Source organism: Grus americana, chromosome 6 (genome assembly GCF_028858705.1).
Source record: "Grus americana isolate bGruAme1 chromosome 6, bGruAme1.mat, whole genome shotgun sequence".
Classification (NCBI taxonomy): Eukaryota; Metazoa; Chordata; class Aves; order Gruiformes; family Gruidae; genus Grus; species Grus americana.
In genome coordinates this window covers 13,319,057-13,431,859 of record NC_072857.1, presented here as the reverse complement: position 1 = coordinate 13,431,859, position 112,803 = coordinate 13,319,057, and the positions used below count along the sequence as shown (strand labels likewise).

The window sequence follows — 112,803 nt, the reverse complement described above, 5'->3', positions numbered from 1 at the left end:
GTTTGCCTTAGGAGAATGCATACTGCCTCCGAAATTAGCCCTTTGCCCTTGCATAGCTCCTGCCAGCCCAGTCACAAAGCTCTGGCAGCTCTAGCTGCTCCAAACCTGGATGGTTTGGTTTTCAGGATACAGTTCAACAGAATGCACTTTAAGCATTGTTCAGCTAATAAACCACAAACATCATGTATTTGTGTAGCATAGCTGGCAGAAAAGCCTTATAGATTTGTCTTACATTTCCTCTGCCCATTGCTTCTGGGCAGATGAACCTCGTCCTAACGGTCAGACCTGCGAACGCAGCCCAGCTCCTGAAAGTCACGCTGGGTCCCTTCCCTCAGCAGAAATAAAAATGCTGCAGGCAACAAAGCAGCCGTGCTGCTGCTGCACGACTGTCACAGACCCCTGCTCGCTCCCCATGGCGTGACTGCCTTCTGCAGGGCATGCTGGCGAGAAACAGTAACTCTGAGTACACCCAGGAAGCAAGACAGCGAGGCAAGGTACTGCCTTCACTGTCAAAATGGTGCAACGCTTTCAGCCTTGCAAAGCCATCCTGACAGAAGTAACTGCTTCCCTGCTCGCTTTAAAGAAACCAAAGCACAAGCAAGCTGGGGGTGTGTGCAAGCACTTGTGGGAAACTGGCAGCGATGCCACATTGTGGAGCAAGCAGCCCAATTTCCAGGTCTGTACCTGCTCACCAAGCCCTCCTCTCAGTCAGCACTGGAAAAACGCACAGAAAAAACCCACTTTCCAGAATCACTATCCTAAAAAACAGCTTTATGTGCTTTTCTCCTCCTTGTTCTTTAAAACAAGTTTCAAATCCAGGCCAGGCCCAACTCCAGACTTGATGGGTCAAGTGCAGGGTCAAATGTGCAGCCACAGAAAGGAGGTGACCCCAGTGCCCGCAGCTCACTGCGGACACCCATCTTGCTCTCTCAAAGTCCCGCAGCATTCGTCCTCACAATCCTGCCTGTTCTCTTCAACACATTTCAAGAAAATTATAAACCAGCATTTTTTTCCCCTGAATGGAGCAAAGACACGTGTAGTAGCTTCTCTGTAGCTGATCCTTTCCCAGCACAGGAGATCCACATAGTTACTGGCCCCAGACACTCAGGTGTGTAACTAGTCCAAGTCTCCCAGGACAGCCAACATCTCTGTCCCTGCCATATGCTTAATTAATGCCAGGTGAAAGAAGTGATGAGAGGCCTTGCTGCACCCTGCATGGGAGAAAATGTTTCACTTTAGCAATTCTCACTCATGCAGTTAACAATTTCCTCGGCTTGCTCTGACAGCTGCTGGCCTTGTGCAGGGAGGGATGTGCCTGGGTTAGCGGCGCCAGGCAGCAGCCCCATGCACAGAGCAGCCCTCCCCACCACCTCCGTTCCAGCAGCACCCTGGGGTGGTTCCCCACATATCTCTGGCCAAGAAGGTGCAGATTATTGCTGCCTGGAGTTGGATGTTTCTAGACTTTGTGGGTTAGATTGTAAACTCTGGAAAACAGGATGTGTTTAAACAGCATCTTGGACAGTGAAGGAGTCTGGTCTAAGAGGAGGACTCATGGGTGTTCTTGTGATCACATTCACTGCACTCCCGTTACCCGCTTGCCCAGCTTTTACCTGCAGCACCCTGCCCCAACACCTCACACAACACAGCCCTGCCCTGGCCGGCTGCATCACATAGGCGAAGTGAGAACCAAACACCCCAGCACTCTGAAGGGAAAGTTGGGAGAGGAGGAATTTACCAGAGCTACCCTCTACCTCGCTGGTGCTTTCCTTGGAGAGGAGAGGACGTCACTCCTCAGAGCCACGCACAAATCCTCCCTCGCACCATGAGTTATTTGCAGACAGGTTTTAGTTCCTCAGGGCTGCAGCCATTTTAAAAAGCCAGGTATGCAAGCAAATAGGCTTGTTACTGGCAAGAGCAAGTGTCACTTGCCCAGCCTGCTCTCCTCCTCCACTCAGGGCTCACAAGCAAGCACTAGCACTTGGACCACGGTTTGCAGCACACTCCCGACACACTGTGCAGCCTGGGCATCCCACAGCACATCTAACAAGCAAAACAAATAAGAAAAACATCAAACTGCACCTTTAATTTTGAGCGGTCTAACACTGCCAAATTCACCAACGCCTTTTTCTCTAGAGGTGAGCGTTGGCTTCATCATTCGTTTCTCCCCTCTATTTTGCAGCCAATTCTGCTTTTCTACACACATACACACCCACCCTTCCTCTTTTACTTCCAGTGCTTTATGTGCTGGGAAATGCTGTGCACTCCTAAGCCCAGCTCCCCTTCCTGAGAAACAGAGAAATCAGAATAAATGAGTGTAAATTAGTAGACTTTGCTAGCACCTAAGTGTTTATGAGGCTTGAAAACAGTGCTGCATACGTAGGTGTTCAGTAAACCAGCTCCACAAAGTTATTCATTACAAAAAGGCAGAGAGCTTGCAAGTTATGCCTTGAAACCAAAGCCCCAACACTCCCAGCAAGCATCCCAGTAAAACAACCCACAGCCCGCTCTAAAAATCAGTGGCCAGGAGATTTGCGTTTCTCTGAGATGAACAAACGACTGGAGAGCAAGCTGAGAAATAAAAATCCGTGCAAGGACTGAGGCATAGCTCATGACACAGCACGCCTGTCCACTTGCTACGGAAACTATGTTTGGCAAGTATCAGGTGTCTGAATTTCTGCTTATGTACATCTCCTGGGACAGCGGTATATTAATAACACAGGCAACCTAAAAACAGAAACTATCACCAAGAAAAGCTACCCTTCTGCTCAGAGTTCCTTGCTGTAGCCTGGGTATTGTTGTGCTTTACTCAAACAGCACAGAACTTTGTTTCCTTGCTTTTCAGATTTGCCATCTAAGCTGATCTCAATTGAAGGAAGGCCAATAAACAAAAGGAAGGGAAATGAAAATTACAGCAGGAAACAAACCTTATTGTAAGCCCAGCTTTCTTGCCCGTCTTCCCATCAAGGCTCGCACTGCCATGTGAATATGGAGAGCGAGCAGCAACCAGGGAGCTAGCTTAAAGGCACAAAGCTTTTCAAGAGATCTGCAGATGCGCAAGTCCCTGGAAGCTCATGCAGCTAGAGCGTAGCCCAGGCACAGCAAGCAGCACGAAAAGAAGCCATAGAGTCAAACATGGAAGAAAGCAGCAAGCTGACATGGGCTTCCAGGCAGGGGCAGAACACCAGGCACAGAGAGGAATACGGTAACAGAAGCCGAGTAGGAAGAAAGCAGCACCAGGTTCAAAATGCGGGCCCAGGGGCTGGAATGGGAAGCACAGGAAGGGAGCTGCTCAGGCTTCAGTGAGTGTGGAACTGCACTGGATAGGTTACTCTGGATAAGCTAAGTTTTCTTAAGAGCAGCTTTAACTCCACAGCCTTGGAAGGAGTATTTGTGGCAGCACCAAAGAAATGGGCATATTTGATTAATATCCATACCAAGTTTCTCCTGTACTCTTAAATCATGTTCGAGATGCGTTAGTCACACCAATGCAGCCAGTCCCAACCGCCTGGACTAGACAGGTTTCGTTATGAACCTGGGAGGTCATTTCCCAGGAAACCTTGTGCTGTGTTTGTCAGAGAGCAGCCTCTGTCCACACAACTGAAGCGTGCTGCCCCCCGGTGTCAGACTGCACCCAAGAGACAGAAAATCCAGCTGCATTTCTAGTTCATCATGATCCAACAGCCATCTTTATTTGCACAACAGAGTTATGAATATGGATTTTAAAAGAAAACTGTCCATTCTGGGCACATACACTTTGCTTCTCTTCTGCTGGTCTCTGTTGCATGAAGTCGAGGTAGAAAAGTTTTTTCAGAGCTGCATGGCAGTTACTAACAGATAAGCAATTTCTGCCAACCACTCTGATCACGTTTACCTCAAACCTTAGCTAAGGGTGTATTTTCCACAGGTCTGAGGTGTAAACACTGCCTATTTCACATCAAACAATGCACAGAGAAGAAAGCCTGCAGATGTACGCAGCAACACTGCTACTAAAAGACAAGGATTGTCAGTGACCATCAGGCTGGTCAACAGATTTCCCTAACATGCCTAAGATGACCAGCGTTTGATACAAAGATGCGCTCATCCAAGTGGCTTCCCTGACAGTTCAGAGCTGCAAGGGAGAACGATCTAATTTGAGTCACCAAGAGAATGTCATTACGATCACATGATTATTCAAGTCATCAGGCCAGATAGGACAGAATTAGACAGGGCAATGGTTCAGATTTCTTCTCCTCTGCCAGGAGTTTGAGTCTTAAAATAGCTAAGGAATTAGCGCCAGCCACCTACCTGAGCAGCCAGTTATTATCACCTGGGCTTTCCTCTGAAATCTTCTGCCAAGTCTGACCTACAGCCAACAGTGCAGTAGTAGAGAGTGTTTCATCTCAGACGATTAAAGATCAAGGCTAAGTATGTGCCACAAAACCCAAACTGGAATTTCTGCAGGTCTCAGATTTGCAATAAAAATCCACATTCAAATTGCACAAACTGCATTTCAAACAGGACTGGATAACTGCAGTCCAGCTACGACAGGTTACATTGGAACAAGAATAAATCTTGATGCACGACAAAAAGCTACACTCAATTCTCTGAACTCATACTACTGGTGACAAAACCCAGCCTTCCCATTCCTCATTCACCCACCCAGGTGCTTATTACAATATTGTGATGTGCTTATCACCCCCTGAAGCAGAAGATACCCTTGTTTCACACAGGCAGTGAAACAAAAATAGAGGGACAAGATGCTGCAGAGCCCAAAGAACAACAGAACTAATACAATCCAGACTGCTCCGATTACTGATGAATCTTCTCAGAGCCTTGCTCAGTCTGAGAACAGCTGTACACAAGCTAGCTGTCACCATTTGCTCCTCTCCACAGTTCAGCAAGAAGTCACTCGAAAGCCAACCACACTTTGCAGGTCCTTGAATGTCTTCCGAACCAGGCAACAGCACATTTATGGCACACAAAACCCCAGAGAATTAATTAGCAAGTTACCTTTGCCTGGTCAGCCCAGAGGTAAAGCAGTACCTCAGTACATGCACACCTGGGACCTCTGCAGCATGAAACACCTTTTACACAAGTCTGTGAGGAATGAAAGCACAGCTGTGACTCCGGTCAAGCCGACAGAACAGTCACCCTACCTCCTCCACAGCAGGATACACTCTCAAACACAAATCTTTTGCCTGCATGGGGAAAGGAATGGGAATCTTGAATGCAAGTGACTTCAGCCGTCTCCCTGTGTCTCTCCTCACCACCTTGGCTTTCCAACCTCACCAGGGCTTTCCAACTCCTCTGCAACCACTCCACATCCTGGCAAAGCCAAGTTCCCCAGGCACTGCTGAAAGTAGTGTTGAAATGCACTGCCTTGCTCAGGCAGCGTGGTATTCTGCCTCTGCCCTGGCCAGCGCAGTAGATGTTGATTGATCACAAACAGCAGATGTAATTCAAGGCATGTCTTCCTTGGGGAAAAGATCCCTCACCCTCTACTTGTGTAAATATGTGAGAACTCACGCACACAGACATTCAGTTAAACGGAAGAACCACTACCAAGAGCCAAGACAATTGAAAAATGATTAAATTTTTTTTTTATAACCCACCATTAATTATAAAATGTAAGATACAGCCCGCATCAGTAAGTTCTGAATGGACAGCCTCACGTTTTCTTTTGAAACAGTGAGCACTAGAGACAAGTTACAGAATTAACTGAAGGTTTTGGCACGGCTGTAGGCATGTCACAGCACGGGCACTTGTGAGCACAAAGTCAAGAAAATCTTCAAAGGCAGAGAAGACTGTAGGCCCCCTGACAGCTGAACAGGAGGGGGAGGATTTGTGAATAAATTCCTTGTGTAGGAAAGACTGAAACAGTCTAGTCAAGACGAACCGAGCCAGGGCAGCAGATCTACTAGAAGCTCCACCTCAACAGTTTTTGAGTTGAGGGAAAAGCATGGCTACAGCCATCAAAACGTTAAGTCTATTCCTGTTTCTTCAGGTTTGGTCTTTTTCTTTGCTGCTTCTTTGGTCTCTGCACAGCATTCTTAACACTGGCAGGGGGCAGTCTGAGAGTTATTTCATTGTCCTCTGTGTCACCATCCGCCTGAGCAGCTTTCCGGCGCTCGAGTACTGTTGGAGTGCAGACTGGAGTAGGGTCCTGAAGAGATCAGAAAAACACGATTCATTGCAAAGCATCTGCCAGAGAAAGTTGTCATTGCCTCTGTGGTACCACAAGGCACCTCAGTCCAGCTCTCCTTCAGAACTTCCACATGTTAGGGAAAATTGTTTTCTTTTTACAACTAGCTATTTTTGTGGACAGTATTTCTTCAGAAGAAAGTGTCACCTTCAAAAAAGTCTATGCGAAAGGCAAATGTAAATTAATTCACATTTTCTAACATGTCACTATGCACCCCTGCTTTCTAAACCTTGTATTTCCTGACTCAAAGCACTAAGAAAGCCAAGAGGAAAAGAATCGGGGCGGGGGGGGGGGGAGTATATTTGAGACTGGCATACAGAAATGCCACATTCAAGCCCACAGCAGAGCTGAAACATCCTGGCTTCGTTATCTAAGTAAGTTCTCAGAACTCAGTTCACTGAATGTATGAGTTATCCTGTCTTCCTTGTAGCCAGCCCTGTCCCAACTATCACAAATAAATCCAGTAACATTGAAAAAAAAAACCCAAAACCTCACAACAGCGATGAAATAAAACAAAACAGAAATGTTTTTAATACCCGACAGACTTTTCAGACTGTCAGTGCCCCAAATTTCAGCCCTGATGACCTGAACTTTCCTTTCATCCTACTGCTAGTTTTAGCTGGCATTAGTTTTCCAAACACTGCAATACCCTGCCTGGACAGCACAAGGAGGAGGGACAGTATTGTGTGTAAATGGGGACAGACAACACTAGACTGTATTAACAGTTCAACTTCCTTTTTGTTAAAACAGACTGGTGTTACAATGTAGCGCAGACTAACAGAAGGATGCCAGCAAGGAGATCATTTTGTACCGGTTTAAAGCAGAGATATAGGTGGTATACAGGTGACTGGCCCCCAGCACTCTGCGTTTTTCCTGCCTCAATTTAGTGCTGAACAGCAGAGGCTGACAGCAGACACACAGCTGCCTGGACGCACCTCGGGACAAGCACTGCTCCTTACAACATGCTGAGCAGAAACCTTTGCTGCCAAATACTCCCACAAGAGAAAGAACTGAGAGGATCCAACCACCCTCCCCCATTCAAGAGTGTTAATCCACCTCAAAGGAGCTACTTTTGGCACAAAAAAATCTCTCAACCAAATACTATCCAGGTTTCCAGGTGTTGAAATTAAATACAAAGAAACTGGTTGCAGACCTGAAACACCTGCCCCCGTGTGAATGGTGGGGCGTGGTGCTGGGCACCACTAGGACAGTTCAATCTTACCTGGCTGCTCAAAGAAATGTTCAGTTTTGACTTCTTGGATGTTTTAACTTTTTTTCTCTTTATGGAAAGCTCCTGTGCAGCCTAGGAAGCAAGACAGATCAGGTGGATCACTACGAACCTCCTTGTGTGAAGATGCAGTCACTTAACAGTCTATAGGTTTCTTTGCTTCATAACTACAAAATCTTTGCTACAGGAATTAGGTTTGAATTAATAAAATTACTTACAACACCACAGAGGCGATCTGGTTTGAGCAAAACCACCCAAAGCAATGTAAGAAAAGCTGCTACTGTGCATTTAAAAAAAATACCATGTTAAAATACGGTGCTTAAAATTCAAGTACTTCACCCATGCACTCTGCAAATGAGCAATACACTTGGTTAGCTTAGGTAAGGTCTAGGGATGGAAGCTCTAGTCTAGGGACCTGCCTTCAAACACCTACCCTGCCAAAGCCTCCCACAGGGCTTGGGAAAAGCCCCGTCACTCTTCTGTGATCTACAGACAAATGTGAAAACCACAAGATATCCAACTGTTTATACTAACAGAAGAAAATAAACGTCTTCACTTTGCTGTTACTTATTTACCTCTCTAAAGGTAAACCTGCATGTACATATAGTACAACCCAGCAACAGCACAACACTGATTTCCAGGAGCTTCTATACAGTTCCTAATGCAAGTAAGTCTCCCTGGTACTTTTTCACCAGTTCCACACGAAACATGATTTTCTTGTATTTAGCACAACCTTAGAAACATGTTTTGCATAAAACACTCATCAAAATGACGCCAAACTTACAAATCCTGGGAAGTCATAATCGAGTCCCTTTTCAGCCAGCCTCTTCCGCAGAAGCTTCTCCTTTCGCAGCAGTCGCTTTGTCATCTTTGCCTTCTGAACAAGTGAACGTATCTTATTGTACCGCCTGACCGCCGGCTGTGAAGGCTTCAGAAATATTTTGTTACTGTTTTTGAAGAGGTTTTCATGGACCCTTTCAGGAGATATGAACTGACCTGTATCATAAACACGTCACATCAAGTTATAGCAGAGCTACCCTTCTCACCAAATGTACTCACATAACGCTATTCAGTTCTTGTTACAACATTATCAGCTGCTACGGCAGAGCGCCAGTACAGCATTTTACGAACACAGAAGATGGAATGTAACTGAATATTCGTAAGCAAGAGAACTGATAATGCATGTATGGAAGAAAAGAACACTTTTTCAGTTTCGCCCAGAAAACAGAGAAACTTGCTTTTCAAAAGTTAATGCATATATAGCTCATAATCCTTTACAAAGCAAGCGTTACTATCACCACATCCGAGAAACTTGCTAATTTAATTAACCTTTTAATCAAAAAAGCCCCTTGTGCCTAACTAGACAGACAGCAGCTGCAGCAGTTACAAATGACAAAGAATTTCCACATTAAAGGAACTGTCTCCACAGCAAACCCCACTGCTCTCCGAGATTTCATGTCACATGATTACACAAAAAGCATTATCAGCCTAAAGGAAAAAAGCAGTAGTGAACAAAAGGGTGCTGGGGATGATCTTTACACGTGAAAAAAGAAAAAGTAAGAAAAGCCCAGCCCCACAGAAAATCCTTTTTGGACAAAACGTCATTTAAAAAAACCCAGATTCTCCAAACAGTCCAAAAAAATAACACAAATAACTATGAATTTCCTTCGCACATTAGAGGACTTAGACTTCAGCTGATACTTACACTTTAGCAGTCTTTCAGAAAAGAGGTAGTTGTTCATTGTGTCTGCAACAATCTTAGCCACATCATCGGACTCAAACTCTATAAATCCATAGCCTTTGCTAGCTCCCGTCTGCAAGCAACAACAGAAAGAAATCTGAAATGATGCTGTCATACCTGAAGAACTAAATTCAAATTATTTTATGCTTCTGCAGTCACAGTCCATTCTCAGCTAAATGTTAAGTAATTTCATAAAATTCAGTGAAAACATGAAAAGCACTAGATTTAGTTCTAAAATGGTATGATATTATTTGTAAATATCTATTTGCATATAAACCAAACTGTTCACCAACACTTGCTTGTTAAAAAAAAAGCTGCTCTGCATTGCTGTTGCTGTGTTGCTACCAAGAGTATACAGCAATATTATAGTGCAATGATAAATCCAGAAATGAGAAGTTAAACTTACTGAGCGCAAAGCAACAAGAAAGCTAAAATGGAATCTTTTCCATAACAGTTCACATTCTACCTTGTGTTAGTGTATTCTGGCAATGCTTCTCACATAAACGCGTTTACTCATGGAAAAAAGGGGCTACATTAACTGTCACTGAAACTGCTCATTTGCAGTTATAGAACCATAGAATAGTTTGGGTTGGAGGGGACCAACCCCAGAGACAACGCCTGGTGAGCTATCAGCCTGATACTCGTTTTGGAAGCACTATTTTTAGGACAAGCCGTTATGCACGGTGCCCCCCTCTGCCCACTCATGAAACTGCAGCAAAGTTTTCCACGTGGTGCGCACCGAAGGCAGAGCACCAGGCAGACAGGACCGGCACACGGAGCTGCTGAAAACACCTCGGAAAGGAGTTAATTCTGTCCGCAACCGGCAGCCGGGGGGACCGAGGGGCGGAGACCAAGCGGCCGGGGCCGGGCCGGCGCGGAGCTTTACCTTCTTACTCCTCGAGAGCCGGAGCCGCGTCACCGTCCCGAACTGCTCGAAATACTGGTAGATCTGCGGCTCGCAGAGCCCCCGCGGGAGGTGCCCCACGTACACCACGCCCGGCGTCAGCTTCTCCTGCGGGGCACAGAGCAGCCGTGTCAGGGCTGGAAAGCAGAGGCCAGGCCAGGCCAGGCCAGGCCGCACCCGCCCCCACCCCACGACAGCGCCCCGCTCACCTTGGCCGCCCGGTTGTTGCGGACCCGCTGCACCTTCTGCTGGACCTCGCGCTGCAGCCGCGGCTCCAAGGCCAGGAACGACGACGACGCCGCGGGCACGGGCGCAGCCACCTCCGCCGACACGGCCTCAGCCGCCGCTGCCGCCATGCTGCCCTCCCCGCCGCCGGCGGAAACGCGTCACTCCCCTTGCACGCGGTGTCGCGCGGCGGCAAGGGTGCACAGGCGCAGAGCAGCCGGGCGCTGTCTCCTAGCAACGGGGCACGGCGCTGCCGACAGACCCGCCCCACGTCGCGTAGCAACGCGGCGCCGTCACCAGGCAGCGGGGCCTTCGCGCGGCCCGACGTCGTCGTCCCCGGGGCCCGGCCCTGCCACACCGGGAGGGGGGCCCTGAAACACGGACGCCCACCCCGGGGCGAGCGGCTCCCCACGGGCACCTGCCCGCGCCGCCACCACCTGACTCCTCTGGCCGCTCAGGCAGTGCGCGGGGCAGCCCGGCGCGGCGCGGTCAGGCAGTGCGCTGGGCAGGCGCCGCGCCGGCGGCTCAGAAGGCCCCTTTGTGGGTGCGGGAGGCCCCCGAGGCAGGAGGAGGCGGTGGGCACCATGTCGGTGAGCGATATGTTCATCGCGCTGCAGGGCGTCCTCACCGCCGACCAGGACATCCGTGAGGTGGGCGTGGGGCCGGGCGGGCGGCAGGCAGGCAGCAGGCAGGCGGCAGGCGCGGGGTCTCGCGGTCTTGCCTGGTCTGACGGCGCCCTGTGTCCGCAGGAGATCCGGAAGGTGGTGCAGGCGCTGGAGCAGACGGCCCGGGAGATCCTGACGCTGCTGCAGGGCGTGCACCAAGGAGCCGGCTTCCAGGACAGTGAGTCCCGCGCTACGCCTTCCTCGGGAGAGCGGGGAAAAGCCGTTGGGGGGGGGGGGGAAGTACCCACAGGGTACGCAGGTCCCTCTGCCACGGGCGCCCCTTTTTCCAGCTTCCAGTCGCGCGTGGGGCTCTCAGAGGCGGTGGGGGTGCGCAGCTGGGAGGTTTCAAGCCGGGAAACACCGTTCTTCCCCTTTCTGCCCTTCCTGGCTCAGCGTTTCACTGTCTTAGCGCAGAAGAGCGTGTTCTTTTCACAGGTGCTCACTTTCTGGACTGTTGAATTGGCTCATAGGTTTCCCACTGAGTGACATGCACGTAGATTTTTATATTCTGCTAATTCTAATGGGACCTGTTGGGTCTTTGTATCTCCTTCCTCACCTCTTCATGCCACCCCCAAAGAGCTGTGATGCTGGGGGGTGTTCAGGATGGTGTGGAAAAGAAGGAGGGATTCCAGTCTGGTTTGTACGAGACCAACTGTGTGTGTGTGTGTATATAAAATCTGCTTAATGTTGCAAAATATAAAGGGCATTTGCAAAGGCTGATAAAGCAGGAGCTGTCCTTGATGCATGTGTGAGTGGCAACTGGAATTGTCCTGCTGGTTTTGAGGTCTGGGTTGCAGGTAGCCTGGTTCTTTGCTTTCAATCCAAATTTGAGATGTTTGATATAATGTTTCTGGGCCAACCTGTTTCCTCTGAGGCATGAGAATAGCACTGCAGACTTAGATACCAAATGGGCTCTTTCTGCTCTCCCACCCCCATATTTAGACTTACTGGTGAAACTATTGAAATAAACAGGTTTTTCCCCTTAAATATGTCACTTAAAAGCTATTTTTTCAAGTCAATGAATATCTCCTGAGAAGAAGCATCCATTCTGACTTTCCTGGGAACTCTTGAGAGGAATCTGGGGAGACACCTGGCAGGTGCCCTTTGAAGGTGAATAGAAGAATGAACCTCACCAGCTGCTGTTTTATTTACCTGCAGAGCTGGCTGGTTGTTATCAGCCTGATGATGTTCACCAGCACACTGGTGACTTCTCTGGCCTCTTAGAGGGTACGTGTTTAGCAATGTGCAACACCTGAGGTTTGAACACTGCTGGCAAGCACAACTTCCACCTACTAAGGAAATCTGGCAGTGCTAAAAATTAAAACTGCTAATTGGCTAATTTATGCAAGCATACACTCATTTTTCTAAGCTAAGTAAACCTGTGGATGTTCTGACAGTTGTTTTGTGTTGGTATCAACTTCAGGGGTTGCTTTCCAGCATTTACTAGTAGTGACCTGTGTTTGGCTCAGTATATTTTCACTTGATTTTTAATTCCGGGTGAGAGCTGGTCCTGGAACTTGCAGAGTCTGAGAAGAGATTTGAAATAGTTACAGGTTAAAAAAAAAAAAAAGCTCAGCTTATAATTCTTGTAATATCAAAGATAATGCATGCTTAATAGGTTAGGAGTTAACTCATGATAATAGACCTGTCAGTTTGTCATCAATTTCAAGCATAATAAAGTCAATAAAGGCTTAGATTATTAAAGGTTTACAGCAGAATAATATAATGCCAGTTAACAGAAGGATTGTTAGGGGGATAAATAGCACTTGTCAGGTGTCACATATTTAGACTACAGTTTTATTTGATAATGGTTGTAGTTCTGCAGTGCAGTGCTCTTAAATGGCTGTTTGGCTTACTACAGCATCTTGTTTGAGTCAGTACCACATTTTTACTAAGAAACTGGAATGATTCTTCCTTAGTACATTGAAAAGGGATAAACAATGACTCTTGTATCTGTCAGAGAGAGGATTATTCATTGCAACAGAATTCTGACTAGACTTCGTAGCATCAAGATTTTTTAGCCTTATATTTATTTATTCCAAGATGCAAGAAAAACTAGTAATAAAATGTACTGAACTGTAAAAAAAACCCCAAACCTGTATAAACTAATAACTAATTAATAAAAAAGCAAAAATACTATTAATTACTACAAGTTCACAGGTGATAGAGTAAATAATGATGCTTGGTGGCTGCAGCTGGATTGCTGTGGATGGTTTAAGCTGGTGGTGCTGCCAACAGAAGCTGTTGACTGCTTGTGCCTCCTCCCTTGTGCCAGCATGAGTGGGAGATGACTGACTTTCTCCTGTAGCCTACTGGTTGATCCTTTGTAATTATTCTTGCATCATCAATCAAGGCAGAGTGATGAAAGCTCAAGGAGACAACAGATAGCCAGTGAAAACAAGGAAAGGATTTGCAGCCGGCTGAGCAATGTGTCCTACCAAAGAGAAGGATAAGGGGTGGCGTGAGCTCTGTTTATAGAACTACAGGATAGTTAGAAGTTCAGTGGAGGGCAGTTTCCTCTACTAGTCGGTGGTATTTAAAACGTTATCTTGCACAATGCCTTTCCTTTGTTCCAGGGGAACTTAAAATACCTCTTGGCTAAACCTGTTCTCACTGTTTTTCATCTAACTTGTTTTACTGTGGGGCAGCCGCCTACCCACAGACAACAGCTGTTTCACAGTGCCGGCTTCTCTGTGGTCTCTCTCTGCACCGAGCGTGGGACTGCATTTAGCTGTGGGATGAGCACTTTGAGTCGTAGCCTATGTTCAGCTGTGGGGAAGGGAAGGAAAGCCAGCAGAGCCTCAGGCCAGCAGCCTCCAGAACAGGGTTAGAGGATCTCTCTTTCAGCTGCTTCTGCTCCCTGTCTGAAATGGAGTTTGAGAACTGCTCAGAAAGCTGTTCAGGGCAGCGTGTGCTGCAGCCTGCTGCTAGCTGATGTGAGTCTGAGTGACAGGTAGGGTCTTCAGAGGCTGAAAGTTGGTTTGGTATGTCTTTGCTCATGAAACACGTATCAAGTTTAGCAAAACATCAGTGGTGATACCCAAGGATGCACGAGGACAGTTTGAAATTGGGAATTTGTATGTGTTGTTGAGCACTGTTGTCTGAAACCTTACTGTAAAGATTGTTTATTTTTGTCACAGGTTCCTTTGGCAGAAGCGAAAATGCAAATTTATTCCTTACTCTGTCCCCTACTGCCAAGTGACAGCTTACACGACTGAGGCAGACACCAGAGTTTGAGGATGGTGTTCAAAGGGCAGCTGTCAGTGAGCTTCATGCATTTCTTTCATTCTGGCTACCACACAGAGCACTTTCACCTTCCGCTTCCTGAAGCTTTTAAGTGCCCTATTTTATTTTTTTTAAAACATAAATGATTTTTTATTAATTGAAAGAAGTTTTTTAAACATACTTAAGTGACTCCTAGTAGGGCTTTTTTGATAAAAGTCATTCATCAAAGCTTTCAGATTTAGCTCCTATGGATCTTGTTTAAATAATCCTAGATTCTATACATCAAGAAGCAGGAGACACTGTCAGGTTGATCTTCTGCCTTCCTTGGGTTGTGACCAGGATTTCTGAGAAGGCTGCAGTTCAGAAGTACTGGTTTGATTAGTTCTGTCAGGCCCTGGTACTGCGGGTGCAGCAAGGCTGTAACTCGCATCAATAAACAGGAGGTGGCAGCAGGTGGTACGTAAACAAGACACCATTTCTCTGCAGATACATTGCACAGGCTAAAACCCAGTTCCTTCAAATGCATTGTTTAAAGCAAGAAATGCAGTTTCCTGATGTTGCCCCTCATCTAACCTAATTCTGATCAATAAGAAAAAAGTATCGTAAGATTCTAAAATGGAGAAAGAAAAGTTGCTGTTCCTTTGACTGTACAAGTCATTTGGCGGTGCTGCTTGGTGTGTGTGCTTTCTTTGGGGCCAACTGTGTGCAGTGCTGTTCTGTTCCTTGTGACCTGGTTTGTTGCTGCTTTTTCTAAACCACTGCTTTAGGGCGCTCTCCAGAGCGTCTTTTTTCTCTTTACAACACCTGTACAACCCAACTAGCTGCCCCTTTCTCTTACTTCATCCATGCAGCTAAAACTAAAAGTATCCCATTACGAGCTCACACCCTGATCTCTGCTGTGCCCTCCCGTAGCCCTGCCACTCCAGAGTGCTGCTGCGTGGGTGGGCTCATAGCATGGGGCTTTCACCATGTCACTGCTCTTGCTGGCTCCCTCCCTTGCCCCCCAGTATCCATTGCCGTAGTCTCAGCTCTCCTACATTTAGACCCTAGAGTGAAATTGCCCCTCTGCTCCCTCAGACGAGGTCTTACACTCAGTGCCTTTTTTGGCCTTTCTCCATCTCCACGTCACCTCTCCTTCAGCATTGCTTGTTTGTCGCCCTGCTCAGTGCGTTGCCAGGCTCCTTTGGTTCATCCCACAGACAAATACCACATCGGCTCTGTGTTTCTCTGTTCCTGCCTCTGTCCGTCTTTATCCCCTGTTGCCTCTTGGTCTGTAGGTTGCGTGACCTTTGCAGTGTTTTCTTCTGCCAGTGCCCATTACAGAATGGGTTCTTCATCCATGACTCAGGTTTTATAGCAGCAGTAATTATTTGTGATTAGCAGTGATTCTTAAATAACACTGCGGCATCTCAGCTCAAGTTCAAAACTAAGGACTAGAGCAGATTAGACAGACCAAAACTCGGGAGTATTTCTCCTCTGCCTGTGTGACTCGTGGTACGACAATGAATATTTCTTAGATTGATTTGAACGTCAGTAGACTGTCTTGGACAACAAAGGAGCATAAACAGAGCTGTCTGCACTAGAAAACTCTCTGTTCACAAAACCCTGTTCTCTGTCAAGTACTGAATGTTGTGCTGTTTCTTTTTCAGTACCAAAGAAATGTCAGAAAGCTCGTGAACACTTTGGTACAGTGAGAACACAGCTGGAGTCTCTGAAGACCAAGTTTCCTGCTGATCAATATTACAGGTGTGCAGGATCACACACAGCCAGACATGGATATGGGAGTTGCCAGGGCATATGTGGCATCATTACGTTGGAAAAATGATTTCAAGGTTTATGGGTCGAATGCTTCTTTGTTTGAGAAGTAAATCATTGTAGAGAAGTGTGAGGTTTTTTATCAGCATAGATAAAAATGCTTTTGCTCAAACACTCTATAATTTTTCACTAAAAATATACAGTATTTAATTCTTTTTCTAGAAACTCTTTTTTAAAAGAAAAAGGAAAGTTTAAGAAATGGATGTTCTATTGGAGCTGCCCTTGTTTCTGGGAGCAGAGCATTTGCTGCTCCATTAATTTCAGTGAAGTTAGGTTTGGGGCATTTCTGAAAACAGAGCTCTAAATCTGTCATGAAATGGCTGTTTGATACTGCAGATACTAAATGAAGTTGTCACCTTTGTGTTTTGTTTGCTACCAGAAGGGGACGGTGTCTAGCAAGAACATTTCCAAGAACAACAATCTTGTCAGCTCAAATCTGCTGAGGGAAGATGGGAGGGAAAGCCCTGGTTATCTTGTGGGCATGACAACCTGAAAACCTCTGTGAACTGAGTAGGTGTGTGAGAGGTGTGAGCAACGCTAGTGTCCAGTGTAGTGTCCTGGGGGCGAAGTTCTGGAGTACCAAGGAGATGACTTTAAGCTGGTGTCGTTTTGATAAGCCAAAATATTGCAAAGTGCTATGAGTAAAGGTGGAAACCATCATGTATACATAATGTATGCTTGTTGCCTAACGTTCCAGTAATAGATGTTACTTGCTTATACCTTGACTTGGTGTTTTCTTCAACAGATTTCATGAGCACTGGAGGTTTGTGCTTCAGCGGTTGGTGTTTCTGGCAGCATTTGTAGTCTTCTTGGAGTCAGAAACGTTAGTGACCCGAGAAGCTGTTGCAGAAATACTTGGGAGTAAGTTAATGTTGTAACAGAAGAGAAAAAGCTTGTGACATTTTTAGATGTTGTAGCTTTCAGAGGTACAGGGAAACAGCAGAACTTAATGTCTTCTCAAGAAATAGATTCCAAAATTTACTGGTGTTGGATTTCATTATGTAAACAACAAATTCTTTTAGAAGGTGAAAATCAGCAAACATAATGTAAACAAAAGTATTTATTCATTAATAAGTTCTTCATCAACGAAGATCGCTCATTCAAATTGCATAAATCTACCAGAAGAATAATACAAAGATGAGAGCTTATTTTTCTTACTTTTTGCTTTTGGTGTTTAAAAAGTGTGGAAAAAAGATTAAATTCTTATGCTGTAAGAGAATTGTGTCCTCCCAGAGCAAAGGATTTGAAAAAAAATCAGGAAAATACTTTTCTAAAAAAACAACTACAGATCCCTCTCTTATATATTAATGTAAATGCAGTTGTTCTGTTGGATCAGTTATAACCTGTTGCACGTCCAGTTGAGGATGTACGAGATACTGCCTCTTCTCAGCATTTTGATACAGCAATTAGATCACACACAGGAGAAGGTTGACTTTTATTTTGTAATAATGTTTCATAAATTTGAGATTTCAAACAAATATTTGATATTTCAAACAAATGCAATTTCAACTCGCTGGTTTTGCTCATGTTCAGTGCTACCTGATTGCCACTCTGTTTTTCATCTTAGTCGAAGCTGACCGAGAGCAGGGCTTTCACCTGGACATTGAAGACTATCTTTCTGGTGTACTAACTCTCGCTAGTGAGCTGGTAAGGAAGATACTCAGGCATTTATTTGGATTGAAACTGACTTAAAAAAAAAAACAAGTAATGTGTTTTGTAAATTTCCCAAGTTGTTCCTGGAAGTTATGGTACGCAACACCTCGATCTGAACTTCTAGCAAACTGCCTCTCTGTATGCCAGAGTTGTTCCTCACTGATATTTTAACATTTAAACTAGACGCTTGATTGAAAATCCAGGATTGTTGTCAACAAAAGGCAGATCCAAGTATAAATAATCTGCCTGGAACAAAACTGCTTCGGTTGCTCAAGTAACTGATGGGAATAGTGATGTGATTTGGGTGGGTTCGGTTCCTCTGCTGATGTCTTCCTGTGCGTCTTCCTCTTGTAGGCCAGACTGGCAGTGAACAGCGTCACGGCTGGTGACTATTCTCGTCCTCTCCGTATCTCAACTTTTATCAATGAGCTGGATTCTGGCTTCCGCCTCCTCAACCTGAAGAATGACTCCCTGAGGAAACGTTACGATGGCCTGAAATATGATGTCAAGAAAATTGAGGAAGTAGTTTATGACTTGTCGATCAGAGGACTCAATAAGGAGGCAACAGGTGGTGTGGGTGGAGAGAAATGAAGGATGCTCATTTTAACAGCATCATTGATTACCTCAGATGGTTGCCAATTTAGGAAGCATGCTAGCGAAGTCTTCCTACAGTAGTTTAGAAGAACTGCAGCTGAAAGCTGCTCTCTATTTTCTTACAGAAGGTGTCGTACGGGTGTTAGATCTCAAAATGTTTTGTAAAATCATGTCTAGATTAGGGCAGGAGGCTCTCTGTTTCCAGTGGAATTCCTCCGTCAAAACACATGGTGCCGTTCTGTGCACAGCAGCAATAGTAGTCCATAATTCCCATGAGCTGAAACTCTCATTAGTTCTGTAGTGTTGCTTCGCTGCTCTGGCAGTGATGTGCTTCAGCTGTCTCTGCTCACACACCTCTAAAGATGTGTGCACAGCACACAGCTTAGTGCAGTTACATGTGATGTTTTAGAAAACACAGTGTGTAAATATCTCTACGGTTTTTTAAGACACTGATTTTTTTTCCTTTGCCTTTTTGTTTCTTAAATTTTCACCTACGTCAGTAAGTTGAACAGATGTGCATAACTTTATTAAGCAGATCTTCTTAAATGGCATCTGTTAATGTATCCCCCTTAACCAAGAAATTAGTGAAAATATTCCTGAGAATTTCTCCATTGGAACTGGTATATTGCACCCAGGCACATCTCTGTTTCTCTCTCTTTCTCCTTTTTTCCTTTCCTCCAAGATTTCTGTTGCCAACGAGAGCAAGGTTTTTTCAAACGTCTGCTTTCACTGGCTCGTGTTTGTTTTACTGACATGAGTAAATGCTGAGTTTTAATATGATCATTTGCCTTGAGAACTCGGTATAACCAATTTTTATTTTTTTTTAACTACGAAGGTTTCCAAATAGAGATGTGTTAACTGATAAACTACAGGTAGCACCTGAGTTTTAACAACCTATATAGGCCACAACTGCACCTGTGTCCTGGGATTAAAAAAAAAACCTCACACTGACACTGCAGTTCATGCAGTAAAATGTTTGTATCTTCAGAAAAGGGGAAGTAACTAGTTTCAGATACTTTGCATGTAAGATGTTTGCAAACACCAACAGCCTCTTTTGTTTCTGTAAATGGACAGGCTCGTACCTCCCAGGGTATTGCTTGTCCTAAATGACTTTGAGTTTTCTCATTCTTCTACTTCAGCTGGTGCAGGAGGGCTAAGGAGAAAAACTAACTGCTTTAGGAGGAGGGATATTTGCAGAGTCAAGTTTGTGGGGTTTGTTAGTGTTTCATTTTGTTAGCAAAGATTTACCACTGTTTCAGTTAAGGTTTGGTTTTGTTTATTGGAAGAAAATCGTTTCTTGGTTATTTTGGCCAATAAAAGCTGTTCTTTGATTTTTGGCCATTTGGTAACTTTGCCTGTTGTCTGATTATCTGTCATGTGCTTTCCCTTCCTGGGAGCCTACCCTGAAATATCAAAATTTAAGTTCAGCCTCCCACTGCACTTGGACAATAACAGGATTCCTCGCTTGGCTGTGTGCTGTTCAGTGGCGCACTCATACCTGCTGGCGAGTGGAGCATAAGTCAAGATTTCATAGGCACTTTTTAAATTTTGACCTGTTTCACGAAGTAAAACAGGAGCAGTATGGAGGAGTTTATCTTACCAAATCCAAGATGTGACAAAGTTCATCTTCAGAGCATCTCCTAATCTTTCATGTTTGTACTCATCCTTTGTATCTTATGTCACATAATGTATGGAGATGGTAATATCCCTCTTTGACAGCTGAAGAAGATGAGGGGGTAACTTCCTGAGCCCTGTGGCAATGAGACCAGCTCTCAAAGTAGTTCTTTGCTCTTGCCTTGTGTCACTGCTTGCATCTTTCTCGCTTTAACCCTGTGGAGGTGGGAGGAAGGAAGGAGCTTAAGCCAGTTCTACTGCCAAAACCAGAGACTTGTGAAACAACACCCTGCAGCTCCGAGACACAGCCGTGCAGACCAAGGTCACACAGGAAATGCGTGGGAGCAGGGGAATTGGAGAAAGGTTTCTTGAGCATCAGTCTGATGTCTTTTGGGTTGGAGGACTCCTGGCACGTGGGACTGGGATGTGAGGCCACATGCAGGGCAAGTTTCTGGTTGCAGGGCAGGTGTTCAAGGCTTTGCGCTGGCTTCCGTCCCAGGCACTGCGGTTGCATTTGGTCATGCAACAGGTCTGCTTCCTGTCGTGGGATCCCATGTGCCTAACACAGCTTTCCAGTAGATTCTCAATCTGCCAGCTCTTGGATCTTACTTGGTTTCCAAGAGCTGGTGGAGATAGAACAGCACTGCACCACAGGTGCCAGGGTGCATATACTGTGGGAGGGACAACTGGAAGAGCAAATCTCTTACTTAGGGCTCACAAAGTCTGCAAGGTGTGGGATCCTTCTGTCTAAGGCTCTGTGAAGATCAAGTGCCTGAGAAAGAGATGTTCCAGTGTTGTGTTCCTGGAGGGTGGTTAGCAAATGCCTCATTCTTTCCTGTTCCTGGTTTTGGGAGAGCCTAGCATCTTCCTCTGGAAAAGCATCATTTGCAAGAGCCAGGCTGCATAGTGCGTTCCCAAGCCAGATCTGGGGAAGGGAAAAGAAAACTCAAACTTTCTCCGTAGGCTGCAGCAAGGAAGATGGGGATGTGCTTTTTGTAGCTTCGTATGCGCAGAGGTGGCCTGTAGGACCTTGTGGCCTTGATTGTGAATCTGCACATTACTCTGGTCTTAAATGTGTTTCTGTCCCAGGGCTGGGAGCAGAGGGAAGAAGGGAAGACCCAGAAGGACTTTAGTAGGGGCATCTCGCCTCCCTGACCCTTCCCTTTCCTAGGGGTAATGGGAGCGGGTGAGCCAGTGGGGAGTGGCAGTGAGAGATGGAGCTCTGCGGACTGCAGAAGCTTGATGGCTCATGATGAATCATCAGCGCTTGAACTGTGAACAAATAACCCCTGTTGGTACTCAATGGACTGCGCTGCGTGCACTGGCAGCTGGGAGGGGAGTGAGTCAGCGCAGGAGCACCGGAGAGTCTGACTCAACAGCCAGCACAGCTATTCTGAGCCACTTCAGCCTGAAGTGTGTTCCAGGGAGTGCTCTCTTGGATCATCTTTGTATTCTCTCACTGGGTTGTTGGGTTTGGTTTTTTTTCTCTCTATCTTGACGTCATTTCTGTGGGTTTTCTTTCCTTCAGTAAAAAGGGCACTTAAATAGTTGATTAACTGTTCTTTATTTATAGCACTGCCTGTTCAGCCCCTGCAGATCAATGGAAGTGCTGACCTGAAACTGCGAAACGGGTGAGCAGAGCTCCATGGCACAGGATGCAGCATAGACCTTGGGGCTGGTTGTTGAACTGGGGTCCGTCTGCTGGAATTGATTAACTACAGCCCAAGACCAGCAACCTCGTTAAACTGGCACTTGTTAAAGGACACGTTATCACTTCCAGACTGCCCTTTTCTAGTGCCAGTACACGTCTTTGTGCAGTAAACTGCATGAAGGAACTGATCTAGCTGGAACAGTCTTTATTTTTCAGCAGTGTTTGCTCCCAATCTGGTTCACCGCACAGTCCCGCGCACGCTATGCCAGTGTGCGGAGGAAGGCTTCTTCCTCCCTCTGTGGTGCCAGCTTTGAGTGGTCATTGAGCTGTAACACTATGTGGTAAACCGTCTGATTTTTCTTGCAGAATTTAACTGCTTCCAGTTCTGTTAGCATTGACAAGGATTTTCTCTTTGGGTAAATAATTTGCCTTCATTTTACTGCCAATTGATGACTTTGTGCTATAGAGCCTCACTTGCATTTTTCAGCTGGTAAGGCCATTATACACCCAGGCAATTAAGGAGAGCAGAAAGTGAACATGGATGACTCCTGGGGTCTGTGCGTGGCTACTGATCTGTTACTCAGTAGTCCATCTTCCCTCATTAAAGTACCGTCTGTTGCTGGATACTGCAGTGCAGCTGTACTAAAGTGTGTGTAGGGGCTGTTCAGAGAGCCTCCTGCCTGCTGAATTCATGGAGGGTCACTAAGGAAGGGTTTGATTTTGAAAGGAATAGTCCTTTACGGTATACACACCATATGCATGTTGTGGGTCAGGCATGAATTACTCGAAGATGGGTATCTCCTCGCAGGGTTGTCTGCCTCTGTGTATTGCCACTTCAAACTGCGGCACTTCTGGCTTGCGCTGGTTAGCCGTCACTGGAGGATTGCCCTGCCCAAGGGGAAAATGGCTGTCCTAAAACCAGTCCTTTCAAGAAAGGGGGAATACACTCCTTGTCTGAATGCCTGTTCACCTGCACGTTCACACTCTGGGTGTACAAAGGGCTAACCTGCTTCTGTTGGGGAAAATCTAAGAGCCTGAGCCCTGCAAAGGCGTTGTCTGCTCCCTGGGAAGCCTGCTGGCTCCCATCCAGTAGGGAGAGCTGTCTGGCTGCCTCTGGGTCTGTGCTGGGGCCCTGTGCAGCAGATTTTTGTGAAGTCTGGCAACCACCACAGCCTGTTGGAGACTTCAACAGGGACTGCAGAGAGCCTAAAGGGAAGAAAAAGCCTGAGGCTTCAGCCCCTGTGAAACAGTCTGGGGCCTTGTGCTCTTTGTATGTTTTGGTTACTGGGATCTGCTCTGTGACTTTCTTGTGACCTCCAGGCTGCCCACTCTCCTCTGCCAGCCCTCCCCAAAGCACCCAGAGACATTTCACTTGAGTCTTCCCACGGATGTGACTCTGACACTGCAAGGGAGGTTCCTGCACTGGAGGGAAGGGTTCAAAACCACCTGCCAGTGAAACAAAAGGGTTCCTTTGCCTGCTCCTACGCAGAGCACCTTCCCTGGGAGGGCTCTTTGCAGTCTGGGTCTTCTCAGCTGTGGCTGAGAGAGTTTCTCAGGGATGCAAAGCCTCTGCTGGTGGAGATCACACTGGGGCAGGATTTGAGCTGGGGAGTTGCAAATTATCATTACATTCATCCCTGCTAGAGGACCTAGAGCCTAATGCCAGCTTCTCAGCTTTTTCCAGCTATGCAACTGCTCCCAGTCAAGCCTGGGCAGAAACCAGTGCTGGAGGATGCTCTGCCTGTCTTCTGATTCCTTATTAGGGTTCCTCACCCTCTGTTGAAGAGGACCCTCTATGTTCTATTGCCTAACTTTTCCATCCATGTTGTAGAAAGGTTTCCCTTAGGGGACCACCTTCAGCTTCCTCAGGGAGATGTCTTTTTTTCTAATGAGTGCCCTTGGAGCTTGCCTGGAGTTCTTGGACTGTGCAGTGTTACTGTCAAAACGTTGTGGGGTTTTTTAATTGCTTGTACCTGTCTCTAATCATATTGATATTCAGCAGCCTCTGTGAGAAATAAGGTAGTTTGTTTGTCTGCCTGATTGGTAAGACTGTATTCCAGTGTAGTGACAGAAAGTCACTCAACAGTGACAGTGAGATCTTTGAACTTTTATCTGATCCCTGTCAGGAGGACAGTTTCCTCCACTGCTTTTGATTCCAGGTTTTTCCAATTTCAAGTCAGAGAATGTCAGCCTAATTCCAGCTTAATCTCACCTGGTTCCCCAGCATACATTTAAGAGGAGACATGGCTGACATTATGACATCATGAAAAGAGAGTTACTACAGCTGCCTCATCCATGGCAGGGATAGCTTTGACAGGGTGCTAGAAGACTTGAATTATCTTCCCTTTGAGGATGTCAGGGACGAGCAAGAGAGTGCAAGATTCACCAGAATCTCCTGCTGGATATCTGTCTTCCTGGGACTTTATCTCTGTAATAGATTCATGTGCATCAAATGATTGAAGTTCCCCAAGGTAGGAGATCTGAGATGATCTCTGAGCTTTTTTCCAGGATTTGGGATGCACGAAGTCAGTCTCAGTCTCCAATGACAGCTACAGTAGGTTCTTGCTGTCAGACCAAAGCTGGCGCTCCCTTTCAGAGGCGTTCTTGATCACATAGCGGAGACCCACGCTGAACACATCCTCACTTCTGTTAAGGACAACCAGGAATGTATGAGAACACCATGGAGGGAAGATCTCCATTTACTAAAGCAGAAGTCTCTGCCCTCTAAAGTATTCACTCTTCATCTCCCTGTGGTTTTTTTCAGGCTTTCCCACTTAGCCTGCTCACTCTTAGAGTAGCTACTCCTCCTTTCCTTGGCACCTGCTCTCAGAGGGGACTCTTAATCCAGTGTTGTGTCATCTTGTGAGCTTGAAACTATACGGACTCTTTGATAGTTTTTCTGGTAAATGGCCAGTAAGACTCATCCTAAATTCTTTTTAAAGGTCATTTATGAGTTTTGATAAATCAATGGAGTAATCTGACTTTCTCTTTTTTTGCCCCTAACGTGGTCTGTTTGTACTAGCCGGGTCAGTTCAGTGGGCAGGAGTCTTTAAAAGTAATCTTAGTATTGTCAGTCATGGCTTCTGAGAGGCATAAAAACATTATGGAGCCTTGGGACGGCCAGTTTGGAACAAATAATTGCTTTCTTGGCTTATAGACAACCCTGTTCCCAAGTACTCTGGGTTATAATAGCATTTTATAAGGTTTGTTAATTAGAAATGGAAAAATACAGCACAACTAATCTCCAGAGCTGCCAAGTAAGATGTGCACATGTGATACTGAAAGACCTCGAACTTCCCAGAAGAGGGATCATCCAGTTCCGAAAGGTGCCTGAGGATTATAGAAACCTGCTGCCTTGGCAGTGTGCCGCCACTCCTTGCCCTTCCTATGCAGACTCACCCCACAGCACGAGCCCTTGTGGGGCCAGAGAGATGGTTCTGTGCTCGTGCTCCCTTTCAACACCTGTAATTTAAACGCAGGCAAGCAGCTAAGTACACACCAGACATGTAAAAGATAAATAACACTGGAAGCACAACCTCTGTCTAGTTTGACAGGTTCAACCATCAGGCTGTCCCAGATCAAAGAGCCTGTACTGTTCCCTGGCTCACAGGTTTTTTTAGGACAGGGTTACAGCAGCAAGTACATGTCCTGCTTGCAGCTCAACACCCGGCAATTATTTACGGACCTTATTTTGGGGAGAGTTTGCCTGGTTCAGAGGAAACAGGCCATGATTACCAGGAGTCTGGCAGGCAGGTGTTTCCTGTGATACCTAGAAAAACCCTGAATCTGACAAATTGAACAATCACCCAAACACAAGATTGATGCTAAATATCAGACCTTTTACATATACTTATTGTTCTCTAACCTTTTTGAACAGCCAGGGTGACTGAAGGTATCTTGATTTAAAGATACGACGGTACAAACAGTCCCCAGCTGGTTTTGAGTGTGAATTAGTGTGGAGAAAATCATTGTGCTAGAAAGCAATCAAAAATGTTCCAGAAAGCAGCAGCTTTCTGTGGCTGTGAAAGCCACTTGCTATTTGGATAAATTAAGCTATTAGGCTTACTGTACTTATGCCTTCCCTTATCAAAACTCTCCACTGGAGGTAACGAAGAGAAGGTAGCTGTGCCGTTTTGATCATGGGAGAGAAAACAAAGGTGCTACAAGCTGTTGCTTTTTGCATGTTTGGAGAATGGGGCTTGAAGGCCGTTAGGTGCAGATCTGTCATGACAGCATTGGGGAAATCTTCCTCCAGCAGCTGCTCTGCTTAGACATCCATCTATTTGAAAAATAAGCAACAAATTTATAAAAGTAATGCCTCGTGCTCATTACTGGCTGTTCAGTGTGTATTTTGGGGGAACAAACAAACTATTGTCTAACGACTAGAAATAGCTGGAGGGAATTCCAACTCGCTGCTGCTGCCCTAACAAGCATGTTGGCAGCTATTGCTCAGCTGTGTGCTGCCACCCTCATGTCTTGGGTATGTGTTTGTAAAGCCTCCAGATGATTCAACAATTCCCATTTCCTCAAGGACAAAATGAAGCATTAGAGTGCTGGATGGTGCAGATGGAGATAGAATACAGCCAGTGTGCACACATCCCACTGCTGGTGTCCGCCTCAGCGCCCGGGGCAGCATAACAAGCACCAGCAGCCGTGGCAGGAGGACGAAGCACTGGGCACGGTTTCAACACCTGCTCAGGCCTTGGGTCAGTGGTGACTTACAAGACTAGGGCTACCTACGTGAAGGTAGCTTCTGTCCACTTTTGTTTGTGTGCTCACTGATACTGGGTGATCTCTGGAGAAATACACAAATATGCTTCCTTGTATGAAACCTCCTGTAAAATAAATGCCTGTAACAGAAATATGTTGTGGGGAGTGAATAATACTGATTGGCCTTGTCTTTACCCTGGGATCTGAGAGAACATTTACAGGTTGTCCTCTCTGAGATCCACTGACCAAAATTCAGGCTCCTTTAATTCAGCCTCTAGGGCTGTAATCTGGCCTTTGCTGTGTAAGTCACAGCGTGACATTTTGCCGATCTTGTAATCGCAAGGCCACAGGCAGCAGTAACGTCAGGCTGAAAAGGTTAAACCCTGTTTGCCTTTTCACCATTGTTCAGCTTCGAGTCATTGCCCTGCTGCGGAGCCGAGAGAGGCTGGACCTTATGGGAGAGTGCTTTTGTGGCCTTGGCTTCGGCTCTTGCATCTGGTGCGCTGGGGCCAGACCTGCCCAGGCAGGACTGCGGCCAGAGCGTAAGGTTTTATGCCAATCTATTGTTGTCTAGGGAGACATAAGGTAGCAGGCTTGGACCATTCTCCCAGTCTCATTAGGAGTAGCCCTTGAATTCTGTTCAGGGGATCCAAAGAACAGACATAGGCACATTGTTCACCTGAATGTCACCCACACTAAATGAAATATCTACTCCAGAAAACAAGTATTTAAAAGAATACCCACCTAAAGTCATTGAAATATAATTATTAAAACCTTTTATGTTACTCTACAGTACAATGTAAATTGTTCCTTTCAATTAAATTTTGGAATGCACTAGATTACATCATTTAAATAATCTCAAACTTTTAAGTTCACTATTAGTGGTAGCGGAGCTATATTTACATACACTTCTGAGATATTTCAGATGTAGAGTTACGTTCCAGTCCCCAAGTCAGTTAAATAACAGACTTTCAGTGGGAATATACTGCTCTTCCACAGGTTCTATGCATATTTGGGGTGCATGTGTCAGAGAGCAAGAACTCTTTTTATTCTTGTCTGCTTTTTTTTTTCTTTGCTGTATGCATGCAGCTGAATCTGAGCAAATTGATCTCTACTTGACTTGGATTAAAGATGAAAGACCTTTCTTTTTAAACAAGTATTTTGACTGAATATACAGAGGTGAATAATGAAATACAGTCCTTAGGAGTAGTTGTGGAAAACATCATTTTCTCTAATTTTCCTCCCCTGTTGCATAATACTGCACCTAATTTTGACCCTGACTTTACCTAATGCTGATGAAATACAGTCAATGGTGGAAACTTCTCTCATGTTGTCAAGACTGGCTTTCAACACAATCCATGCAATGGCAAGCATCATACATCATTCTCCCACAGTGCAATATTGACAAGTTAAACTCAGTATTTTCCTCCAGAGATCTGCTCCTCAAGGGAAGCCCATCTCTGTATGTACATCAGCCACAAACAAGTTGAGTCCTGAGGCCGGAGACCAGAACTAGGCTGTAATACTTGGTTCCAGTGCTGCCAAGAGTCTTCATGGGCCAGGCTCCTCCCTGCGTGGTCCATGGAGCAGAGCAAGTTCAAGCCACTGGGGCTCTTGATGGTTCCCGCACACGGCACTGGCCAAGCCAAGTCTCCCTGCGTGCTGCCCGTGCGGGACTCAGGGCCTGGTGTGAGGGGTGCTGATCATGATGTTGGGCAGTGCGTTCCGCCGCTTCTTCCAGGAGCCCAGCTCCCTCGAGTATCGCCTGATCTGCCTGAACCAGTGGTGAGTCCGTGCCCGGTCACTGTCCCGGAACACAAATGCCTCCCGCCTGATCTCAATGAGTTCAAAAGTGTCATCGCAGTCAGGATCAGTGGAGACGATGCAATTACTCAGCCTCAAGGGCTCCCTGAGCAAATGGAACTTGCCGTTATTTTTGTCCCTGATGAGTACCAGCACGGCGTCCTTCACAGGCCCTGGCTCAGCTGACTCCAGGCTGGACTCAGACACGCGCTTCATGTTCACCAGGAGGAGGACCTGCATGTTCTGGAACTTCAGGGTCTTGCTGCCTTTCTTCACCCACTGGCCATCAGGGGGCTGGGCCAGCTGCAGAGACCCCTCCATCACAAATCGTGTTTCTTCCCGCAGCCAACCTACAGTTTTGAGGGCAGTTTCTCTCATCTCAATGTTGATGACCTCCCTCTTTTTCTTGCTGTCCTGGCGAAAGGAGCGGAGGGTCCATGTGTTCCCTTCCTGCTTGGTTTTCATGTTGATGTGCTCCAGGTGGGACTCGATGCGGCTCTTAGCCTCCCGCAGGCTGCCATGATCTGGGTGGTACTCAGTGGTGGCCTTGATGATTCTGCTGAGCAGCAGTGGGTACTTAGTGACTCTTTGCAAAGGAGCCATCAGGAAAGACCTCAAGTTCATCCGCCGCAGCGCTGTGTTGTCATTCTGGGAGACATTGAGGAATATTCTGCAGGGATTTAAGAAGAAGGAATGAAATGGTGGCTGTTCTGCCAGCAGCTGCTGCAATCCTAAATGCAAATGAACAGTGTGGTGCTGAGAGCTGCTGGGCACTGCAGCCCCCGCTTTGGTTTTAACAGCCTTGTGAATTCTGTCTTCTCAAGAACTAACAACGATTTCTGCAGCTGTGCTCAGGTGCAGAACAGTGACGAGGTGCCTGCAACACTAGCACAGAACATCCTGGCAGTCTTCTATTAAATCATTATAAAACAATGAGGGTGTGATCTTTCTCTGGTACACACTGACGTAGGCCTGAGGCAGATACATCAGTTGATATCAGATTACATTAATTTGTAGCTCCTTTCATCATTAGATTACAAAGCACTCTAAACAAGAATTCAGTACTGTCATCATTTAAGCTGTTGCAGTGGAAAGAGAGGTGACCTGCCTGACATTGCCCAACAGGCCAGGGCTAGGAAAGGGAAACAAATCCAAGTCATGCATGCTTCACACAGTGGCCTTCCCCAGTGGAAATCCAAACCGTGCTATGGTGCAGGGACTGAGAGCTGTTCTCACCTGGGTGTTGTTTGGTGATAGTTCAGCCCAGCAGTCAGTGGACAAACACTGGTGCCACAAAATACAGTATACAGCTGGGGACCAGCTGGCTGCCTCAGCGGAGACGGCAAGGGGTTAATGTATTTTGGAGAGTGAATTGCTCTGGTCACCCCAAGAGCGAGCAGCTCATCAGTGAAGAACGCTAGCATCAAAACTTTCAAATAGTTGAGCTGACAAAGGCTTGGCCCTCAGTCTGGTGCCTTCCTGTCCCCACAGCCTGGAAGAATACGCTCAGAGCTTTTCTCACCTGAGCAACTCTTTCTCCTTCTCCAGCGCGTTGAGCATATTCACAGAGGAGGACTGCTGAAGACAGTAGGTCTGAAAGGCTGGCAGCATGTTGACGAACTCTAGAAATATTTCGCCGATGCACACGGTCATCAGGTCATCATCACCCTGCAAGCATGCAATACAGCCCCTGCTGGGTTAGCTCGGGAGAGGCACAAGCATGGAGCCTGCATTCAGTCCTATCAGCATGAACCTACGGCAGGATCTGGAGAACACCACAGGTGGAACGGGGCTCATCCTTCCTGGTGGAAAGGCAGTCCCTGTAGGTCCTGGGGAAGAGTGTGTGGGGAGGGGAAGGAAAGCTGGTCTAACTGCTTCCTCTTCTACACATAAAGAGATGTCTTCTCTGCTTCTGTGGGCTCAGTCAGCTCACTAGAGCAGGGGCTCAAAGGCCAGAGTGAACCTGCCAGTTGGAGAGCATACTGGGGCCCTTCTTGCCGGCAGGTCTGCCAGAAGGCTAATACAGCAGTGCATAAATTAACAGCGCATTTAGGAGCAACTAGGCAGAGGAGGCCTGTAACTCAGGTAACGAGACATGGCACTTTTAACCACTTCTGCAGTTGTTCTTAGCAACTGGTCTGGCTGGGAAGCAATCTCCTTCAGTTCTGCTCTTACTGGCTACTTTGATCCCTAAGTGAAAAATAAATTTCATGGTAAATTGTCTCATTTCTGGATGTGTAATAAAATAAGGGAATAGTAAGAATCTGATGCCACATAATGCTCTTAGCTGTGTCGAGGCGTATGCTGACATGCTCTGCAATCACTACTCATTTGAGCAGTGAGGGAGGGAGCAGCTCCTTGGCTGCTGGTGGCTTTTTGGTGCAGTACTGAGCTCTGACTGCGAAGGGCAACATGGAGATGGATGTAGGGAAACCCACGGCTGTTTGGAGAAGCCATTGTCTCAATAAATTATTCACAGGGGACATCACACTCGCAGTGCACATCAGTCTTCACTGTGCCAGGTGCATGAGAGTGGTTGTCAAAGTTGCCAGTTTTTGAGACATGTGTCACTCAGTCAGTCTGACATGCAGGGTTTCAAAGAGGGATAGGAGGGATGTGTTTCCTAGAGAACAAAACATCCTGGTGAAACTGATACGGCAACAAGTGGGTTTTGGTTTCTTGAAGCTGTTTATTTGTCCTTTGCAGTGACTGTCTGCTCCTCTAGAGTCTTATTTCTATTTCTCTGCCCTCTGACCACCACGCTGGTGTGGTAGGAAAGTCCCTTGTGCAAGGCAGGGTGCATCAGCAGAAGCAACTGGCATACAGAGCCCTAAGTGCCAGCTGTCCCCAGAGCAGGGAGCAGCCTGTGCTGCCTGGCCCCGCAGCCAGCCTAGAGGCCAGCTGCAATAAACAGCAACCCAAGGCAAATACACCCAAGCCAGCCTGAAGCAAGCCAGCTCAGGGTCGCAAGCACGGGGCCTGTGAGCCAGACCAAGCTGCGCTCTGTGCCCCCCTGGTCACACTCTTATCAGTGCCCAAGTGAACTGGCTTAAAGCTAACTTTGGTAACGGGACAGTTAGGTCCTGTTAATGACATAAATGAGCTAGACTGCTGATGGCATGCTAATGTCAGTGACACTACCACAGCAGAGTGAGGCCAGCAGCTTGGCACAGGTCTACTGAAATCACTGGTTTACAATAGCTGAGGGAACAAGGGACTAGGTAGATGACCAGAACCCAGGAGTCCTACCTCCTGATCCTCTGCTCCACCTATGCTGCTTCACTAATACAAAACCTATTCCTGTTTGCCCGGTCTGGCCCCTTTAGAGCACTCAGCATCATACCTGATCAAAGGCCTGATCGATCTCTTCCTGGAGTATCTCCAGGAAGTTCTCGTTGAGGTCGATGAGTTCCTGGATGTTGCTGAAGATGCCCAGGAGCTGTTCCTGGCTCAGCAGCCCAGCCGCCTGCATGGGGAGGTAGAACTCCTCTTTGATGATGCGCAGGTCCTCTCCATAGCTGGCCTCCGTGTTGACAAACTCCAGCACAGACTCCTTGCGCTCCGTCCTGCGTTTGCGGCACTTCTCGCAGAGGTCAGCCCGCCTCTGATTGCAGTTCTGCACATCTGTCTCTGCCGGGAGGTCCCTTTCTCCACAGTCAGTGCAGGGACGGTGGGCTTCCCAGGCCTGCAGGGAGCTCAGCGTTTCAGAAGCCCTGTTCCTCCACTTTCTGGCTGGCATCTGGCCAATGCCACTATCTGCCCTCTCCACATCTGCTGACTTGGTCCGGGTGGCCTCGCTGGGATCCAGGTCATCCCGGACATCATTCACGCCAACAATCCCACTGTCCGTGCTCAGGCTGCTGACATTGCTCCAATGATGTCTGGAGCGGAGGGAGCCACGTGGAGCACGGCGGGTCTCATCAAAGCTGCCACCATGGCCAAGGTTGGCTTTTGCTACCACTGGACCTGAGAACAGACACAGATCATTACAGGCACTGCCAGCAGCACAGAGCTCACCTGAGGAGCCCAAGCTGGCACAGCCATGAGTGGCAGGAACCCTGGTGGGGGAGATCTGGTGAAAGCCAAGCTGCTAGCTGTCCCCCCTCCTGTTTTGCTGCTGGGAAGGGCAGGGGTCAAAAGTAAATGGCTCCCAGGTGAAACCTGTCATCCCTGCTCTGCCCATACCAGTGAAGTCATTTGGTCCTCCCTCTCCCCCTGCTGCCATCCACCAGCCAGGGACAGAGACACAGCAGAGTAGATCCTGATTTCTTGCACAAGAATGGGTTAAACCCAGAATGCTTCCCTCCCCCAGGTGAGCAGAGTCACTCCATATTTACACCAGGGTTCAGCACATGGCCCATCAACCCCCTCTGAATGTGCACAATGTGGATACCGTAGTCTCGCTCCTGCCGGCGCTTCTGTGCATGCTGCCGTGCTGCAGCTGCAATCTTCAGCTCTAGCTGCTTCCTCTTCACCGAGTCTGTCGGCATAGGGTCACTGAAGTGCGGCCGCAGCCGGCACTCCCGCTGGGCCTTGGCACCATCCGTGGTCTCATGGACAATGTCGGAGCTGGATCGGCGGCAGCTGGGACTGGGGGTCTGCAAGAAAAGCAAGTGGGTTTTGGAGCAAGGCTGTGGTCAAAGCAGTGCCTGGTTTGGAGCCACTGGACTTTAGTTGCCAAAGGAGAGAAAAGTCAACTCATCTGTGTTAGGATTGTAAATGCAGCTCTGCTACGTGATTGTTAGAAAATCTGTCCCCCCAGGTCCCTCTGTCTTGTTTAGTCCTAACAGCAAGGACCCCTCACCCTCTGCTGTGGTGTAGCTCTGAGTACAGTGGCTCCATGGTGGCTGGATCATGGCATAACTATGAAGAAGTCAAGAGCATAGTCCTGACTAAGGACCTAAAGGGGGGGCTGAGCCTGTCCTCCAGGGTCTGAGCTAGCTCGCTTCTGTTCTGTGAATGATTCAGCGCTGCTGGGTCAGGAACTCCAGCCTCTACGCCTTATCTACATTAGCAATTTGACCAAGTGGGGACTAGGAGGGAGTCTGTCTGGTCTCCCAGGCAGTGCAGCAGTGTGGGGCTGGTGGCACACTGAAAGCCATGAAGAGGTTATTGCTGAACTCCCTGCAAGAGATGCAGCGGCAGATAGGCAAGGACACAAAACTGACTCCTTCATTAACTGTAATAAAAAAGGCACTAGAAATCCTTAGAGTTTAATCGCTCATGGGAGTTGGTTTGATTTCAGATCCCAGGCTCCCAGTCTGCCTGGTTCCTACAACAAAGGGATCGTTCAGAGCTTCAAACAAGAAAAATAATCCTGAACACATGCCCAAGATGAGAGGGGAATTCCTCTCCCTTACATTCCCTGCAGGCGGAGTGTCACTGGATGTCTCATTGCTTGGCTTGTCTTCCCAGGTCGCTGTTGCCATGGACATCGCTGTGGGCTGCTGGCTGTCCTCCGGAGGTGGGAGATCAGCTTTCCTCAGATCACACCGTCCCTTGGAGGGGGATTTGCCAGCAGTCTCGGCATTGCAGCTGCAGGGGAAGAAGCAGAGTCTGATAAACATCATGTATGCAGTTCACCTGCCGTTCCTGACACAGATGAGACTGAGCAGAAAGCCCCGTTTTGAACAACCAGCCACAACAGTTCAGGGAAAGTGCAGGCAGGAATCTAGACTGGTCGGCATGGATGGCTGTGCGTGTGTTTCAGGGGCTATAGACACAGCTCAATTATAGCAGTGCAAATTGGGTAATTGCACTCATGCCAGCATCAGTCTGGGATATCAAGTCTCGGGTGTTCACAGAGCATTTTTGTGTCCATAAAACATGAGGTTCTCCCACAGGGACCAGAAAAACCTCTTTCTAAGTAGGCCATATCCATATTTGCTGCTATTTTAAGAGATGTTGTCAACACAGAAACCATATTGCTCATCTGGAAGAAAATCACCTGCTAAAAACCATAATACTTTGAAAAGATTAGAGGATTAAAGGAGCTTTCCCTCTGTTTTTCATCTCATATGATCCCAAGCCTGCTGAAATCACTGGAAAGATTCCCTCTGCTTTCAGTGAACTCAGGATCAGGCCTTTTGGTACACTTAAGAGTCTCGAAAAGATTGGCAGGGTTCTCACTTGGCAATGCTGGGATGCTCTTATTCACAGCTGTCTGATGCTAACGGAGGCCAGGCCTGGCTGATAGAGGCAGCCTGTTCCAACCCCACGTTCCCCTCTCTGTAGACAACATCACCTCTCCAGACAGACACAGTATGGCACAAAACCACTAGGAGTAGCTGATGTAGTATCACAGTAGTAGTTTGTGATACTGTGATACACTTTTTTTTTTTTTAACAGACTCTCTAAGACACCTTATTTCCATGCATAATGAAGCCTGCTTGGAAAAATATTAATTTTTCTTTTTGGGTTTACTTCATTTTTATGGGCTTGGATTCCTTTAAAAAGAAAGTTTTTGAGGACTGGATATGGATGCTTGTACATACAGGAAGCCAGTGTCTGGAACATATTTCAGGTTATGCATGTATTTCATGCTTAACAAAAGTCTCCTATGACAAAAATCTGCTTTTTCTTAAAGGTTTCGCTTGTGAACTTATGCTGGTAGGTCATAGTGCTAAGGTGCAATTCCAGCGCTGTCAGCTACAAGCAAACACATGAGACAGATGGGCATTTTCCTTACAATGAATGACAGTTGGCTCCGATAACAAACCATCAGCCAATACTGAAATCACTGAAGAGGGAACAAATCTCCCAGAATACACACTAGCTCTGTTGTCAGGCCAGAAAAGTTGGTTTGCAACTTTTCAGCTGATGCTTTTTCATCTTCCTCCATTTATGCTTCCAGGTCCCAGCTGACACTACCAGAGGATTTACCAACTTAAAAAGAGTTTACTCCTAGCTGCGCAGCAACGGCACAGTGCTAACAGCAGGCTCCTGGCTGTTACTTTTCTCTGTGCTAACTCCCTGCCATGTGGATTTGGAAGTGTCGCTTCATTCCTCCAGGCCTGTTCTACCCAGCCTGTAAAAGGGGATCCCAACATCAGTGCTGTCACAGAGCAGTCTGCAGTATGGACTGCATTATCCCCCTCGCAGAGTTGCAGTAAGAGCGGCGCAGGCACACAGCAAGGCTGTGGTCCTACCATGGTACTGTCCTGGCTCAGTCCAGCTTAAGGGTTCCTGTCTCCTTCCTCCCTCCTGTCCCCAGCCACATTTGGGGTACAACTCCTTCAGCCGGTCCAGTGTAACTGTCTGTGTGGCCATGATCTAAAATCAGTCTTGAAATGATCTGGGTTTAAAAAAGTATCCTCCCTCATGTATTCCCAGCCAGATCATTTCATCGACGTTTCACTGAGTTGGGTAAAGTATGAACAGTTCAGCTGGGCACACTTGTGGGAGGGAAGGCAGAGGTTAAGGAGCAAGAAAGCTCTTGAACACGATCTGCCGCTGCCGGAAAGCCACTGTTTCCAAAAGCTGCTCCTGCTCAAACAGCTTCTGGTTGAAACATGCAGAGAGAAGGGACCATGCTGAGGCACAGAGGGGCAATGGGATGTGCCCAAGCTCAGAGGCGGAGCTCAGAACTGGAATATTTATTATCTTCTCCTCTTGATCACACTGCCTTCCACCATACAGACTTCACTTCCCTAGTCCTGCTGGCCACACTATTTCTGATACAAGCCAGGATGCTATTGGCCACCTGGGTACACCGCTGGCTCATGTTCACCATCCTGGTGTCATCCCAAATGTGCCCCATCACTCCTTTCAGGAAACCTGCTTTCTTAGCTATGTCCTTTGCTTCCTTGTGCAGGTGTTTGTTGTCACCTTGTCCCACATTTCACAGACAGGTCCTTGCATGTCCTTATCCTGAACAATTCGCTGCTTAAACAAGTTCAGAAAGTAGACTATATATTGAAATGCGTACAGGATTTCCACCTAGATCTCAACATCCCTTCACTGCCAGAACTACAACCTAAGTTAAAGGTATCCAGTGACCTATGAGGCTAAGCTGGAAATCAAATCTTCACTGATGAAATATTAAGCCATTTGAATGACTCTTAAGTAATTAACTATGAATTACTAGGGAGGCAATTAACTTTCCAGACAAAACTGCTTTGTAAAACTGTAAACGCTAACACAGAAACACTAGAAAGAGAAGTCAATTTCAGCTATCTTATTCTGTGATGCTCCATGACAACATCTGTATCAAAGGATTGCTGAGCTCAGTATCTGTGGAAATGGGACCACATCCCCAGCTTTCAGCTTATTTCATTTGAGACCCAGAAAAAATGTTGTCTGGATGTCCGCAATCATAATTTAGGACCCAAAACATCCAAACCTCTGCAATGAGAATCAGCTTGAACTATAAATTAATATTCAGGCACTTTACAGTCTCAGGTGAAAATGATGGAAAATTGAGAAATTTCCAGATAAAGGAAACTAGAGTTTCCCACTAACCAGTACTTTGGCACACATTTGTCTTCCTCCTGCTATCCTGAAGAAATGACAACCTTTACCATTAGTTGTTATTACTATGGAAAATAAACAAGCCAGGGTGGGTCCTTAACATGAGCTTCTGGGGTAACGTACTTAAGAAGGGGAAAAAAACCACCCACACAACACCAATTGCAGTGGGCAAGAGTTGTGAGAGGAACAACTCTGCGGACACCCAGGTCAGAGAAGGAGGACAGGGAGGAGGTGCTCCAGGCACCAGAGCACAGATTCCCCTGCAGCCCCTGAGAAGACCACGATGAGGCAGGCTGTGCCCCTGCAGCCCATGGAGGTTGATGGTGGAGCAGAGATTCCACCTGCCGCCTGTGGAGGACCCCATGCTGGGGCAGGCAGATGCCCGAAGGAGACTGTGACCCTGTGGGAAGCCCAAGCTGGAGCAGGCTCCTGGCAGGACCTGTGGCTCCATGGAGAGAGGAGCCCATGCTGGAGCGGGTTTGCTGGCAGGACTTGTGACCCCATGGGGGACCCACGCTGGAGCACTCTGTTCCTGAAGGACTGCACCTCGTGGAAGGGTCCCACACTGGAGCAGTTCATGAAGAACTGCAGCCTGTGGGAAGGACTCATGTTGGAGAAGTTTGTGGAGGACTGTCTCCCAGGGGAGGGACTCCACGCTGGAGCAGGGGAAGAGTGTGAGGAGTCCTCCCCTGAGGAGGAAGGAGCAGCAGAGACAATGTGTGATGAACTGACCACAACCCCCATTCCCCATCCCCCTGCACCGCTCAGGGGGAGGAGGGAGAGAAATCAGGAGTGAAGTTAATCCCAGGAAGAAGGGAGAGGTAGGGGGAGGTGGTTTTACGATTTGGTTTTACGATTTCTCGTTATCTTACTCTGATTTGATTGGTAATAAATTAAACTAATTTCCCCAAGTCAAGTCTGTTTTGCCCATGACAGTAATTGCTGAGTGATCTCCCTGTCCTTATCTCGACCCATGAGCCTTTCATCATATTTTCTCTCCCCTGCCCGGCTGAGGAGGGCAGTGATAGAGTGGCTCTGGGGGGCACCTGCCCTCCAGCCAGGGTCAACCCACCACAGTGTTAATAAAATCAGCTCCTATATTTTAACATATCCAACTAGGGAGACTGAACACATTCACAGAAACAAAAACCACTGTGGATATTAAAAGCACAGAAACCACACTGCAACCATAAATGCCCTGGGCAGAAAGTGTTTGGAGGCTGGGAGAGTAGTAGGAAGAAAGATCCTATGCACTACCCAGTTCCCATATATTTTGCTATGCATGCACCTCGGGCTCCAGACACTAGTCAAACCTTTGCTCTGTTCAGACACAGCTGTTCTTATGCTCTTACTCACGGCTTGTGCCATTCTGTGTATTTCATTTCACATTAGTGGTAAAAATAGCCTACCATAACTTTCTCATCTGTTTCTTCATTGGGTTTTCATACTCTAGAATGAAAGCACAAAGGCTGGGCTGGACAGCTGAAGGAAGCATTTAGGCCTCTGACACCACCTACTTCCCTGTGGATTATAAAGTTGCAGAAGTATTTCTGCTTGTCGCTCCGGCTCTGTTTACATGAGGATCTTCAGCTCCATAGTTGTTATTTCAGATGACTCTCATTCCTGTGCAGAAGTCGCTACCATCTCCTCTAAAACCTGAGTCCCCAGTCTCAGAGCTCCAGCATTCCAGAAATGCCAAGTCAGTGTACAAGGCTGATGCCCTGGCATTTCACACACTTTATCTGTGGATGTCAGAAGCAGCCAGAAACTGAGTCAAATGCAATTCTTGGCGAAGCCAGTCCTGAATGCCAAGCATATGGAAACACACCGCTTCACCAACACTTACTCCTCCTTCCCCCATCAGCTTTATGTAGTGATAAGACAGTGGTAACTACCCCAAATTCCTAGCTTCCAGAACTTTTCTGATTCCTGTTGGGCAACCTGCCTGCAGAGAAAGGGATCCCCATTTCTTTGGCAGGAGGGAGGTACCAGGACTGCAGTGTCCAAAACCAGGACAGACAACGCAGTCCTTGTGAACGCCTTACCCAGAGAAGGGAAAAACCCTGGCTGGAGAAGAGGGAGGAAGGCTTTACACAAGTATTTTCTGTCACTGCTTACGCTGTCTGAGTTGGCAGAAGGACAGTATTTGCAGGTACTTTCATTCGCTGCCTGTGCTGCTCTCCAGAGGGTGGCTGAAGACTCGTAGCAGCCATCTTGCTCTCATTTGTTTGACATTTCACTACATACAGGCAGCAAATGAAAGCACTTGTTGCTGCATGTCACACTACCTAAATTCATGTCCTGCAGTGGTGGGACAGACTCTGCATCTTTTTTCAAAGGAATCATATTAGTACTTTGCATCCCGCTGCTGTCCTCTACTTTTAACAGATTTTTTTTTTTTTTAAAAAAGACCTTTCAACAATTTAGTACAGAAATAAAATGGGTGGGAAATTGGGTGTTAGGAGTACTAATGGCTGCTGTCTGGACAGGATTAAGGTGTACAAAAAGGCAAAGTCTAGATGAAAATGCTTTTCGATGTTTAATCCCATGCGAAGATGGAGTTTAAGCTCAAGAGCTTAAAGACACGTTCATGTGGCTATCGGAGACCCTAAGATGAAAGGCTCTACCAACAGCGTATTTATGCTACAGGAGTTAAATGTACATATCAGGAGAGAGACCAGATTGTTAACAAGGGAACTGCTTTCAGGTGACGCCACAGAGCATGTTACCTTTTCTTAATAAGTTCCAGGGCTGAACCTATGAATTCATCCTTCATCTTTTGTAGCTTAGCTCCATAGCTGGATAAGTCTGTGGCTTCTAACAGTAGCGATGAACAGCAAGAGGACTGTGCTTCAGAAGCCAGCGACTGCCCTGCAAGGTGGAGGACATCATTTAATTGTCTTGTCTCTCCTTTCTGCTGCTCATCACTGAAGATCTCCTGCCCAGCTCTGTGTATTGCTACTGCCTGCAAAGGTGATCGTGGAATAGGGCTAGAGCAAATGGGGACCAGGGATCTATTGAGGCTGGAGATCTGGTTGGTTCTGTCCTTCACCTCAGGGCTGCTCATTCTGAAACCATCCCATGTGTCTGGATGTTGGGAAAAGCCAGTTGAGGTGTGGTTTTCATGGAACACATCATCGTCATCCTCCGCTGTGACAGCACCTTCATTCACAGCTTTGGTCCCCAGAGCTTCTGGACAGACTTTCTTATTGTTCTCCTCCTCCAGGGTCTGGTTCACAGGCAGACCCTTATTCAAGCACTCTGCTGGCCCACTGCTGCTAGCAGAAGAATTTGCCTCCTTACTTCTCATTTGCTTGAATTCCTCAAAGGTGGGTATGTAGAGCCTCCCTTTGCAGCGGCCTTTCTTGCTCTGTCCCAAAGTCGCTTTGACATCTGTTTCCCCACTATATTGTTCCAGGGCTTCTGCTGTTCTGGATTTGGCCATCTCACGGCTTTCCCCAGCATGCTGAAGGGGTAAATTGGGGGAGCTATTCTGCCTTCGGAGCTGAAGCCTCCTCTGAGCCTCCTGCTTGATGTCTTCTGGGCTGATGATGCTGTGTGCCAAACACAGTCTCTGCCTCCCTGTGAGGCTGCGCCTGAGAGCAGTGTGTTCCACCAACACTGTGCAGCAGTTGACAGCACAACCGTTCTTGTACTGCCGGCACATCTGGCATTCAAAAAACTCCTGGGCCATCAGGTCAGGGAGGGGTGCCTGTGGACGCACTGGCTTGCAGGGCTCTGCCACCTTACTGCTGTGCAGCCTCAGTTTCTCCTTCAGCTCTTTCTTGGCATCCTTGTGTAGGGCTTTCTCCTCTGCAGAAGGGAAAAGCCACTGAGGCACTCTGGCAAAGGGAGGGAGAAGCACATTCTGTGCTGATCGAGATGTCTGTTTAGTATGGAGAGAAAGGTTTCTCAGGGAGTCTGATGTGCTCTGTAGTGGGGGCACATCCACACAGCCTTCTGTCCACTGACTGGTGCCTCCATAGCGAAAGATGATCTCATTATCCAGGCTCCGGCAGTGAGAATACAGCCCCGAGTCAGCAACTGTTGCCCAGTGAAGGTTCTCCACGCTCCGATACATCCGGTTTTCCACAGGACTGGCCAAAGGTGCCTTGCCCGTGTGGCAGGAGTCTAGAGTGTGGAAGTCCCCAGAAAAAATCTGAGTATCTATGTTCTTTAGTGGATGCATGCTGCTAACCAAAAAATCCTTTAAGCCATGTTGTGCATAGAGCTGATTATTTTGGCAGCTCAAGATCACCCGGCAGTGTTCCTGTCTCTCATCAACACTGATGTATGTCATAGCAAATGCACATGGAGGCTCTAAGACAGTGGCGTCTAGGGGGAGAGGAGGGAGCTGGGATGTCGCTTAGATGCCAGTCAATGTCCACAGACCACAGACAGCAAAGTGTGCTGCTGGGTACTCACATAAGAGAGCTCTCACATGGGTTGAGTCGCCATGCGTAGAAGACCTGTGAATGGAAGGAAAGATGAGTTACTGAAGCAGCCTGGTGACGACTCGCAGGATGCAACAGCAGGTCTGCTTCCAGGGAACGCAGAAGCCAAACACCAACAGCTTGGGTAGAAACAGAGCAGCATAACTAGGAGATGAGCTGTGGGGCTTGGGGCAAGGAATCTTTTCCATCTCCAGCCAAGCCAAGAGTGGCCTTATACTACCCATCTGAATGTGGAGAAGTTTATCCTACTTACCCTCAGCAATTCCCTCACAATAACACTGCTCAGCTCTAGTGACGAATGCTCAGAAGTGCTTGCTGCAGGCTCAGCTTACTCACACAGCAGGACTAAGGAGATGGAGGTTTACAAGAGATAGTCACGTTCTTTCCCTCAAATGGGGTACAGACGAGAGTGTGTGGGCTAAGGAGGAAGCTGGGGGTGGGAAAGGATGACATGACAGTGTGGTCTCCTGGAAGGCTCAAGTACCAAGGAGGAAGAAGGCGGCTGACTGCTGGTGGTTTTGTCCCTAAGAGTCACACTGCAGCCCTTAATGCTCTGATTTACCCTTCACAGGGAAGATGCATATAGTCACTGGGAGCCAAGCATTTCCAAGGCCTTTCCAGTGCAGAGACAAAGGTACCTCACAGACACACCCTCCTGACCCCTTAGCAACAGGACCAAATGATCACCCCCCATGACAGCTCAGTGGAGGCCCAGAAAGAGATGGTGTGGTTTCCAAGGCTGTTCCTATGATCTGTGTTCAGCATTGTAAGGCTCGGGGAATCTAAGTCACTAAATCACGTTCAGAGCGATGCAGAGAATTAAACCCCAACACTTCAGTTCGGGCCAGCAGGACATAGAAGTGGAAGGAGCCTCTTTACACTGAATGGAGAGACTCCAAATTTCTCTTAAGGATTTAGGCCTCATGGACTTGCCAGCAGTCACACAAGACATCAGTGTCTGCTACAGCTCTGTCCACTCCCTCCCTTGGCAACCAGAGGCAAAGGGAACAAGTGAGTGCCATACGTAAAGGAGAATAAGATTGGGCAGGGGATATGGGGTTAGCTTGAGATTCCTAAGGGAAGCATAGAGCTGGGATGGTGGGACAATGGTCTCTAATAACAAGCCAGGCAAGAACCAACCAGGTTGAACACCCAGGAAGAGGTCATGGTACAGCAAGACAGGACTATGTAAGTTACAGCCCAGACTGTTTGCTCTGTAGTGCAGTTGTGTTCTCCACGCGTGGCCAACCATTCAGGCAGCACAGCCACCTTGACCAGGAGGAGAATGAAGAGGCTTGTTACTCTCTGAAGGCTAAGACACCTCAGGCATCTAACCATGTGAGGTACCAACAGACATCTTCCATCTGAGGAGAAGTCTGCGGCAGCATATTGCCTGGAAGCCAATCTCAGTAACTCGCTGGTAGCTTGATTCAGCCCTTGCTTAGAGTGGTCCAAATTAGCATACTTTACCCACATTAATGAAACTATCTCTAATCTAATCCCAGAGAGGTATGGCAGAGCTGCTCCTCTGGATCACTGCTGAATGGTGAACATTATTTACGTCCTTCATAACTGCTAAAAATAAAAATTAAAACTAGCTCTCAAAGTGTGGCTGCTCCCCAAGATGTCACAGGCACTTCTCACCCAGTCTTCTCATGGTGGGGCTGGAGTTTCCCCTTCTTCACGGCTCTGGAGGAGCCCACAGGTGACAGCAGAGAAACGTGAGGATCAGGACTTTCTGTGATCATAGGTTATAACATGATCTGTCAAGAAAGAGAGAATGAGATGATGTGAGAGCCAGTCACTGAGTAGGGAACAGGGCTCCTGGTAGTGCCGAAGGGCTCCTGTGAGGAAGTGCTGTTAATGAGAGATGCCATGGCCTGTCAGGTTGGTCTGTGATCAGGTCACAGCCAGGGGACTAAAAGCCACGTGGACATTCTGCACTCTGCTTTCAGACCAAGTAGAAAGAGAAAACAACCCTTGTTGTAGTAAGAGCTGAGAATAAAGTGGTCCTTGCCCAAGGCAAGGAGCTACACACAGTAATGCCTTGAAGAGAAACCAAGACCTAGGCTACATGCTTGCTTGGCAAGCTCTGCGTGTGTGCGTGTGAGAGCAAGGGAGTCGGACAAGAAAGTGCACAGGCAAGGGGAGAAGGAGTCACAAGAAGAGCAAGGAAGCAGAGGCACAGAAATGATGGGGTGGGACCTGTCTGTGGCTGCTCCCTTCACCAAGAGACAGGACACCACTGAAAATACAATTGACTTGTGTCCTCACAGTCTCTCTTCTGGTGGAAGTTCACTGCTGGGGCTCATAGTGCTGACCCCTCCTTGGGCTGCAGGCTGCTACAGTGACACCAGGCATGGGTGACCACGGGTCCCTGCCTGCTTAGGTGTGTGGCAGGGAGGGGTTTGCGTCTCTCCGTTACGGGGGGGAATACCTCAAACCCACTGGCCCGAGAGGGAACCCGTTTGCCCTGCAGGAGAGCAGAGGCCCGTTTCCCCAGTGGGTGTGGAAGGTGCCAGCGCTCATGAGCACCACCAGGCAGCAGGGACCTGCTGCTGCCTTGCCAGGGCAGGATTTTCCGGTGGAGGTGTGTGTAGGGCGGCAAAAGTTGCTTTCAGGGAATGAGCAGCTGGAAGAAACCTCCTGTGGGCAGAGTGGGGCAGGCAGAGAGCGAGGGAGAAAGAGGGGCAGCAGAGGCAGGTTTGTAGAGTGGAGGACCCAGAGAAGACAGAGAACAGCCACAGCTAGCTGTGAGAGTTGGCAGGAGACAGAGACTTTCCAGAGGAGGCTGTGCAGTTTGCTGACACATAGGCAGGCACCAAAAATTACTGGATTACATGGAGGAAGGGAGGAATTTTGTTTCCAAATAATTTATTTTAATCTTTGTCACCCATCAGAGCTGAGTTTTCTTTCTCTGAAAAGTGACTTTTTGCTCTAAGAAAACACTTCAGACACGGGAAGTCCCTTTGGTACTTTCAGGAGAGCTCAGAGCAAAGGTGCATGTGGATGTAGCTCACAGGTGGATCTGCAAGGGAGTTCAGTGCCCTAGCTGCAGCGAGGGGGAGCCTCAGAAACTGGTGAGCTCTGTTTCACCTCATGCCTGCAAAGCAGCTGTAGAGATCTCATAACAGCCAGCTTGGAGAGGAGCACCTTTCTTCCCTGTCACTCCGTCCTTGAAAAGACCACCTCTTTCCTACTGAACTCTTCTAATCTTGCCCATGCCACTACCCTGAGGGCTGTGCACAGCATGTCAGGTAGGTAAGCTTAATTTCACTATCACCCAGGCCAACTGCTGTCTGACCTGTGAAGGGGGACCACCTGTGCTGAGGCACAGCCCGCTTCCCCCGCTGCCCAGGGATGTTTGGAGCAGGAAGAAAGCAGAGGTCTCTCTAAAGCACCGGATAATTCTGACCTGGCCTGTAACCTGGAAACACCGAGCCCTTCTCCCTCCTTCCTCTTCTAGTGCTCCATTCCTCGTGGCACACAGCAACAGCATCACAGTTTCAGCTCAGATGCCTGCATTTGTCAGGTCAGTGACACTGCTGTAATATAAAGCATGTGCCTACACACTCAGCTCTAAAGTAACATGACCACAAGCATGGTTTAGGCACTCTGCTGGAGGAGAGCATGAGACGGAAAAAAAACATTTGAGTTAATATGCTTATGGCTGATATGCTAAAGATGATTTTCCAGCACATCCTTGCAGGCTCACTGTACATACAGAATATTTAGCTGTAGTCTTCCATGGTCACCACTGAAGAAACACTGGGAACTACATCAACATGAGTTTGTCCTCCCACCACCTCAGAGCTATAACTACAGCAGGTGATGTCAGTATGGAAACTAGCAAATGCCACAGAAGTGTGAGGCAATGGAGAGAAGTAAATGCTGATCTCTCACATGGTGACCCAACTCGGGGTCCTAACTCTCTCTCTCTCCTAAGGGTACACAGCAGTCCTCATGCACTCTGTATTCTCTTCCAGTTAAACCAAGCAGTGACTTGCCAGTTCTTTGTTGCTCCCTGGCATACGTGAGCACTGTGGGTTGATGCTGCACTCCTTCTTTTACCCAGCTGGGTACTTCCAGGCAGTCCTGTCCACACTTCCCCAAAGCTAGGGCTTTATTCTACTCCAGCAATCTTCCAGGCCAATGCTGACTTATTCCAGGCCAAATAGCAAAAAGGAGCTTAGCGTTGGCTGCCGCTGAAGGAATGGCACATCATTGCTCTTCGATCACGTCGTCTGTACAATGTTTGCCTGCTTACTGGCTCAGGGACTGAAAAGGTCCTGGTAGTTATGAGCCTCATACCTAACATGAGCATAAGACTAAAGGCACCGTGTGCTCAGCTTATTTTCTACCATGTGATTCTGTTTAATCGACTTCTCCTCTATTACTCTGATAAGTGCCTGCTTGGAGACTTGCCACTAACCTTCATTTTCCTGCAAAATCCCCCCAAAGAACTTATTTCTCAAGGATTAAAGCTTGAAGGATAAATTATTCCTTCCCATATGCTTAAGAACTGTTCTGCCTGGCTGACCTTCCCAGCAAAGCACCAAAGTGTCAGGAGGATGAAGCAGGCAGGCATAGGATAAGTCATTCAGTGCTGGTGAAAAGCACTGTGGAAAGGACCAGTCATGCCCAAGGACCCCAGGGAATTCAGGACAAAGGACCACAGAGCCTCACAAGGCCTCAGGAAAAGAGGCAGGGCTGAACAGATTTGCAGTGCTGCTTTGCAGAGTTCACTGCAGCAAGATTTGCTCGATAGACTGGTCAAACAGGGAAGTTTGTTCCACGAGATGGTGGAGAGCAGCTTGCCATTGGTCTCTCCTGCCTTGATCAGAGAGATGAAGTCTGGTACATTTTCCACTCTCCACATTTACAACATCTCAGTCACAAGCAAATTAACTTCTGAGTTGTGGCCGTCACACCAAACCCCAGTTTCCAGGGCAGGGGAGTAACCGGAGTCACCTTACTCCATCTTGAAATAAGAGATTCAACCAACCTTCAGGTCTTATTCTAATTTCTCTGCACTGGGTTTTGCAAATTGCACCACCGAACAGAGGTTGGTTTATTCTGGAGTACAGTCTCCTTTTTATTTCAGAGATCTAACCTGCTAGAGGGATGTGAAAGGCACATTTCAGAGAACTATACAAAGGATTTTAGCAAGCTATGATACTGCTGTGAGTTTTTTGCTATCTGATACAGAAAACCTCATGGACACAGCATGATCTGTCTACTGCCGTGTCGTGCACATCACTCCATCTGCTTAGCAGAACACCAGCAATCTCAAGGGAAAGAATGCTAGATACGTCTATTTTTTCAAGTTAAATGCTGACAAGGAAAATAAAGGTGCCTTGGCTGTATTTGCTTTCTTAGCTGTTCACTTAACCAGAGCTGGTGCTGCAGGAACTAGTTGACACTGTAGGATGATTAAGTGACTGCAGATATATTTTTTGGGTTTTTTGTCTGTTCTAGCAGCTGAAACAGGGCTTATATAGCATCTGTTAATTGCAGCAGGAGAGGTACAGCCACAGTAGTTATCTAAATAAGTACAATTTTCTGAGTTTCTTTTCCTCTCTAGGATAAACAGCTAGGCATAACTTTCCTTGAGTTTACAGTATTAACACTGCTTTCATTGTCTGCTCCATGGCACAAATCAGGATCGCTAACAAGAGGAACAACTGCTATCTTGGCTTCAAAACTAGGTAATATAGAGAAAACCATAACCTCTACAGTCTGCTCACTGTATTTATAGTCCTTGTGTTCTCAGCTTAATCATAAGCATGGACCACGTCATCTCAGAGACAGCTTGGCATGGGGAACAAAGTCTCTCCTGAGCCTCTGAAGATCCAGTGCAGCCAAGGGTCTAGGATGTTGCTCAGAGTACAGGCAAGGGCATTAAATTTCTGCTGTGCAATGAGCTGCTTGCCTTGTCACATGATATTGTCTAACCGTTTTCTTCCTTTTACATCTCTTCTCATTCTTTTCAGTTTTTTTTTTTTTCCTCACTTCCCCAACTCTTCCTCCATCCCACTGCATTCAGCCTAAGTTTACACAGCCCATCTATGGCTGCTGCTTATCAGGTACCACTTCTGAAGCATCACAACCAATACCATTGCCTCCAGAAAAAGAACTGGTCTTGGCCACGGTCAGGGCTCGCTGATCAGAGCAGCCCAAAGGTATACGTGTGCCAGCCAGATGTGCCAGAGGAGAATCTGTCCACATTATCTGTTGATCATCATAGGAACATCCTGCTATGGTACACGCAGTTCCACCAGGGAGAGTGTAGGAATCACCGTAACTTCACGTGAATTTCTATCTTGGTCAGATTGGCTCTAAATAGTCTCAAGGCAGTGGAAAAGCTAATCTCAAAATTTTATGGAATCACTTGAAGGTCTTAAACATTCTTGGATCCCCTTCTGTCGGGTTTTTAAGCTGTTTGGGAACTTTGCTTTATTGACATGAAAGGTTTCATCTGAGAAGCCCTACTGCTCCACACATCTGTGCACTTGGCAGCAATGGCTTTGATGAATTTTTCTGGCTGCTCTCTAAGTCTGAGCAGCTTCTCTTTGTGTCACAGCATAGTTTTTTCCTTGTGTTCCTCCTTCAGAAAGGCTGTGATGACATGATACTTCCAGCCTACCTGTAAGGGCAGGCATTTCAGTGCAGCGTACTTTCATGGTGACCTGCGTCCCTTCTTGATTCCTTGCTTTGGGAAAGGGTACCCCCTTCTGTTTCACCAATGCACCACTCCATCTCTCGGACAATATTTCTCCAACAGTCCTGCTGACAATGCAGCAGAGGGAATGAAGAGAGAACTAGCACTGACCTTGCAGCAAAGGCTGAGCACATTAGTTACTGTTACAAATGCTCCTGGAGACATCAGTGTGACACCCCCATCATGTGCCCCAGCTGCAGCTGCTTGGCAGCATCAGCTGTGAAGTGCCCCAGAAGATGGCATGACCCATCACCTGCCAAGCTTTCAGTGAGTCAACACCCTAGCTGGCCACAAAGCTCCTTTGGATGACTCCTTCTCAGGAGGAAGAAAGTCCTATTTGCAATAAAGTCCTCTCCTGGGACAGATCACACACAGAACCAATGAACCTGCAGGGTGCATCTGATTGATAGGTCCTGCACTTCTCTGTAACACCACGAAACACTCTGCTCCCCTCTTACAGCAAGAGAAAGAGCCCAAGGAGTTATAACCAAGCAGAGCCAATGCTTAGCTTGAGTTAGCTGATGTTCGGGATGAGGTGGTTTCCCCTGCCTCACCATGAACCAAGCACTTCCATGCCTTTGGGTCACGCAGAGCAGATCTTGCCCGCCACCTGCCTTGGTACTCACATACACACACAGCAAGCGTTATTAGCCTTGTGAGGAACAGGCGTGAGCTGAGCTCAGCCTCCAGCCCAGCTCCATACCCGGGCTCCAAGCTCCCTGACTCAGACACACACAGTTCTCGGAGGCAAACCTGAGCCAGGAAAACCTATCCAGCTCCCCCACGAGATCTGGGAAGTACAAAGCCATATGTGAGCCCACTTTACAGCCCGGCACCTTCACTCCTTCTACTCTGCATAGATAGAACAGAACATCAGCACTAACTGCAGAAAATGGTCACAATATGGCTAAAAGTGAATTTACTATTCCTTGGGGCAGGGGGCAGAAAAGATCAAGGCTGACACTTGAAGCTCTCCCCCAGGAAAGGCTCCAACATCAATTATAACTTCCCAGTGCCAGCTCCATACCGTTCTCCTCTGGCTTCCAGCTGACAGACGTGCACCCCCAGCACAACCCCGCCAACACTCAGTCGATTGCTAGACGTGTCTTTGTGAACCAGCCTACAGGCCTGTCTCCAGCAGTGATCAGCAGCAGATCATTTTGGAATGAGCAGGCATAGGTAGAGCATGGCTGCAGCAGGTAGCTGATAAGGTCAGGAACTACATCTCAGATCATCTAAACCCATCTTGATCCTCTGCGTGTGTTTTATGAAGGCAGAAGGGACAGTACAAAAAATGCAGGGGGCATGTTGGGTTAGGTGAACATGAGAACTGACAGAGAGAAGCCAATTAAATCAAGCCAGCAGCAGGACAGAGCTGGCCGCTCCCTTCCCCTTGCAGCATGTGATGAGGATCAACAGAGCCTTCACCTAAGCACTCAGCTGAATGTTTTCTTCTTGTGTGCACTGACGTCTGGCTTTTCAACTCAATTTTCACTCACTCTCTGGCAAGCCAAGTCACACCACACAGGAAAAAAAATCAGGCTTTTTTTAACATCATCACTTAAACCATGATTTAATCTCATGATGTGCAGGGCCTGAGTCATGACATTGGATTTTTTCAAGGTGGAAATACTCCTGGCTGGACTAGCAATACATGACCAACAGGGAACACAGAAATACAGCTTTTCCCATGTCCTGTTACATTGCCTCCACCAGTCCCAGGAAGACAACAGAAAACCAGTCCTATACAGTTGGATCCATCAGGGTTGCTGAAGGGATTCCTAATTCCTTGTTCACTGACTGCCCCAAGTCTCAGCCCAATCCTTAAAATGCATAGGGCAGAGGAAAGAAATCACACATTAATTCTAAGAATAAGGTGTACGTCAAAAGTTTCTGCTCCCTTACGTGCACCAAGGAGACATATTTCGCAGCATGGCCGTAAATCTCAAACTTTAAGTACACCAGTGGCTTACTGCATTGTCTTTCCAACAAGGCAATACGAACCCTCTCATCTTGTACGCTTGCAGCCCACAAAGCCAACCATATCCTGGGCTGCATCAAAAGAAGCGTGACCAGCAGATTGTGACCAACAGGTCAAGGGTGGTGATTCTGCCCCTCTACCTCGCTCTCATGAGACCCCACCTGGAGTACTGTGCCCAGCTCTGGGATCCCCAGTACAAGAAGGACATGGAGCCATTGGAGTGAGTCCAGAGGAGAGCCACGAAGATGATCAGACTGGAGCAGCTCTCCTGTGAAGACAGGATGAGAGAGTTGGGGTTGATCATCCTGGAGAAGAGAACACTCCAGGGAGACCTTATAGCAGCCTTCCAGTACCTAAAGGGGGCCTATAGGAAAGCTGGAGAGGGACTGTTTACAAGGGCCAGTAGTGATAGGTCTTAAACTGAAGGAGAGTAGATTTAGATTAGATATTAGGAAGAAATTCTTCATTATGAGGGTGGTGAGGCACTGGAACAGGTTGCCCAGAGAAGTTGTGGATACCCCATCCCTGGAAGTGTTCAAGGCCAGGTTGGATGGGGCTTTGGGCAACGTGGTCTAGTGGAGGGTGTCCCTGCCCATGGCAGGGGGGTTGGAACTAGATGATCTTTAAGGTCCCTTCCACCCCAAACCGTTCTATAATTCTATGATCTCACTAGTGGGGAAGAAAAATCTCCCAACCTAACTCTACTGATCTCAGTTCATTAACTTTGCACGGGAACCTAGTTCAGCACCCTCCAAAGCCAATAGAAGGTGGATGAGCAGAGTCCTTCCAAGTCAGCAACAGGCACCTTATTGGTGAGCTCAGAGAGAGGCCTGGGGGAGGAAGGTGTTCAGAAGGGTGAAGGAAATGGATGATCTCATTCTACACCTTGTTTGGTCACATCCCAAAGCTGTCAGGCATTTTGGCATACAGCTGGCAGAGGCAGGTTCGACATGAGGAAACATGGATGGCAATAGTGCCAGCAGTCCTGGCTAGGGCATGGATGGCCACGGGCAGTCACACTTCCCATTCTTCTGAGCGTGGACATACTTAGCAATGCTTCTACAGAAAACCTGGGAGGACTGTACCCATGAGCTGTCTCAGTTGAGGGACTGGTCCTCAGAAGGTCCAGCGCTACGTGTTGCCTGCTACCGCACAGTGAGAGCCCTGACAGGGAACTGGTACAGCTAGCCAGGCTCTGCATCAGCCCTGCAGAACATCACAAGTTTTTCCCTACCTACTAGAAGAATTTATTTTCTTCTTTTTTGCAGATTTTCAACTCCTCAATCCCCAACTCCTCCCACTGGCCTCTCTAAACAACCCTCTCCCTTTCAGATGCTGATGCTTTTCAGCTGATTAGACTATGGGCCAGCCCATGAGCTGGGTGTAACTCAGTATAGCTTGTCAATGCTAATTTACACCTGCTGAGAATTTCCCTCCCTTCACCATTTAGCAGAATTATATGACATGTCTTTTATCTCTCCTCACAGTTTAGCCTGCCGTTCCCCCTTCCTGGCCCCCAAGCCTCCTGCTTTGCTCTGAACTCCCTGTAGGTTTGCAGGATAAGTTGCTTATTTGCAATGTAAAGTGTCTCTCAGTGCCACAGCCCCGTGCAAACAAACCCGAGAGACACATTTATCCTTACTTGTGCAGCAAATCCAGCCCCATCTTTTCCTGGCAGCAGTTCCCTACAACACACACTGCATATGACTTGCTAAGAGAACAAATATGTCCTTTATTTCCACTACGCGATGCAGGACCTCTCTGGGGAGGTTTAGGGAGGGAGAACGAGAGGACTGATCCCACAGACACCCTGAGCTCTCGCCTTTCTCCTTGAAGCTGATGGCGATGGCTCGCCACCCAGCTCAGCTCTCTGTAGACTCTGTCAATAGGCAGGATACTATTAATGACTTCTTGTTGCTATGGTGATATTGATGGATAGTCCCTGGGGTTGGTGGGAATTCAGGGAAAGCTAGCAAAAAAAAAAAAAAGAAAAAAAGTGGGTCAAAAAAATCCCCCAGGAAAATGTGAGTTTGCCTAGAAATGGGCAGTTGTGTGACAGCCTAGACGAATTCAGTGGCCCTTCACACTTCCTAACTCATCCTCCCTCTCACAAGAACGACATGGTGTTCTTCAGAGCCAGTGCAAACACTCCTGCACGCAGCAGGGCTCTGGCGCATAGGCGCACCGCTGCAAGCAGATTTCATTACCAGGCGTTATTTTTGCAGCTTCACCCTGGCACTTCATTTCACATACAGAGTAAAAATCTTGGCTCCTGTGAAATCACTTGGAGCTGTGCCACTGGGCACAGAGACAGGATTTTCCCCAGCTCTCAGAATGCCTTATCACAAGTGACAATTTCATTCAGCTGCCACGATAGCCACTGGGAACCCCCTGCCTCTCCGGAGCTGCTTCAAGCATGGAAAAGCTGCTGTTGCAGAGGGCTTTTTGCTCTATTTTCCTGAGGCTCAGCGCTATGCACTCTCCGAAGGTGGTGTCATGGGCTCTCTCACAGCTTCCTACTCTGCAATATGCAGTTTAGTGTAATCTTTTACCCTTCATCCTGGCAAGGACAGGCTGCACTCCAGTCACAACTGGCCCTCTCACCTTGCACAACTGTTCTAGGGATTTGGGGCACAGGAACCACCTTTATAAAATACCAGTTCTCACTTTGGCCTTTTTTTCTCTGGGAGAAGCATTCCTAATTCAGGCTGGTGACATATTAATGAAGAAATGATAAAGTCCCAGTAGAACTCCCTCTTCCTCTGCACAGGCTATTTATCTAAGCCCACCAAGAGGTGTACAAACTGCAAGATTCCTTGTTTTGGGGGGGATTTTAGTACGATAAGTTAATTTCAGAGTATGCTTTATGTCCTAGCAAAAAATCTTTTCTGCTGTGTTTTATGTCTAGGAGTTGCCCTACACACATACAAACTTGCTAGAGAACTTTTTACTCCAAACAGTGGTACCACTCCAGGCATGTACCACTCCATCACCTGATGGGCACTCTTACTCCAGAAAGTTGTTATTGGTTTGGATCTGTTGTTACGGAATAAGCATATCCACAGGGGAGCAGTATTTATAGCAGTATTATTATGCAGACAGTTTTGCCAGTAAATGCCCTGGTGTAGATCAGGTCCAATTGACGTGTCAGCTTTTCCACCTACTTGTGTGCAGATCCTTTGCCCCTATGTGAACTCAGGAACTGGAGACAAAATTACCCTGTCCCTCTCTTTTGCATTTTTTGATAAATGTAGTTTTAATGGACTGTGGAATCTAAAAGCACTTTACATCAGGAACAGATCCCAAGAGCAAAATTCAGTTAGTTTCTCCTACATTACATGTAGCTGTTCATCAAATTTATTGGGCAAGGTTCCTAAGCACATGGAAGCCGGACCAGCACTGACAGAGGCTCTCTCTTGCATAGCAATCCTTTGATCAGACTGTCAGCATCATTTATTTGCTTGTGTTTCATATTCTTGAATGCTTCAGTAAGTTATTTCTCCCAGTTGACTATTGGTGGCAAAGGCTGCTCTTTGAAGTCGGATTTGCACCTCTTCCCTTCCCCTCCATTTCAATTAGCTATGGAAATTATTTGGGTTTTTCTTTTTTCTCCTAGCTCCTTTTGCGTGCCTGTTTGTATTAGAAGCTTTAGGAAAACCGATGGCTGGAGAAGACTCCAGTTGGTGTCTTCCCTATAGGAAATGCTGTGGCTTGCAATTAGCACACCAAATTGCTCTGCTTGACCTGCTGCTGGCCAGGGTGGAGAGCACAGAACCGGCTGCAGCGTCCTGCCTTTCCCCCAGCTAGCAGCTAGGGGATGTGGGGGGCTGTGAGTGCTACGGGTGGAAGAAAGGAGGTATCACCACAAACAGGTGGGGCCAGACAGGGGCGGAAACTGGTTTATTGCACTGGGAGACAGAGAAGGCTCTAGAAACATAATAGCTTCTTGAAACAGGATCTCTGCCCGTGGGGAACTGTTGTGCTACTGCATATGCAGCTATTATTTTTCTGCTAACGACTCCATGACTGCAGAGACATTGCAGATGGTGAACTGCCCAGAGCAGTTCGGGGCTGAGCAGAAGTGGCCAGTTTGGACTGGGCTGGAACTCTGGGTTCCTCCACTTGGAGATACCAGGGTAAATGCCTTTTGGCACAAATCCCAACACACTGAGAAGAGCACATACTCCAGAGGGCAACTTTCCAAGTGTGGTCTGCCCTAAACAGCTGGTCACCAAAGGTTTCTCAGAGTAGATCCCTTGTATCAAGATATTTGACTTAAAACAATATCAGATGTATTCAAGGTAGGAGAATCTCTTTGGGCTGTCTTTGACCCCAGCTGGGCATTAACTCTCAGGTGGCCCCAGAGGAATGGGATTTGGAGACATCGGACTGGATGCAATACAGATCCATGGGATTTCTCACCACAAGCAAACCTGGCCTCACCTGCCCCTACATCATGTCATGCATAGTTTGCTGGCTGTGTTTTTAAAGTTGCCATTAATAAACAAATTCTAAGACTCATTAATACCAATGCATATGCTCTTGGAATGCTCCTAACCACATTTATGTATTTTAACTCATCAATATTGCCAAGAGACTCTTTCTTTTTGATGTTCCACCAGTTCCTAGTCTATAGTGAAAGGTGATGGAGGAGGAGGCAGGATATGCCCCTTTGTTTAGAGCCAGCTGTAAGAAAATGGTTTTGCTTAATCAAATGCACTGGATACTTTGTGCAAGTAAGCTGCATCTACTTGCAGTGCAGGTTAGCCATTGCACACGTAAGATTGTGAAGAAAAGTAAAAACAAATGCAGCGGTTCTGCAGCTCTTTTTAAGTGAGTGAGGGAGAAGAGGACAGTAAACCAGATCCCTTCTCCCTGTGCTGTGGATCTCAGATATATTTCCCTTGCAATCAGAGTTAAGTATCATTACTTTCATGTCATTTTGCAAAACATTCCAAGTGTCTCATGAAGGTTGCTATGTTCTTGTTAACCCTTTTTTTTTTTTTTTTGGTAACTGGGAGAAAATAAGACACAGATCATAGTAGCTGATGAGAGGCCTTGCATGCACGTTTATGTTACCAAGACAGTGCTAAGAACTGAACTAACAGCATCACGGATGAGCTGCAGGCAAACAACCAGGTTGGTTCTAATAACATGGCTCATGCACAGCACTGAGTCTGCAGCCTTTGTGGTTGTCTCAAAGTACCCACACCTACCCAAAGCTGAACACTCTACAGCAAGGAGAGACAAAACCACTCTATAGATACAATTTGGTAATATCAGGCAAAAGAGGAAATATTGTCTATGCAAACACCCAATCACTCATGGGAAACAGATATGAATCTTTCAAAAACACCTTTTTTAAGGAGTACTCTAAGAAGATACGGTGGGGATGCTGCAGCCAATGTGATGGCAAGAGTCTCATGCAACACAGCATCTCAGAAAAGGATTTAACCTCAACTTCATAAATACTGTCCATCAACAATTCCTGCATGTAGCTAGAACAGAAAGTTTAATTACCACTTAAGAAATGGAAGACAAAATGAGCTACATGACCTTTCCCACCCCAGATCCTGTAGGTCAGCATTATTTAAGACAACTGGGAGCCTGAAAAGCTAAACATTAGTGTTGGCAGATGAACAGACGGATGGATCGCTGCCAGCATAATCCATCTTCCCACTTGCCTCCGCAGGACCGGGTGACATTCAAAACTAACTACTTCCCTATGCAAAGAGAAATGCACGCAATGCAATGAGCAGGCTTTAAAATGGACTCATCAGCTGGCAGGACCAGTGGCAAAATGCTTTATGGCTGCTATTTAATGTTGCAGGCGAGGCTGTAAACATCAGGCTGTGATAGAAGTTGGGAATGTAGTGACCACAGTGGATTTGCTGTAAGCCAACCCCCGAGCAAGTTGTAAAAATCTCTCAGGATGCTGTCATTTTTCCTTTATGTATAAATGCTCTAAATCTAATTAACCTTTTAATCAGAGCAGATAAAATTATGGTATTATCATCAAAGGGGATGCTCTATCTACAGTTTCATGAAAAATTTCCATCTCTGCTCAACTTGGATTTATTTTTTTTTCCTGTTTGGGGCTCTATGAGTAAATTCCCCAAACACTGAAAAACAGAAAAGAGTAAAGTCCATTTTGTAGGAGATTTCTTAACACAGCCACAGATGTCTACACAGTTACTGTGTAGACATCAGCTCTCCTGATGCCAGACGGGACTCCATCCAGAGCTTTCAGATCCAGCTCAATTACCTGTTGCCTGAGCACAGAGAACACTCCTGCTCCCTTACCAGGGCAGGCACAACAGGAGCTGTGACGCACTGCACCAGAATGAATCACGTTACCCTCCCCGACAGAGAGGGCACAGAAGCCCACAAACTCCCATGTATCCCAAGACTTTCTGATGCTCAGCAGGGATTCAAAAGTAAAATCATTTCCTTCATCTAGTAGCTATAGCAGACTGTTCTGTCAGCTAGTAGACTACAATATGACTTTTCTAAATTGACACAAATAACTCTAACATGTACCTTTGTGCCTGTAGTACCCCAAAGATATCTCTGTCTCTGGTTTATAATATCACCTAGACCAGACTGTATGTTGTACCGTTTTTTTTACAACGGCTGCAGTCTTCAAGATTTTCTACACCTGCTGGCAAACATCAGTACTGTTAACAAAATCAGCCAGCACAGCCAAGTGCAGAAATAACCCCAATCAAGATCTGAACGTGAGACTCCAGGTGAATGAAGCTTCCTGACTAACCCACTACGGCATTTGGCTTCACTGAACTTGCCTGTGTAATCTGAACCAAAAAAGCACTCATTTCCACTTACTATTGCCCATATGTCACCTCTAAATATACTTACATATTAGCATTTATGCAACGTTCAGTACAAAATCCATATGGCTTCTTTCAGCAAGCAAGCAACAGCAAGAAGGGTAAGTTGCAAAGAGAGTCTGGAGATGGAGCTTGTAAAGATTTCTTTCTAAGCACCATAAAACACTCATTGCAGATGGACAATGATGGAAGAGTTGTTATGACCTGCTCCAGATGGGGCATGTTTTCTATTTTGTATGAAGCTAAAATTGATTTCTTTTGTATGAAGTGTCTACTAGCGATCCCTGTGGAACAGAAGTCAGGTAGCAGAGCAGATGAGGCCTAGGCTGAGGAGTGTCAGAGCCCCTAGTAAAACACCCTGTAATTACCTTGACCAGCCTCATCTGGGACCTCCACCCTTGCTCCTGCCACCCATTGGCCTGGGAGCTGCATTTACGTCCTTGTCCTGGTCCTTGTCTGAGTCAGGCTGTGTGCTGGCCTAGCCAACTGGACTTCTTGGGTGACATCAGATCTGCATTGGGACTATGGCTTTCTCTGGGGCTTGTTGGACTGTTGGCTGAACCAAGATATTGTCATGGAGCCCACTCTGCTCTTCCCATTTGGGTACAGTAGGACTTGTCCAAGGTTTCTGTCTCAACCTGCCCTGCTGCATGGCTTCCACCTTACCTTCCTTTCCAGAGACATCCACCCTTACTTGGTCCTTGACAAGGAGTTTTCTGAGCCCTTGAGTTTGGTATTACTTCCCCAAGTTAATCAGAAGAAAGAAATGTTCACATGGAACAAGAAAGTAGAAAATCAAGAGTTTTCAAATGTCCCATGCAGCAACCACTGCTAGGAGACCTTCCAGGATGGAGAAAAGCAACTCAAGCCTAACAGAAATGGCCTTCTACTTCTGAATGGCAAACCACCCAAATGAGAGCCTTTGAATGCTAACAATTTGCTTTAACAGATAAAGCGTAAAAATGTGTTGCTGTCACTGCCTAAATCACAGAAAAAATTGTGCAGCCAATTAACTACTTTTGGATAACATTTACCTTAACGATCAAGACTACAAGACCATTAAGCTTTCACATCCACTGAAAGAGAAAAAAGTCTACATGTAAGAGACTGCAGTCAGAATGGTAAATCAGGGGTCTCATGCTGCTATTACTCCCAATCTTATAGATGATGGGTTCTTAACTCCAAAAATTGTTGTATCCCTTGTGGGTGCATGCTGTGTTAGACTTGACAGATAGAAAGGAATTGATCACAGAATTAAAAACATAACTGGTTGCTTAGTTACCAATGATCACTACACAGTTGTATTTGCTGTGTGCAAACAGAGCTCAGTGCAAACCAATTATCCATCATTACGACTCAAAAATGTCAATTTCAGAGAGCTGAAAACAACCGTGACCCAGGTAATAAAGGAAATTTGACTAGAAAAATACAAATGATAAATGGGACCCCTTTTGGGGGGGGGGCACTAAATGTTCAAATAGCCACAATCCTGTGGCTGAGGAAAGTAAATATATTGTTTGGGAAAAAACAGGATTCTTGTTTATTGGGAAAGTGAAAGCAAGCGTGTTATGTGTATAAACACTGGGAAAATAAAAGTAGTAAATAAAAATGACAAGCTAAGAATTGCACAAAACTGATAAGGGAAAAATGACACAGGGAGAGTTAAAGAACTTCAGGATTAACGGTGGCATGAAGGAGCTCAAACACACTGGGTCCTAAAAAGAGCATAGTGTCATTCCAAAAATGAAGTGGACCTACAGTGAGTGGCAGTGCCATGAATGTAGAGTAAGTAGAAAGCCACCTCTGTCAGCTGCTCAGCAAGAACTGTCTTGGGAGCTCTGCATTAATCTGAGATGATTCATATAATTTTTTTGTTTGTTTGTTTGTTTGAACACCAAAACATGAGATGAGTGGCCTTAGATCTAGGTCACTTTGGAAAATATGTAAGAGCAGCCCATTCCCATTGGTTGGGAACAGAAACTAAACTAAAGCAGACTACAGAAGGGTGCATGATTTCATAATGAAGATATTTAAGCACTAGAACAATTTTCTGGGGGCTGTGATGATTAGTGGGAATGGTTTGGGCACAGGAAACAGCCCTATGTCTGTGTGAGGCAGACTAGAAGAGCCAGCAGGTGCGATGGTTGCAGGGATCTACAAATGTCCCTCCCACTTCTTGAAACACAGATATATAGATACTGCTGTTTAATATACTATGAGGAGCCACACTCTTATTTCTCACAATTAGGTGCTATTCTTTCAGGTTCCATCCCCAAAGATCAAATCATTAAATCTCCCATAACTGTGACCTTCCTTTAGCAAGGTCTGTCTTTCATCTATCAATCAAACTGAGCCTTGGTGCCAGATCTGTGGATAAGCTGCTGTACCAGCAGCACATTCATGACTATGCACCACATAGATGCTGGCAGGTTAGATACTCATGGGCTAAGCTGCACACTGAATTTATCACCATGGCTGTAAACAATTCATGCTCAGCATTGCTGGTGTCCAGCCTCTCTTCTCCTCAGCAGTTCATCTTCCCTCTCCTAAAACACATAACAAAAGCAGCTACAGAGATTTCTGCCTTCCTTGCATGTGCTGTAAAGCGCAGCTATGCTATATCTGATCACGCCCTCACGACAATTTAAGCTCTCTGAAAATAGGAATAGTCAGGGCTGAATGCAGCCACAGTAGAAATGGGTTTGGGCTGAATGCTCTGTTTCTCTCCAGTAAAAACTGCATGTCCTGTGTACAGGAAGGATAAGGGCCATAAGTGCTAAACCCTCTGTAAGACCTGGGCTGGGGGAATCCCCTGCCCTGCGTAACCTGCAGTTTACAGAGGAGGAGAGAAAGGAGGAAATAGGTCAATCCAACTTCTTTATGCAACGCAGCACAATATGGTAAAAATAAATTCTATAGGGGACATACAACATCTGTTTGCCTTTGACTCCATTATGAGATTGGTTCTTTTTTGGCCAGGAGAGCAGAAGCAAAGAACAGACTGAGCAATTTTGAGGCTGATACTGAACGTACAGAGACTAGCATGTTCCTGCCTGCTCAAGAGATGTACAGAAAGTGCTAATAGTGCTTCGGTGTCAGAAAGTATTTTCTGTTGTTGAGTATGAGCAGAAGCTGAGGGAAAGATAGGTTACAACAGTCACCAGATCAACTTTGCGTTTGCTCTCGCAGCTCTTGCGCTGTGAAGAGGTTTATCAGCAGCCTACACAGGATGTATGCAGTGTACCAAGAGATGCTGCTTGCATATGTATTAACAGTTGTGCATGGCAACACATGCGTGTGTTACATAGAAGATTGATCCACGTAGATGCTTACTAAATGGGATTGGTTCATAAACACCACAATCTGCCTGCTCTGGAGAAATATTAGAGACCTTGGAACAATTTCATGAGAGTGAATCTGTGTGAAGATGGGAAGTGCCTCTCAGCTTCTGCGGCACCCAGGCCATCTGTCTGAAGGGTTACACTCTGCCATGGAGGTCAGCATGTAGCAGCTGAGTCCGTTTCTGTACATGCAAAGCCATCTTCCTTGTGTAAAGACAGAGCTTTGTGACCTCCTGAGAGGTCTTCTGCCCACTGTAGATCTACCCCAAATTAGCACTGTCTGCTACTAATCTCTTGTTAACTATCAAGGCCCTCAGGTATGTAAACCTGGACCAAATGAAAAAGGCCCCAGGAAATAGTGGGCTTACCTCATCACATCCCAGCTGGCAGCACTGCCAAGAACATGGTGGAAAACTTGATTTATTAAAATTAATGAAGGAACTGGCTAGTCTTGAATAATTCATTACATATCAGCTGCTGCTGAGGTAATAGAAGCTCAGCAAGATCCTCTTTAGCACTGCACAGTGCCTAAAATCTTTGAATAAAATGAAGTCAAAGATTGGCTAGTTAAAGATTGAAGGGCTTTCTCCATGCGAAGTGGGAGGCCCTGATTCCTGTCGCTGAGGTCATCCAGCTGCCATCTGTGAAAATTGCCAAGGTCTCTCAAATGGAAGCCAGCCGGCTAACATCACTGATTTTTGCCAGGGCACGAAGCATTCTGCCTCAGCCATCGACTTCTGCAGGATATAATGGCTCCATTTTTCATGATTCTTGCTGAAATCAAGTTTAGATTTTGATATTTACCATAAGCTAGGGATGTCTGAGGGTGTTGGCTTGCTTATCCATCATTATGAAAATAAATCAGCCTGACATGCAAAGAAGTAGGCACCATCTGAGTATGCAGATCTTAAGGTGCAATCTCTGCTGCTGCTCAGGGCTTTTGTCAGCACCAGCAGAATCAAATTACCCACAGCCTGGGCAGTGTCAGGGCAGGATTTTGGAAGCATGTCAGAAGCCCTGGAACAGAATCCCGCTAACTTAATCTGGTGCCACTTGATGAAACAAGGGCTCTTTTTCAACTCTGCTGAAGTCAATGGTAAAACCTATGATAAATGTGTAAAAGCAGCAGCAAAATCAGGCACTGTAATTAGATGGCTGATATTCCTCTTCCTGCATGCTCTCCTTCTGCAGATGTCAGAGGAATTGTAGTTAATAAAGAAGAAAACCAGATAAATGCCACAAACACCCTCCTGCCTCCCAGCTCTCGTACAGGGTCTCCTAATGCAATCATGAAACTCTCCACTAGCCACAGCTAAAGACCCTACCTGAAGTCCATCACTTTCTCTCTTTCTAACTGGTGATGATAGAAACTGGCCCCACAAGCCAGCAACATGTCCTGTGATGGTACCTGTTCTCAGCTCCAGCTCTGGTTTGGCACCTAGGAATTTGTGATGCACTGATGGTACAGCAGCTCTGGATCGTATTAAGACAGTTGGACAAGACAGCCTTTGACTCAAGATCCTGATGAATAGGGAAAGATCCTGATGCCTTGTTGATTCCCTCAAGCCAGATTTTATTTCCAGATGCCATTCCTGTTTCAGCCAGAGCAGATGATTTTGGCCAGGCCTCAGTGTCTGAAGTATTTTGGTAGAAGTACTCTGATGTAGCCAGTTGGCACTGTGAGACATTTGACCTAGCCCCAGGAGACTGACGGTTTCCTCTCCTCTCCAAAAATACTGCTTCATCAATCACTTGTGAGAGCATTTTAAAAATTAAAGCCAACTCCCTTTCTCCTCTTGCTGTCTGTTAATAGCCTCTCTGCGGGAGGTCACAGGACATTGATTTACACTCCTGAGCTTTTTGTGGACATAGGTTAAGATCATTTGGAGAAACCATAAACTGACGTTGTGACTTCCCACCTTGAAATGCATGAATGAAGCAAATATTGTAACTCTCTCAGCTGCAGAGTGCAAGATGCTGTGAACAGGTTGTAACCTGGTAACGTGTGAGACTGACGTCTGGTCCCTGGTCTTCTGGGGTCCTCCCAGACAAGATACTCCAATCCCTGTGTTTCAGTTCTGATATCTATACAAGGAGATAATAAAACTTCCAGCACCTGTGAGAACTTGACCCTTCCTCACCTTTGAGGATTTGAGCACCAAGAGAACTCGGGTAAGGTTTCCTAAAACTGAAGTCTAACTATTTGGAACTAACTGAACTCTGGGACCTGCATTCAAGTGTCACAGCTCCAAGCCACTGTCTGGGCACAAGCTGGCATGGCTCTAGCTACCTCAAGGGACACGGGTGCCTTCCCCTCTAAAGCTGTAAGGAAATGCAGGTATGTGGGCAAAGACAGGACAGCAGTATCAAAGGACCAGTCCATGAAGCATACATTCCTCTCTTTACACACCACCAGGGGAACTGTGTGTATGTGGTTGTGACTTTGCAGCTGCTTTTGGCCTTTTATCATTGTTTTCTTCTCCTTTTCCCTTTTTCTCTCTTTCTCTTTTTTTTTTTTTAAACAGTCATGTGTTATCTTCTGGAAAGGGCACCTGACTAGTGATGATGTACAATCGCTCTGGGGGCTGGTTTAGGAAGCACAGTGCCACTCTGACTTGCCAGACAACAGCAGTTGCTATGTGGCTTCCTTTGCTTTGTTCCTTCAGGAGACCAGTTGGTATTTACATTTTCTCTAAACAAGGCATCATCCCTGAGATATGCTCATGTGAGAGCGTTTCAGGGAATTCCAGCTGGGAGGTGAGAGTAAAGGATTTCATCATTAAAAAAAAAACCAAACCAAAAACCCACAAACAAACAAAAACACCACACCACAAAAAAACCCCACAAAACCCCAAAGAGATCCTGGAGGAGATGCTGTTTCCTTCCAAGTGATTCTGTGAGGTAGGGGCTGTAAGAGAAGTAGGGAAGCAAGAGTTTTACCAGTTCCAGTACAATCCCATTCTTTTCAGGAAGATATTAAAAGTCCATTTCAATGCAAAGTATTTTGGGGAAGAGTGGAGGCTGGAGCCTGTTCAGACATTCACCTGGTTTCTACTTTCCCAGCCTAAACAGTGAAAAAAAGTTAAAGAAGGGCACAAAGCAGCCTAGTTCTTATTCCAGGCAGAAAGGAGGGCAAACTTGGTATAAATCAAGCAAGTAGCTATGGACAGGTCACACACAGCAAGGTTTGGAAACAAAACTTCTGCGTGGAGGTAAAGGGGGCAGAGGCAAACCCACTCAGATAAATCCGAAGTTTCCTTGCAGCTACGGCAGCCATGTTAACATGCACTAGATGAAGAACAGGCTCAACTGTTTTGATGATAATTGCCTGGCTGCTTTAACTGGATATAGGCTTCTAAGTCCTAAAATCAGCTGTGTGACAAGACAAACTGATATTTACCTTTTATCTCCTTTATCTTGGCTTGCCCAGTGCAGCATGGTCAGTACACATGTTCCCAAGTATTAGAATTTTCCACAGCACTGATGGATTTTTTTGCAAGAGGAACAAGTAACATTTTACATCTGAAGTTACTGATTGTACTCTTCGTTGAGGCAAAGCTACTCTGGCCTGAGTTCAGTTTCTGCTCCAGAGAATGCCTCCAAGGCACCCATAACCATCAGCAGCAACCAGATAATCACTGAGCTGCAGGGCTACTCATCAGCAGTGCAATGACTACACTTGGATACCCGATGGCCTCTGACGATGTGACACTTGCATTGCTCATGCAGTGCAGTTGGTGTCCCTTTGGACTTGCTGAGGGATGCACTGGTCTTGTGTTGTAATGACACACAGAGCCAGAGGATCGGTTACCACAAAGCGGTGTTTTGAGCTGGGAGATTATGAGCATGGCTGAGGACGAGGTAGCTTTCTAAGATGGGTCCCGGCATACCAGGCTTCCTGGTGCGGTCCATGCCCAAGGGGCTGGCATGGGGAGGGACACAGGGCTGCTGAGTCTGACTCCTGCCTTTCTCCTTTGGCTGTCCAAGAGGATGTAGGAACACCATAGGGGACAGAAAACACCCCCACTGCTTCTGAGCACTGCAGTGCCCCATGAGCTAATTTGATTAGGTGGAGTACCAGGTTTGCAGCCAGGTCCAGCAAGGCACTAGCAGCCAGGAGCAGCAGAGCCAGCATGTGGTTCCAGGCTAGGGCTGGCCATGCACTTGCACTGATACACTGACACACCAAGCCTGGCTCCCCTGGGGTGTCTCTGAGCCTGTGGAGCAAATTCCTGCTGGTGTGGCTGCAGGTTATCTTGCAGTCACCCCTGTTACAACCAGCAAGACATTGTCTCTGTCTCCTTATCTCCACCTCTGGTTGGGCTTTATATTGAGAGAACTCAGGGTCTGTCCCTACCGCCATTACAGCTTCAATGATATAAAAGCAGAGGAAGACAGACATGAATTACTAAGGCGAAGAATCTCCTTGCTGCTTCATGACCCCATGGTGTACCACATGCCCATCAGCCAAGCCCGGCACACGGGGACAGGGGCAAGAGGCTGGCCGTTGCCTTGCAAAGGGACTTCCTAGACAGGTGTGTGCTTGGAGGAGTGCTGCTGGAGGACACCTCTGACTACAGCTCTTCTCCCTCCTTGCAAGATGATTCCCCTCAGTGAGGACCAACCCTGTGTGCTGGGCCTAGAAGCAGGTTCATGTCCATCAAATGGCCACAAACCTGTCCTCACACTCAGTACACCAAACAGAATGGAAGCTGGGAGACCTGGACTATTGCATATAAAGAGGCACTACTGTAGGCCCGAGTTTATCCTCAGTTACATGGATGTAAATAACCTGATCAGATGCAAGCAAAGGTACCTGATTTTGGCTACTGCCGGAGTGAGAACACTGCATGCAGTACACAGCTACCAAGGGAAGCTACAGTGAAATCAGCCACCTCTTCAAGCCATTTACCACATCATGAGGCAAGATGAATCAATAATATGTATCGAGCTGGGAAAGTTAATCTGCATCCAGAGCATCATAACAAATTAAAAGGAAATAAAATCACTACAATTCCACTGGCTCTCATTACTATCACAGTGGAGAGTAATTAAATCCATGGGCCAAATTCAACGCTGGAAGAGCTCCCCTGAAGCCGGAGGCACTGACAAGGGCATTGCTTTTTCCAGACACTGTGTGTTTCAAACAGCAGCAGGAATGGCAAAATGGGCAGAGAGGATAGGGCAGGGTACAAAGGGAACCTGTTTAGGAGCCAGGCATTCTGCTTCTTGCTCTTCCTCACCTGGAGTCATGCTGCCCACCTGCTGCTTTGGTGCTTGATGAGGCTAAATCTCAAAAGCTCCAGGCATTTGTATGTGGGACTCCTACCCCTATTACAAGGCCTTCCCAAGCCAATACACAACTGCCATTTATCAGTCCTGGCTAACATCTTTGTCCTGACTCTTCCCTGCTCCACTGCCTTACCCTGCTTCCTCTGAGCTCCTCTCTCCTCCCCGCTCCTCAGCACAGCCACCGCTGCTACACCCTCTCTTCTGTGCTACAGAAACTCCTTTCCCTATCACAGAGCACGCTCTGCTATCCTGCTACTTGACGAGGCTCTCAACCCATCTTTCTGTGCTTTCCTATAAACTCCTTATCCTTTGGCCCTCCCACATCCCTGAAGAAGAAGAAACGGAAGGACTATTGCCTGTCCCAAAGCCATAGCCACGTGCACTCCCATTGCAGCTTTGGTCCAGCCCCGCATGAATTACGAGCTGGAGCTGTGCTATGAAGCAGGGATTCAACTTGAAGCAGCATCCACTGCCCGCACCTTGGTACCCTGCCCCTCTGTGAGGCCCCACTGCCCCACATGGCTCTGTCTCAGCTCCGTCCAGCAGCTGATTCCCATTGTGTGGAAGGAGAATGTGTGATGCACAGAAAGCACATCCCTCATCACCGCACACAGCACTCTGTCCAACTAATCAGCACCGCAGCATGAGGTGAGAGCACAGCCACTGCACAGGCACCCAGGGAGACAGCTGATGGTGACACCGGCTGCTGACAGCCAGCAAGACTGGGGGTGTGAATGCCAAAGTTTAGTTCACAGGGCTCAGGGGCTGGAAACAGCCATTAAAGGAGAGAGGCACAGGATAGAAGAAATCAGTTTGGGGAAGTCCTGTAGCCCATGACTAGCAAAAGATTACATCTCAGCATTCTTGTCCAGCCTTCAAGTTTATGAACCTCTCATCTCCTGTTACCACACCCTCTGCATGGCTTCCACCTATGGAACCTATGCTGACATCAGCAGGATTATGCAGCTGCTAAGTACCGTGTGTGGCCAACTCCAGTCTGCACACATATGTTATTGCTGAGGACTTTTCCACGTGGACACATTTACTATGCAATAATTATGATAATTACAGAGATAATCCAAAGTGGATTGTTAATGCTATTTTACAAATTGATGTAGTGTGGTCCTGCAGGTGGAACCATGGACTGAGAGTTGTATTTCCAGACATACCATGATCTTGTTCTCTGTCTGGAAAGGTGGACATCTCACTTGACCTATCTTTGCCTCAGTATGCATTTCAGAAGTTCGGTCACTTTGCTAACACATATCCACCTCTCTAACCACGTTCAGATCCACCAATGAACAGCACAAAAGTCTCATTCTTAAAAGTGTTCAGCACCTATATTCATAGCCATATTATCACAGAATGTGCTACATCATTTCACCAAAAATGAGTGCTTGCATCTTTCAAAACAATTCCGCAGGAACTGCTGAGACCCTCTGGATATCTGCCCCTTAAATAAGTAGCTATCTAGGGGCCAACCTCCCTCATTTCTCTCATTTCCATCTCAAAATAGAAGACCATCTCTCCTGGTCCAGAAAGGGGAAGTGTTTCTTCCACAGATCCTAAGAATTAAAAGTACGTCTGTATGGTGGGCTAGGAACATTATTTTTAATGATGTACTACTCAGCATATATATATCATCTGCCTTTCCTATTACAACAACTTTGAGTTGATTTGTATAACATTTAGACACTCTCAAAGGGATTACTCTTTATGGTAGTGTTAGATTGAGGCATAACTGGAGTTTAACTGAATATGACTTCACTCAAAAAGGACTGTGTTTTGACACAGTCTTTATATGAGGTGAGATACAGGTAAAAGCATGACTCCTAATGCAACAAGGAAATAAAGTTGCTGACTCTTATCACTCTGGACAGGCCAGAGGCAGTAGGGAGCTTCTTCCCATGGAGGTCAAAAACCATCCTGTACAAAAAAATTCAAGCTATGCACTAATGCATACTGCACTGTCGTAAGCATGGAGAGGATGGCTGACATGACTGGGGGCTGTGCTGGTGCCTGCAGTTGCTTCTGGACTGGGCTAGCTCTGTTTTATGGATTTACTTCGTGCTACTGCTATAATGAAGAAAAGCCTGAGGAGTGTGCCGAGAGCCAGAATAAAATTGTAGCAGAGTTATTGCTCTACTGTTTGCACGTGACCAGAAATAATGCAGTGCTGTGTACACAAGCAATGACTGAGTCCCTTGGGGATGTGGCTATATGGCAACCAGGTAGGACAGAACCTGGAATAAAGGGCAGAAGATTCTCTCTGAAAGACACGACTGGCTGTGTATTAGCAGACCTGGTTCTCAGAGCTGGGAATGGGATGTCAGCTCTTCCCATACCTGCTGGAAGGTGTCCTGAGACTCAGGTGGCAGATCAAACAAGCAAGCTATGCACCTTAATCTTAAAAAGTTGACCAGCTCATGGGGCTGCTTATCAGTAAGGAAAGCTTCCATGGCCTACTCCTTCCTCTTTCAAAAACAGATTTTCTTTTTCTTTCTTTTTCTCTCCTGTGACTTTGGCTGATGTTTGTTCTCGATGACACTGAGCTTTCAGAGAAGCTGAACTAATGACTTGTGAGGTCTCCCCACTGCAAGTATGGCTTCTGCAAGCATAAAGCACCAGTTTCCAAAACCACATCTAGCCCTTAAACTAGGAAGAGGACTACTGCATTGGGGCTCGCAGACAGGTTATCTTGTGTTGTGGAAACCTGAACCCTGATTGTCCACAGAGAACAGAGCTGTTGCAACAACTGTGGTAAAAAATGGGGCACATCAGTGCAAAACAGTTAAGTACCGCAAACCAGACTCCTGAGGGAGTGCTCTCAGATCTTCTTGTAATTGAGAGGTCTCAGTTCAGTTCAGGCCTGAGGTTTTTCCAGGTTAAACTACCACAGCATGGATTAGCCGTGAAACTGTGTTGATCCTTTATGAGAAGCTGTTACCTCCCTGGCTTTTGAAAGGCACTTTCTTGAAAGGGGTCTTTCAAGAGGGACCTCCTCTTGAAAGGGGTTGCTTCTGTCTGCTCCTAGAAGCAGGCTGGAAGGATCAGCCACACCACCATGAGTGACAGGAGTACTTCAGCACAGAGCTGACTGATATCCTCAGGCATCAATGTCCTGTTAGTCCAGAGGGCTCAGCTTCAATCCAATACCAGCCATGGCTGGTGCTAATTCTGCTCCAGTCAAACTCTGAACCACTGCTTTGCCTCTAGACATCTCTGCAGGGTGGTTTTATTGAGCAAGGTGTTTGAGATGCAGAGATCCTTAAGATGAGCAAGGACTTGATTAGAGGGAATGGCAGATGAGTTGTCCTTGAGACTAGCTATGAAACCTGCAGATAAATGTCTCACAGCAGCTCTGACTGGATGTGACACTAGGAACTAATGTGTATCACTTCTGTGCTACATCTGAATGGAACTGTCTCTCTTCAGTATCTGAGGGTCTTTAATTCCTTTCTTCCCCAGGGAAGAACCTTGCATGAAAAGTTCAGCTCTGTGTACTCTGAGTCTTGTGAATCGCTTGTGGTCAAAGCCACTGTCATCTTTCAGTCACTAACTGGCTTCCTAAACATGCCTGCAGAAACAGTCAGATTGCTCTGTTGCAAACAAAAGAGCGTTGACAGGACACTGCCAGCACTGCTCCCAGACGCCGAGGAAGCCACAAGATGGGCCGCACAGAGTCTGACTGGAGCAGCTCCAGCACTGCATCCACAGCTAGTGCGGTGTCTGGCTGCTTCTGCAAGCATGGACAAAGAACCGAGCCTGTATACTCCCACTAGCATCTGCTGAAGCTTCATATCCCAAAGGAAAAATGGATTTTTGCTTACACGTATCTAAGCATAGCAGCAGCAGAGAAGGCAAGGGCGTAGACACTCTCTCTAGCTAAAAAACACAAAGCCATGTTTTTTCTTTATAAGAAAAAAAATTACTGCTGCTCCTTGACTTCCTATCTAGGACAGGAGATGGAGAAGGATTTCAGAAGCTTTAGGTCCTTTAGTTCCTTCCTGGAAAGAAGTCTTCAGGACAGGTACTGTTTAATTCCCAATCAGGTTATTTCTGGAAGGTGATGGGACTGTCTCAAATCCAGGTTCCAAAAGGTCTGTAGAGGGCCTGGAGTTGTTCCAGGCCCTGAGTTGTTACAAGGCAAAATGAGTATCAGCAGACAGTAGAGATTTTTTTTTTCCCCTTGTGCTTCACCTTGAAGCAGCTGTTAGCAAAGCCAGAAAACTCCTCTGACCCGCAGTGTATTTAATACAGCCTTGGCAAAGGGACTGCAGTCTGTCATCTCATGAATATGGGAATTGCCTAATTCTCCAGCTATTCTTATTACCTCAGCCTGAGGGTCCCAGCTTTCCATAACTAATTCCTGAAATCACAGACTTTCCACTGTCCTTGCAGTCCTTGAGCAGCAAATCACTGCTCCTCACATAACCGATGCAGGTGTCTGCTGCGGTGACACAGGTATTCCCAGGCCCTCCCTGAGCAGGGACGGCACTGTGGACAAGGCTACTGACTGCAGCATTCATGTGCAGTTCCCAGAGCTGCTCACCCTTTGTTGCTGTAACTTACAGCAGGGTGTTTTGAACATAACAAATGCTGCATGGCACTCTGCAGTGGCTCAGGGCTGGCTGAACAGCTCTGAAGCCTGGGCAGCAAGCTGGCAGAAGTAATGCAATCCATCCCTGGCCACAGAAGAGATCCCTCACCGTGCTCTTACAAGCTGCGGAACTCCCTGCCTCCTCCCCATCCTACCTTGTCTGTAACTCCCACAAAGTCTTGGGATTTGCAGTGCCTCCCACCTGTCGCTTCATTTTCCCCTCCTCATCACGTATGTTCTCAGTCTACCTTCCCTCCCTGGGCCCATGCACCTGTTTTCTGCTCCTTCATTATTTTTCCTAATATCACTGATTCTGCCAGCCCTGTCCATCCTCCCAAGACTCAGAGCTAAAGCTGTTCCTGTGCTGGAAGGTGATAATGGCTGCCAGGAACCAGCTGTTAGGGCTGCTGTGAACTGCAAAGCAGCTGGAAGCTGAGGCTGAGCTAATTATGAAGCAGGGACTGTGAAACTTGTGGAGATTCTGGCCAGAGGTGCCTAGTTTATTCCCAGAGACAAACGGGCATATCCTTTGAATGTCAGCAAGCGACACATGAGCAGGAAAGTCACCAAGTTGTGGACAGCTTTACAGTCCTGGCTATGGAGCACTGCATGTGATGCCTTCTCATCTTGGAAACACCCACGACTGCTGCCGCCAAGCTGCTCTGGACAAGGAGAATGTGCTCACGTGCTGCAGTGGCAGCTGATGAAATCTTAATGCTGGTTTCAAAGGCTAGATTCTTGCAGAGCATAGGCAGGTAAGAGCTATTCTCAGAGGCCAAGAAGTAGCTAAAGTAGCACAGGCTACCAAGTCAGGATCATGGCAAGGTGGAAAAAACCCCTAAGTTCTTCCTGTTTCTTTTGGGATGCAGGATTTTTTTCCTTAGAGTTTACCAAAAGGGTAACTGCATCAATGTTAAATAAAAACTGGATTATGTCTTCCAGTAATTCATTCCTTCTTCATGGTTCAAAACTGGACTATACAGAAGCTGCAGAAGAAATCACCTTGGAAGTCCACGGTTTTATAATCAGAACCTCCCTTTCAATTAGTCATATTATAGGGCTGTAAATACAATAATTCTGTCAATACTATGGAACAGTCACACTGCATTTGTATTAACATAAACTAGTGCTAATGTGCCATAGAGCTAATCTGATATGACAGTAATTGGCTGATGCCCAGCCATGGAGGCCCTGGAGCTACACTTGCTCTCTCTTCCCTACAAGAACTGTCCTCTGAAACACTGGAAAGGAAACAAACTGTGATACCATATCTTGCCTGCCAGCAATGAACGATGCTTGTTGCAACTGCAGCACCAAGAGGTTTGGGGTTGGGGGTGTGTGTGTGTGTGTGTTTATTTTTGGGGGGAATGTATTTAAACTGGAACTTGATCTCCTACAAGCTTAAATATTAAGAAATCAGGATTTCTAGAACACCTTGTAAGACTAGATCAGACTCGGCAAGCACCCAATGGATATTAAACCCAGCAAAGCCATGAAAGCATTCAGTCTGCACCTTTCCCTTCCCTCTGTGACTACTGGGAGCTGTACATCATCACCTAGTCTGCAGTAGGCTTTTCTTACACAGATGAAGCTTAAGAAGCTTAAAACTTTGTAAATGCTTTGGGGCTACCGTTGTTGTCTTGTGCAGACAGCGCAGCAAGACTTAAATCTGAGACTGCAGCTGGGGTTCTCTGGTTAAAGGCCTTAAAGGAGATCAACATAAGCAATGCCTAAGGATGGGAACCAGATCTCAAACACAGCCCATCTCCTGTCTGGGCCATGAAAGCAAGTGGACAGACTTAAAAACAGGCTAGGATCAGGAGTCTTCTGGCTTACAGTCACAATAGGAACCACTTATTTTGCTTTTGGAAGTATGTCCTTCAAAGAGAGTCTTAGTGAGGAAAGACCCTCTCCCTTTTGTGAGGGAGGCTGTCAAAGAAGTCATAGCAGATACCTAGCCTTTCTGTATTTGGCTCATCAGCTCTATGCATGTTTTGCTGTCTGGCTGTACAATGCCTTGTCTAAAGCACCCTCGCCCATGATGGAGCTCTTGGGTTCTACCTCAGTACAAACCAATCAATCATCAGAGACTTGTTTTAATCAGAAACCATCCTTCTCAACAATATGTCACTAATGGCACATAATTTCTGGCACCATGCAAGAGCATACATGGCCTGTCAGTGCCCAAAACAGCTCCTGGAGCAGCCAGTGAAATTAAGAGAGAATTTTGTTAAAGGAGGTGGGGAAGAGCACCCTAAACAGAGGATTTAGGATCTGTGGCGTAGGTTCTTGATTTGACTTAAATCTTTCTAGGTCTGATCTGCTCCTCCATCTGTAAAATGGGATCAATAAAACCTCTCTGACTTGCAGCATGGCTCCCAGTCTTAATTGATGTCTGTGAAGCATTTTGAGAGCCATGAATGAAAGAAACCATTACCAAGCCCTCAGGCCTTACTATAATACCAACAAACAATGCGGAGTTGTTTATAATGCTTTTCAGTGCCACAATGACTAGGAAATGAGGGAAAGCAAAAGTGTAGATGCACCCAGCTGTTTTGCTGCAGTGTAACTAAAAATGGTAGAACAAGGTTTTATAGATTTCCCTCCGGGGAATTCTGTTGTAGCTACTATTTGCAATAATGCAGTAAAACTTCTACCTCCATGGGTTCAAACAGATGCCCTTGCTAATGGCTCAGGTAGCAAAACCTATTATAAATCTGGGAAAACGTATCCTGAGTTGAAAACGTTATGAATCACATGGAAACGAATTAAGAAATGACTCACTTGCACCCCACAGATTTAAAGGGCTAGATGCTGCTCAGCCACCCCTTACAACAATTAAAGTCAGGCTAATACCATACGAGTGCACAATATTCCACCTTGCACAGGACAAAAGCCCCTAGGCATCTAAAAGGCTCTAACCTGCCAATTTGCAAAGTTGCCTCCACGACTGCTGTTTTAGGACCCAGAGAGAAAAAGCCGGGGGGTTCATCCGAAGCCCTGCGCAGCGAGGGCAGCTGCCTGCAGCCCGGGCGAACGATTTGCCCAAAGCAGAGCGGTTCAGCCCGCTCTTCTGCACCAACGGGAGCCATGGCTAAGCGCTGCGAGTGAGAAGCTAGCAAATGCACGGGGTGGGGGGCATGCGGGTCCCCCAGCAACGAGCAGGTGTCAGCCGGGAAAGGTGTGGAAGGCTTTGGGATGCGTACCTCCCCCCCCACCCGCTTCCGCAGCGCTCCCCGGGCTCGGCGCGGAGCTAGCGGTTGTGGCCGAAGGGCTCCGCCGGGGCAGACAGAAAGACCGAACAAACAAATAAAAGGCTGCGCCCGGTTCCACTCCATGTGCCGCCCCGAAGCCAGACAGAGGCAGGGAGGCCACCGCCAGCCCCGCAGCCCTCCCCGGCGCGCAGCCATTTGCCTTTGTTGCAGCCCCGCGCCCGCAAGGTGCGGCGCCGGGCCGGAGCTGAGGCTGGAGCCCGCGCCCCGGGTCGGTCTCCCCTGAGGAGAACGGTCCCCGCAGCGCGGCGGAGAGGAGATGTCCTGCGGGAGCGACTCCCGAGAGGGACCTGCCCCCGCCCGCTCCCCCGCACCTACCTACCTGCGGAGCCCGCCGGGACGCGTCGCCTCCCGCCTTTGTTGTGCATACCCCGGCAGCGCCGAGCCACCGGCCCGCCGCCGCCGCCCGTCCGCCCCCTCTGCGCCCGCCGAGCCGGAGCCAGGCCCCGGCTTAGCCCGTCGCCACGGCAACGGCGGGCGCGCGGCAGCGCGTGCGGCACGGGTGGGGTAACGGCCGCCGCGCAACGGCCACGGGGCCCCGCCCGCCGCGCGCCGGGCGGTGATGAGGGGGGCAATGGGCGGGGGGCGGTGGAGGGACAGGGCCGGGTGCCCCCACGGGGCGTGCGGCCCTCAGCCCGCGCGCTATGGGCGCTGGACTCGGGTGAGGGCTTGGTGAGCGCTGGAGCTGCTGGAGGGGGAGCGGGGGGCGGCCCTGCCAGCCCCTCGCCCGGCGGGTCCTGCGGGCAAGGCCAGCGGCTCCCCGGCCCGCCGCGGGCAGGACGGAGGGCAGGAGGGGCCGGGCGGCGGCTCGCCTCGGCTTGGCAGCCACGCGCCCCTCTCCCCAGCCCTGCTCCCCTCCTTGCCTAGCGTGCCTGGCGGTTTCCGAGCTGGCCTTGGGTTAGCTCTCGGCTTCCTCTTAAGGTGCTTGGGATCCCTTGTTTTCCATATCGAGTAGCTTTTCTTTAGATTGACCACCTCGGAAGTCCCTAATACCTGGTCACGGCTTGCACATTCTTTTGTCCTGATGCAAGCATGGCTCTGGTGACTTTCGTGACTATCTTCCTCCAGGCTTCTGGGCTGACAGTCTCGCTCAAACCAGCGGAGCTGCTCAGAGAATAAAGCCAAGGCGATGGTAATGCCTCTGTTTTGCCCTGTTCCTGAACATAGAAATGAGTTGTGTCCTGCATTTGCAACTATTTTAATTTGCCATTCATTTTAGGTATAGCAGCACCAGCTTGAATGCCCCTTCCCTTTCAGACAGCAAGGATTTGGCAAACTTAATGGCTGCTTTGATTGTGGGATTAAGTGTCACAGTTCACTGGCTCTATCGTGCAATGCTAGATTGAGCTGGGTCTTATTATCCATCTTGTATGTGTGTATGTTCATCTTGTTCCAAACAGGCAGGTTCTGGATTGGTGAGATGTGTTAAATGAAGTTTCCCTGATCAGGACTGCTTGCTTTCACAGGTTTTATTAAGTGACCAAGCATAGGTAAAGATATTGTTTCTGTTTGAGGACATAATTAAATAGAGAAGAACTAAATTCTGCAGAGAAAAGCTGAATTTGGAGAGAAAGAAGTAGCAGGGCAACCCTGAGCTCTTTCTGTGTGTTCAACATCTGATTATACAAATGATTTTTCTTCCTGGGGCCTGTCAAACTCCCATTTCACCTTAGTAGAAAGGGATTTCAGTGGCACTGGGCTCACACAGCATCCTTCACTGAAGGCTCTTATAACAAATCACAAATGCAACATATGAAACCTCCTTGGTGAGCTTCATCTGAGAGAGGAGGCAGAATGTGCTCAAGGTCACAGCGGAGTTCTCCAGCAGAGCTGGGAAAAATTACCGGAGCCGCAGTGTCCTGACCTTGGTCCTCACCTGCCAGACTTTGCCCTTCTGTCCTAAGGTGGCAGCCAGGGCAAACCCAGCCCTGCCTTCAGGAAGGGCAGGGGAGAGGGGACAGGAGGCACCCATCCTTTAGTTCCCCTTAGTAAATCTGGGCCCATATATCGCTCGTTTAGTAAACAATCTCTGTAATAAAGAGGTTTACACTGTATGCAAAAGGATGCCTGGAAGATGACCCAGTGTTACTGTGCTATAAAGACAGTTGATAAGAACTTGGAGACCAATTGCGATGATCTTTACAGCTCCCCCTGCAAAGAGCTGCCTCCTTTTCTGTTGCATGCTAATTTATAAATAGCCCCGATTCCGCTACTTGGAGAAGGCTTTCATTTCTCCTTGTACTGGATGTATGTGATACTCTGCAGTGGAGAACAGATCTTTGTACCAGATTCTGCTCCCATGAAATCAGCAGTAGAAGACTCAGAGGCGAGAGGTGAAATAGCATCAGGGTTATTTCCTGTCCTAGGTTCAGAGCTCCTGTTGCAGCCAGTCTGAAAGGCCAGGAGACACCCATGGACAGGGCGTCTCAAGCGCATGCCTGGGTCTCTGCTGGAGATGAGCATCCTGTTGTTTGCAGAGTCCAGTTAGAGGTAAAGCTGAAAAGAAAAAAAAGTATCTGTCTGCATAAACAGGAATTTTCCTCAATTGCAGGAGCCAGCAGAGGACACTGCTTTGTCTCTGGCTCTGAAAGGGCTGGGTGATTTTTTTTGTTGTTGTTGTTCCTTTTGCTGCCTTCTTCCTGCTCCATGACTCTGGTGGCACCTTCAGTAGAAGAACAGTTGCTGTCCCTTCTTTTTTACCCATATCCATCAGAGGATTTTGTTTTCCAAATTTTCTGCTGCTGCTGCTCAAGCTGTAACAATAATGCTCCTGTATAGCTTTACTTAAGGGAGGGAAGAAACAAAACCACATGACAAATCAGTCCAATTTATCACAGCAACAGAAACCTGCAATTCAGCTAAATCGCCCCCACAGGCCAGCTTAGATGGCGTCAATATTTAATGACCCAAGTGCTGCTGCCTTTGCAGCTCTGGCTTCCCCTCTACCCCTCCTCACATCACAGCATGCCCCCCAGCTTGTCACTCCCCTGGTGGGGAAGGACACCTCCGTGCTTCCTCTGCTGCAAGCAGGGCCTGTCTTCATGCTGCCAGGCTGGCCTGCTTGGTATCCAGAGTGGCACAACCCAGACCTGCTGGGCATGACCCAATTCTGCCCCTTTTCCTACCTGGCTGGACCACCTGTGCAGCACATTTATGCCCGAGGAACAGCTCCCAGCTTTCTGGGCATGCCTGTGATATGTGGCAAGCAGACAAGTGGGAACAGGACTGGACCCATCTCGGCTCATGGCCTCTCCTACAGTCTTTTTTTCGGGTGATTGTATAACTCAGGACTGTTCACCTGGCAGCAGGCTGGAGGTGGCTTCTGTTCAGCTGTCTACATCTGTTCCCATTACTCAGGCAGGAGTATATTATCCCAGAAGGAGCTGCAGTGAAATAAATTGCTGGCAACACATCTCACACGTGGTGCAGGAGGACCTGAAAAGAGGATGAGCCAAGCCATGCAAATCCCACCAGTGAGCAAAGTGGGTGATCTCTTTTGCTGGGTGCAGGCTCCACGCTGGCCACAGCGACTGGCATGGGAGAGCACCTCCCAGCTCCACCCCGGCATGCCGCAGGGGCTCCTTTCTGGCTTGCTCTGCCTGGGACAGCAATGGAAACAAGTGACAGGTTACACAGCTCTTGCCTCAGCTTCCCTGTAAAACGGAGATGACTGAGATCTGGTGACAAGCACAAAGAACAGGCATTTTTATTTATCAGGGCAGTGACAGGGCAGGGGAATTTGCACTGCTGGGCTGGGAATAAATGACCCAGCAACATGAATTCCTCCAGCAAGACTGCACCTTCCACCGGGCTCTCTTGGTTCCCTTCAAAAACCCCATTATCCAGAAAGCTGCGTATTCCAAAGGGGGAGTTCATTATCCACTCCAATGGTAGTGAGTGGCAGAGACCATCACCATTACAATACATAGCTTTTGGTAAGATGGCTCTATAATTCACTTGGTATTTAACACTGGCCAGGGGGGCTCATCTCTTTACATAAAATACATTAAGCAAAGCACCTTTGTGAACATCCCCCTGTGCTAAAGAGCTGTTATAATAAGGAATAAACATAACAGCAGAGGCTGCTGTCTCAAAATAGTTTGGGTCAGCGGCTGCGTGGCAGAGGGGAGTCTGATGCACACAGAGGACTCGTGTTTGCAAGGGAACAGCTGGCTTGCTGCAGTTCATCCAGACGCTGGGCCTTTTCCAGCGCCAGGGCTTGGCAGCTGCTGGGGGGTCCCTTCCATCCCCTGGAGCGCTTGGTGACTGCCCCCCAGCCCCTCCACTCTGGTGGTTGTAGGGCACCTGTCTTGTTATGGGCACGGCCTAAAACTAATAGCAGGGCTGCGCAGAACTCTTAAGTAACTCAACAGACACATGCAAGTGCCCTGGCAAATAGTTAATGGATTGTTTCACCAGTTAACTCTCCAAGAAAGGAACTGAGAGCCAATTCAGTGCCTTCCAAATCACAGCTCTGTTAAAAAAATTAACCCAGAGCACAGCTCTTCCTCTTGGCAGCTGTCCAATTATTAATTTCAATGTATCAGCTGCATCTGAATGGGCTTGGGCTTCTGCCCACTATTTCTATTTATTTGTTTTCCATTCATATCCACTAAAATTAAAACTCAAAACCTTCTAGAGAGAACGGAAAACAAACACGCTGAACCAGTATTGCTGCCCACATACAACTGGCAGAAATCACTGCACTTTTTCTTCCTCTGCAGTGAGGTAAGATCCAATTCTTAGACTCTCTGGGCCTCCCACCTAAAAAAAAATATAGCGCAGGCACCTACAGCACTAGCTGCAGCCTTGAGTTCTTGCTTTCCAGGCACGTCGGTAAGCAGCATCCTTCAGCCCTTGACTGTAGGTTTTTTACTGTGTACCAGGTCACAGTGACTGCAGAGGCCCCGTGCTGGAGACCTTTCAGGATTAAACAGCATCTGCATGGTTTAAGAAGATGGAACTGGTGGTCCAGATGGTCACACTGAGGCTAGAATCCCATAGAACAGTTTGGACTGCACCCATGTTTGCACTGAATTGTCTGTGGAAAGAACTGCATGCTTGTAAAGGAAAATACATATAATCCAAGGATGCTGGTGGTTTTTTTCCCCTTGTTGCTATCAAGAGGCTGGTGGAGGTTCCTCAGGCCAAGCTTGCTTGTGCTGACAGGAGTTGGCTGTTCTACCCAGCCTGCCTAGTGCTTGCTTGACTTCTTATTGGTGTCTTGGATTGTTCTGAATGCATCTTTATCTCAAAGCACCACACCTGATAAAATGTTTTGCTATAAAAGCCCAGCCTTTTACAATGGCTTGATTCTTTACGCATACAAGTGTGAATAAGAACTGAAAAGCCAAAGGTTATGAACTGACTTTTAAAGTGATACAAATTACAAAATATCCTCATTTACAACTACAGTATTTAAATCCTATTTGCAACAGCACAATCAATAGAATTCTAACTGTTAAGGTACAGGAAGATATTCTTAATAAGCTAAGTAAAATGCACTAAAGTAAGGCTTTGGTCTTTTTCAGTGCTTTGTCTTACAATTCAAGTGTTTTCCTTCCTTAAAAACACATGTAAGTGAATGCATAGTGCAAGGTATGAGTCTGGTTGAGTAAGAAATTCTTCTGCCTGTTACCTAAAGGGATTTCCTTCCACCAATAAATAGAGTTTCCAGTTCTGCTTCTGCATTTAGGGCATCATCAGGAATGACATCATCCTCCACAAATTCATCTCCAAGCTTCTTCCACCACGGCCAGTGAGTGTATTTCAGCATAGTGTTGTGGGATTGTCTTGCCTTGGCAGCTACAGGGATTGATCGGCTCATAAACATATCCAGATCTTTTTCTGTGGTCTCTGCCAACCCTGGGGCATCTGTAACAACAAGAACACTTTTCTGTATTTTGTTTTTTATGCCACAGTTTTATGAGCATTTCAGACAAAAAAAGAAGGAGCACTACCCTCCCACTTTCCACTGTCCTAGGTCAATCCTTTCCCCATGCTGGCATTACAATTTTATGGCTGCGTGATAAACCTGTTTGAGGAAGCAATCCAAATTAAGGCTAATCTGAAAAAATAAATACATAATGGGGTAAGGGAGACAGAGGGGGGAAAGCAGGACTACTACATTCAGGTGCAGCGGTGGCATCCACCAAAATGACTTCTTGTGAAACTATGACCTAAGAGAAAGAGGATCTCCTAGTCGCTACTGCTGGATCTGTGCTCCAGGTGCAGGGTGACATCAGTGAGGTGTTTCCACCACTCTGGCGCAGCAGCGCTGCGTATTCCCTGCCTGGGGGACCCAGCACAGTGTAAGAGGGTGTTGCTGATTTGCCTGGTCAGGGAGCAATGAGCTGCAGTGACACAGCACGTGACAGACTAAGTAATAGGATTCAGTAACTTGCTGAATTTTGTCCTGCTTGGGTGCTCTCTGGTGGCTGCAGTTTGCTATTCTCACTCTTTTACACTCCAGCTACTTGTCTGGAATTAGGATAACACAATAGTGAATTCCATTTCAAATAAAGCCAGGCCAGAGAAAATGAAAACATGGCTCAGAATTCATAGCTGAAAGAGCTCTTCTTTATCTGGAAGAAGTGAGAGCACTTTAACCAGCAGCTTGCTTACAACACAAGAAAACAGAACAAAGCAAAACAAATGTAGAGGAAGAGTTTGTGTGAGATCCCCTTAGAAATTTTAATGCCTTTTGCAGGGCCACTGCTTTCTAGTGAATGTAACAGAGAGACTTCTAGCAGAAGAATAAGCTGCTCTTTGAAAAGCAGGCATATAAACCTAACCTATAGCAACACCTGGTTAATGACTAACAGAGCCTGAATCTCAAGATAAGGCATATGGCAAAGGAAGAAAGATATTTCAGTTTTGAAATGAGGCTTTACCACCGTTCCCTCTAATTTTCTCTCTATATTAGTTTAATTCAAACCGTAATCAAAACTATGGCCAGAGCAGTCACATACTCATTAGCAGCTCCACATCGGTGTTGACCTGAGCCAGTAACGTCTCTCTTCGCTGTGCTGCTCTCTGATCCAGTCTGCTCCTCAACAGGAACTGTGCCAGCTTTTCCTGGGCCTGCATATGTAAGTCTTTACTCATTTCTTCTGACATTTGGGAAGCCTGGAGGAAAGTAACGGTTTGTTACCATTAGGAGCTGGCTGGTTTAAATCTTTTGGGGGAAGGAATGCAAATGCTGTTCTTAATTGTTAACTTAATAATTTCGCTTCCTCTTCAGTTATCTCCAAAGCTATCCATCATCAAGTATATAAATTTTCCAATTACAGTTTGCTTTGACCCTTTTTATTAGATTAATGGTTAAAATCCCAAAAATCCTAGTACCCTGCTCTCAAATAAGCAGGGTTAATATATGCATACCTCACATGGATTATCTTGATCAGAATTTATGAAGCTGAATATATTTCATCCCTACAGTATTTTATGTTGCATCATTAATGCGAATTATGAAATGACTAAGAAACAGACCGGATGCAATTTGATGTACTCATCCACCTTCTGCTGCAAAGCTAGTCTCTGCTCATCAGTCAGTCCCTTGGGACCTTTCCAAGGAGAGAGAGGTCTCCTCCTTCTTTGTTTTTCCAAGAATTTACAAGCCTTTGTAAAGAACATATGAGAATAGGACAGAGTCAGGAAGTTTTGTCTTCTCATTTTGTTTGTAATCAATCAGTGAAAGAAAAATATTTCAGTACTGCATATGTTAAAGCATAAACTTTAGCTATGATGCTGAAAAGACAACCTACAACAGTCAGCGTGAAAGCTAAATAGTAAGTAAGGACATTCATAATAAATTATTGACTCATCTGCAGTGTGGTGAAATGCCAACCTTAGGTTTTGTCATGGTTTAACCCAGCAGGCAGCTAAAACAACCACACAGCCCTTCGCTCACTCACCCCCCCCAGCGGGACAGGGGAGAGAATTGGGAAAAAAAGTAAAACTCTTGGGCTGAGATAAAGACAGTTTAATATGACCAAAAAGAAAGAAGATGATGATGATAATAATAGAATATACGAAACAAGTGATGCACAGGCAATTGCTCACCACCTACAGACCACCGATGCCCAGCTAGTTCCCAAGCCGCAATCTAAGTCCCCAGCTAGCTTCCCCCAAGTGGCAGCTCTTACATTTTAGTTACAAGACTGTATCAGACTTTGCAACCTATGCAAGGTTTAACCTAAGCAACTTGTGGCTCTAGATTATCATCCTCTGAATATTTTTTAACAAATTATGGCTACAGCAACAGTAAGAGAATAAACAGAGCTTTTTAAGGCATTGCAATAATCCACTCAGTCCTATCCAATGTTAGAACAAAGTATATATACTTACTGCTCTCTGAATGATGACAGCTGCTTTATACTCCTTCAGAGACTGTCTTTGTTGATGAAAATTTCTTCTTGCTCTATACCCTCGCCAGAATCTCTGGATAGTTAATGCTGATTTCCCCTCCATTTCCTCCATGTACTTGTTTACCTGACCTACAAATGTAACAAAAATCCAGTTATAAGATGGTGGGTTGGGATCTCTTAACAATTTACATTTTTAATCTTCAAACTAGAGAGTACCAAAAAAGTTTGTGTGCTATCAGTTAAAAACCTCTCTTCATCCAAGGTCCAGTAGCTGCAGGCCATGTCTCAGAGACTTGTAGCTGCAGTGGAGCTTTGTAACACAAGAAAACTAAGTCTCCCTTCCTCCTGCACCACTTTGAAGGCAGCAGCAGATCTTGATCAGTAGTTACTGAGCCCTTGCAGAATTAGCATGTTCTCTGTCAGATAATTTGGTCGGGAGAAGAGACAGTAAGACTACAGGGCAAACAGACATGCAAGATTAGGAAATATATTTGGAGAAACTGTTCTTAAGGAGACCCAGACAGTTTAATCTTCTGATATAGTTTAACATAAATCATACTGGCATGGATTATTTCCAGTGAGGCCAGCTGTCGTTCATGGAAGACTCTCATGGCCCTCTGCCTCTGAAGTTGCATTTGCAGTTTGAGAGCCTCATCTTCCTTCTGTTTTTTTAAATGCTGCAGCTCCTGTTCCCGTTTCGCTCTGCAATACACAAATACATTAACAATTAGCCTAAGCTGTACATTTCTTAAAAGCATCTCTTTCTTTTTGTGTTAAGTTGTCCAGCATTGATGGAGGAAATCCACAAAATAATCTGCAATCCCAGCTGCTGGCTGCACGACCACACCAAAGAACGAGAAATCACCTGCAAGCCATGAAAAATGCTCAGCCTGTCACTCTATCTGGTATCAAATCAAAGGATATATTTTTATTTAGGATAAAGTCCTAAGGACCTTGAAGGGAATGATACTCCATGTGGGACATTCACAGCTAGCAGGAACTAGAACAACAATTTTGATTCCATCATCTAGAGAAAAAGTAAAGCAACATTAGCCATCTGTTCCAGTATGCACCTTTTCCAGTGCATCCATCAGCATGCCAGGCACCTGCTTTCCATAATACATACTATCATTTTTGTACTGACTGCAAGAGTAGATCAGAATGTTGGCTCTTAAGGCTCACTTCTTAAATATGGAGGGATTGTTTTTCTCCAGGAAGTACAGACTGACACATTGTCTCCATCAACTTTGTTAACAGAACACTAGGAAAGAATTTTCTTGCAATTTCTTCCTGATCCATACTAATTGTTGTAACTTGATGTTAGGATGTTGCCTGCTTTGCTTGGCATTGGAAAAGCCCCAGCAGATGTTTCACAGATGAGACAAATGAAAACTCTGTAACTGGCCCTGGAGTGTTTAAGCTAATAACAGCCTGTGTATCAATTATATATACACTAACATATTAATATAGAGACTAATATATTAATACTAAATATACTGATATATCAACACATAATTACTGAGACCACTTGGCCATGGTCTCAGTGCAGCATGAGGATCTGTGAGCTAGGGCTCACCCTCCCTTCACTACCCCTTCTCGTCCCAGTGGACTTGACCTCATTAGCAGCTTAACGCTTGAGACTTTATGAGTTCACCCCACAATGAGGTAATGATGTGACTCCTTCTCTACCCCTACTGCAGCAAAATCACTTGCCTGCTCAGGACCCAAGTACCTCACTGGGCCCACAGCTGCAAGTTCTGCCCTCCTCTAGCATTTTTCCAGGGACAATGAAAGGAGCACCTTAAGTGCTAGGAAAGAGAACAAATGGACACGGCAGAGACATAAGGGGTGCCAGAATGGGCAAAAAAAAAAAGGCCGTAGACTAGAACTAACATCCAGCAATTTTGGTATTGCTGCATGTCACATACTTTTAGACTTACAGTACTACTGAGTTATTTCTATGTTTCCCATCGCTAGTATAAATTGAGTTGTAATTTTTCTACCAACCATACTTTCTCCTCAGTCCCCATAACTGGGTGGGGAAAGATGGGATGGAAGCTATTTTGTAAAAGAGATGCTCCTGATTTAAAAATCTGGCCCTAACTGATAAACAGCCTCCACCACGATCTGAGAGACCATAATCCTTTTATAACAGTAATCCAGACTTGAGGCATGCCCACACATCTACCTACAGAGACAGATCATGATATATGTGATTACATCAGAATGGCCTCAAGCATATTAGAGGTTTGCAGCCCACACATATCTGTGAATTAGAGCTGTAAATCTTTGTATTTTTAATCCAGGCAGGCACATATTATACGTCTAAGCGGAATGATGACACAGGATCAAACAGCACTTTTGATGACATTTTCTTGATAAAACTATTAATAATTTCCCCTAGAATTTTTTATCAGCTCCTCTGGGTGGAAAACTAAAGGAATGTTTCATGGACTTCTCAGATGTGCATTTGTGAAACTACCAATAGTGTCCGTCAGGTATTTAAATGTTTCTTTGATACTGATTCTTTCGCATGTAGTCTGCAAAACACATGCTCTTCATTTTCTGTTCCTCCTAATGATAAGACACATTTGTTTGCACAAGACCACACCGTGACAGGGAGACGCCTCTGAACAGAAGCAAAACATACACAGAATAAGATCCAAACTTCCTTCAGCAGTTCATGGCACAGATCAGACTCCCTCTGATCATCTCTTTACATGTATATAAAATGGTTTGATTTTTAATGCTTGATTAATACAAAATATTGCCATTTTAACAGTTCTATTAGCTATGTAACAGTGAACTAACTTCAAGGAGAGATTACAGACTTTAATACTCACTGAGGAGGCATTTCTGAAACCACCAGAAGTTTATAACTTGCAGAATTTAAGATCTTTCGCTGGAGCTGCAGGTGAGCCAAGTTTGGAGTTTCAACCTCAACAGTATTTAACCACACTTGTTCTAAAATAAATCTGTGAATATAACCAAATCCTGACTGTTAAGAATTCAAAAGTCCTCTTGGAAGTTTTTCTAAAGTCACACTTACAGTATTCCAAACACTATTTCTCAGCATAATACTAACTGCTGCTTTGACCTACACGGAAAAAAACCACATTGGAGCTGTACAGTTACTATATTGTACTCAGTACATTGGGACTGACTGAGCCACAAACATACAACTGTAGGAATATTAATACATTTCCATTCCTCTCAATATTAAACAAATATATTCAAAAGTCCATTTAAATGACTCAAGAACTACCTAAAAGGCACACAGTAACACAATACTGAAAATATGATACAAGAGAGTCAAGTAGCTCGTTGATTGCCAACAGCCTCGTCACTCTTTCCCTTCTGCTTTACCATGTTATGGCTTAGCCCATCATCCAAGTTTTCTGGGCTGTGATTCAGGCTTGCAAGGTGCCTGATGAGAGAAGGAATATTGGCTCAAAGTGTATGGTAGAGTACAAAAGAAATTACAAGGATGTCATTCTTGGTGCTTCAGCAAAAGCTGGAGTGGCTAGTGGTCCTCAATGGACACACTGCTTCCCCCTGCAAATCTTCCAGAATTTACAGATTACACCCTAGATAGTACAATACCATCTTAATGCTAGTCTAGACAACAAATCATAACTATCTGCTTTCTAACACCTTGATCATAATGCAATTGACTTGTAAGATCTAGTTTTAATACAGTACTGCTCAACATATATGAAAAAAGGTTGAAAAAACCTCTTGTGGAGTCTGAACTTGAGATAGATCCCTTAACCTATGTTAAATTCACACCAAATTTCTCAAGAGTTAGCCTAACGTGCTAAAATTACTGCTGAAACCCTACTTCAATTAAGACAAGCATTATTTATGTAGCTTCATTCTTCTGTGGTGCTCCAAGTCAGATGATACTATTTCTAGGTCACTGAAGTGACTCCACTTCTGAGAGTCAAAGGTTTCAAACATTAATGAAGAACAAAAGCCTGCAAGCACTATACTAAGCAAGCACTACGGGCCTTGGTTTCTGCAGCGCTCTGGCATGGCAGATTGGAAACTCCAGGACAGCTCCACATTCAATTTACAGTGGAATTTTATGTCAAGTTAACTGTGAACCCGTTAAGTGTTATACCACCAGTCCATCGCCTTCTAGTACTATTCAGTGCAATCCCATGCTACAGCATGCCACACTTTTGGTTTTCCATATGCCATAGATTTTTACACAGAAAATACATAAAAGCATCATAGAAGGGCGTTTCTTCATGGAGAGGTTTGGCAGCTGGGAAAGGGACAGTTGGAGCTTTTGGCACCAGAAGCAGCAGTTTGGTGCTGCCGGAAAAGCACATTGTTTGGATGTTTCTTCTAAAAGAATCTGTAGTGAAACAGCTCATATTGGCATTACATTACCTTTATGTTTCAGAAATAACAGCTGGCTGGAAAAAGGCATCTTCAAGATGAAGGAACTCTTGGTCAGCCCAAACTTACGCCCTGGAAAATCCTCAGGGAAGCCATTTCCAGAAAGGACAGGAAGTGAATGGCAATAGCCAGCATAGATTTATCACAGGCTAATCATATCTGATGAGCCTGATTGCCTTCTGTGATGAGATGGCTGGCTCTGAGGATGAGGGGAGAGCAGTGGATGTCATTTTCCTTGACTTTATCAAGGCTGCCATCACAGTCTTGCATGCAGGGCAGAGCTGACACTCAGAGGAACCTCCATGAACACAGAAAATGGGTCAACAGAAACCATATAAAATTCAAACAGGAAGTTCTGCACTTGGGACAAAATAACCTCATGAACCAGGACAGGTTGGGCACTGACTACCTGGACATCAGCTAAAAGAAGGGAAGACAGAGCCAGACTCTTAAAGACGCATGCAAAGAGGACAAGAGGCAGTGGTAAAGAGCTGCAACAAGGAAATTCCCACTGGCTGTAACAGAAAAATTCTTCCCAAGGCGAGTCATGCAGCACCAGGACAGGGACCAAGTGAGATGATGAGATCTCCATCCTTGGAGACACAAGATCCCATTTTGAGGCTGGCCCTAGTTCAAGTAGGAGATAGGATTAGATGACAATTTTTCCTGTGACACTGTGACCTGAGAAAAAACAAACCAAACCTTCTTTCTATATTCTTCTCTTCAGTGCTTTTTACAAAGCCATACTGTTTACCTGAAGCTTCTCTGTAAAGTGGTCACTGCTTGGGGTAGTTTTTTCAGCCTTTTCCTTGTCTGAAATCCCTTCCACATAGCCTGGATTTTACAAGCTGCTTGATGCTGCCTCTGAAATTAATAAAGGAGTTGGTAGTATATTTTCTCTGCATATAAAACCACTTTATTACTGCTTGCATATTTGGAACAATCTCAACATTTGGCCAAAACCCACCAGTTTTCAAATGCATCAAAATTCAGTATTTGTAACAGCTTGGGGAATTTAAGGTCCTATAAGAGGGTTATTAGCACAGTACTTGCTCTAAAGGCAGCTAATCTGATCATCTGGATCAATGCTCTCTGTGGTAAACAAATGAATGTACAGCACATATAAAATATATATTAGCTGCATTAATCAATGTTAGAAATTTGTATTTAAAACACCTGAAGCACTTGGTATTTCAAATGGTGATTCAAACTGCCTACACTAGAGAAGAGAGAAATACAAGTTTGGAGAATTAGCAGCAGGAAAAATGTTACATTTGCAGAATGATCTGAAGTCACTGAAATGCAACAAATTTGAAAAAAAAATCAATTCTATTCTTAAATGGATTTTTTTTTTTAAAAAAACCCACAACACAAACACCCTGCTCTGTTGAAGATGAAAGCAAGACTCTACAAACATAACTGATTTCCTTTAAAGTATTCTTTCTTAGAAACCTGCATGTAAAATTTTGGTATGAAGTTCATAAAACACATTGTCTCTTTTATTGGGAACACAGCCCAGAAGGTGTTCTTACTGAACATTTTCTCTACATGACTTAATTCTATGTGAATGCTGCCTAGAATTCAGAGATCTAAATTTGTAGCACTGATGTGAGAAAAGCAGGTAGCTGTTTTTGTTTTATAATTAGCAAAACTAAATTAATTTTTTCCCCTATGGTTGTATAGAAATCTATGGTGAATCTGCAACAGAAAGTCAATCTGTCAAGTCAGTCTCATACCTTAATCACTGGACAATTTCTTGATGTCTTAAAAAATGATGGAGGGAAAAAAAATAAATAGGAAGTTTAAAAATCCATTAATACAGTGAAAATGTAACACAGGCTTTGAAAAGTATCACCAAAGTGATCAAGTAAATCCATTCTAAACATATATAAATCACATGTAACTAGGTTTTCACATGCAAAAGTCTCATTAAACTTCAGCACCTGCATTTCTCCTTTTCCATTGGATTGTTCCAGGTACAGCAGGTCCAAGAGTTGACTGAGATCCCTGTCAAATCCTTTGCCAGTCCATTGTTTACTTAAAAGCCCCTTTAATCCTAAGAGGGAGAAAAGAAGCATACGATACCACTAAGGTGAATTTTTCTTTTCAGGATTTCAAACTAACAATTTTCAAGTAAAAAAATCAAATCTGATTCTATGTGCAAAGGAACAAGATTGGAGCTGAACACCATCAGTCATCTTTGAGCTTCAATGTAGAATATTATCAATGAATATCTGGTGCTCCAACCATCACAGAGAAGTACTATACAGTGATTGTAATTTTGTATGTCCAAGTCACTACCTATTGTGTCTACATAACTGGTAGTTAAATTATCAATGTACTTTCAGTGTCTTATCAGTAAGTCATTGTAAGGTACTATAAGGATGTAAAGCACTAAAAAAAGGATGTAAAGGTTTTATTAGCACTGCTTTCATAATTTTAATAATAAATTTTATTTATTAATTTTTGATGTCTTATCTGTATAGCACAGTCTAACTGTGAGTACACATGCATCCAATCCCTGAAACAAAATAGTTTTTTAGGTTCGCAGTAGCTAAAAAGCACACCTGTGCTCCCCCCACAACACACACACGCTCCCTGTGCCACACACAAGACACAAGCAGACAGTAACACGTGCTTTTAGCTTTGTATCAGACAAATCCCAGAGCTTGAATGTTCTGCAGGGAGTTGGAGGGAAAAGGAAGGAGGGCAGGAAGTAGACGTGTTTGGATAGCCTCCTGAAGAATTGCAGATTCAAGTAACTTTTCCATCTTCAAATCATCATCCATAAGCATATTCACACACTGGGCAACTTCAGCACCCATATATTAGAGGATCTGGATATGGAGCACAAAGTCCTTCATGCAAACAGAAAATGGCACCTCTTTCTATCACTCATGCACCATTCTGGAAAGAGGATGACAGTTAAACACTTGAGGAGAGAAGCAGGTGAGACTCCAAATGGAGTCAGTGGGTGCCCTAAGGCTGCCTGAGCTCTGCAAAAGCACACAGCCTGGCTACACAAGGCAGTTCCCTCACAGAAGTCCTGTGGGCTTGATGCAACCATTTTCCAGTTTCTGTACAGACTACACAGCCATATGCACCTTTCAGTTACTGGCAGGGAGTACCTCAGATGTGTCAACACATGCGGACAAAAAGATCAGGCCCTCCTGGAAACCTGATGTAAAGACTGTGCTAGTCTTGGAGATGTGAGTGAGATTCCAGTGATGTCCTCATCTCCAGCAGGCTGCCTTTACTGACAGAAGGCTTACACTGAAGTACCTCATACTGGTAACAGCTCTGAGCCACTGGGAAGCCAAGTCACTTCAATGAGATGGCCAGATGGTGGAAATGCTGTTATGCTTTCTTTGTTGCTGCTGTTCCTCAAACTAACTAAAGGATTCCAAAGCCTGAGTGAAAACTAACATAAGGACTATAACTTAAAAGAAAATGGGGAAAAAAGTGATATTTTTTTTCTTAGTGGAAACAGGAAACATGTACAGAAGAGAGACAAAGAGTATCTAAATGACTGTGGCATATTGTGATTCTAGAGCAAAATAAAGCATAATCCTTTGATGGAGACTTGTACCTCTTCGGACAAGCCAGCATTCTACAGCTGGGATGATCAGACCATCACAGCAACTTCACAAGAATCTGCAATGTGATACCAGCCTTAGGCATGTTACACTTCATTTCATACCAAAAGGAAGCCCTCCTCTCTCAATTCTGTAGGCGAAAGGGTGGCAAGGCTGCCTGTCTGGTCCAGAAATTTACCTGGCTGGTACTGCCTAGTAAGTAGTCATCACAAGTGTTAAAAAAAAGGAATTGGACCTTTTTGTCTATCATACCCACTTCTTACTGCCCTTGTCCCCAACGGACTGAGGCTGCTTACAAGTAGTTTTCACCATCAATAACATCCAGAATACAAAAGACCTGGCAAACATCAAAGCCTCTTTCCTAGTCTCCACGGGCATGACAGAGGACAAAGGGGTTTCCTGAAGCTCCCTGCTAGGTTAGAGACAGAAACATTAAATGGGACACCTCATTAAATAATGAATAACAGAGCAAATTATATGCATACTCAGCCACCTCATCTAAAAGCACGAAGACAAAACGATAAACTCATTTAATGAATTTTTGGAAAGAGTTCATTCACTTGGATATCAAAAAACAGTCAGCTCCTCAGTAACAGAACAGCACCTATCAGAGAAGACGACCTGTAACAGACAGGGTCAGAAGTTGGCTTTAAGTAAAACTTTCATGCTTCTGGACTAGTGAGCCTTAGCACACTGGCAGATGTCTGACACACGGCTATTACAGTGGCAGCACAGGCACCCTGCTACTAGGATCTCTCAATATCCAACCTGCACAGGAAAAAAGATGCAGAACATCATACAGAAAGTTTTTGTTTTATAATTTGGAATATAATAATGGAAGTGACAAACAACAGCTTTAAGAGACAAGTTGCCACATGCAGAGTCCTCAATACACAGAAGAAAATAAATCTAGGAAGCAGAAAGAGGCACAGCACCTTAATGAAAATGAAGAGAAAGGAAAAAGGCAACAACACAGCACTGCAGTTTCCATCTGTATTGAACAGTTATTGAACAGAGATGGGAAATCTTCATCTTTGTATTTTTACAGTGAATGTAAGAGGAGGCCCAGTAATTGGTCCCACGCATATTTACAAACCTTTGTAGCGAGCTGTGAGTAACTTCACGAGCTGCTCGCAAAATTTTGCCACCAACAATAGCAGTTTTGTAGCAGCATTTCCTATGACAGGATTGGTGGTAGATGAAAGCTTATAAACAAGTTCATCCAAAACAGAGTGAAGGGTCTCTTCATCAACCTGAAGCAAGACAGAACTTTACAAAGAAGAAAAATAAAAATGAAGTGTTAATTACAAACTATGAACTTTTTAATAGTGACTTATTTTTAGATATGTCAGGCATTCAGCAAGCCAACCAACCCAGCTAGCTGGACCAGCAATCTGATCCAGGCAGTACTATGGTTTCAATCAACTGCTTCCCATTCCTTCAATTTAACAAGATAAAGAAAATAGCTATTTTTCTATTTCTACAACAAAGATTAGAAAAAAAACCACCCACAACAATTCTTGTATATTAAAAAGTTCTATTTTACCAAGCAGTAATGAACTGAGTTTTAAATTTAAAATTCAGAAAAATCAACGATATAAAAACAACTAACCTATTGACCCTCAAAATATTGTGCAAAACAGACATCATTATAATTGCTGTTTCAACATCATCTGTTATTAACAGCTGCAGGAAGTGATCATTTTGCAGTACTGCAAAAAAAAAAAAAAAAAGAAAACCAAAAACAAACACAAAACAAGCAAACAAGAAGTCACACAATCAGAACCAGACTTGAAAATACTATAAACCAAATAAATATCATTATGGAACATAAGCCATAGGAAGTAAAACCAGATACTGTTTCTGGAACAAACTCCATCTTCTACAATTTTTACACTGAACCTACTGGAAGTAAACTACTTCAACATCCAAAAAACACGTTGAGCTCTTTTTTTCTGCCTTTTGATATCCCTCAGGCACTGGTGTTGCAAGGGAATAAAAGCTTTAAAACCTTTTATGTTACACTAGTACCAGTTTCTTATTACAACAGTGGAATTGTCACTGGGGCAACAATATCCGGAAAAGATAAGGACTTCAACCTTGACAACTTGTAACACTAGGTTTATTTAATGCAAGTCCACTCATGTCATTAAAGCACCATCTTTTTTATTCCAGTGTAGCATTGTTTATGTTGGGCTGTGTTTTTAGTTACACATCTTATGATCCTTAGGTTTTTGTTCTATGCTAGAAACAAAACCAAATCCTACTTTTTAAAATCAGTGCAATTAACACTGGTTTAATTGAAAGCTTATTTTGGTCAGAAGTGCATAGTGAGGTTTATTAGATATTTGTAAAATTTCCTAGCATGGCAACAACTTCAGAAATATGTGTTCAAGACTTTCCAGTTTTCAGAGCCGGCAATATACTCTGGTCAAATTTCTGTGTATATTAATCACACACAGGTAAAAAGAACAACTGTATCTTACCAGAAAAAAATTTTTTTTTTTGTAAGGTATAGAATTACAAAGGGCAATTACAGGAAAACACTTTTAATGTTTGTCTCAAAGACTAGAAGGGGACCTCTTTAGTATTTCCCTTTAGTGGATCTTTTCCATTTTAGATATTCCTGTTTCTGTTGAGTGGACTACTACTTTAAGAGATTGATTTAACATTACGCCAATTTAGAAAACTAGGTGGAGATTATTTTAAGAGTGATTCTTGATACCTGTAGTTGCCATAAATAAATTTTCAGGTGTTATGAGTTTACTTTTCCCTTACCACACACTGCTAGTTGAATATGCCCACCGAACAGCCAGCAGATGGCATCAGTTACTGTTTGGAACCAGCGCAAAAAATCTTGTTTTTCTTCATCCTAAGCAAAAAAAGAAGAAGGTAAAAGCATGTGTACGTATCTTCACTGAGTACTTCAGTTTGATGTAGTGGGAAGGTGTGTATGCTTCAGGGATTTGGAGACCAAAACTCCATCGAAGTCCCAGATGAGGTTGGTGAAACTGCAGGAACTGGTCAAAAAAAAAAAAAAAACAAAAAACCAACAAATTGCAAGTCCTTCAAGCCCAGAGAGATCAAGAAAATTTAAACATACTAAAAAAAAAAAATCCATTCCTGAAAAAATCATAACAAGGAGAGAGAAGTCTTGTTTACTCCTTAAAAAATATTTGATAGCATAGGAAGGCTAAGAAGACAAATAATAGTTCAGTACAAATAAATGCATCATAGATTTAATCCCCAAAGTGGGAAATACATTACTTAAGATTAAAGCACAGGAAAAAAAGGGTACAAAGTGGCCAAGGGCATAGTTAAAATGGAAAACGTTCCTAAAAACTGGCACAGTGAGGTTTCAGAAGCACCTCCTAGTTGGAGATCCGCGATCAAACACCACTATTAAGCAGAAGTTTGATCAGTTTGCCAAACCGACTATGTTACGTGCTTGCCTGTGATAACACCAAACTGGAAAAAATGACGAGGAAGAATCCAGGTTTTAACATGTGAACACACACAGACATGCACAGTCTAGAGTCTGTATTCCAGGTGTGAGCCACAGGCCACTGGAAATCTAAAATCTTGGTGTGTGGGACAGCAAAGGGGCTTTTGATAGTACTACAGTGCTGACAAATGTTGTTATAAAGCACTTGGCCGGATATTTCCTACGTTAATTGCGCCTCCACAAATCAAACTCTGGAAAGCCTATTCCTAGATCTGTGCTGTAAGTCCTAGCCGTCAGTCATGGTTTAACTTTTTATGTGATTCTTTCTGACAATGAGAGATACAAAATCACAGTAATGAGTTAAGCTGTAATATTATCTGTTCTGTGTTTTGGCAATACGTCAGTTTCTGAAAGCTATTTCAGTACTTCCCTTGACTTCAAAGACTTGTACAAAAAGCAAATGAGGGCAGAATAAACTACAAATCTCCACTGGTAGAGTGGGATTTCCAAAGTTCAACTGAGCAAGCACCAAGTCTGGGTGCCCAGTCACCTCTGAGACCACAAGGTTTAAAAGCCAAAGTACTAATTACCATGTAGACTGCATTTGCATTCAAAAGAAATCTTTGCCCACATGCATGACTCAAGTAGCATGTAGGCTGAGACATAATAAGAAAGTGTGGGGGAAATTACATATTGTGGATAAGACTCGAGTCTCCTGGGATGTCATTCAGGAAGCTTCCTTCTTAAGCACTAAATGCATTTCTAAAGTAGTGAACTAACAGAAAATACATTACTCTACTGATACTTTCTGAGAATTGATTGTGTTTGTGGCATCCAGCACAATACTCCGTAGGAAAACTCTGACTAAGCGCAAGAAGCCAGTGAGCCAAGAAATGAGATACTATGGGGAAATGCAGTTATTAAAAGAAACTATCAGAATCCATCAAGTTGGTTATTTAAATTATTCGTGGGTTTCGTTTGTTGGGGTTTTTTTTTCCTTCTGATTCTGGAACTCAGAATGCTTCAAAAGCATGAGGGAACCGAGCAGAGCAAAACCTTTCTTCTCTGCAAAGAGGGAGATAAAGCATTCAAATCTAGAAATTCACAAAGTCTGCCTTTGGGGTTCCCAACGTGCAGGTTCAGATGCAGTGAGCATTTTTGGAATTATTTGCCAATTTCACAGCAGAAACTGTATGGCAAAACAAACTTCAACAAATCTGATTTAAAGTCTTCAGACTTCCTAAACCTTCTTTGTAAAGCTGAATAAAGCAGTGGGAACAGAGCCGTTACAAAGACTGGACTAATTATATGCAAAGTTAAAAAGACACTACTGTGACTGGGATGCTGCCTTTTGTAAGGCATTTTTTTTCTATCATACTGCCCTAATTCTTCTATCCTACTTACATTTGTGTTCCTCCCCACTGCCTTTAAAACTTGCGAAAAGTAGCAGCCAAACTCTCTAAGCAAACTGATGGTAACAAACCAGCTTTGCACGCGTAATGGACCAAACGCTCCACAGTAACAGATTTCAGTTTCAAAGCTCCAAGGCATAAGAAAAAACTACTGTAATTTCTCAAAAATAGATTTTCATAACATAGCGTCCCTAGAATAATATCTTACTTACACAATACATAAGTTTGGAAAGGTTACAGAGGTTCTCTGCTCTTTTAACTATGAAATTTACATACCTTGATTACTCTGATAAACCGTGCTTGCAAGCGTCTTCCCAAAACCAGCAGGTTGTCTATAGCTGAAGGAAGAAATTTCTTGTAAAATTCCTCAGGATCTTCTTTCACCTCTAGTCCTACACAACAATGACTGAAATGGAAAAAAAAACCCAACAACCTGAATAGTCGAGGGCCTGTTTGAACAGCTTTGAATGAACTTCACGTCATCAGAGAAGAAATGCTTCACTGGCATGGGACAATTCAACACCCAACAACAGTTAACTGCTGTGACTGGCTCCAGGGTAGCTGCCTCAAAAGGAAGAGGAATCACTGGCAGGCTGGGGACAGCGAGTATATTACTACTTATTATAGCATGTCTCACTTTAAAACATATCCGTGGCACTTCTGTTCAGGTGTGTTCCACGTGCTAGGGAAGGGCTCTGATGGTCATAAAGAAAAAAAAAGGCAAAATAGAAAGGTAGGCAAAAACCTGAGAAAGGAAACCTGATGAAGGGGGATGCAGATCAGGCAACAAAAATACACACTAAAACCCATTACTTACCAAAAAATCTTCAGCAAGTCTGTCTGTCTACAACTTTCCTCTAACTGAGGAATACATGTGGGCTAGAAATCAGTTCTTCAGATCTCAGTTTTCTTATTTTACTCATCACAAACATGTCGATCATTTCTGGAAGACTTTTTACAAGAAACTGCACGTTTTACAACTGGGAAGTTTTTCAATTCTTTACTCCACACTGATACTACTGCAACAAAAGGGCCTTCCTAGCGTTTTATGAATTTTGCTTTCTGACATCTTATCTAGCCTTTGTTAGCTTTTTGCTAATGCACACATGTAAAGCCTTGCTTACCAAAGGCCTTGGAAAGTAAATTCTAGGCATGAAGCTGAGATTCATCTAGTTACAAAAGGACACTTTTATAGCTAAAATAAATTTCAGTTTTCTCTGCAAACTGAAATAGCTTATAGGGCACGATTTAAGTATCACACAACTCTGGTGATAAATCTTGCATCTCTTAGTGAAATTCCTGGCATTAAAAATTCATACTGCAGATATGGCATAAATAAGAGATGGTTACCTAATTGCTTCATGCCTCAGAATTTTGCTCCCTAGTTAAGCCAAAAAATCAAGTACAACTTGGGGAAAATTTAAAACTTATTATTTTTCCTGACACTGAAAATTGAGATTGGATCACTGGGGATTTGAGTTTAAAGTTGTCTTATTTACTAGCTATGAATTAAACTTAATTATGCCGTTCTCACAATATCACTACATCAAGCTATCTAGTCTGTACGAACTGTGTCCTCTATTATGTTTAAAATGTAAATAGATATTTAAAATAGGTATATTAAATAGATATTTAAATAGAGTCAAGCCAAGCTGTGAGTCAACCAGGCTGAAGATTTTTGCAAGATGAAATCTAAGTAAACAAACTTTTAAAAATAACTGCAATTCAAAATTAGCAATTACTGGGTAAGAACTGTGACACTGATGAGTACTGTTCACAAAAAAAGGTAAAGTCAACACAAAAACTTTTCCCACCAGTTTACCCAGTTCAATGAAACACAATGCAAATGAATTAAACAGGACCAATTAGGCTATGCCTGACCCCTCTGCTCTTGACTGCTCCCTGCACTTTAACCCTGGCCTTTCCTGAACAACAAGCCTTGTTCTGGATGGGAGCCAATGTATTACAGCTTGAAAAGAAAAAGAGCAAGATGAAAGGCCACAAAGAAAACAAGAAGAAAACTTCTTAGCAATTTTTTTTTTTTTTACCTTAGTATCTCTGCTAGCTGGGCAGCAGTAGCCCAGCCTCCACACAGTCGAGAGTGGTCTTGTCTAAGGATCAGCATGCAGTACTGAGTAAGACCATAATCATATATATCTTGCTTAATTTTTTTTGATTCTTCACATCCCAAGGAAGCACTATGTAAAATTCCTGTGGGAAGAAAGCAGGAGAGAGACAATGAGGAGCACAAGATTGTCATGTGCAAGATGTTTTTTCTTCTTCCAAAACGTAAGAGGAATATGCGTACACGGAGCCAGAATTAAGGTAATTCTAAAAGTGCTAACAACAGCATAAAATATTTTGTCAGCATTTTTCATTCCTACAACTACAATCCATTTGTTAGATTATATGACAATTGGGAAGGACAGCTAAACTTATGTTTCCATTTTCTCATTACACATTTAGTAGTAAAACATACATTACCTGGGATATAGCCCATTTGTACGAACTTCCTAGGCCAGATAAAACCACAAGCACTGTGAAACATATAGCTTCCTTATAATTACATCCCAATTTAGAACAGGACCTAACTTGTTTCTGCCGTTTCTATGAGCAGTGGCTATGTGGCAAAGGGAAAGACAGGGGGAGTCACACAGGAGCTCACGATTGCGTTTCCATGTTGAGACTTAAAAATTTAATACTGATGACCACTCTGGCTCTCTACCCAAAAGCACTGGGAAAAATTATTTGAACAAGTGTAAGATCCTTGCCCACATCAGCACGGTGACAGCTGAGAGGGAGAAAAGACTTCCTCTCCATTTGCTCCCCAGCTCCTCCTCCTTATTGTTGCGAAGCCAAACGCCACTCAATACTGCTCTCAATAAAAGCTGTATTACCAACCTTACAGAGTTTCCAGCCCTGCCAGAAATACTCAGAAAAAAACTTTTGTATTTAAGGAGGCAGAAGGAAGGACTGTCCCTACTTCAGTACCTCATCCTTTTATTTAGAAACGGTATTAATTACCCTTTAACTTCAGAAGTAGCAGGGGGATGTCCTGTTCCCTGCTCTCAGTGACCTGAGCAGCTAAGGCCAGTACCCGGGGGTCCGCAGCTGCCAGCCCGGCGCTGAGCGCTTTGGCCATAGGAAACAGAGAAAGGCCCGCAGAACCATCGATTCGAGCCTTTTTCCCTTTTTAAGTGTTTCGGTGCAGGCGTGGGATCCTTCAGCCACTACTTCCATCAGACCTCCAGCTCCTGCACCATCAGCTGGAAGCTCATGCTCCGCGCCTCGGGCTGCAGGTCTCCTCCTGAGGAAGGAAACAAACATGGAGGAAGCTTCATCCACGCTCCCTCACGTCGCCTCTCGAGGCCGCGGGCAGCGGGACCGGCTCTGCCGGCAGCGCAGGGCTCCAGCAGGGCAGCCCGAGAGAGGCCCCACGGGGCGGGCAGCGGGAGAGGCCTCCCCGAGGGCCGCCGGCAGCACCTCGGCCACGGGTGGGGGTGGGGAAAGGGCCGCGGAAGAGCGCTGCTGCCCGCCAGCAGGGCGGCGGGGGACAGGTGCCCTCTCCCACCAGAGTCACCTCAGTGCCCCCACGGCCTCCACCAGCGGCGGTCCCGAAGCCACGGAGCCCCCAGGACGAAGGTCCCCGGGAGCGGGGCTGTCAGGGGCGCTCTGAGGGAAGCCCCTTCTCCTCCCACCCCCGACCCCTCTCACCGCACGCGGGGGCTCCCCCACTTCGGGGAGGGGGGAGTGAGGGGGGGGAGCTGGAGAGCGAACCCGCCGGCTCTAACCCGATCGCTCCCCCACACCCCCCCCCTCCCCTCCCAGCTGTGTGGTCGCGGCCGCTCTCCACCAACCAGAGCTCTCCCCTGAAGGAGGAGGGTGTCATTTGCATATCCGCGTGCGAGCTGGCGCCCCCGACAGTTCCACTCGTGAAAATCTACAGAGATCTGCCTCGCCGCCCAATCCAAGCCCACGCTGTCCATGACGCACCGCCTGAAGGGGAGGGGCTCCGCAGGCAGCAACCTGTGGGAGCCCGGATGGGCGGGGCCTACCCCGGCGGCGGGGGGGGGGGGGGCGTCCACCGTCCGTGGGGGCGCGTGGGCGTGTCCGGGCGGTGCGAGGGATGTTCGGCGACGACGGCGGCAGCGGCGGGGGCCGCTCGGGCTCGCCATGGTCTGAAGCGCGGTTCGAGGCGCCGCGATGAACGGAGCGGTCCCGTCGGTTTTCGACCCTAAGGAGCGAGTGTTGAACCTCGGCGAGAGCTTCGAGAAGCAGCCGCGCTGCGCCTTCCACACCGTCCGCTGTGAGCGTGGGGTCTGGGGCAACCCCTCAGGGGACCGTCGCCTCCCCCCTCCCCGAGCCCAGCGGTCCCCTGAGGGGCGGGGAGCCTGGCCGGGCAGGTGCCGCGGCCCGGCTTGGCCTTGCTCGCAGGCGGAGGGTGGGTCGGAGCAGGCCCGGGCGGGCATCGGTGTGAGGGAGGACACGGCGTGGCAGGCGGCCGGGCGCTGGGGGAGGAGAAGGGTGGCGTGGCAAAAGCTACCGCGGGGTTGGTTTGCACTGCGGCCGGGCTCGGGGGCCCCCCGCGCTTGGGCAGGCACCGAAGCGGTGTCCGTGGAGGAGCTTATCTGTTCGGTAGGCAGGTCGCACCGGTAGCCCGGTGGGAGCTGGGCTGTCGGCCAGCCGCTCGGGCAGGGCCTGGGAAGCCGAAATGAGTTGCCCGCCTTGGTCCGCGGATCCTGGGGGCACAGCTGGGAGCCGAGTCCCTGCGGCTGGGGTGCTGGTGCGGGATCTCGGGAGCAGCGCGGCGCAGGGCAGGCTCCGTGCGCTCCTCAGAGCGTGTTGCTGGTGAGGTGTACAGCCATTGTATCCCAGTTCTGCCCCTCGCTACTTTCTGGGCACTAACTTCGCTTTTTACACTTTTTGCATCCAACGTAGTGTCTCTATGCAGTTCTGCTGAAAACCGAATCGGGCTGAAGCTCTGGCTTTGCCCTTTTTCCTTGTGCTTAGTTTTTAGAAGTTAAGTACGATTCGGCAATCAAAGGTTAAAGGCAGTATTAATCACAAAGCTAGTATACCCTCCCTGAGTACATAATTACTATCTAGAGAGGTGTGTGCTCAAAGATTCTGAGGGTAGCTAGGAAACAAATGCTCTTAGGATTATAGTTCTGGTAATTTAGGACTGCTGCTTCTGGTTTTGATGTCTCGTTTATAGACTGATCCCCAAGATTCAGTCTCACATATGTTCTCTGGAGAATGTCCCGTATGCTTTCACGCAGTGCAGCGAAATGGGTAATGTGCTTTCTGTGAGCAAATGGAATGGCACTTGGTAGGATTGTCTGCAACTGTGGGAGGGGAGGGAGCAGGCAAAAGCTATAAATGGATTTTAACAAATGCTGTAGCTTGAAATTTACCCTAATTTTAAAGAGGACTAAAAACCACGTCTGGTACCTCCTACCCTTAACGATTTCTTGCTGACTCCTGTAATTTGATGATTTATTCTGAAATCTGTTTTGAAATCTCTCTTCCTTTCCAACAAATGAGACAGAATCTGGCACGTTCATCAGTTCTGTCAAATGCACGTACAAAAATATCCTTCTCTGACACCTGAAGTTTTTGTTAACAAATGAGTAAAGGGGAAGATATCTGCTGGTTAAAAGTTAAGATCCAAAGTGTGTTTGTGGACACTGGAATCAGTATCTTAATTTTCTAAACTATTAACCACTTAGCAGCCATATATTAAAGCAAACATTCTCTAATGCGATGAGAAACTGGAACTATTTTACTCTTATCCCTGTCAGACGGCACGTGGGGTTTTGCCATAAACAAGGTTAGCAGCGGTTGTTACCTGTGACTTAGTTCAAAACCTCCTGCTGCGCGCGTAGTCCTGCGCACCAGCTCCTGCAGCTTGGTTTTTCTTGCCCGGTTGGTGTGCAAGCTGGAGCCAGGGTTCCTAGCTGTGGTCTGTGCCGCCCGGCCCGTGGGTTGCAGGCGGTGTTATTGAATTGGGAAGCTCCCCAGCCATAGCAGAGTGCTGCCGCCTGTGACCAGCGGCTGGTGACGTGACAGGTTGCGAGGCAAGGAGCGTGTGCCGTGCTGTGGGTGCTGTGGCCGGGGCGCGTGCCGTCTAATGGGTCCCCTTTATGTGCCTGGTCCCTCCGTACCTCTCTTCAGCTGCAACAGGGTGCCACTCCCCAGCGTGTGAGGCAGGGCACCGGACGTCCCAGGGTGCGAGCCTGGCCCTGTGTTTGCTGGAACCACGGGTTCAAACCTACATATGTTACCACGTGCCTTGTGGAGCCTCTTGATGCTGTCCTATCTCCCTAGATCTGTGCATGCAGGCCTTTTAGCTGAAGCCCTTTCCTGTTTCGTTTGTGGTGGAAATAATATTTTATAGATAATGGTATGTTACATAGCTGCAGTGCTGATGTCTGAACACGTGCTCATTCTCAATGTCTCAGATTTTTGAAAAGGACCAGAAATTGATATCTTCTTTTGTTTAAAACTTATTTTAATCAATACTTTAGATGTTGAAAAAGGCAAAAAGGAAATTCATATTTAATTGGGAAGTAATTTCACTTTTGACAAACATAAATATACTGAAACTCAAGTTTTAGTCAGCTTCTGACATGCATGTTATAGTAAAATCAGAAATGAATACTGAGGATTGATGTTGTTCTTTGCATTGTCAGTCACTTGTCTACATCTCCCATGTTTGGGATCAACATTTTCAAGAACTATTTATTGATTTTTCTGAAAGTAATTATGTGATGATTTATCTTTTGAAATATAACACAGCTTGTTCAGCCTTTTTAACCATTAAAACCTAAAAGCATTTTTCTAATTTTGCCTGAAAGATGTTAACACTTACACTGTATCTTGAGAAAACCATCTTGACTTTGAGTTCTATTGACTTATGAACGATCTGCTCAAGGGGAACAGTAGATGATACACTAGCAAAAAAGACTTTAACTTCATAGCCTCCAACTGCAATTAAAAGGTGTCTACATTTATAAGATTCCTGAAAAGTCTGTAAATAATCTAGTTTGTTTTTTATATTTAGATGATTTTAAGCCCGCATCTATCGATATGTCCTGTGAAGGAGACCTCGAAGTTGGCAAAGGTGAACAGGTGACAATAACACTGCCAAATATTGAGGTGAGTGGGGTGGTTGAAGAGTGGCGGGCCTAAGGGAATGATTTATTTTGTTGTCATGAGTGTATACTGAATATAGAAGGATACGAAGCTTCACTGCTGTTTCAGAGCTGCTTGTGTGATTTTTAGGGTAGAAAAACAATTGCTGTAGGAACGTCAAATTACAAAAGACCTAAAGGTTAAACAGCTGCGCTGTAACTTTAAGTGTATTCACCGCATTGGAAATATGCTGTAGGATGACCCAGAAGTGTTGCGTACACAGAAAAGCTTCGTGTGGATGTTGGCAGTGTGAGTTTCCCCTTGGTATTTATTGCTCTAGTGCAGTTCTAAAGCAGGAAAGAATGGAAAGGGAAAATTTACTACCTGCCATGCTTTACTGCTCTGCTGATACAGTAACTGAAACCCCTTTTGGTAAAAGGAGTCCTACAGTGAGCATGCTGTCATTGGGAAATAAGCATTTAATAGTTTCAAACTAAACTAAGCTGGGTGAAATCCCATTCTAGTCAAACACCAGCTGCTTTTTGGTCATAGCTACTGTGAATCTAATTTGAATTAACCAATAACATTTTTAAAGGCTAGAAATGATCACTTGTAGTGAACTTATCACTGTGATGGATTGCTGTTTTTAAGGAAAAAACAAAAACTACAGGAGTAACACTGGACTTCTGATTTAATAGGGCTCCACTCCACCAGTGACTGTGTTCAAGGGCTCAAAGAAGCCTTACCTAAAAGAATGCATCTTAATTATCAACCATGACACTGGAGAATGTCGTCTAGAGAAACTTAGTAGCAACATCACTGTGAAAAAAACCAGGTGGGTGATTTACAGGAGAAGCAACTGTGCTTTACTCATTGTGAAAATCGATTTCTTAATGAGTCTAAATTGAGATACATAACTACCTGTTATTATTTTTAGCAAAACAACATTTTTAGAAAGTACCTGGCCTTGTTCAGTAGAGTGAAAAGCACACTGACTTCACAGCTTTCGAGTCTTGACTGCTGAAGAAATGGCAATGGGTTTTTTGTTTGTTTTTGTTTTAACTAATAACTGTCACATTGTTGAAAGAGATGGTAACTATTTTCTGATGAGTTTAGAGGGGGGGAAAAATCTTTTTGGCAAAGTAGCTTGCCTACTGTCTTCTGACTTCTAAATGAGGAAATAAAAGATAAATTCTGTGACATATTTCAGTAATATTAATGGCTTGTTTTTCTCATACCAAGTTTTTGATTTATTTTTTCTGCTGCTGAGTCTATATAAGTAATTTCCAGCAGAATTATTATGAAGTGATTCTGGGTAGCCAGGTATAAAAACAAATCAACTGACAAAGGGTTAAAAAGTTAGTAGCACTGTATTAAAAAACAATTTTTAATACATCAGTGTATAATTATATACCAGTATAATGATGCACCTAAAAATGTAATGATGGTCTTTAGAAAGGCATGACAAATAATTCCATAACCTAAGGTACTATATCCCCTGGTTTCTTGCCTTTTTTTCTTGCATTGTGTCTTCTCATAATTAAAAATCTTTTATGCACAGAGCTGAAGGAAGCAGTAAAGTCCAGTCTCGCATAGAGCAGCAACAGCAGCAAATGCGAAATGCAACTAAGGTTCCAAACAACATTAAAAATTCTCCACCAAAAGAAAAGATGTTTCCATCTTCTCCTATGGATGATATTGAACGAGGTAAGCTCCACTGGCACATGAGTTTCAGAAACTTTGCTCTTAACTAGCAATTAGTTTTTAAGAGCCAAGGTTTTTTGTTTGTGTGGTTTTTGTGGGTTTGTTGTTTTGTGTTTTTTTTAATGTGAGATTCACACTAGAAGCTGATCGTGTAAGCACTTTACTCTGATGTGGAAGTGACCACTTTGGCTTACGTGGTAACAAAGCAGTATTTGTAACTTGCTAAGGTAAAAAAAAATCAGATGAACCATTAGGCTTAATAAAGCTAAGGGTCCCACTGCGCTCTCTCCTTGATTCTGTCTTCCGCTGCTACTTTAATCAAGTATATAGTTGGTTGTATTGTGGCACTGGAACCAACTGAGTCGCTTCCATTTTGACATAGCTCCTCATTCTTTCTCTGCGCTTACCAAACATACAGATTACAGTGCTTTACAACTCAAAATGCATTTTAAACTACTGAATAAGACCTTGTGAAAGACGAGGTTCCAATGAAAAAGACAGCTAAAAACCTGCATAAATCAACCCTTGAACAGTGCTATGTATTCTTGAGAGACTCTGGTTTGGTGTGACACTTGTATTTCACTTAATAGGAGGCCTTATTTCCTGTTGGAGCACAAGGAAGATGGCAGGTGGTAATTACTTGCTACAGAAATGCTGACAGGTGGCAGTTTCATTGACTGGAATTGACATCTGCCTCCCAAGATGTTCTGAAATCTTTTAAACAGATTTTTTTTTTTATATGCGTCATTATGAAGGGGTTGGGTTTTTTTCCATTTTGGTCTTAAACTGTGACCAGAAATCTATACTACAGAACAGTACAAGAATACATTTAAGGTTGCAAAGAAGAAGGAGTTCTTGAGTTCGTGGAATAAAATGATGCTTTTTCTTGGCGCTCTGTTGTTTTGGGGTGGTGGTTGTGTCAAACATATTGCAGGTCACTGAAGTGGCTGCCAACATGTATCAGACTCTTGTCTAATGCCTGTCCAATTTTGAGTGTTACTAAAGAATGCAGAATAATTGACAAATAGGGATAGTAGGGACCTTTTAAAGTCACCTAGTCCATCTTCTGTCCTAAAGTCAGATTTGTGACCTAAATTTTTTTAACCCGTTCTTAAAGCCTTCCAGTGACAGATCCTATGTTCTCCCTAGCAACTCATTCCAGGGCTCTGCTCTCCTTACTGTTCAGGTTCTTCCTAATAATCTGACAATAAGCCTACTACTGCTTTCATACTTATCATGCAAGTATAGACCAGATTACTCTGCTGCTTTTGAGCAGTCCGTGTAGTCAGAAGCTGCTATGTCTTTCCCATTCTTTATGCAAAACGATGCCAGCTGGTTCAATCTTTCCTTAGAAGTTAAGTTTTCTAGATCCCTGATTTCATTGTTGCTCTCCTCTGTGTATCTTCCAACTAGTCAATAAACTTCCTGAAGTATAGTGCCTAAATACATCTACTGTTTCAGCTAAGGTTTTAGCAGTGCCAAGGTGAGCAAGACGACTGTCTTACAGACCGTATTCATCTCTACATACAAAGACCAAATGGTATCACATCCCAGTGTAATGCTTGTCATTTCTGCAACAGCATGGTGCATTAGAACTCTGTGTAATGATCCACTGTAACTCACAGACTCTTCAGAAGTGTTACCTACTTAATCATTCTTCATCCTGTGGTTGTGTAACTGACTATTCCTGCTTAAGTATACTACCTCGAACCTGTTACTAACTTTGTTTTCTCAGGTGGGGGAAGATCACTCTACATTTGTCCTCCAAGTATACGTACAGCCCTTCCTTCGCTGTTTGAAAACACTTAATTTAAATTCTGTCATATTAAATCACTTCAAAATTCAAGGCAGAGATCTTATTCCTCTGTTTTCAGTATTAACTGTTAGCCTTTCACTTAAAATTTTTCTCTTATTAGACATTGGTGAGAGCAGGGAGGAAGTGTAGTTAAGTGCATAGGACTTGAGTGGTATCTTTCGGTTATCTTACAGCTCCAGATGTGTGGTAGATCAGTTGTTTCGTTGGCATTTCTTCTCTAGAATTAATTTTGAAATGACTTCTTGATATTTCTGCTAGCTGCATCCTAATTTTTGCCTTAACTTTTCTGGCTGCTTTTCTGTCCTTAAGCTGTTCTCTTATACACAGCCTTAGTAATAGGAGGATATTTCCTTCCCCCCCTCCCCCTCCTTCCCTCTTTCCTTATGTTGGTGTTAGCCAGTATGGTCTCTTATTGTAGTTTCTGTTCTTCCGTGGCACTGGCTTAGTTGGTCCTTGTAGCCATAGCCACACTATTTCAGATGCCATTTTTCCTGAAGACCATTTTCCTTTAGACTGGCCTTTGATAAGGCTGACTGGCCTAAGCACCTTTCGTTTAGAGTGGCCTTTGATAACTCAGAATTTGAAGGCTTCACAGAAGTTTGTGTTCAAGCTTATTCTTTTGTTCTCCCTTCTTCTCTTGATTAAGCTCTGAGCCATCTTGGTGACTTTCATCTTCAAGTTTACCCAATACAGAAGAACAGGTTGAAGTGAGATGAGCTACTCTTCTACTTGCTTTTTACATCTGCTGTATCAAAGCTGTTCCTGAAGTATTCCAAGTGCTTGTACGACCATCTTAACAAATGTCTGGGTAGTTACAATCTTGTATAATGATGAACTTGTGCACTCTGGATAACTCCTCAAGTCGCTGTATAAAATCTCCATCCACCGTGATTCAGTGGTCTGTTTCAGACTCCTCGCTTCAGCAGTACCCCTATTTTGCACAACTATTATGTGCAAAGACTTAATTAACTTCCTCTGTATGTTGGACTTCAGCTAGTATATATTAAAAAAAAAAAAAAGCATTCTGTGCAGGAGGATCTATCCAGTCATACTGTCCTAAATATTATTGTAGTCAGGTGAGTTATTTCATCAAGAATGCAAGTTGGTTGAGTCAGTTTGATCTGTTAATTTCCAGTATTTCTGGTCTACCTCTTGTTGTTCTAGATTTCTTCCCCTCTCCCCCCCCCTTATCTCTAAAGAGAACAAGGATTTGGTGAAATCTTCCCAATATAGACAGTTCCTTTGGATATTCTCATGCTTAACTTTGGTTTTGAGCAAAATGTCACATAGTCCAAACAAATGTATTAATTGTAATGCTGAACTACTGGGAGGTGTTTTTTGGGTGTAGCTGTAGACACCTTACAGTGAACTTATCTGTGTGATTGTAACTGCAATTTTTAGTCAGCGAAAGGCGTCTTTGGGGGTGCTAACGAAAATACAGAAGACTTGCTAGTTGCAGAAATTAAAGGCTATGTGGGATGCGCTACCCTGTGGAATGTGGGCTTAGCATTTGGGTTCACAGTCACCCTTGTTCTAACACTTGGCTTGAAAGGGAGAAAGTGCCCAAGCGAAGAGAGAAGAAAACCACGTGACAGGCTGGATGCTTGCTTGTGCCCTGCCCTTTTCTCTGTTCTGGAGAGTTCTGGTGGGTTTGGTTTGTTTTTAGTCGCTATAATGTGTGTACCTGATTTGTTGTTGATTTTTCTTTTTTATATTTTTTTTCCCCTCCTTATATTTCAATTATGATGAATGCTAACTGAGAAACAAATCATATTCTTTGCAGAGCTAAAAGCAGAAGCCAGTGTCATGGACCAGCTGAGTAGCTCTGACAGTTCATCTGACTCTAAAAGTTCTTCGTCCTCTTCATCAAGTAGTGAAAATAGTTCTAGCGATTCTGAAGACGAGGAAACGAAGCCCTCTCTTCCTATGTCAATGCCGTATTTGCAGCCGCAGCCTACTGTGTCTGCCATACCACAACAGGCTGTCCCCGACAAAGATGCCAGTCATAACAGATCCCAAGAGAGCAGTGGTCATATGATGAATACACTACGTAAGTACAAAGGCTGTTCTTTTCTTAGTGCACAATTCCAGACATCAAGATTCTGAAAGGAAACCATATTGTTTTTAAGTATGTCTCTGTTATAATTAAAACTGTGGGAAGTGATGCTAGGGTTTGATTGTTCAGCAGCAGTCTGAATTAGACACTGGGCTGGAAGGTTCTTGGTCTCCAGAAATATTAAATTAAAGCTGATGCAGTTGAAAATATTTCCAAAGCTCTTCTGGCTTCCTCCCAGTTATATACATTGGAACTGGAGAACAGTAATTTTGTATTGAAAATACTTGAGCTAACAGGGCACTCCCAAAACACATGATTATAATTTCTTGGGTAGAACCATGGGAAAGATACTGTACTTGCAATACTCTGAATAACAGAAACGATTAGCTACTTCAGTTACTATTATTCATGGTACTGTTCCACTGGGCAGCATGGCAAAACTGTCCTTTGCATATAAGGAAGGAGGCGATTTGCTTTCAGGTGATACTATGTTATTCTACCCATTCAGGCAACTACTCTTCAAATTACATTTCTAGTTGTGATGTTCTGCAAGAAGTGGTTGCTGCGCAGCCTGGAATTGAATGCTCAGTGTATTCAAAAAAGGAGAGTTTGGACAGAAAAAAAATCCCACTAGGTAGAGAATCTTAAGTTGACTACCTAAATAGCAGGAGTATTGAGACATAAAGTGAGTATTCAGCTATAGTGACTCTTCGAAAATGATTACATTTTTAATTAGGTACTTAGCTGCAGGCTCCCGGTTTGAAGAGATTCCCATCAACCTTAAAGATCCTAGGCTGCAAACCAGAGTTTATCATTTACATGTAAACTTGTTACACTGAAATTTTAGACTCTGGCAGATCTACTTTTATTTCAGTACTTAATGGATCACATGAACAGGGTTTTTTTGTAGCTAGTATTTAAATACTTAATTAAATATCTGTGCTGGTTCTTTATGTACTGCATTAACAGATAAGATCAGACTGAAAAGTCCTGTGACTTCATGTGCAAAAGACTAAATGCTGCTTTCATTTCACTGTCACTGTAGAGAACAACGTCTTCATGTTTATAATTTGCGTAACTTTAGAGTGTGCCATTTATTTCAACCCGTATTCACAAATGGCATTTCCCATTCCTCATGCTTTAAATAAAACTGTTAGGAAAATGAGATTAAGCTCTATCCCCAGTGACAGAATCCCAGCTGGCAAAGTTTCCACTGAGAAATACACTTACAAGTGCAGGTGGCCATGTCCACCAGTGCCAACAGTCATAATGAGAAAACGCCGCTTAAAACATGATGACATCAAAACTGTTACGGGGAAGTCGGTGGCTTGATGGTGCTCAAGAACCATGTTGACATGTAGAACCTCTGACTGTAGCATCAAGCCTTGGGCTTGATTATCTGAGCTTGCCTAGATCTTTAGCTTAATCCCATTTACTTCTGTTACAGTTACAGATCTATCTACTACTAAAAATGATTTTGTCCCTAACTTCTAGTATGGTTAACATTTAAAATACACTTCAACTAGACAAAGATCAAAACAGTTGCTTTCAAGGAGAATGTGTTTCTCTAGCTCCCTTGCTGAGGGAATTTGGTAGGAGATTGAAACCTGAAGAAACTAGAGAGTGCATAGTTCTAGCTTGAATGGCCAGAGTTCTCAGTCAGAGTCCTGTATTGTCATATCTTCCATCTCAAATAATGTTTTACAAAAATAAAATAATTGAATGAACAAATGTCAGCACAAGCTGTTTACTTGTCTAATCCTGTGCTTGACTAGTTCTGTGCACCTCAGTAGAGTCGGGGCCATACTGGGTAATTGGTGAAGTTTTCCTTTGGCTTGCTGTGTGCAGGCCGAAGGCTGGGGGAAGGCTTAGAGGGCAGAGTTTCATTTTGCATGTAGAAATCATACAGATGAGGTTTTGTGGAACTTGGAAAACACAGGAGGTGGTATCTAGAGCATGGTAACCAAATACTTCTGTCAGATATACATGATCTACCTCTTCAGGAATCCAGGGCTCGAGACTGCCCCTCACCCCCAAAATACTACTTCTTCCCCTTTCTACCTTCATAAGCTTATATTGGCTCACAACTTGCCTTATAACAAAATTTGTAAATGGCAGCACTAATAAATCTGTTCTTCATAAATATTTGATCAAATATTTGCTTTATGTCTACTTTTTGTTTAAACGAGAGTTGTTTTTAAATAGAGCTTTCCAAAGAAAAAACAGCATACATTGGCAATTCTGGGGCCTTATGTTATGTACACAGTATTCACAACTTCTTTTGATACTTGGTGCTGGTACAAGCAGGTAGTCATGCAATAATTTTCCCTTGTATTAGTTTGGTGTTGGTGTGACCACTAAGATCTGTGAAACATGGGCCACTCCTGTGAGTTTCTGCATCCCCTATAACTTGCAAGAATTCAGTTGAATGTATTATGGTCATTGCCCTAAAGGTTTAGGAAATGTCCTAGTTTGCAATGCAATCTATTTCCCCAATTAATATTGCTAGTAAGCAATTGGCACTGTGAAAACTGAATTAAACAGTTTTTCCCACTTTATTGCTGCCTCCTAATGTTTCTTCAGAGTCCTAGTTAAGTGAACTTTCCATTCTTGCACCAAACCCATCTGAAAACTACCAACTCGGGTCTGTTATTTTGGCATCTCTCTGAAGGTGTGTTTTGGAGGTAGGGTTACAAAAATGGAGCAGACAGGTTTCCCTGAAGTAAATCCTAATGCATTATTTCTGACTCTGGAACTTGGAGTTCTTGGTTTTACCATCTGCTGGTTTTCACAAGCATTGGTATTTTTGGCTGGTGTTATAGGGTTTGTGTAATTTCTATTACCTATGTTGAAATAACCATGGAAGGCTGCAGAATCGCTCTTTGGAAGGTTATCTTCTTGTTCATACTCCTAGTCCTCTGCTAAAGTAGGTAGTACATAGCAGGACTGAGATTTCTAAGAATTCACTGTAAGTTTTCTTTTGAGTGATAAATGCATGAGTTTAATTTACTACTGCCATTGTCTGCCTTGAAATAGTATTTCTTAGAATAATATATTGTCCTGAATAATTATTGACAAATTACTTGATTTTGTTCTTTCAAAATTGCTTTTTAAATTTATATGAAAATAAAGTGGCTGTAAATGTCTCTCTGTATAGAGGACTAGAAAAAAAATTGTCTACAGTAGTACTTTAAAGATTGCCGGAAACAGCCATCTTCACTATTCTTGTCTTATATAAAGTGTTTTCTGTTTTGTTGCAGAGAATCATGTACCACTTTCTAAGCTTTAGTGATGACATAGTGGAAAACAAAGGAAGGCTAAATACAGCCGTGTTAAAGACTTCAGTGTTCTGGCAGAAATGATATGCCTGATGACACTCAGATTGGATCTTTTGTTTTGTTGGGTTTACCCTCTTGAGGTTACTTTTTTACCCTTCTGCAGAAGTGATCTGTGAAGGGTGCTGCAGCTGAGGAAAGGGCATGTGAAAATAGTGTGCCTACTCAGTATCAGTGATTTTTTTTTTTTATTTATTTATTTATTTTTAACCTTTGCTTTTTAGGCCACTTCTGCACAACCTGAGACACATTCCTTTTTTTGTTTTGTTTAATGGCTGTTTGGCAAGGGAGGTGTGAATAAAAGCATACTAGTTGGAACAAATTCTTCAAAAAGCGTAGGAAGTTGCTAGATATGATGTAGATTCTGTATAGCATGCTGCTGTATTTCTTGTTAAGTTCCCTGTCATGCTGGAAAGATTTCTTCCCTCCCACCCCCTAAGCTTATGGACATCCATTGCAAGCACAATGTAGTCTTTCTTCTTACTTCTCCATTTTGAAATACATATAGCCACCAAATTAAAGTGCTGTGTAAACTTTCTTTTGATGTTTTGTTTGTTCACTTGTTCCAAAACCTGTTTGAAATAGTAGGTCATTGATACATCTTTAAATGGTACATCAAAGAGCTGCTGCTCTTGGTTGAGACACCACTTTGTTTTCAAGCACGGCTGAGTAGCATTCAGATGTGTTTCAAAAAAAACCCAACAACTCGTTTTTCACAAATCTGCATTCACCAGCAGTTTTCCCACTTATGAAGCTTGAAAATGTGGGTGGCAAAGATAGCTAGGTGTTGTCTTTTGTGATCTGGTGTTATTAAATACGTGCACTTGTGACTAATAAGCTAATGGCTTCCTTGCCAAGATTTTAAAATTGTAGGAGACTGATCTCTCTAAGGTTCTGTCACTGGGGAGTTTGGTTCTACACCTATTTATTCTTTTATCATTGAAGAGTTTGGGCTAGAAGGGACCTTTTAAAGATCATCTAGTCCAACCCCCCTGACCTGTTTAGGATTAGTTTTTGTCAGCCTTTAATTGGGAAAGGGAATATCTTGAAAGAAGAAAAGTATTTCCTTGAAAATGACTAATACGATGACTCTCTCTCTTCTAGGAAATGACTTGCAGCTGAGTGAATCTGGAAGCGATAGTGATGACTGAACAAATTTTTGGCCTTAAATGTATCACCTCTTTTGCTAAATATGTCTTAGCATCTGTTTTGCACTAAGATTAGATTACCAGAGACTGGAATGAATGTCCTCAATTTTGATAACAGACATCCTAATTTTCTACTGACACATCATGTCTATAATACAGCAGCATTGATATCCTGTCAGTGCTATGGTTATGTGTTTATCTTTCAAATTACTGTATTTACAGTAAAATTGTGTATGATCTGATTTTGATTATTTTTGCCTCAGCCACCTGTTTTACTTGAAACTGATTTGTAACAGCTAGTTACTTTATATAAATACTTATGGAATGGAGAAATTTCTGATATTTATGGAGGCAAGTTTCCTTCCTATCATTTAAATGCTGAATGCTGATCTCACAACTTTTACTTGGAGGGAGTGAAAGGGAGAACAACTAAATGAGGTCTGCTGTGTCAGCTACACTTTTTGTTCAGTTCACAGTTCATACCTTTAAGGAAACTGCTGAATAATGTGGTCCACTAGTGCAGTTACAGTTTACAATTGTTCAACACATTGCTGAATTCTTAATTTCATTGTATTATAGGACTTTATATTTCTGAGCCTCAAGATTCCTAAGGGAACTTGTCTATTCTCTGCCTTTTTTATGTAACTTGAATAGGCTGGTCTTTTTACAACCTTTTTGTATCTAAATTTAGATAACTGCAGAGAGAGCAATGAATTTCCTTCATTTAATTCTATAACGGAAATCAGAAAATTTCTTTGTAGGAGTATAAAAGTAATTTAATAAAGCAATATTTATCATTTTCATGCATCTGATTCTCTTTTTACTGGTTAAGAATTCCACTTTGTACCTATAGTAGTTGTGAAAGGGTCGTGCAAAGAAACAGCAGTGAAATGGTACCTAATACAGACTCCCTAACCTGTCTGCAAGACTTGGTGCTTATTGCTTTTACCTACATTGAGACAAGCCCTAGTAAGAGCTTGCTAAATGTTTATGGCAGTGCTAGTGTACTGATGAGTGTTTATTACAGATTATATCCAAGTGCCATTGGTAAGTGATACTGCGTTAGACAAGAAAAGGTGTTTGTCTGGTCTTATTTTTTCCTCATTTGAAATGATATTTCAAGACCTGAAGAACTGCAGGTAGGAGTCCAAATTTCATCGTGTACTTTACTACTGAAGAGTTTTGTAACTAACAGTAGCAAATGTCTGTAGGATGAATTCTGATGAGATAAATCTGCTCAGTCTTGCACAGAAGTCTCCTTTGCTAGATTGCAGCAACTGAATCACAGCTCTGTCTAAACTGTGAGCATTGAATCCCATAGGTAAGCCTGAATGTGCAGACATGAAAAACTGCACACTCAGTAAATGTATACAATAGATAGTACTAGACTAGCT

The 112,803-nt window shown here is 45.2% G+C and overlaps 5 protein-coding genes across 13 annotated transcripts; 2 read left to right on the top strand and 3 right to left on the bottom strand.

Moving 5' to 3' along the window:
- Positions 1-3,669: 3,669 nt before the first annotated feature.
- Positions 3,670-10,457, bottom strand: NIFK (nucleolar protein interacting with the FHA domain of MKI67). The gene is given in 7 exon segments (XM_054829270.1): positions 3,670-6,001; positions 6,004-6,142; positions 7,404-7,484; positions 8,194-8,405; positions 9,115-9,223; positions 10,037-10,162; positions 10,264-10,457. Coding segments are annotated over 7 exon segments (864 nt in total). The 5' UTR covers positions 10,411-10,457; the 3' UTR covers positions 3,670-5,951.
- A 113-nt stretch (positions 10,458-10,570) lies between these two features.
- On the top strand, positions 10,571-19,580 carry TSN (translin). Its single transcript, XM_054829271.1, has 6 exons — positions 10,571-10,929; positions 11,029-11,122; positions 15,819-15,915; positions 16,730-16,845; positions 17,552-17,631; positions 17,992-19,580. The coding sequence occupies exons 1-6, from the start codon at positions 10,864-10,866 to the stop codon at positions 18,226-18,228; spliced, it is 690 nt and encodes a 229-aa protein (XP_054685246.1). The 5' UTR covers positions 10,571-10,863; the 3' UTR covers positions 18,229-19,580.
- A 1,867-nt stretch (positions 19,581-21,447) lies between these two features.
- Positions 21,448-73,637, bottom strand: LOC129207803 (myosin-M heavy chain-like). Of its 4 annotated transcripts, none has more exons than XM_054829265.1 (7): positions 73,310-73,637; positions 39,208-40,947; positions 33,370-33,544; positions 32,403-32,607; positions 31,353-31,975; positions 29,532-29,677; positions 21,448-28,679 (listed from the first exon to the last, which is right to left on the bottom strand). In XM_054829265.1, the coding sequence occupies exons 2-7, from the start codon at positions 40,776-40,778 to the stop codon at positions 27,884-27,886; spliced, it is 3,516 nt and encodes a 1,171-aa protein (XP_054685240.1). In that variant the 5' UTR covers positions 40,779-40,947; positions 73,310-73,637; the 3' UTR covers positions 21,448-27,883. The 4 variants fall into 4 exon arrangements, with proteins under 4 accessions (XP_054685240.1, XP_054685242.1, XP_054685241.1 ...); XM_054829267.1 differs by lacking the exon at positions 39,208-40,947 and adding an exon at positions 42,577-42,695 and having other exon boundaries at positions 73,310-73,627; XM_054829266.1 differs by lacking the exon at positions 73,310-73,637 and adding an exon at positions 42,577-42,698.
- Positions 73,638-74,455: 818 nt separating this feature from the next.
- On the bottom strand, positions 74,456-98,151 carry IQCB1 (IQ motif containing B1). 6 transcript variants are annotated; one of them, XM_054829966.1, is made up of 15 exons: positions 97,931-98,063; positions 97,241-97,523; positions 96,265-96,427; positions 94,493-94,622; positions 92,138-92,231; positions 90,972-91,071; positions 90,456-90,628; positions 87,707-87,819; positions 86,518-86,627; positions 81,916-82,058; positions 81,337-81,485; positions 80,479-80,607; positions 79,959-80,115; positions 78,626-78,861; positions 74,456-76,586 (listed from the first exon to the last, which is right to left on the bottom strand). In XM_054829966.1, exons 2-14 carry the CDS (start codon positions 97,356-97,358, stop codon positions 78,626-78,628), a joined length of 1,815 nt encoding a protein of 604 aa, XP_054685941.1. In that variant the 5' UTR covers positions 97,359-97,523; positions 97,931-98,063; the 3' UTR covers positions 74,456-76,586. The 6 variants fall into 6 exon arrangements, with proteins under 6 accessions (XP_054685941.1, XP_054685942.1, XP_054685940.1 ...); XM_054829967.1 differs by having other exon boundaries at positions 74,456-76,422; XM_054829965.1 differs by lacking the exons at positions 74,456-76,586; positions 97,931-98,063 and adding an exon at positions 98,074-98,151 and having other exon boundaries at positions 78,342-78,861.
- Positions 98,152-98,310: 159 nt separating this feature from the next.
- Positions 98,311-112,208, top strand: EAF2 (ELL associated factor 2). Its single transcript, XM_054830459.1, has 6 exons — positions 98,311-98,522; positions 101,280-101,374; positions 102,049-102,185; positions 102,912-103,057; positions 106,654-106,920; positions 111,366-112,208. Exons 1-6 carry the CDS (start codon positions 98,420-98,422, stop codon positions 111,410-111,412), a joined length of 795 nt encoding a protein of 264 aa, XP_054686434.1. The 5' UTR covers positions 98,311-98,419; the 3' UTR covers positions 111,413-112,208.
- The last annotated feature ends 595 nt before the right edge of the window (positions 112,209-112,803 follow it).

Excerpts from the sequence above, each read along its gene's own strand:
- TSN (XM_054829271.1), top strand. The coding sequence starts at position 10,864 with ATGTCGGTGAGCGATATGTTCATCGCGCTGCAGGGCGTCCTCACCGCC. Across the intron at positions 15,916-16,729 it reads CCTGCTGATCAATATTACAG|ATTTCATGAGCACTGGAGGT; the intron begins GTGTGCAGGATC and ends TTTCTTCAACAG. Across the intron at positions 16,846-17,551 it reads TGTTGCAGAAATACTTGGGA|TCGAAGCTGACCGAGAGCAG; the intron begins GTAAGTTAATGT and ends TTTTCATCTTAG.
- LOC129207803 (XM_054829265.1), bottom strand. The coding sequence starts at position 40,778 with ATGACATACATCAGTGTTGATGAGAGACAGGAACACTGCCGGGTGATC. Across the intron at positions 33,545-39,207 it reads CTGGAACTTATTAAGAAAAG|CTGCAATGCCGAGACTGCTG; the intron begins GTAACATGCTCT and ends CTTCCCCTGCAG. Across the intron at positions 29,678-31,352 it reads TCGATCAGGCCTTTGATCAG|GGTGATGATGACCTGATGAC; the intron begins GTATGATGCTGA and ends GCATGCTTGCAG.
- IQCB1 (XM_054829965.1), bottom strand. The coding sequence starts at position 97,358 with ATGGCCAAAGCGCTCAGCGCCGGGCTGGCAGCTGCGGACCCCCGGGTA. Across the intron at positions 91,072-92,137 it reads TATTCAACTAGCAGTGTGTG|TACTGCAAAATGATCACTTC; the intron begins GTAAGGGAAAAG and ends TTTTTTTTGCAG. Across the intron at positions 80,116-80,478 it reads AGTACATCAAATTGCATCCG|GCTTCCCAAATGTCAGAAGA; the intron begins GTCTGTTTCTTA and ends ACTTTCCTCCAG.
- EAF2 (XM_054830459.1), top strand. The coding sequence starts at position 98,420 with ATGAACGGAGCGGTCCCGTCGGTTTTCGACCCTAAGGAGCGAGTGTTG. Across the intron at positions 102,186-102,911 it reads ATCACTGTGAAAAAAACCAG|AGCTGAAGGAAGCAGTAAAG; the intron begins GTGGGTGATTTA and ends TTTTATGCACAG. Across the intron at positions 103,058-106,653 it reads TATGGATGATATTGAACGAG|AGCTAAAAGCAGAAGCCAGT; the intron begins GTAAGCTCCACT and ends TATTCTTTGCAG.